At 45.6% G+C, this 118,980-nt stretch overlaps 7 protein-coding genes and 1 pseudogene across 7 annotated transcripts; all 8 read right to left on the bottom strand.

Annotated features, from left to right (window-relative positions):
- Window positions 1-19,002: 19,002 nt before the first annotated feature.
- LOC121272227 (cell wall protein DAN4-like) lies at window positions 19,003-26,624 on the bottom strand (the record flags this gene model as incomplete). The annotated part of the gene is made up of 3 exons (XM_041178753.1): window positions 19,003-19,182; window positions 25,341-25,472; window positions 26,094-26,624. Coding segments are annotated over 3 exons (843 nt in total), but the record flags the coding sequence as incomplete, so codon positions are not given.
- Window positions 26,625-41,989: 15,365 nt separating this feature from the next.
- Window positions 41,990-56,437, bottom strand: LOC121272226 (mucin-5AC-like; the record flags this gene model as incomplete). The annotated part of the gene is made up of 11 exons (XM_041178752.1): window positions 41,990-42,169; window positions 45,379-45,510; window positions 47,212-47,310; window positions 51,625-51,756; window positions 52,033-52,136; window positions 53,014-53,337; window positions 53,737-53,841; window positions 54,304-54,612; window positions 55,251-55,583; window positions 55,864-56,100; window positions 56,320-56,437. Coding segments are annotated over 11 exons (2,073 nt in total), but the record flags the coding sequence as incomplete, so codon positions are not given.
- A 406-nt stretch (window positions 56,438-56,843) lies between these two features.
- LOC121272225 lies at window positions 56,844-61,438 on the bottom strand (annotated as a pseudogene).
- Window positions 61,439-63,089: 1,651 nt separating this feature from the next.
- LOC121272224 (mucin-22-like) lies at window positions 63,090-67,688 on the bottom strand (the record flags this gene model as incomplete). The annotated part of the gene is given in 7 exon segments (XM_041178750.1): window positions 63,090-63,269; window positions 63,955-64,061; window positions 64,527-64,850; window positions 65,250-65,354; window positions 65,817-66,125; window positions 66,764-67,096; window positions 67,340-67,688. Coding segments are annotated over 7 exon segments (1,707 nt in total), but the record flags the coding sequence as incomplete, so codon positions are not given.
- A 1,322-nt stretch (window positions 67,689-69,010) lies between these two features.
- On the bottom strand, window positions 69,011-76,417 carry LOC121272223 (mucin-22-like). The gene is given in 10 exon segments (XM_041178749.1): window positions 69,011-69,190; window positions 69,599-69,685; window positions 70,365-70,989; window positions 71,075-71,169; window positions 71,325-71,473; window positions 71,870-72,364; window positions 72,470-72,844; window positions 73,511-73,762; window positions 74,524-74,655; window positions 76,357-76,417. Coding segments are annotated over 10 exon segments (2,451 nt in total).
- Window positions 76,418-76,672: 255 nt separating this feature from the next.
- On the bottom strand, window positions 76,673-80,026 carry LOC121272222 (uncharacterized protein DDB_G0271670-like; the record flags this gene model as incomplete). The annotated part of the gene is made up of 6 exons (XM_041178748.1): window positions 76,673-76,806; window positions 77,221-77,723; window positions 77,807-77,814; window positions 78,145-78,672; window positions 79,542-79,759; window positions 79,810-80,026. Coding segments are annotated over 6 exons (1,608 nt in total), but the record flags the coding sequence as incomplete, so codon positions are not given.
- Window positions 80,027-81,822: 1,796 nt separating this feature from the next.
- On the bottom strand, window positions 81,823-102,865 carry LOC121272221 (mucin-2-like; the record flags this gene model as incomplete). The annotated part of the gene is given in 15 exon segments (XM_041178747.1): window positions 81,823-82,377; window positions 83,887-84,289; window positions 85,084-85,181; window positions 86,056-86,405; window positions 87,091-87,294; window positions 89,522-90,030; window positions 90,790-90,965; window positions 92,557-92,753; window positions 97,040-97,144; window positions 98,355-98,501; window positions 98,967-99,290; window positions 99,690-99,786; window positions 100,096-100,335; window positions 101,264-101,928; window positions 102,664-102,865. Coding segments are annotated over 15 exon segments (4,272 nt in total), but the record flags the coding sequence as incomplete, so codon positions are not given.
- Window positions 102,866-103,742: 877 nt separating this feature from the next.
- Window positions 103,743-117,312, bottom strand: LOC121272220 (mucin-5AC-like; the record flags this gene model as incomplete). Its single annotated transcript, XM_041178746.1, has 7 exons — window positions 103,743-103,922; window positions 104,557-104,714; window positions 104,985-105,503; window positions 109,040-109,264; window positions 111,439-111,648; window positions 112,801-113,553; window positions 116,964-117,312. Coding segments are annotated over 7 exons (2,394 nt in total), but the record flags the coding sequence as incomplete, so codon positions are not given.
- Window positions 117,313-118,980: the final 1,668 nt, after the last annotated feature.

Raw genomic sequence — 118,980 nt, 5'->3', positions numbered from 1 at the left:
TGGTGCTTCCACCGGTTTCTGTGGTACTTGTTGAAGTGGGATCTGTGTTTCTTGTGGTGTTTGTTGAGGTGGTCTCAGTGCTTTCTGTGGTACCTGTTGAAGTGGTTTCACTGGTTTTTATGGTACTTGTTGAGGTGGCTTTGCTGGTTTCTGTGTTACCGAACATGGTGGCTTCACTGGTTTCCATGGTGCTTGTTGAAGTGGGATCAGTGGTTTTGGTGGTGCTTTTTGAGGTGGTTTCACTGGTTTTTGTGGTACTTGTTGAGGTGGTTGCACTGGTTTCTGTGGTACGTGTTAAAGTTGGTTCACTGGTTTTTGTGGTACTTGTTGAGGTGGGTTCACTGGTTTCTCTCGTAACAAATGTGGTTTGGCTGGTTGCTGTGTTGATTGTTGAGGTACTTTCCACTGGTTTCTGTTGTACTTATTGAAGTGGGTTCACTGGTTTTGGTGGTGCTTGTTGAGGTACTTCCACTGGTTTCTGTGGTACTTGCTGAAGTGGGTTCACTGGTTTTAATGCTTGTTGAGGTGGGTACACTGGTTTCTGTGGTACCTGTTGAGGTGGCTTCACTGGTTTCTATGGTGCTTGTTGTGGTACTTGCACTGGTTTCTGTGGTACTTGTGGTGGTTGCCCTGGTTTCTGTGGTGCTTAATGAATTGGTTTCACTGGTTTTTGTGGTGGATGTTGAGGTGGTTGCACTGGTTTCTGTGGTACTTGTTGAAGTGGGTTCACTGGTTTTGGTGGTGCTTGTTGAGGTACTTCCACTGGTTTCTGTGGTACTTGTTGAAGTGGGTTCATTGGTTTTTGTGGTGCTTGTTGAGGTGGGTTCAGTGGTTTCGGTGATACTTGTTGAGGTGGGTTCAGTGGTTTCAGTGGTACTTGTTGAGGTGGTTTCACTGGTTTTTGTGGTACTTGTTGAGGTGGTTGCACTGGTTTCTGTGGTAATTGTTGAATTGGGTTTACTGGTTTCTGTGGTGGATGTTGAGGTGGTTGCACTGGTTTCTGTGGTACTTGTTGAAGTGGATTCACTGGTTTTGGTGGTGCTTGTTGAGGTACTTCCACTGGTTTCTGTACTACTTGTTGAAGTGGGTTCACTGGTTTTTGTGGTGCTTGTTGAGGTGGGTTCAGTGGTTTCGGTGATACTTGTTGAGGTGGGTTCAGTGGTTTCAGTAGTACTTGTTGAGGGGGTTTCACTGGTTTTTGTGGTACTTGTTGAGGTGGTTGCACTGGTTTCTGTGGTACTTGTTGAAGTGCGATCTGTGTTTCTTGTGGTGTTTGTTGAGGTGGGCTCAGTGGTTTCTGTGGTACATGTTAAAGTGGTTTCACTGGTTTTGGTGGTACTTGTTGAGGTGGCTTTGCTGGTTTCTGTGGTACTGAACATGGTGGCTTCACTGGTTTCCATGCTGCTTGTTGAAGTGGCTTCACTGGTTTTTGTGGTGCTTGTTGAGGGTGGTTCACTAGTTTCTGTGTTACTTGTTGACGTGGTTAAACCAGCTTCCGTGGTGCTTGGTGATGGGGGTTCACTGGTTTCTGTGATGCTTGTTGAAGTGGGATCACTGGTTTTGGTGGTGCTTGTTGAGGTACTTCTGCTGGTTTCTGTGGTCCTTGTTGAAGTAGTGTCAGTGTCTTTTGTGGTGCTTGTTCACGGGGGTTATCTGTTTTCTGTGGTACCTGTTGAAGTGGTTTCACTGGTTTTTATGGTACTTGTTGAGGTGTCTTCACTGGTTTCTGTGGTTCTGAATGTGGTGGCTTCAGTGGTTTGCGTGGAGCTTGTTGAGGTAGTTTCACTGGTTACTGTGGTACTTGTTGAAGTGGGTTCACTGGTTTTGGTGTTGCTTGTTGAGGTACTTCCACTGGTTTCTGTGGTACTTGCTGAAGTGGGTTCACTGGTTTTTGTGGTGCTTGTTGAGGTGTGTTCAGTGGTTTCGGTGATACTTGTTGAGGTAGGTTCAGTGGTTTCAGTGGTACTTGTTGAGGTGGTTGCACTGGTTTCTGTGGTACTTGTTGAAGTGGTTCACTGGTCTTTGTGGTACTTGTTGATGTTGGTTCACTGGTTTCTCTCGTAACAAATGTGGTTCGACTGGTTGCTGTGTTGATTGTTGAGGTACTTTCACTGGTTTCTGTTGTACTTATTGAAGTGGGTTCACTGGTTTTGGTGGTGCTTGTTGAGTACTTCCACTGGTTTCTGTGGTACTTGCTGAAGTGGGTTCACTGGTTTTAATGCTTGTTGAGGTGGCTTCACTGGTTTCTATGGTGCTTGTTGTGGTACTTCCACTGGTTTCTGTGGTACTTGTTGTGGTGGTTGCACTGGTTTCTTTGGTGCTTATTGAAGTGGTTTCACTGGTTTTTGTGGTGGATGTTGAGGTGGTTTCACTGGTTACTGTGGTACTTGTTGAAGTGGGTTCACTGGTTTTGGTGGTGCTTGTTGAGGTACTTCCACTGGTTTCTGTGGTACATGTTGAAGTGGGTTCACTGGTTTTTGTGCTGCTTGTTGAGGTGGGTTCAGTGGTTTCGGTGATACTTGCTGAGGTGGGTTCAGTGGTTTCAGTGGTACTTGTTGAGGTGGTTTCACTGGTTTTTGTGGTATTTGTTGAGGTGGTTGCAGTGGTTTCTGTGGTAATTGTGGAATTGGGTTCACTGGTTTCTGTGGTGGATGTTGAGGTGGTTGCACTGGTTTCTGTGGTACTTGTTGAAGTGGGTTCACTGGCTTTGGTGGTGCTTGTTGAGGTGGGTTCAGTGGTTTCAGTGATACTTGTTGAGGTGGGTTCAGTGGTTTCAGTGGTACCTGTTGAGGTGGTTTCACTGGTTTTTGTGGTACTTGCTGAGGTGCTTGCACTGGTTTCTGTGGTACTTGTTGAAGTGGGTTTACTAGTTTTGGTGGTGCTTTTTGAGGTACTTCCACTGGTTTCTGTGGTCCTTGTTGAAGTAGGTTCACTGGTTTTTGTGCTTGTTGAGGCGTGTACACTGGTTCTGTGGTACCTGTTGAGATGGTTGCACTGGTTTCTGTGGTGCTTAATGAATTGGTTTCACTGGTTTTTGTGGTGGATGTTGAGGTGGTTTCACTGGTTTCTGTGGTATTTGTTGAAGTGGGTTCACTGGTTTTGGTGGTGCTTATTGAGGTATTTCCACTGGTTTCTGTGGTACTTGTTGAAGTGGGTTCATTGGTTTTTGTGGTGCTTGTTGAGGTGGGTTCAGTGGTTTCGGTGATACTTGTTGAGGTGGGTTCAGTGGTTTCAGTGGTACTTGTTGAGGTGGTTTCACTTTTTTTTGTGGTACTTGTTGAGGTGGTTGCACTGGTTTCTGTGGTAATTGTTGAATTGGGTTCACTGGTTTCTGTGGTGTTTGTTGAGGTGGTTGCACTGGTTTCTGTGGTACTTGTTGAAGTGGGTTCACTGGTTTTGGTGGTGCTTGTTGAGGTACTTCCACTGGTTTCTGTAGTACTTGTTGAAGTAGGTTCACTGGTTTTTGTGGTGCTTTTTGAGGTGGGTTCAGTGGTTTCGGTGATACTTGTTGAGGTGGGTTCAGTGGTTTCAGTAGTACTTGTTGAGGTGGTTTCACTGGTTTTTGTGGTACTTGTTGAGGTGGTTGCACTGGTTTCTGTGGTACTTGTTGAAGTGGGATCTGTGTTTCTTGTGGTGTTTGTTGAGGTGGGCTCAGTGGTTTCTGTGGTACATGTTGAAGTGGTTTCACTGGTTTTTGTGGTACTTGTTGAGGTGGCTTTGCTGGTTTCTGTGGTACTGAACATGGTGGCTTCACTGGTTTCCATGGTGCTTGTTGAAGTGGGTTCACTGGATTTTGTGGTGGATGTTGAGGTGGTTTCACTGGTTACTGTGGTACTTGCTGAAGTGGGTTCACTGGTTTTTATGCTTGTTGAGGTGGGTACACTGGTTTCTGTTGTACCTGTTGAGGTGGCTTCACTGGTTTCTATGGTGCTTGTTGAGGTGGGTTCAGTGGTTTCAGTGGTACTTGTTGAGGTGGTTTCACTGGTTTTGGTGGTACTTGCTGAGGTGGTTGCACTGGTTTCTGTGGTACTTGTTGAAGTGGGTTTACTAGTTTTGGTGGTGCTTTTTGAGGTACTTCCACTGGTTTCTGTGGTCCTTGTTGAAGTAGGTTCACTGGTTTTTGTGCTTGTTGAGGCGTGTACACTGGTTCTGTGGTACCTGTTGAGATGGTTTCACTGGTTTCTGTGGTGCTTGTTGTGGTGCTTCCACTGGTTTCTGTGGTACTTGTTGAAGTGGGATCTGTGTTTCTTGTGGTGTTTGTTGAGGTGGGCTCAGTGCTTTCTGTGGTACCTGTTGAAGTGGTTTCACTGGTTTTTATGGTACTTGTTGAGGTGGCTTTGCTGGTTTCTGTGTTACTGAACATGGTGGCTTCACTGGTTTCCATGGTGCTTGTTGAAGTGGGTTCACTGGTTTTGGTCGTGCTTTTTGAGGTGGTTTCACTGGTTTTTGTGGTACTTGTTGAGGTGGTTGCCCTGGTTTCTGTGGTACGTGTTAAAGTTGGTTCACTGGTTTTTGTGGTACTTGTTGAGGTGGGTTCACTGGTTTCTCTCGTAACAAATGTGGTTTGGCTGGTTGCTGTGTTGATTGTTGAGGTACTTTCACTGGTTTCTGTTGTACTTATTGAAGTGGGTTCACTGGTTTTGGTGGTGCTTGTTGAGGTACTTCCACTGGTTTCTGTGGTACTTGCTGAAGTGGGTTCACTGGTTTTAATGCTTGTTGAGGTGGGTACACTGGTTTCTGTGGTACCTGTTGAGGTGGCTTCACTGGTTTCTATGGTGCTTGTTGTGTTACTTGCACTGGTTTCTGTGGTACTTGTTGTGGTGGTTGCACTGGTTTCTGTGGTGCTTAATGAATTGGTTTCACTGGTTTTTGTGGTGGATGTTGAGGTGGTTTCACTGGTTTCTGTGGTATTTGTTGAAGTGGGTTCACTGGTTTTGGTGGTGCTTGTTGAGGTACTTCCACTGGTTTCTGTGGTACTTGTTGAAGTGGGTTCATTGGTTTTTGTGGTGCTTGTTGAGGTGGGTTCAGTGGTTTCGGTGATACTTGTTGAGGTGGGTTCAGTGGTTTCAGTGGTACTTGTTGAGGTGGTTTCACTGGTTTTTGTGGTACTTGTTGAGGTGGTTGCACTGGTTTCTGTGGTAATTGTTGAATTGGGTTCACTGGTTTCTGTGGTGGATGTTGAGGTGGTTGCACTGGTTTCTGTGGTACTTGTTGAAGTGGGTTCACTGGTTTTGGTGGTGCTTGTTGAGGTACTTCCACTGGTTTCTGTAGTACTTGTTGAAGTGGGTTCACTGGTTTTTGTGGTGCTTGTTGAGGTGGGTTCAGTGGTTTCGGTGATACTTGTTGAGGTGGGTTCAGTGGTTTCAGTAGTACTTGTTGAGGTGGTTTCACTGGTTTTTGTGGTACTTGTTGAGGTGGTTGCACTGGTTTCTGTGGTCCTTGTTGAAGTGGGATCTGTGTTTCTTGTGGTGTTTGTTGAGGTGGGCTCAGTGGTTTCTGTGGTACATGTTGAAGTGGTTTCACTGGTTTTTGTGGTACTTGTTGAGGTGGCTTTGCTGGTTTCTGTGGTACTGAACATGGTGGCTTCACTGGTTTCCATGGTGCTTGTTGAAGTGGGTTCACTGGATTTTGTGGTGTATGTTGAGGTGGTTTCACTGGTTACTGTGGTACTTGCTGAAGTGGGTTCACTGGTTTTTATGCTTGTTGAGGTGGGTACACTGGTTTTTGATGTACCTGTTGAGGTGGCTTCACTGGTTTCTATGGTGCTTGTTGTGGTACTTCCACTGGTTTCTGTGGTACCTGTTGAAGTGGTTGCACTGGTTTGTGTGGTTCTTGTTGAAGTTGGTTCACTGGTTTTTGTGGTACTTGTTGAGGTGGGTTCACTGGTTTCTCTCGTTACAAATGTGGTTTGGCTGGTTGCTGTGTTGATTGTTGATGTACTTTCACTGGTTTCTGTTGTACTTATTGAAGTGGGTGCACTGGTTTTGGTGGTGCTTGTTGAGGTACTTCCACTGGTTTCTGTGGTACTTGCTGAAGTGCGTTCACTGGTTTTAATGCTTGTTGAGGTGGGTACACTGGTTTCTGTGGTACCTGTTGAGGTGGCTTCACTGGTTTCTATGGTGCTTGTTGTGGTACTTTCAGTGGTTTCTGTGGTACTTGTTGTGGTGGTTGCACTGGTTTCTTTGGTGCTTATTGAAGTGGTTTCACTGGTTTTTGTGGTGGATGTTGAGGTGGTTTCACTGGTTACTGTGGTACTTGTTGAAGTGGGTTCACTGGTTTTGGTGGTGCTTGTTGAGGTACTTCCACTGGTTTCTGTGGTACATGTTGAAGTGGGTTCACTGGTTTTTGTGGTGCTTGTTGAGGTGGGTTCAGTGGTTTTGGTGATACTTGCTGAGGTGGGTTCAGTGGTTTCAGTGGTACTTGTTGAGGTGGTTTCACTGGTTTTTGTGGTATTTGTTGAGGTGGTTGCACTGGTTTCTGTGGTAATTGTGGAATTGGGTTCACTGGTTTCTGTGGTGGATGTTGAGGTGGTTGCACTGGTTTCTGTGGTACTTGTTGTAGTGGGTTCACTGGCTTTGGTGGTGCTTGTTGAGGTGGGTTCAGTGGTTTCAGTGATACTTGTTGAGGTGGGTTCAGTGGTTTCAGTGGTACTTGTTGAGGTGGTTTCACTGGTTTTTATGGTACTTGCTGAGGTGCTTGCACTGGTTTCTGTGGTACTTGTTGAAGTGGGTTTACTAGTTTTGGTGGTGCTGTTTGAGGTACTTCCACTGGTTTCTGTGGTCCTTGTTGAAGTAGGTTCACTGGTTTTTGTGCTTGTTGAGGTGTGTACACTGGTTCTGTGGTACCTGTTGAGATGGTTTCACTGGTTTCTGTGGTGCTTGTTGTGGTGCTTCCACCGGTTTCTGTGGTACTTGTTGAAGTGGGATCTGTGTTTCTTGTGGTGTTTGTTGAGGTGGTCTCAGTGCTTTCTGTGGTACCTGTTGAAGTGGTTTCACTGGTTTTTATGGTACTTGTTGAGGTGGCTTTGCTGGTTTCTGTGTTACTGAACATGGTGGCTTCACTGGTTTCCATGGTGCTTGTTGAAGTGGGTTCACTGGTTTTGGTGGTGCTTTTTGAGGTGGTTTCACTGGTTTTTGTGGTACTTGTTGAGGTGGTTGCACTGGTTTCTGTGGTACGTGTTAAAGTTGGTTCACTGGTTTTTGTGGTACTTGTTGAGGTGGGCTCACTGGTTTCTCTCGTAACAAATGTGGTTTGGCTGGTTGCTGTGTTGATTGTTGAGGTACTTTCACTGGTTTCTGTTGTACTTATTGAAGTGGGTTCACTGGTTTTGGTGGTGCTTGTTGAGGTACTTCCACTGGTTTCTGTGGAACTTGCTGAAGTGGGTTCACTGGTTTTAATGCTTGTTGAGGTGGGTACACTGGTTTCTGTGGTACCTGTTGAGGTGGCTTCACTGGTTTCTATGGTGCTTGTTGTGTTACTTGCACTGGTTTCTGTGGTACTTGTTGTGGTTGCACTGGTTTCTGTGGTGCTTAATGAATTGGTTTCACTGGTTTTTGTGGTGGATGTTGAGGTGGTTTCACTGGTTTGTGTGGTATTTGTTGAAGTGGGTTCACTGGTTTTGGTGGTGCTTGTTGAGGTATTTCCACTGGTTTCTGTGGTACTTGTTGAAGTGGGTTCATTGGTTTTTGTGGTGCTTGTTGAGGTGGGTTCAGTGGTTTCGGTGATACTTGTTGAGGTGGGTTCAGTTGTTTCAGTGGTACTTGTTGAGGTGGTTTCACTTTTTTTGTGGTACTTGTTGAGGTGGTTGCACTGGTTTCTGTGGTAATTGTTGAATTGGGTTCACTGGTTTCTGTGGTGGATGTTGAGGTGGTTGCACTGGTTTCTGTGGTACTTGTTGAAGTGGGTTCACTGGTTTTGGTGGTGCTTGTTGAGGTACTTCCACTGGTTTCTGTAGTACTTGTTGAAGTGAGTTCACTGGTTTTTGTGGTGCTTGTTGAGGTGGGTTCAGTGGTTTCGGTGATACTTGTTGAGGTGGGTTCAGTGGTTTCAGTAGTACTTGTTGAGGTGGTTTCACTGGTTTTTGTGGTACTTGTTGAGGTGGTTGCACTGGTTTCTGTGGTACTTGTTGAAGTGGGATCTGTGTTTCTTGTGGTGTTTGTTGAGGTGGGCTCAGTGGTTTCTGTGGTACATGTTGAAGTGGTTTCACTGGTTTTTGTGGTACTTGTTGAGGTGGCTTTGCTGGTTTCTGTGGTACTGAACATGGTGGCTTCACTGGTTTCCATGGTGCTTGTTGAAGTGGGATCACTGGATTTTGTGGTGGATGTTGAGGTGGTTTCACTGGTTACTGTGGTATTTGCTGAAGTGGGTTCACTGGTTTTTATGCTTGTTGAGGTGGGTACACTGGTTTCTGTTGTACCTGTTGAGGTGGCTTCACTGGTTTCTATGGTGCTTGTTGTGGTACTTTCACTGGTTTCTGTGGTACTTGTTGTGGTGGTGGCACTGGTTTCTTTGGTGCTTATTGAAGTGGTTTCACTGGTTTTTGTGGTAGATGTTGAGGTGGTTTCACTGGTTACTGTGGTACTTGTTGAAGTGGGTTCACTGGTTTTGGTGGTGCTTGTTGAGGTACTTCCACTGGTTTCTGTGGTACATGTTGAAGTGGGTTCACTGGTTTTTGTGGTGCTTGTTGAGGTGGGTTCAGTGGTTTTGGTGATACTTGCTGAGGTGGGTTCAGTGGTTTCAGTGGTACTTGTTGAGGTGGTTTCACTGGTTTTTGTGGTATTTGTTGAGGTGGTTGCACTGGTTTCTGTGGTAATTGTGGAATTGGGTTCACTGGTTTCTGTGGTGGATGTTGAGGTGGTTGCACTGGTTTCTGTGGTACTTGTTGAAGTGGGTTCACTGGCTTTGGTGGTGCTTGTTGAGGTGGGTTCAGTGGTTTCGGTGATACTTGTTGAGGTGGGTTCAGTGGTTTCAGTGGTACTTGTTGAGGTGGTTTCACTGGTTTTTGTGGTACTTGCTGAGGTGGATGCACTGGTTTCTGTGGTACTTGTTGAAGTGGGTTTACTAGTTTTGGTGGTGCTTTTTGAGGTACTTCCACTGGTTTCTGTGGTCCTTGTTGAAGTAGGTTCACTGGTTTTTGTGCTTGTTGAGGCGTGTACACTGGTTCTGTGGTACCTGTTGAGATGGTTTCACTGGTTTCTGTGGTGCTTGTTGTGGTGCTTCCACTGGTTTCTGTGGTACTTGTTGAAGTGGGATCTGTGTTTCTTGTGGTGTTTGTTGAGGCGGGCTCAGTGCTTTCTGTGGTACCTGTTGAAGTGGTTTCACTGGTTTTTATGGTACTTGTTGAGGTGGCTTTGCTGGTTTCTGTGTTACTGAACATGGTGGCTTCACTGGTTTCCATGGTGCTTGTTGAAGTGGGTTCACTGGTTTTGGTGGTGCTTTTTGAGGTGGTTTCACTGGTTTTTGTGGTACTTGTTGAGGTCGTTGCACTGGTTTCTGTGGTACTTGTTGAAGTTGGTTCACTGGTTTTTGTGGTACTTGTTGAGGTGGGTTCACTGGTTTCTCTCGTAACAAATGTGGTTTGGCTGGTTGCTGTGTTGATTGTTGAGGTACTTTCACTGGTTTCTGTTGTACTTATTGAAGTGGGTTCACTGGTTTTGTGGTGCTTGTTGAGGTACTTCCACTGGTTTCTGTGGTACTTGCTGAAGTGGGTTCACTGGTTTTAATGCTTGTTGAGGTGGGTACACTGGTTTCTGTGGTACCTGTTGAGGTGGCTTCACTGGTTTCTATGGTGCTTGTTGTGTTACTTGCACTGGTTTCTGTTGTACTTGTTGTGGTGGTTGCAATGGTTTCTGTGGTGCTTAATGAATTGGTTTCACTGGTTTTTGTGGTGGATGTTGAGGTGGTTTCACTGGTTTCTGTGGTATTTGTTGAAGTGGGTTCACTGGTTTTGGTGGTGCTTGTTGAGGTATTTCCACTGGTTTCTGTGGTACTTGTTGAAGTGGGTTCATTGGTTTTTGTGGTGCTTGTTGAGGTGGTTTCACTGGTTTTTGTGGGACTTGTTGAGGTGGGTTCAGTGGTTTCAGTGGTACTTGTTGAGGTGGTTTCACTGGTTTTTGTGGTACTTGTTGAGGTGGTTGCACTGGTTTCTGTGGTAATTGTTGAATTGGTTTCACTGGTTTCTGTGATGGATTTTGAGGTGGTTGCACTGGTTTCTGTGGTACTTGTTGAAGTGGGTTCACTGGTTTTGGTGGTGCTTGTTGAGGTACTTCCACTGGTTTCTGTAGTACTTGTTGAAGTGGGTTCACTGGTTTTTGTGGTGCTTGTTGAGGTGGGTTCAGTGGTTTCGGTGATACTTGTTGAGGTGGGTTCAGTGGTTTCAGTAGTACTTGTTGAGGTGGTTTCACTGGTTTTTGTGGTACTTGTTGAGGTGGTTGCACTGGTTTCTGTGGTACTTGTTGAAGTGGGATCTGTGTTTCTTGTGGTGTTTGTTGAGGTGGGCTCAGTGGTTTCTGTGGTACATGTTGAAGTGGTTTCACTGGTTTTTGTGGTACTTGTTGAGGTGGCTTTGCTGGTTTCTGTGGTACTGAACATGGTGGCTTCACTGGTTTCCATGGTGCTTGTTGAAGTGGGTTCACTGGATTTTGTGGTGGATGCTGAGGTGGTTTCACTGGTTACTGTGGTACTTGCTGAAGTGGGTTCACTGGTTTTTATGCTTGTTGAGGTGGGTACACTGGTTTCTGTTGTACCTGTTGAGGTGGCTTCACTGGTTTCTATGGTGCTTGTTGTGGTACTTCCACTGGTTTCTGTGGTACTTGTTGTGGTGGTTGCACTGGTTTCTTTGGTGCTTATTGAAGTGGTTTCACTGGTTTTTGTGGTGGATGTTGAGGTGGTTTCACTGGTTACTGTGGTACTTGTTGAAGTGGGTTCACTGGTTTTGGTGGTGCTTGTTGAGGTACTTCCACTGGTTTCTGTGGTACATGTTGAAGTGGGTTCACTGGTTTTTGTGGTGCTTGTTGAGGTGGGTTCAGTGGTTTCGGTGATACTTGCTGAGGTGGGTTCAGTGGTTTCAGTGGTACTTGTTGAGGTGGTTTCACTGGTTTTTGTGGTATTTGTTGAGGTGGTTGCACTGGTTTCTGTGGTAATTGTGGAATTGGGTTCACTGGTTTCTGTGGTGGATGTTGAGGTGGTTGCACTGGTTTCTGTGGTACTTGTTGAAGTGGGTTCACTGGCTTTGGTGGTGCTTGTTGAGGTGGGTTCAGTGGTTTCGGTGATACTTGTTGAGGTGGGTTCAGTGGTTTCAGTGGTACTTGTTGAGGTGGTTTCCCTGGTTTTTGTGGTACTTGCTGAGGTGGTTGCACTGGTTTCTGTGGTACTTGTTGAAGTGGGTTTACTAGTTTTGGTGGTGCTTTTTGAGGTACTTTCACTGGTTTCTGTGGTACTTGCTGAAGTGGTTTCACTGGTTTTTGTGGTGCTTGTTGAGGTGGGTTCAGTGGTTTCAGTGGTACTTGTTGAGGTGGTTTCACTGGTTTTTGTGGTACTTGTTGAGGTGGTTGCACTGGTTTCTGTGGTAATTGTTGAATTGGGTTTACTGGTTTCTGTGGTGGATGTTGAGGTGGTTGCACTGGTTTCTGTGGTACTTGTTGAAGTGGATTCACTGGTTTTGGTGGTGCTTGTTGAGGTACTTCCACTGGTTTCTGTACTACTTGTTGAAGTGGGTTCACTGGTTTTTGTGGTGCTTGTTGAGGTGGGTTCAGTGGTTTCGGTGATACTTGTTGAGGTGGGTTCAGTGGTTTCAGTAGTACTTGTTGAGGTGGTTTCACTGGTTTTTGTGGTACTTGTTGAGGTGGTTGCACTGGTTTCTGTGGTACTTGTTGAAGTGCGATCTGTGTTTCTTGTGGTGTTTGTTGAGGTGGGCTCAGTGGTTTCTGTGGTACATGTTAAAGTGGTTTCACTGGTTTTGGTGGTACTTGTTGAGGTGGCTTTGCTGGTTTCTGTGGTACTGAACATGGTGGCTTCACTGGTTTCCATGCTGCTTGTTGAAGTGGCTTCACTGGTTTTTGTGGTGCTTGTTGAGGGTGGTTCACTAGTTTCTGTGTTACTTGTTGACGTGGTTAAACCAGCTTCCGTGGTGCTTGGTGATGGGGGTTCACTGGTTTCTGTGATGCTTGTTGAAGTGGGATCACTGGTTTTGGTGGTGCTTGTTGAGGTACTTCTGCTGGTTTCTGTGGTCCTTGTTGAAATAGTGTCAGTGTCTTTTGTGGTGCTTGTTCACGGGGGTTATCTGTTTTCTGTGGTACCTGTTGAAGTGGTTTCACTGGTTTTTATGCTACTTGTTGAGGTGTCTTCACTGGTTTCTGTGGTTCTGAATGTGGTGGCTTCAGTGGTTTGCGTGGAGCTTGTTGAGGTAGTTTCACTGGTTACTGTGGTACTTGTTGAAGTGGGTTCACTGGTTTTGGTGTTGCTTGTTGAGGTACTTCCACTGGTTTCTGTGGTACTTGCTGAAGTGGGTTCACTGGTTTTTGTGGTGCTTGTTGAGGTGGGTTCAGTGGTTTCGGTGATACTTGTTGAGGTAGGTTCAGTGGTTTCAGTGGTACTTGTTGAGGTGGTTGCACTGGTTTCTGTGGTACTTGTTGAAGTGGTTCACTGGTTTTTGTGGTACTTGTTGATGTTGGTTCACTGGTTTCTCTCGTAACAAATGTGGTTCGACTGGTTGCTGTGTTGATTGTTGAGGTACTTTCACTGGTTTCTGTTGTACTTATTGAAGTGGGTTCACTGGTTTTGGTGGTGCTTGTTGAGTACTTCCACTGGTTTCTGTGGTACTGGCTGAAGTGGGTTCACTGGTTTTAATGCTTGTTGAGGTGGCTTCACTGGTTTCTATGGTCCTTGTTGTGGTACTTCCACTGGTTTCTGTGGTACTTGTTGTGGTGGTTGCACTGGTTTCTTTGGTGCTTATTGAAGTGGTTTCACTGGTTTTTGTGGTGGATGTTGAGGTGGTTTCACTGGTTACTGTGGTACTTGTTGAAGTGGGTTCACTGGTTTTGGTGGTGCTTGTTGAGGTACTTCCACTGGTTTCTGTGGTACATGTTGAAGTGGGTTCACTGGTTTTTGTGCTGCTTGTTGAGGTGGGTTCAGTGGTTTCGGTGATACTTGCTGAGGTTCGTTCAGTGGTTTCAGTGGTACTTGTTGAGGTGGTTTCACTGGTTTTTGTGGTATTTGTTGAGGTGGTTGCAGTGGTTTCTGTGGTAATTGTGGAATTGGGTTCACTGGTTTCTGTGGTGGATGTTGAGGTGGTTGCACTGGTTTCTGTGGTACTTGTTGAAGTGGGTTCACTGGCTTTGGTGGTGCTTGTTGAGGTGGGTTCAGTGGTTTCAGTGATACTTGTTGAGGTGGGTTCAGTGGTTTCAGTGGTACCTGTTGAGGTGGTTTCACTGGTTTTTGTGGTACTTGCTGAGGTGCTTGCACTGGTTTCTGTGGTACTTGTTGAAGTGGGTTTACTAGTTTTGGTGGTGCTTTTTGAGGTACTTCCACTGGTTTCTGTGGTCCTTGTTGAAGTAGGTTCTCTGGTTTTTGTGCTTGTTGAGGCGTGTACACTGGTTCTGTGGTACCTGTTGAGATGGTTGCACTGGTTTCTGTGGTGCTTAATGAATTGGTTTCACTGGTTTTTGTGGTGGATGTTGAGGTGGTTTCACTGGTTTCTGTGGTATTTGTTGAAGTGGGTTCACTGGTTTTGGTGGTGCTTATTGAGGTATTTCCACTGGTTTCTGTGGTACTTGTTGAAGTGGGTTCATTGGTTTTTGTGGTGCTTGTTGAGGTGGGTTCAGTGGTTTCGGTGATACTTGTTGAGGTGGGTTCAGTGGTTTCAGTGGTACTTGTTGAGGTGGTTTCACTTTTTTTTGTGGTACTTGTTGAGGTGGTTGCACTGGTTTCTGTGGTAATTGTTGAATTGGGTTCACTGGTTTCTGTGGTGTTTGTTGAGGTGGTTGCACTGGTTTCTGTGGTACTTGTTGAAGTGGGTTCACTGGTTTTGGTGGTGCTTGTTGAGGTACTTCCACTGGTTTCTGTAGTACTTGTTGAAGTGGGTTCACTGGTTTTTGTGGTGCTTGTTGAGGTGGGTTCAGTGGTTTCGGTGATACTTGTTGAGGTGGGTTCAGTGGTTTCAGTAGTACTTGTTGAGGTGGTTTCACTGGTTTTTGTGGTACTTGTTGAGGTGGTTGCACTGGTTTCTGTGGTACTTGTTGAAGTGGGATCTGTGTTTCTTGTGGTGTTTGTTGAGGTGGGCTCAGTGGTTTCTGTGGTACATGTTGAAGTGGTTTCACTGGTTTTTGTGGTACTTGTTGAGGTGGCTTTGCTGGTTTCTGTGGTACTGAACATGGTGGCTTCACTGGTTTCCATGGTGCTTGTTGAAGTGGGTTCACTGGATTTTGTGGTGGATGTTGAGGTGGTTTCACTGGTTACTGTGGTACTTGCTGAAGTGGGTTCACTGGTTTTTATGCTTGTTGAGGTGGGTACACTGGTTTCTGTTGTACCTGTTGAGGTGGCTTCACTGGTTTCTATGGTGCTTGTTGTGGTACTTTCACTGGTTTCTGTGGTACTTGTTGTGGTGGTTGCACTGGTTTCTTTGGTGCTTATTGAAGTGGTTTCACTGGTTTTTGTGGTGGATGTTGAGGTGGTTTCACTGGTTACTGTGGCACTTGTTGAAGTGGGTTTACTGGTTTTGGTGGTGCTTGTTGAGGTACTTCCACTGGTTTCTGTGGTACATGTTGAAGTGGGTTCACTGGTTTTTGTGGTGCTTGTTGAGGTGGGTTCAGTGGTTTCGGTGATACTTGCTGAGGTGGGTTCAGTGGTTTCAGTGGTACTTGTTGAGGTGGTTTCACTGGTTTTTGTGGTATTTGTTGAGGTGGTTGCACTGGTTTCTGTGGTAATTGTGGAATTGGGTTCACTGGTTTCTGTGGTGGATGTTGAGGTGGTTGCACTGGTTTCTGTGGTACTTGTTGAAGTGGGTTCACTGGCTTTGGTGGTGCTTGTTGAGGTGGGTTCAGTGGTTTCGGTGATACTTGTTGAGGTGGGTTCAGTGGTTTCAGTGGTACTTGTTGAGGTGGTTTCACTGGTTTTGGTGGTACTTGCTGAGGTGGTTGCACTGGTTTCTGTGGTACTTGTTGAAGTGGGTTTACTAGTTTTGGTGGTGCTTTTTGAGGTACTTCCACTGGTTTCTGTGGTCCTTGTTGAAGTAGCTTCACTGGTTTTTGTGCTTGTTGAGGCGTGTACACTGGTTCTGTGGTACCTGTTGAGATGGTTTCACTGGTTTCTGTGGTGCTTGTTGTGGTGCTTCCACTGGTTTCTGTGGTACTTGTTGAAGTGGGATCTGTGTTTCTTGTGGTGCTTGTTGAGGTGGTCTCAGTGCTTTCTGTGGTACCTGTTGAAGTGGTTTCACTGGTTTTTATGGTACTTGTTGAGGTGGCTTTGCTGGTTTCTGTGTTACTGAACATGGTGGCTTCACTGGTTTCCATGGTGCTTGTTGAAGTGGGTTCACTGGTTTTGGTCGTGCTTTTTGAGGTGGTTTCACTGGTTTTTGTGGTACTTGTTGAGGTGGTTGCACTGGTTTCTGTGGTACGTGTTAAAGTTGGTTCACTGGTTTTTGTGGTACTTGTTGAGGTGGGTTCACTGGTTTCTCTCGTAACAAATGTGGTTTGGCTGGTTGCTGTGTTGATTGTTGAGGTACTTTCACTGGTTTCTGTTGTACTTATTGAAGTGGGTTCACTGGTTTTGGTGGTGCTTGTTGAGGTACTTCCACTGGTTTCTGTGGTACTTGCTGAAGTGGGTTCACTGGTTTTAATGCTTGTTGAGGTGGGTACACTGGTTTCTGTGGTACCTGTTGAGGTGGCTTCACTGGTTTCTATGGTGCTTGTTGTGTTACTTGCACTGGTTTCTGTGGTACTTGTTGTGGTGGTTGCACTGGTTTCTGTGGTGCTTAATGAATTGGTTTCACTGGTTTTTGTGGTGGATGTTGAGGTGGTTTCACTGGTTTCTGTGGTATTTGTTGAAGTGGGTTCACTGGTTTTGGTGGTGCTTGTTGAGGTATTTCCACTGGTTTCTGTGGTACTTGTTGAAGTGGGTTCATTGGTTTTTGTGGTGCTTGTTGAGGTGGGTTCAGTGGTTTCGGTGATACTTGTTGAGGTGGGTTCAGTGGTTTCAGTGGTACTTGTTGAGGTGGTTTCACTGGTTTTTGTGGTACTTGTTGAGGTGGTTGCACTGGTTTCTGTGGTAATTGTTGAATTGGGTTCACTGGTTTCTGTGGTGGATGTTGAGGTGGTTGCACTGGTTTCTGTGGTACTTGTTGAAGTGGGTTCACTGGTTTTGGTGGTGCTTGTTGAGGTACTTCCACTGGTTTCTGTAGTACTTGTTGAAGTGGGTTCACTGGTTTTTGTGGTGCTTGTTGAGGTGGGTTCAGTAGTTTCGGTGATACTTGTTGAGGTGGGTTCAGTGGTTTCAGTAGTACTTGTTGAGGTGGTTTCACTGGTTTTTGTGGTACTTGTTGAGGTGGTTGCACTGGTTTCTGTGGTCCTTGTTGAAGTGGGATCTGTGTTTCTTGTGGTGTTTGTTGAGGTGGGCTCAGTGGTTTCTGTGGTACATGTTGAAGTGGTTTCACTGGTTTTTGTGGTACTTGTTGAGGTGGCTTTGCTGGTTTCTGTGGTACTGAACATGGTGGCTTCACTGGTTTCCATGGTGCTTGTTGAAGTGGGTTCACTGGATTTTGTGGTGTATGTTGAGGTGGTTTCACTGGTTACTGTGGTACTTTGCTGAAGTGGGTTCACTGGTTTTTATGCTTGTTGAGGTGGGTACACTGGTTTTTGATGTACCTGTTGAGGTGGCTTCACTGGTTTCTATGGTGCTTGTTGTGGTACTTCCACTGGTTTCTGTGGTACCTGTTGAAGTGTTTGCACTGGTTTGTGTGGTTCTTGTTGAAGTTGGTTCACTGGTTTTTGTGGTACTTGTTGAGGTGGGTTCACTGGTTTCTCTCGTAACAAATGTGGTTTGGCTGGTTGCTGTGTTGATTGTTGATGTACTTTCACTGGTTTCTGTTGTACTTATTGAAGTGGGTGCACTGGTTTTGGTGGTGCTTGTTGAGGTACTTCCACTGGTTTCTGTGGTACTTGCTGAAGTGCGTTCACTGGTTTTAATGCTTGTTGAGGTGGGTACACTGGTTTCTGTGGTACCTGTTGAGGTGGCTTCACTGGTTTCTATGGTGCTTGTTGTGGTACTTCCACTGGTTACTGTGGTACTTGTTGTGGCGGTTGCACTGGTTTCTGTGGTGCTTATTGAAGTTGTTTCACTGGTTTTTGTGGTGGATGTTGAGGTGGTTTCACTGGTTTCTGTGGTACTTGTTGAAGTGGGTTCACTGGTTTTGGTGGTGCTTGTTGAGGTACTTCCACTGGTTTCTGTGGTACTTGTTGAAGTGGGTTCATTGGTTTTTGTGGTGCTTGTTGAGGTGGGTTCAGTGGTTTCGGTGATACTTGTTGAGGTGGGTTCAGTGGTTTCAGTAGTACTTGTTGCGGTGGTGTCACTGGTTTTTGTGGTACTTGTTGAGGTGGTTGCACTGGTTTCTGTGGTAATTGTTGAATTGGGTTCACTGGTTTCTGTGGTGGATGTTGAGGTGGTTGCACTGGTTTCTGTGGTACTTGTTGAAGTGGGTTCACTGGTTTTGGTGGTGCTTGTTGAGGTACTTCCACTGGTTTCTGTTGTACTTGTTGAAGTGGGTTCACTGGTTTTTGTGGTGCTTGTTGAGGTGGGTTCAGTGGTTTCAGTGATACTTGTTGAGGTGGGTTCAGTGGTTTCAGTAGTACTTGTTGAGGTGGTTTCACTGGTTTTTGTGGTACTTGTTGAGGTGGTTGCACTGGTTTCTGTGGTACTTGTTGAAGTGGGATCTGTGTTTCTTGTGGTGTTTGTTGAGGTGGGCTCAGTGGTTTCTGTGGTACATGTTGAAGTGGTTTCACTGGTTTTTATGGTACTTGTTGAGGTGGCTTTGCTGGTTTCTGTGGTTTCAACATGGTGGCTTCACTGGTTTCCATGGTGCTTGTTGAAGTGGGTTCACTGGTTTTTGTGGTGGATGTTGAGGTGGTTTCACTGGTTACTGTGGTACTTGTTGAAGTGGGTTCACTGGTTTTGGTGTTGCTTGTTGAGGTGGGTTCAGTGGTTTCGGTGATACTTGTTGAGGTGGGTTCAGTGGTTTCAGTGGTACTTGTTGAGGTGGTTGCACTGGTTTCTGTGGTACTTGTTTAAGTTGGTTCACTGGTTTTTGTGGTACTTGTTGAGGTGGGTTCACTGGTTTCTCTCGTAACAAATGTGGTTTGGCTGGTTGCTGTGTTGATTGTTGAGGTACTTTCACTGGTTTCTGTTGTACTTATTGAAGTGGGTTCACTGGTTTTGGTGGTGCTTGTTGAGGTACTTCCACTGGTTTCTGTGGTACTTGCTGAAGTGGGTTCACTGATTTTTATGCTTGTTGAGGTGGGTACACTGGTTTCTGTGGTACCTGTTGACGTGGCCTCACTGGTTTCTATGGTGCTTGTTGTGGTACTTGCACTGGTTTCTGTGGTACTTGTTGTGGTGGTTGCACTGGTTTCTGTGGTGCTTATTGAAGTGGTTTCACTGGTTTTTGTGGTGGATGTTGAGGTGGTTGCACTATTTTCTGTGGTAATTGTGGAATTGGGTTCACTGGTTTCTGTGGTGGATGTTGAGGTGGTTGCACTGGTTTCTGTGGTACTTGTAGAAGTCGGTTCACTGGCTTTGGTGGTGCTTGTTGAGGTGGGTTCAGTGGTTTCGGTGATACTTGTTGAGGTGGGTTCAGTGGTTTCAGTGGTACTTGTTGAGGTGGTTTCACTGGTTTTTGTGGTACTTGTTGAGGTGGTTGCACTGGTTTCTGTGGTCCTTGTTGAAGTGGATTTACTAGTTTTGGTGGTGCTTTTTGGGGTACTTCCACTGGTTTCTGTGGTCCTTGTTGAAGTAGGTTCACTGGTTTTTGTGCTTGTTGAGGTGTGTACACTGGTTCTGTGGTACCTGTTGAGATGGTTTCACTGGTTTCGGTGGTGCTTGTTGTGGTGCTTCCACGGGTTTCTGTGGTACTTGTTGAAGTGGGATCTGTGTTTCTTGTGGTGTTTGTTGAGGTGGGCTCAGTGCTTTCCGTGGTACCTGTTGAAGTGGTTTCACTGGTTTTTATGGTACTTGTTGAGGTGGTTTCACTGGTTTTTGTGGTATTTGTTGAGGTGGTTGCACTGGTTTCTGTGGTAATTGTGGAATTGGGTTCACTGGTTTCTGTGGTGGATGTTGAGGTGGTTTCACTGGTTTCTGTGGTACTTGTTGAAGTGGGGTCACTGGCTTTGGTGGTGCTTGTTGAGGTGGGTTCAGTGGTTTCGGTGATACTTGCTGAGGTGGGTTCAGTGGTTTCAGTGGTACTTGTTGAGGTGGTTTCACTGGTTTTTGTGGTTCTTGTTGAGGTGGCTTTGCTGGTTTCTGTGTTACTGAACATGGTGGCTTCACTGGTTTCCATGGTGCTTGTTGAAGTGGGTTCACTGGTTTTGGTGGTGCTTTTTGAGGTGGTTTCACTGGTTTTTGTGGTACTTGTTGAGGTCGTTGCACTGGTTTCTGTGGTACTTGTTAAAGTTGGTTCACTGGTTTTTGTGGTACTTGCTGAGGTGGGTTCACTGGTTTCTCTCGTAACAAATGTGGTTTGGCTGGTTGCTGTGTTGATTGTTGAGGTACTTTCACTGGTTTCTGTTGTACTTATTGAAGTGGGTTCACTGGTTTTGGTGGTGCTTGTTGAGGTACTTCCACTGGTTTCTGTGGTACTTGCTGAAGTGGGTTCACTGGTTTTAATGCTTGTTGAGGTGGGTACACTGGTTTCTGTGGTACCTGTTGAGGTGGCTTCACTGGTTTCTATGGTGCTTGTTGTGTTACTTGCACTGGTTTCTGTGGTACTTGTTGTGGTGTTTGCACTGGTTTCTGTGGTGCTTAATGAATTGGTTTCACTGGTTTTTGTGGTGGATGTTGAGGTGGTTTCACTGGTTTCTGTTGTATTTGTTGAAGTGGGTTCACTGGTTTTGGTGGTGCTTGTTGAGGTATTTCCACTGGTTTCTGTGGTACTTGTTGAAGTGGGTTCATTGGTTTTTGTGGTGCTTGTTGAGGTGGGTTCAGTGGTTTCGGTGATACTTGTTGAGGTGGGTTCAGTGGTTTCAGTGGTACTTGTTGAGGTGGTTTCACTGGTTTTTGTGGTACTTGTTGAGGTGGTTGCTCTGGTTTCTGTGGTAATTGTTGAATTGGGTTCACTGGTTTCTGTGGTGGATGTTGAGGTGGTTGCACTGGTTTCTGTGGTACTTGTTGAAGTGGGTTCACTGGTTTTGGTGGTGCTTGTTGAGGTACTTCCACTGGTTTCTGTAGTACTTGTTGAAGTGGGTTCACTGGTTTTTGTGGTGCTTGTTGAGGTGGGTTCAGTGGTTTCGGTGATACTTGTTGAGGTGGGTTCAGTGGTTTCAGTAGTACTTGTTGAGGTGGTTTCACTGGTTTTTGTGGTACTTGTTGAGGTGGTTGCACTGGTTTCTGTGGTACTTGTTGAAGTGGGATCTGTGTTTCTTGTGGTGGTTGTTGAGGTGGGCTCAGTGGTTTCTGTGGTACATGTTGAAGTGGTTTCACTGGTTTTTGTGGTACTTGTTGAGGTGGCTTTGCTGGTTTCTGTGGTACTGAACATGGTGGCTTCACTGGTTTCCATGGTGCTTGTTGAAGTGGGTTCACTGGATTTTGTGGTGTATGTTGAGGTGGTTTCACTGGTTACTGTGGTACTTGCTGAAGTGGGTTCACTGGTTTTTATGCTTGTTGAGGTGGGTACACTGGTTTCTGTTGTACCTGTGGAGGTGGCTTCACTGGTTTCTATGGTGCTTGTTGTGGTACTTCCACTGGTTTCTGTGGTACTTGTTGAAGTGGGTTCACTGGTTTTTGCGGTGCTTGTTGAGGTGGGTTCAGTGGTTTCGGTGATACTTGTTGAGGTGGGTTCAGTGGTTTCAGTGGTACTTGTTGAGGTGGTTGCACTGGTTTTTGTGGTACTTGTTGAAGTGGGTTTACTAGTTTTGGTGGTGCTTTTTGAGGTACTTCCACTGGTTTCTGTGGTCCTTGTTGAAGTAGGTTCACTGGTTTTTGTGCTTGTTGAGGTGTGTACACTGGTTCTGTGGTACCTGTTGAGATGGTTTCACTGGTTTCTGTGGTGCTTGTTGTGGTGCTTCCACTGGTTTCTGTGGTACTTGTTGAAGTGGGATCTGTGTTTCTTGTGGTGTTTGTTGAGGTGGGCTCAGTGCTTTCTGTGGTACCTGTTGAAGTGGTTTCACTGGTTTTTATGGTACTTGTTGAGGTGGCTTTGCTGGTTTCTGTGTTACTGAACATGGTGGCTTACTGGTTTCCATGGTGCTTGTTGAAGTGGGTTCACTGGTTTTGGTGGTGCTTTTTGAGGTGGTTTCACTGGTTTTTGTGGTACTTGTTGAGGTGGTTGCACTGGTTTCTGTGGTACGTGTTAAAGTTGGTTCACTGGTTTTTGTGGTACTTGTTGAGGTGGGTTCACTGGTTTCTCTCGTAACAAATGTGGTTTGGCTGGTTGCTGTGTTGATTGTTGAGGTACTTTCACTGGTTTCTGTTGTACTTATTGAAGTGGGTTCACTGGTTTTGGTGGTGCTTGTTGAGGTACTTCCACTGGTTTCTGTGGTACTTGCTGAAGTGGGTTCACTGGTTTTTATGCTTGTTGAGGTGGGTACACTGGTTTCTGTGGTACCTGTTGAGGTGGCTTCACTGGTTTCTATGGTGCTTGTTGTGTTACTTGCACTGGTTTCTGTGGTACTTGTTGTGGTTGTTGCACTGGTTTCTGTGGTGCTTAATGAATTGGTTTCACTGGTTTTTGTGGTGGATGTTGAGGTGGTTTCACTGGTTTCTGTGGTATTTGTTGAAGTGGGTTCACTGGTTTTGGTGGTGCTTGTTGAGGTATTTCCACTGGTTTCTGTGGTACTTGTTGAAGTGGGTTCATTGGTTTTTGTGGTGCTTGTTGAGGTGGGTTCAGTGGTTTCGGTGATACTTGTTGAGGTGGGTTCAGTGGTTTCAGTGGTACTTGTTGAGGTGGTTTCACTGGTTTTTGTGGTACTTGTTGAGATGGTTGCACTGGTTTCTGTGATAATTGTTGAATTGGGTTCACTGGTTTCTGTGGTGGATGTTGAGGTGGTTGCACTGGTTTCTGTGGTACTTGTTGAAGTGGGTTCACTGGTTTTGGTGGTGCTTATTGAGGTACTTCCACTGGTTTCTGTAATACTTGTTGAAGTGGGTTCACTGGTTTTTGTGGTGCTTGTTGAGGTGGGTTCAGTGGTTTCGGTGATACTTGTTGAGGTGGGTTCAGTGGTTTCAGTAGTACTTGTTGAGGTGGTTTCACTGGTTTTTGTGGTGCTTGTTGAGGTGGTTGCACTGGTTTCTGTGGTACTTGTTGAAGTGGGATCTGTGTTTCTTGTAGTGTTTGTTGAGGTGGGCTCAGTGGTTTCTGTGGTACATGTTGAAGTGGTTTCACTGGTTTTTGTGGTACTTGTTGAGGTGGCTTTGCTGGTTTCTGTGTTACTGAACATGGTGGCTTCACTGGTTTCCATGGTGCTTGTTGAAGTAGGTTCACTGGATTTTGTGGTGGATGTTGAGGTGGTTTCACTGGTTACTGTGGTACTTGCTGAAGTGGGTTCACTGGTTTTTATGCTGGTTGAGGTGGGTACAGTGGTTTCTGTTGTACCTGTTGAGGTGGCTTCACTGGTTTCTATGGTGCTTGTGGTACTTCCACTGGTTTCTGTGGTACTTGTTGAAGTGGGTTCACTGGTTTTTGTGGTGCTTGTTGAGGTGGGTTCAGTGGTTTCGGTGATACTTGTTGAGGTGGGTTCAGTGGTTTCAGTGGTACTTGTTGAGGTGGTTGCACTGGTTTTTGTGGTACTTGTTGAGGTGGATTCACTGGTTTCTCTCGTAACAAATGTGGTTTGGCTGGTTGCTGTGTTGATTGTTGAGGTACTTTCACTGGTTTCTGTTGTACTTATTGAAGTGGGTGCACTGGTTTTGGTGGTGCTTGTTGAGGTACTTCCACTGGTTTCTGTGGTACTTGCTGAAGTGGGTTCACTGGTTTTAATGCTTGTTGAGGTGGGTACACTGGTTTCTGTGGTACCTGTTGAGGTGGCTTCACTGGTTTCTATGGTGCTTGTTGTGATACTTCCACTGGTTTTTGTGGTACTTGTTGTGGCGGTTGCACTGGTTTCTGTGGTGCTTATTGAATTTGTTTCACTGGTTTTTGTGGTGGATGTTGAGGTGGTTTCACTGGTTTCTGTGGTACTTGTTGAAGTGGGTTCACTGGTTTTGGTGGCGCTTGTTGAGGTACTTCCACTGGTTTCTGTGGTACTTGTTGAAGTGGGTTCATTGGTTTTTGTGGTGCTTGTTGAGGTGAGTTCAGTGGTTTCGGTGATACTTGTTGAGGTGGGTTCAGTGGTTTCAGTGGTACTTGTTGAGGTGGTTTCACTGGTTTTTGTGGTACTTGTTGAGGTGGTTGCACTGGTTTCTGTGGTAATTGTTGAATTGGGTTCACTGGTTTCTGTGGTGGATGTTGAGGTGGTTGCACTGGTTTCTGTGGTACTTGTTGAAGTGGGTTCACTGGTTTTGGTGGTGCTTGTTGAGGTACTTCCACTGGTTTCTGTAGTACTTGTTGAAGTGGGTTCACTGGTTTTTGTGGTGCTTGTTGAGGTGGGTTCAGTGGTTTCGGTGATACTTGTTGAGGTGGGTTCAGTGGTTTCAGTAGTACTTGTTGAGGTGGTTTCACTGGTTTTTGTGGTACTTGTTGAGGTGGTTGCACTGGTTTCTGTGGTACTTGATGAAGTGGGATCTGTGTTTCTTGTGGTGTTTGTTGAGGTGGGCTCAGTGGTTTCTGTGGTACATGTTGAAGTGGTTTCACTGGTTTTTGTGGTACTTGTTGAGGTGGCTTTGCTGGTTTCTGTGGTTTCAACATGGTGGCTTCACTGGTTTCCATGGTGCTTGTTGAAGTGGGTTCACTGGTTTTTGTGGTGGATGTTGAGGTGGTTTCACTGGTTACTGTGGTACTTGTTGAAGTGGGTTCACTGGTTTTGGTGTTGCTTGTTGAGGTACTTCCACTGGTTTCTGTGGTACTTGTTGAAGTGGGTTCACTGGTTTTTGTGGTGCTTGTTGAGGTGGGTTCAGTGCTTTCGGTGATACTTGTTGAGGTGGGTTCAGTGGTTTCAGTGGTACTTGTTGAGGTGGTTGCACTGGTTTCTGTGGTACTTGTTGAAGTTGGTTCACTGGTTTTTGTGGTACTTGTTGAGGTGGGTTCACTGGTTTCTCTCGTAACAAATGTGATTTGGCTGTTTGCTGTGTTGATTGTTGAGGTACTTTCACTGGTTTCTGTTGTACTTATTGAAGTGGGTTCACTGGTTTTGGTGGTGCTTGTTGAGGTACTTCCACTGGTTTCTGTGGTACTTGCTGAAGTGGGTTCACTGGTTTTAATGCTTGTTGAGGTGGGTACACTGGTTTCTGTGGTACCTGTTGAGGTGGCTTCACTGGTTTCTATGGTGCTTGTTGTGTTACTTGCACTGGTTTCTGTGGTACTTGTTGTGGTTGCACTGGTTTCTGTGGTGCTTAACGAATTGGTTTCACTGGTTTTTGTGGTGGATGTTGAGGTGGTTTCACTGGTTACTGTGGTACTTGTTGAAGTGGGTCCACTGGTTTTGGTGGTGCTTGTTGAGGTACTTCCACTGGTTTCTGTGGTACATGTTGAAGTGGGTTCACTGGTTTTTGTGCTGCTTGTTGAGGTGGGTTCAGTGGTTTCGGTGATACTTGTTGAGGTGGGTTCAGTGGTTTCAGTGGTACTTGTTGAGGTGGTTTCACTGCTTTTTGTGGTATTTGTTGAGGTGGTTGCACTATTTTCTGTGGTAATTGTGGAATTGGGTTCACTGGTTTCTGTGGTGGATGTTGAGGTGGTTGCACTGGTTTCTGTGGTACTTGTAGAAGTGGGTTCACTGGCTTTGGTGGTGCTTGTTGAGGTGGGTTCAGTGGTTTCGGTGATACTTGTTGAGGTGGGTTCAGTGGTTTCAGTGGTACTTGTTGAGGTGGTTTCACTGGTTTTTGTGGTACTTGTTGAGGTGGTTGCACTGGTTTCTGTGGTCCTTGTTGAAGTGGGTTTACTAGTTTTGGTGGTGCTTTTTGGGGTACTTCCACTGGTTTCTGTGGTCCTTGTTGAAGTAGGTTCACTGGTTTTTGTGCTTGTTGAGGTGTGTACACTGGTTCTGTGGTACCTGTTGAGATGGTTTCACTGGTTTCGGTGGTGCTTGTTGTGGTGCTTCCACCGTTTTCTGTGGTACTTGTTGAAGTGGGATCTGTGTTTCTTGTGGTGTTTGTTGAGGTGGGCTCAGTGCTTTCCATGGTACCTGTTGAAGTGGTTTCACTGGTTTTTATGGTACTTGTTGAGGTGGCTTTGCTGGTTTCTGTGTTACTGAACATGGTGGCTTCACTGGTTTCCATGGTGCTTGTTGAAGTGGGTTCACTGGTTTTGGTGTTGCTTTTTGAGGTGGTTTCACTGGTTTTTGTGGTACTTGTTGAGGTGGTTGCACTGGTTTCTGTGGTACGTGTTAAAGTTGTTCACTGGCTTTTGTGGTACTTGTTGAGGTGGGTTCACTGGTTTCTCTCGTAACAAATGTGGTTTGGCTGGTTGCTGTTTTTTTTGTTGAGGTACTTTCACTGGTTTCTGTTGTACTTATTGAAGTGGGTTCACTGGTTTTGGTGGTGCTTGTTGAGGTACTTCCACTGGTTTCTGTGGTACTTGCTGAAGTGGGTTCACTGGTTTTAATGCTTGTTGAGGTGGGTACACTGGTTTCTGTGGTACCTGTTGAGGTGGCTTCACTGGTTTCTATGGTGCTTGTTGTGGTACTTGCACTGGTTTCTGTGGTACTTGTTGTGGTTGTTGCACTGGTTTCTGTGGTGCTTATTGAATTGGTTTCACTGGTTTTTGTGGTGGATGTTGAGGTGGTTTCACTGGTTTCTGTGGTACTTGTTGAAGTGAGTTCACTGGTTTTGGTGGTGCTTGTTGAGGTACTTCCACTGGTTTCTGTGGTACTTGTTGAAGTGGGTTCATTGGTTTTTGTGGTGCTTGTTGAGGTGGGTTCAGTGGTTTCGGTGATACTTGTTGAGGTGGGTTCAGTGGTTTCAGTGGTACTTGTTGAGGTGGTTTCACTGGTTTTTGTGGTACTTGTTGAGGTGGTTGCACTGGTTTCTGTGGTAATTGTTGAATTGGGTTCACTGGTTTCTGTGGTGGATGTTGAGGTGGTTGCACTGGTTTCTGTGGTACTTGTTGAAGTGGGTTCACTGGTTTTGGTGGTGCTTGATGAGGTACTTCCACTGGTTTCTGTAGTACTTGTTGAAGTGGGTTCACTGGATTTTGTGGTGCTTGTTGTGGTGGGTTCAGTGGTTTCGGTGATACTTGTTGAAGTGGGTTCAGTGGTTTCAGTAGTACTTGTTGAGGTGGTTTCACTGGTTTTTGTGGTACTTGTTGAGGTGGTTGCACTGGTTTCTGTGGTACTTGTTGAAGTGGGATCTGTGTTTCTTGTGGTGTTTGTTGAGGTGGGCTCAGTGGTTTCTGTGGTACCTGTTGAGGTGGCTTTGCTGGTTTCTGTGGTACTGAACATGGTGGCTTCACTGGTTTCCATGGTGCTTGTTGAAGTGGGTTCACTGGTTTTTGTGGTGAATGTTGAGGTGGTTTCACTGGTTACTGTGGTACTTGTTGAGGTGGGTTCAGTGGTTTCAGTGCTACTTGTTGAGGTGGTTGCACTGGTTTCTGTGGTACTTGTTGAAGTTGGTTCACTGGCTTTTGAGGGACTTGTTGAGGTGGGTTCACTGGTTTCTCTCGTAACAAATGTGGTTCGGCTGGTTGCTGTGTTGATTGTTGAGGTACTTCCACTGCTTTCTGTGGTACTTGCTGAAGTGGGTTCACTGGTTTTTATGCTTGTTGAGGTGGGTACACTGGTTTCTGTGGTACCTGTTGAGGTGGCTTCACTGGTTTCTATGGTGCTTGTTGTGGTACTTGCACTGGTTTCTGTGGTACTTGTGGTGGTTGCACTGGTTTCTGTGGTGCTTATTGAAGTTGTTTCACTGGTTTTTGTGGTGGATGTTGAGGTGGGTTCACTGGTTACTGTGGTACTTGTTGAAGTGGGTTCACTGGTTTTGGTGGTGCTTGTTGAGGTACTTCCACTGGTTTCTGTGGTACATGTTGAAGTGGGTTCACTGGTTTTTGTGGTGCTTGTTGAGGTGGGTTCATTGGTTTCGGTGATACTTGTTGAGGTGGGTTCAGTGGTTTCAGTAGTACTTGTTGAGGTGGTTTCACTGTTTTTTGTGGTTCTTGTTGAGGTGGTTGCACTGGTTTCTGTGGTACTTGTTGAAGTGGGATCTGTGTTTCTTGTGGTGTTTATTGAGGTGGTCTCAGTGGTTTCTGTGGTACCTGTTGAAGTGGGTTCACTGGTTTTTGTGGTGGATGTTGAGGTGGTTTCACTGGTTACTTGGTACTTGTTGAAGTGGGTTCACTGGTTTTGGTGTTGCTTGTTGAAGTACTTCCACTGGTTTCTGTGGTACTTGTTGAAGTGGGTTCACTGGTTTTTGTGGTGCTTGTTGAGGTGGGTTCAGTTGTTTCGGTGATACTTGTTGAGGTGTGTTCAGTGGTTTCAGTGGTACTTGTTGAGGTGGTTGCACTGGTTTCTGTGGTACTTGTTGAAGTTGGTTCACTGGTTTTTGTGGTACTTGTTGAGGTGGGTTCACAGGTTTCTCTCGTAACAAATATGGTTTGGCTGGTTGCTGTATTGATTGTTGAGGTACTTTCACTGGTTTCTGTTGTACTTATTGAAGTGGGTTCACTGGTTTTGTTTGGTGCTTGTTGAGGTGGTTGCACTGGTTTCTGTGTTACGTGTTGAAGTTGGTTCACTGGTTTTTGTGGTACTTGTTGAGGTGGGTTCACTGGTTTCTCTCGTAACAAATGTGGTTTGGCTGGTTGCTGTTTTGTTTGTTGAGGTACTTTCACTGGTTTCTGTTGTACTTATTGAAGTGGGTTCACTGGTTTTGGTGGTGCTTGTTGAGGTACTTCCACTGGTTTCTGTGGTACTTGTTGAAGTGGGTTCACTGGTTTTTGTGGTGCTTGTTGAGGTGGGTTCAGTGGTTTAGGCGATACTTGCTGAGGTGGGTTCAGTGGTTTCAGTGGTACTTGTTGAGGTGGTTTCACTGGTTTTTGTGGTATTTGTTGAGGTGGTTGCACTGGTTTCTGTGGTAATTGTGGAATTGGGTTCACTGGTTTCTGTGGTGGATGTTGAGGTGGTTGCACTGGTTTCTGTGGTACTTGTTGAAGTGGGTTCACTGGCTTTGGTGGTGCATGTTGAGGTGGGTTCAGTGGTTTCGGTGATACTTGTTGAGGTGGGTTCAGTGGTTTCAGTGGTACTTGTTGAGGTGGTTTCACTGGTTTCTGTGGTACTTGTTGAGGTGGTTGCACTGGTTTCTGTGGTCCTTGTTGAAGTGGGTTTACTAGTTTTGGTGGTGCTTTTTGAGGTACTTCCACTGGTTTCTGTGGTCCTTGTTGAAGTAGGTTCACTGGTTTTTGTGCTTGTTGAGGTGTGTACACTGGTTCTGTGGTACCTGTTGAGATGGTTACACTGGTTTCTGTGGTGCTTGTTGTGGTGCTTCCACTGGTTTCTGTGGTACTTGTTGAAGTGGGATCTGTGTTTCTTGTGGTGTTTGTTGAGGTGGGCTCAGTGCTTTCTGTGGTACCTGTTGAAGTGGTTTCACTGGTTTTTGTGGTACTTGTTGAGGTGGCTTTGCTGGTTTCTGTGTTACTGAACATGGTGGCTTCACTGGTTTCCATGGTGCTTGTTGAAGTGGGTTCACTGGTTTTGGTGGTGCTTTTTGAGGTGGTTTCACTGGTTTTTGTGGTACTTGTTGAGGTGGTTGCACTGGTTTCTGTGGTACGTGTTAAAGTTGGTTCACTGGTTTTTGTGGTACTTGTTGAGGTGGGTTCACTGGTTTCTCTCGTAACAAATGTGGTTTGGCTGGCTGCTGTGTTGATTGTTGAGGCACTTTCACTGCTTTCTGTTTTACTTATTGAAGTGGGTTCTCTGGTTTTGGTGGTGCTTGTTGAGGTACTTCCACTGGTTTCTGTGGTACTTGTTGAAGTGGGTTTATTGGTTTTTGTGCTGCTTGTTGAGGTGGGTTCAGTGGTTTCGGTGATACTTGTTGAGGTGGGTTCAGTGGTTTCAGTGGTACTTGTTGAGTTGGTTGCACTGGTTTCTGTGGTAATTGTTGAATTGGGTTCACTGGTTTCTGTGGTGGATGTTGAGGTGGTTGCACTGGTTTCTGTGGTACTTGTTGAAGTGGGTTCACTGGTTTTGGTGGTGCTTGGTGAGGTAATTCCACTGGTTTCTGTAGTACTTGTTGAAGTGGGTTCACTGGTTTTTGTGGTGCTTGTTGAGGTGGGTTCAGTGGTTTCGGTGATACTTGTTGAGGTGGGTTCAGTGGTTTCAGTGGTACTTGTTGAGGTGGTTTCACTGGTTTTTGTGGTACTTGTTGAGGTGGTTGCACTGGTTTCTGTGGTAATTGTTGAATTGGGTTCACTGGTTTCTGTGGTGGATGTTGAGGTGGTTGCACTGGTTTCTGTGGTACTTGTTGAAGTGGGTTCACTGGATTTGGTGGTGCTTGTTGAGGTACTTCCACTGGCTTCTGTAGTACTTGTTGAAGTGGGTTCACTGGATTTTGTGGTGCTTGTTGAGGTGGGTTCAGTGGTTTCGGTGATACTTGTTGAAGTGGGTTCAGTGGTTTCAGTAGTACTTGTTGAGGTGGTTTCACTGGTTTTTGTGGTACTTGTTGAGGTGGTTGCACTGGTTTCTGTGGTACTTGTTGAAGTGGGATCTGTGTTTCTTGTGGTGTTTGTTGAGGTGGGCTCAGTGGTTTCTGTGGTACCTGTTGAAGTGGTTTCACTGGTTTTTGTGGTACTTGTTGAGGTGGCTTTGCTGGTTTCTGTGGTACTGAACATGGTGGCTTCACTGGTTTCCATGGTGCTTGTTGAAGTGGGTTCACTGGTTTTTGTGGTGAATGTTGAGGTGGTTTCACTGGTTACTGTGGTACTTGTTGAAGTGGGTTCACTGGTTTTGGTGTTGCTTGTTGAGGTACTTCCACTGGTTTCTGTGCTACTTGTTGAAGTGGGTTCACTGGTTTTTGTGGTGCTTGTTGAGGTGGGTTCAGTGGTTTCGGTGATACTTGTTGAGGTGGGTTCAGTGGTTTCAGTGCTACTTGTTGAGGTGGTTGCACTGGTTTCTGTGGTACTTGTTGAAGTTGGTTCACTGGTTTTTGTGGTACTTGTTGAGGTGGGTTCACTGGTTTCTCTCGTAACAAATGTGGTTCGGCTGGTTGCCATGTTGATTGTTGAGGTACTTCCACAGGTTTCTGTGGTACTTGCTGAAGTGGGTTCACTGGTTTTTATGCTTGTTGAGGTGGGTACACTGGTTTCTGTGGTACCTGTTGAGGTGGCTTCACTGGTTTCTATGGTGCTTGTTGTGGTACTTGCACTGGTTTCTGTGGTACTTGTTGTGGTTGCACTGGTTTCTGTGGTGCTTATTGAAGTGGTTTCACTGGTTTTTGTGGTGGATGTTGAGGTGGTTTCACTGGTTACTGTGGTACTTGTTGAAGTGGGTTCACTGGTTTTGGTGGTGCTTGTTGAGGTACTTCCACTGGTTTCTGTGGTATATGTTGAAGTTGGTTCACTGGTTTTTGTGGTGCTTGTTGAGGTGGGTTCAGTGGTTTCGGTGATACTTGTTGAGGTGGGTTCAGTGGTTTCAGTGGTACTTGTTGAGGTGGTTTCACTGGTTTTTGTGGTATTTGTTGAGGTGGTTGCACTGGTTTCTGTGGTAATTGTGGAATTGGGTTCACTGGTTTCTGTGGTGGATGTTGAGGTGGTTGCACTGGTTTATGTGGTACTTGTTGAAGTGGGTTCACTGGCTTTGATGGTGCTTGCTGAGTTGGGTTCAGTGGTTTCTGTAGTACTTGTTGAGGTGGGTTCAGTGGTTTCAGTGGTACTTGTTGAGGTGGTTTCACTGGTTTTTGTGGTACTTGTTGAAGTGGGTTTACTAGTTTTGGTGGTGATTTTTGAGGTACTTCCACTGGTTTCTGTGGTCCTTGTTGAAGTAGGTTCACTGGTTTTTGTGCTTGTTGAGGTGTGTACACTGGTTCTGTGGTACCTGTTGAGATGGTTTCACTGGTTTCTGTGGTGCTTGTTGGTGGTGCTTCCACTGGTTTCTGTGGTACTTGTTGAAGTGGGATCTGTGTTTCTTGTGGTGTTTGTTGAGGTGGGCTCAGTGCTTTCTGTGGTACCTGTTGAAGGGGTTTCACTGGTTTTTGTGGTACTTGTTGAGGTGGCTTTGCTGGTTTCTGTGTTACTGAACATGGTGGCTTCACTGGTTTCCATGGTGCTTGTTGAAGTGGGTTCACTGGTTTTGGTGGTGCTTTTTGAGGTGGTTTCACTGGTTTTTGTGGTACTTGTTGAGGTGGTTGCACTGGTTTCTGTGGTACGTGTTAAAGTTGGTTCACTGGTTTTTGTGGAACTTGTTGAGGTGGGTTCACTGGTTTCTCTCCTAACAAATGTGGTTTGGCTGGCTGCTGTGTTGATTGTTGAGGTACTTTCACTGGTTTCTGTTTTACTTATTGAAGTGGGTTCACTGGTTTTGGTGGTGCTTGTTGAGGTACTTCCACTGGTTGCTGTGGTATTTGTTGAAGTGGGTTCACTGGTTTTTGTGGTGCTTGTTGAGGTGGGTTCAGTGGTTTCGGTGATACTTGTTGAGGTGGGTTCAGTGGTTTCAGTGGTACTTGTTGAGGTGGTTTCACTGGTTTTTGTGGTACTTGTTGAGGTGGTTGCACTTGTTTCTGTGGTACTTGTTGAAGTGGGTTTACTAGTTTTGGTGGTGCATTTTGAGGTACTTCCACTGGTTTCTGTGTTACTTGTTGAATTAGGTTCACCTGTTTTTGTGCTTGTTGAGGTGTGTACACTGGTTTCTGTGGTACCTGTTGAGGTGGCTTCACTGGTTTCTGTGGTGCTTGTTGTAGTGCTTCCACTGGTTTCTGTGGTACTTGTTGAAGTGGGATCTGTGTTTCTTGTGGTGTTTGTTGAGGTGGGCTCAGTGGTTTCTGTGGTAACTGTTGAAGTGGTTTCACTGGTTTTTGTGGTACTTGTTGAGGTGGCTTTGCTGGTTTCTGTGGTACTGAACCTGGTGGCTTCACTGGCTTCCATGGTGCTTGTTGAAGTGGGTTCACTGGTTTTTGTGGTGGATGTTGAGGTGGTTTCACTGGTTACTGTGGTACTTGTTGAATTGGGTTCAGTGGTTTCGGTGATACTTGAGGAGGGTTCAGTGGTTTCAGTAGTACTTGTCGAGGTGGTTGCACTGGTTTTTGTGGTACTTGTTGCAGTTGTTTCACTGGTTTTTGTGGTACTTGTTGAGATTGGTTCACTGGTTTCTCGTTTAACAAATGTGGTTTGGCTGGTTGCTGTGTTGATTGTTGAGGTACTTTCACTGGTTTCTGTTGTACTTATTGAAGTGGGTTCACTTGTTTTGGTGGTGCTTGTTGAGGTACTTCCACTGGTTTCTGTGGTACTTGCTGAAGTGGATTCACTGGTTTTAATGCTTGTTGAGGTGGGTACACTGGTTTCTGTGGTACCTGTTGAGGTGGCTTCACTGGTTTCTATGGTGCTTGTTGTGGTACTTGCACTGGTTTCTGTGGTACTTGTTGTGGTTGTTGCACTGGTTTCTGTGGTGCTTATTGAATTGGTTTCACTGGTTTTTGTGGTGGATGTTGAGGTGGTTTCACTGGTTTCTGTGGTACTTGTTGAAGTGAGTTCACTGGTTTTGGTGGTGCTTGTTGCGGTACTTCCACTGGTTTCTGTGGTACTTGTTGAAGTGGGTTCATTGGTTTTTGTGGTGCTTGTTGAGGTGGGTTCAGTGGTTTCGGTGATACTTGTTGAGGTGGGTTCAGTGGTTTCAGTGGTACTTGTTGAGGTGGTTTCACTGGTTTTTGTGGTACTTGTTGAGGTGGTTGCACTGGTTTCTGTGGTAATTGTTGAATTGGGTTCACTGGTTTCTGTGGTGGATGTTGAGGTGGTTGCACTGGTTTCTGTGGTACTTGTTGAAGTGGGTTCACTGGATTTGGTGGTGCTTGTTGAGGTACTTCCACTGGTTTCTGTAGTACTTGTTGAAGTGGGTTCACTGGATTTTGTGGTGCTTGTTGAGGTGGGTTCAGTGGTTTCGGTGATACTTGTTGAAGTGGGTTCAGTGGTTTCAGTAGTACTTGTTGAGGTGGTTTCACTGGTTTTTGTGGTACTTGTTGAGGTGGTTGCACTGGTTTCTGTGGTACTTGTTGAAGTGGGATCTGTGTTTCTTGTGGTGTTTGTTGAGGTGGGCTCAGTGGTTTCTGTGGTACCTGTTGAAGTGGTTTCACTGGTTTTTGTGGTACTTGTTGAGGTGGCTTTGCTGGTTTCTGTGGTACTGAACATGGTGGCTTCACTGGTTTCCATGGTGCTTGTTGAAGTGGGTTCACTGGTTTTTGTGGTGAATGTTGAGGTGGTTTCACTGGTTACTGTGGTACTTGTTGAAGTGGGTTCACTGGTTTTGGTGTTGCTTGTTGAGGTACTTCCACTGGTTTCTGTGCTACTTGTTGAAGTGGGTTCACTGGTTTTTGTGGTGCTTGTTGAGGTGGGTTCAGTGGTTTCGGTGATACTTGTTGAGGTGGGTTCAGTGGTTTCAGTGCTACTTGTTGAGGTGGTTGCACTGGTTTCTGTGGTACTTGTTGAAGTTGGTTCACTGGTTTTTGTGGTACTTGTTGAGGTGGGTTCACTGGTTTCTCTCGTAACAAATGTGGTTCGGCTGGTTGCCATGTTGATTGTTGAGGTACTTCCACAGGTTTCTGTGGTACTTGCTGAAGTGGGTTCACTGGTTTTCATGCTTGTTGAGGTGGGTACACTGGTTTCTGTGGTACCTGTTGAGGTGGCTTCACTGGTTTCTGTGGTACTTGTTGTGGTTGCACTGGTTTCTGTGGTGCTTGTTGAAGTGGTTTCACTGGTTTTTGTGGTGGATGTTGAGGTGGTTTCACTGGTTTTTGTGGTACTTGTTGAAGTGGGTTTACTAGTTTTGGTGGTGCTTTTTGAGGTACTTCCACTGGTTTCTGTGGTCCTTGTTGAAGTAGGTTCACTGGTTTTTGTGCTTGTTGAGGTGTGTACACTGGTTCTGTGGTACCTGTTGAGATGGTTTCACTGGTTTCTGTGGTGCTTGTTGGTGGTGCTTCCACTGGTTTCTGTGGTACTTGTTGAAGTGGGATCTGTGTTTCTTGTGGTGTTTGTTGAGGTGGGCTCAGTGCTTTCTGTGGTACCTGTTGAAGTGGTTTCACTGGTTTTTGTGGTACTTGTTGAGGTGGCTTTGCTGGTTTCTGTGTTACTGAACATGGTGGCTTCACTGGTTTCCATGGTGCTTGTTGAAGTGGGTTCACTGGTTTTGGTGGTGCTTTTTGAGGTGGTTTCACTGGTTTTTGTGGTACTTGTTGAGGTGGTTGCACTGGTTTCTGTGGTACGTGTTAAAGTTGGTTCACTGGTTTTTGTGGAACTTGTTGAGGTGGGTTCACTGGTTTCTCTCCTAACAAATGTGGTTTGGCTGGCTGCTGTGTTGATTGTTGAGGTACTTTCACTGGTTTCTGTTTTACTTATTGAAGTGGGTTCACTGGTTTTGGTGGTGCTTGTTGAGGTACTTCCATTGGTTTCTGTGGTACTTGCTGAAGTGGCTTCACTGGTTTTAATGCTTGTTGAGGTGGGTACACTGGTTTCTGTGGTACCTGTTGAGGTGGCTTCACTGGTTTCTATGGTGCTTGTTGTGGTACTTGCACTGGTTTCTGTGGTACTTGTTGTGGTGGTTGCACTGGTTTCTGTGGTAATTGTTGAATTGGTTTCACTGGTTTCTGTGGTGGATGTTGAGGTGGTTGCACTGGTTTCTGTGGTACCTGTTGAAGTGGATTCACTGGTTTTGGTGGTGCTTGTTGAGGTACTTCCACTGCTTTCTGTAGTACTTGTTGAAGTGGGTTCACTGGTTTTTGTGGTGCTTGTTGAGGTGGGTTCAGTGGTTTCGGTGATACTTGTTGAGGTGGGTTCAGTGGTTTCAGTAGTAATTGTTGAGGTGGTTTCACTGGTTTTTGTGGTTCTTGTTGAGGTGGTTGCACTGGTTTCTGTGGTACTTGTTGAAGTGGGATCTGTGTTTCTTGTGGTGTTTATTGAGGTGGTCTCAGTGGTTTCTGTGGTACCTGTTGAAGTGGTTTCACTGGTTTTAGTGGTACTTGTTGAGGTGGCTTTGCTGGTTTCTGTGGTACTGAACATGGTGGCTTCACTGGTTTCCATGGTGCTTGTTGAAGTGGGTTCACTGGTTTTTGTGGTGGATGTTGAGGTGGTTTCACTGGTTACTTGGTACTTGTTGAAGTGGGTTCACTGGTTTTGGTGTTGCTTGTTGAGGTACTTCCACTGGTTTCTGTGGTACTTGTTGAAGTGGGTACACTGGTTTTTGTGGTGCTTGTTGAGGTGGGTTCAGTGGTTTCGGTGATACTTGTTGAGGTGTGTTCAGTGGTTTCAGTGGTACTTGTTGAGGTGGTTGCACTGGTTTCTGTGGTACTTGTTGAAGTTGGTTCACTGGTTTTTGTGGTACTTGTTGAGGTGGGTTCACTGGTTTCTCTCGTAACATATGTGGTTTGGCTGGTTGCTGTATTGATTGTTGAGGTACTTTCACTGGTTTCTGTTGTACTTATTGAAGTGGGTTCACTGGTTTTGTTGGTGCTTGTTGAGGTACTTCCACTGGTTTCTGTGGTACTTGCTGAAGTGGGTTCACTGGTTTTAATGCTTGTTGAGGTGGGTACACTGGTTTCTGTGGTACCTGTTGAGGTGGCTTCACTGGTCTCTATGGTGCTTCTTGTGGTACTTCCACTGGTTTCTGTGGTACTTGTTGTGGTGGTTGCACTGGTTTCTGTGGTGCTTATTGAAGTGGTTTCACTGGTTTTTGTGGTGGATGTTGAGGTGGTTTCACTGGATACTGTGGTACTTGTTGAAGTGGGTTCACTCGTGTTGGTGGTGCTTGTTGAGGTACGTCCACTGGTTTCTGTGGTACTTGTTGAAGTGGGTTCACTGGTATTTGTGGAGCTTGTTGAGGTGGGTTCAGTGGTTTCGGTGATACTTGTTGAGGTGGGTTCAGTGGTTTCAGTGGTACTTGTTGAGGTGGTTGTACTGGTTTCTGTGGTACTTGTTGAAGTTGGTTCACTTGTTTTTGTGGTACTTGTTGAGGTGGGTTCACTGGTTTCTCGCATAACAAATGTGGTTTGGCTGGTTGCTGTGTTGATTGTTGAGGTACTTTCACTGGTTTCTGTTGTACTTATTTTTGTGGGTTCACTGGCTTTGGTGGTGCTTGTTGAGGTACTTCCACTGGTTTCTGTGGTACTTGCTGAAGTGGGTTCACTGGTTTTTATGCTTGTTGAGGTGGGTACACTGGTTTCTGTGGTACCTGTTGAGGTGGCCTCACTGGTTTCTATGGTGCTTGTTGTACTTCCACTGGTTTCTGTGGTACTTGTTGTGGTGGTTGCACTGGTTTCTGTGGTGCTTACTGAAGTGGTTTCACTGGTTTTTGTGGTGGATGTTGAGGTGGTTTCACTGGTTACTGTGGTACTTGTTGAAGTGGGTTCACTGGCTTTGGTGGTGCTTGTTGAGGTGGGTTCAGTGGTTTCGGTGATACTTGTTGAGGTGGGTTCAGTGGTTTCAGTGGTACTTGTTGAGGTGGTTTCACTGGTTTCTGTGGTACTTGTTGAGGTGGGTGCACTGGTTTCGGTGGTAATTGTTGAATTGGGTTCACTGGTTTCTGTGGTGGATGTTGAGGTGGTTGCACTGGTTTCTGTGGTACTTGTTGAAGTGGGTTCACTGGTTTTGGTGGTGCTTGTTGAGGTACTTCCACTGGTTGCTGTGGTATTTGTTGAAGTGGGTTCACTGGTTTTTGTGGTGCTTGTTGAGGTGGGTTCAGTGGTTTCGGTGATACTTGTTGAGGTGGGTTCAGTGGTTTCAGTGGTACTTGTTGAGGTGGTTTCACTGGTTTTTGTGGTACTTGTTGAGGTGGTTGCACTTGTTTCTGTGGTACTTGTTGAAGTGGGTTTACTAGTTTTGGTGGTGCATTTTGAGGTACTTCCACTGGTTTCTGTGTTACTTGTTGAATTAGGTTCACCTGTTTTTGTGCTTGTTGAGGTGTGTACACTGGTTTCTGTGGTACCTGTTGAGGTGGCTTCACTGGTTTCTGTGGTGCTTGTTGTAGTGCTTCCACTGGTTTCTGTGGTACTTGTTGAAGTGGGATCTGTGTTTCTTGTGGTGTTTGTTGAGGTGGGCTCAGTGGTTTCTGTGGTAACTGTTGAAGTGGTTTCACTGGTTTTTGTGGTACTTGTTGAGGTGGCTTTGCTGGTTTCTGTGGTACTGAACCTGGTGGCTTCACTGGCTTCCATGGTGCTTGTTGAAGTGGGTTCACTGGTTTTTGTGGTGGATGTTGAGGTGGTTTCACTGGTTACTGTGGTACTTGTTGAATTGGGTTCAGTGGTTTCGGTGATACTTGAGGAGGGTTCAGTGGTTTCAGTAGTACTTGTCGAGGTGGTTGCACTGGTTTTTGTGGTACTTGTTGCAGTTGTTTCACTGGTTTTTGTGGTACTTGTTGAGATTGGTTCACTGGTTTCTCTTTTAACAAATGTGGTTTGGCTGGTTGCTGTGTTGATTGTTGAGGTACTTTCACTGGTTTCTGTTGTACTTATTGAAGTGGGTTCACTGGTTTTGGTGGTGCTTGTTGAGGTACTTCCACTGGATTCTGTAGTACTTGTTGAAGTGGTTTCACTGGTTTTTGTGGTGCTTGTTGAGGTGGGTTCAGTGGTTTCGGTGATACTTGTTGAGGTGGGTTCAGTGGTTTCAGTGGTACTTGTTGAGGTGGTTTCACTGGTTTTTGTGGTATTTGTTGAGGTGGTTGCACTGGTTTCTGTGGTACTTGTTGAAGTGGGTTCACTGGTTTTGGTGGTGCTTGTTGAGGTACTTATACTTGTTTATGTGGTACTTGTTGAAGTCGGTTCTCTGGTTTTTGTTGTGCTTGTTGAGGTGGGTTCAGTGGTTTCGGTGATACTTGTTGAGGTGGGTTCAGTGGTTTCAGTGGTACTTGTTGAGGTGGTCTCACTGGTTTTTGTGATATTTGTTGAGGTGGTTGCACTGGTTTCTGTGGTACTTGTTGAAGTGGGTTTACTAGTTTTGGTGGTGCTTTTTGAGGTACTTCCACTGGTTTCTGTGGTCCTTGTTGAAGTAGGTTCACTGGTTTTTGTGCTTGTTGAGGTGTGCACACTGGTTCTGTTGTACCTGTTGAGGTGGTTTCACTGGTTTCTGTCGTGCTTGTTGTGGTGCTTCCACTGGTTTCTGTGGTACTTGTTGAAGTGGGATCTGTGTTTCTTGTGGTGTTTGTTATGGTGGGCTCACTGCTTTCTGTGGTACCTGTTGAAGTGGTTTCACTGGTTTTTGTGGTACTTGTTGAGGTGGCTTTGCTGGTTTCTGTGTTACTGAACATGGTGGATTCACTGGTTTCCATGGTGCTTGTTGAAGTGGGTTCACTGGTTTTGGTGGTGCTTTTTGAGGTGGTTTCACTGGTTTTTGTGGTACTTGTTGAGGTGATTGCACTGGTTTCTGTGGTACTTGTTGGAGTTGGTTCACTGGTTTTTGTGGTCCTTTTTGAGGTGGGTTCACTGGTTTCTCTTGTAACAAATGTGGTTTGGCTGGTTGCTGTGTTGATTGTTGAGGTACTTTCACTGGTTTCTGTTGTACTTATTGAAGTGGGTTCACTGGTTTTGGTGGTGCTTGTTGAGGTACTTCCACTGGTTTCTGTGGTACTTGTTGAAGTGGGTTCACTGGTTTTTGTGGTGCTTGTTGAGGTGGGATCAGTGGTTTCGGTGATACTTGTTGACGTGGGTTCAGTGGTTTCAGTGGTACTTGTTGAGGTGGTTGCACTGGTTTCTGTGGTACTTGTTGAAGTTGGTTCACTGGTTTTTGTGGTACTTGTTGAGGTGGGTTCACTGGTTTCTCTCCTAACAAATGTGGTTTGGCAGGTTGCTGTGTTGATTGTTGAGGTACTTTCACTGGTTTCTGTTGTACTTATTGAAGTGGGTTCACTGGTTTTGGTGGTGCTTGTTGAGGTACTTCCACTGGTTTCTGTGGTACTTGCTGAAGTGGGTTCACTGGTTTTAATGCTTGTTGAGGTGGGTACACTGGTTTCTGTGGTACCTGTTGAGGTGGCTTCACTGGTTTCTATGGTGCTTGTTGTGGTACTTGCACTGGTTTCTGTGGTACTTGTTGTGGTGGTTGCACTGGTTTCTATGGTGCTTATTGAAGTGGTTTCACTGGTTTTCGTGGTGGATGTTGAGGTGGTTTCACTGGTTACTGTGGTACTTGTTAAAGTGGGTTCACTGGTTTTGGTGGTGCTTGTTGAGGCACTTCCACTGGTTTGTGTGGTACTTGTTGAAGTGGGTTCACTGGTATTTGTGGAGCTTGTTGAGGTGGGTTCAGTGGTTTCGGTGATACATGTTGAGGTGGGTTCAGTGATTTCAGTGGTACTTGTTAAGGTTTTTGCACTGGTTTCTGTGGTACTTGTGGAAGTTGGTTCACTGGTTTTTGTGGTACTTGTTGAGGTGGGTTCACTGGTTTCTCGCGTAACAAATGTGGTTTGGCTGGTCGCTGTGTTGATTGTTGAGGTACTTTCACTGGTTTCTGTTGTACTTATTGAAGTGGGTTCACTGGCTTTGGTGGTGCTTGTTGAGGTACTTCCACTGGTTTCTGTGGTACTTGCTGAAGTGGGTTCACTGGTTTTTATGCTTGTTGAGGTGGGTACACTGGTTTCTGTGGTACCTGTTGAGGTGGCTTCACTGGTTTCTATGGTGCTTGTTGTGGTATTTGCACTGGTTTCTGTGGTACTTGTGGTGGTTGCACTGGTTTCTGTGGTGCTTATTGAAGTGGTTTCACTGGTTTTTGTGGTGGATGTTGAGGTGGTTTCACTGGTTACTGTGGTACTTGTTGAAGTGGGTTCACTGGTTTTGGTGGTGCTTGTTGAGGTACTTCCACTGGTTTTTGTTGTACTTGTTGAAGTTGGTTCACTGGTTTTTGTGGTGCTTGTTGAGGTGGGTTCAGTGGTTTCGGTGATACTTGTTGAGGTGGGTTCAGTGGTTTCAGTGGTACTTGTTGAGGTGGTTTCACTGGTTTTTGTGGTACTTGTTGAGGTGGTTGCACTGGTTTCTGTGGTAATTGTTGAATTGGGTTCACTGGTTTCTGTGGTGGATGTTGAGTTGGTTGCACTGGTTTCTGTGGTACTTGTTGAAGTGGGTTCACTGGTTTTGGTGGTGCTTGTTGAGGTACTTCCACTGGTTCCTGTGGTATTTGTTGAAGTGGGTTCACTGGTTTTTGTGGTGCTTGTTGAGGTGGGTTCAGTGGTTTCGGTGATACTTGTTGAGTTGGGTTCAGTGGTTTCAGTGGTACTTGTTGAGGTGGTTTCTCTGGTTTTTGTGGTACTTGTTGAGGTGGTTGCACTGGTTTCTGTGGTACTTGTTGAAGTGGGTTTACTAGTTTTGGTGGTGCTTTTTGAGGTACTTCCACTGGTTTCTGTGGTACCTGTTGAATTAGGTTCACTGGTTTTTGTGCTTGTTGAGGTGTGTACACTGGTTTTGTGTGTTACCTGTTGAGGTGGCTTCACTGGTTTCTGTGGTGCTTGTTGTGGTGCTTCCACTGGTTTTTGTGGTACTTGTTGAAGTGGGATCTGTGTTTCTTGTGGTGTTTGTTGAGGTGGGCTCAGTGGATTCTGTGATAACTGTTGAAGTGGTTTCACTGGTTTTTGTGGTACTTGCTGAGGTGGCTTTGCTGGTTTCTGTGGTACTGAACCTGGTGGCTTCACTGGTTTCCATGGTGCTTGTTGAAGTGGGTTCACTGGTTTTTGTGGTGGATGTTGAGGTGGTTTCACTGGTTACTGTGGTACTTGTTGAAGTGGGTTCAGTGGTTTCAGTGATACTTGTTGAGGCGGGTTCAGTGGTTTCAGTGGTACTAGTTGAGGTGGTTGCACTGGTTTCTGTGGTACTTGTTGATGTTGGTTCACTGGTTTTTGTGGTACTTGTTGAGGTGGGTTCACTGGTTTCTCTCGTAACAAATGTGGTTTGGCTGGTTGCTGTGTTGATTGTTGAGGTACTTTCACTGGTTTCTGTTGTACTTATTGAAGTGGGTTCACTGGTTTTGGTGGTGCTTGTTGAGGTACTTCCACTGGTTTCTGTGGTACTTGCTGAAGTGGGTTCACTGGTTTTTATGCTTGTTGAGGTGGGTACACTGGTTTCTGTGGTACCTGTTGAGGTGGCTTCACTGGTTTCTATGGTGCTTGTTGTGGTACTTGCACTTGTTTCTGTGGTACTTGTTGTGGTGGTTGCACTGGTTTCTGTGGTGCTTATTGAATTGGTTTCACTGGTTTTTGTGGTGGATGTTGAGGTGGTTTCACTGGTTTCTGTGGTACTTGTTGAAGTGGGTTCACTGGTTTTGGTGGTGCTTGTTGAGGTACTTCCACTGGTTTCTGTGGTACTTGTTGAAGTGGGTTCATTGGTTTTTGTTGTGCTTGTTGAGGTGGGTTCAGTGGTTTCGGTGATACATGTTGAGGTGGGTTCAGTGGTTTCAGTGGTACTTGTTGAGGTGGTCTCACTGGTTTTTGTGGTACTTGTTGAGGTGGTTGCACTGGTTTCTGTGGTAATTGTTGAATTGGGTTCACTGGTTTCTGTGGTGGATGTTGAGGTGGTTGCACTGGTTTCTGTGTTCCCTGTTGAAGTAGGTTCACTGTTTTTTGTGCTTGTTGAGGTGTGCACACTGGTTCTGTGGTACCTGTTGAGGTGGTTTCACTGGTTTCTGTCGTGCTTGTTGTGGTGCTTCCATTGGTTTCTGTGGTACTTGTTGAAGTGGGATCTGTGTTTCTTGTGGTGTTTGTTGAGGTGGGCTCAGTGCTTTCTGTGGTACCTGTTGAAGTGGTTTCACTGGTTATTGTGGTACTTGTTGAGGTGGCTTTGCTGATTTCTGTGTTACTGAACATGGTGGCTTCACTGGTTTCCATGGTGCTTGTTGAAGTGGGTTCACTGGTTTTGGTGGTGCTTTTTGAGGTGGTTTCACTGGTTGTTGTGGTACTTGTTGAGGTGGTTGCACTGGTTTCTGTGGTACTTGTTGAAGTTGGTTCACTGGTTTTTGTGGTACTTGTTGAGGTGGGTTCACTGTTTTCTCTCGTAACAAATGTGGTTTGGCTGGTTGCTGTGTTGATTGTTGAGGTACTTTCACTGGTTTCTGTTGTACTTATTGAAGTGGGTTCACTTGCTTTGGTGGTGCTTGTTGAGGTACTTCCACTGGTTTCTGTGGTACTTGTTGAAGTGGGTTCACTGGTTTTTGTGGTGCTTGTTGAGGTGGGTTCATTGGTTTCGGTGATACTTGTTGACGTGGGTTCAGTGGTTTCAGTGGTACTTGTTGAGGTGGTTGCACTGGTTTCTGTGGTACTTGTTGAAGTTGGTTCACTGGTTTTTGTGGTACTTGTTGAGGTGGGTTCACTGGTTTCTCTCGTAACAAATGTGGTTTGGCTGGTTGCTGTGTTGATTGTTGAGGTACTTTCACTGGTTTCTGTTGTACTTATTGAAGTGGGTTCACTTGTTTTGGTGGTGCTTGTTGAGGTACTTCCACTTGTTTCTGTGGTACTTGCTGAAGTGGGTTCACTGGTTTTAATGCTTGTTGAGGTGGGTACACTGGTTTCTGTGGTACCTGTTGAGGTGGCTTCACTGGTTTCTATGGTGCTTGTTGTGGTACTTGCACTGGTTTCTGTGGTACTTGTTGTGGTGGTTGCACTGGTTTCTATGGTGCTTATTGAAGTGGTTTCACTGGTTTTCGTGGTGGATTTTGAGGTGGTTTCACTGGTTACTGTGGTACTTGTTGAAGTGGGTTCACTGGTTTTGGTGGTGCTTGCTGAGGTACTTCCACTGGTTTGTGTGGTACTTGTTGAAGTGGGTTCACTGGTATTTGTGGAGCTTGTTGAGGTGGGTTCAGTGGTTTCGGTGATACTTGTTGAGGTGGGTTCAGTGGTTTCAGTGGTACTTGTTGAGGTGGTTGCACTGGTTTCTGTGGTACTTGTGGAAGTTGGTTCACTGGTGTTTGTGGTACTTGTTGAGGTGGGTTCACTGGTTTCTCTCGTAACAAATGTGGTTTGACTGGTTGCTGTTTTGATTGTTGAGGTACTTTCACTGGTTTCTGTTGTACTTATTGAAGTGGGTTCACTGGTTTTGGTGGTGCTTGCTGAGGTACTTCCACTGGTTTGTGTGGTACTTGTTGAAGTGGGTTCACTGGTATTTGTGGAGGTTGTTGAGGTGGGTTCAGTGGTTTTGGTGATACTTGTTGAGGTGGGTTCAGTGGTTTCAGTGGTACTTGTTGAGTTGGTTTCACTCGTTTTTGTGGTACTTGTTGAGGTGGTTTCACTGGTTTTTGTGGTACTTGTTGAGGTGGTTGCACTGGTTTCTGTGGTAATTGTTGAATTGGGTTCACTGGTTTCTGTGGTGGATGTTGAGGTGGTTGCACTGGTTTCTGTGGTACTTGTTGAATGGGTTCACTGGTTTTGGTGGTGCTTGTTGAGGTACTTCCACTGGTTCCTGTGGTGTTTGTTGAAGTGGGTTCACTGGTTTTTGTGGTGCTTGTTGAGGTGGGTTCAGTGGTTTCGGTGATACTTGTTGAGGTGGGTTCAGTGGTTTCAGTGGTACTTGTTGAGGTGGTTTCTCTGGTTTTTGTGGTACTTGTTGAGGTGGTTGCACTGGTTTCTGTGGTACTTGTTGAAGTGGGTTTACTAGTTTTGGTGGTGCTTTTTGAGGTACTTCCACTGGTTTCTGTGGTACCTGTTGAATTAGGTTCACTGGTTTTTGTGCTTGTTGAGGTGTGTACACTGGTTTTGTGTGTTACCTGTTGAGGTGGCTTCACTGGTTTCTGTGGTGCTTGTTGTGGTGCTTCCACTGGTTTCTGTGGTACTTGTGGATGTGGTATCTGTGTTTCTTGTGGTGTTTGTTGAGGTGGGCTCAGTGGATTCTGTGACAACTGTGGAAGTGGTTTCACTGGTTTTTGTGGTACTTGTTGAGGTGGCTTTGCTGGTTTCTGTGGTACTGAACCTGGTGGCTTCACTGGTTTCCATGGTGCTTGTTGAAGTGGGTTCACTGGTTTTTGTGGTGGATGTTGAGGTGGTTTCACTGGTTACTGTGGTACTTGTTGAAGTGTGTTCAGTGGTTTCAGTGATACTTGTTGAGGTGGGTTCAGTGGTTTCAGTGGTACTTGTTGAGGTGGTTGCACTGGTTTCTGTGGTACTTGTTGATGTTGGTTCACTGGTTTTTGTGGTACTTGTTGAGGTGGGTTCACTGGTTTCTCTCGTAACAAATGTGGTTTGGCTGGTTGCTGTGTTGATTGTTGAGGTACTTTCACTGGTTTCTGTTGTACTTATTGAAGTGGGTTCACTGGTTTTGGTGGTGCTTGTTGAGGTACTTCCACTGGTTTCCGTGGTACTTGCTGAAGTGGGTTCACTGGTTTTTATGCTTGTTGAGGTGGGTACACTGGTTTCTGTGGTACCTGTTGAGGTGGCTTCACTGGTTTCTATGGTGCTTGTTGTGGTACTTGCACTGGTTTCTGTTGTACTTGTTGTGGTGGTTGCACTGGTTTCTGTGGTGCTTATTGAAGTGGTTTCACTGGTTTTTGTGGTGGATGTTGAGGTGGTTTCACTGGTTACTGTGGTACTTGTTGAAGTGGGTTCACTGGTTTTGGTGGTTCTTGTTGAGGTACTTCCACTGGTTTCTGTGGTACTTGTTGAAGTGGGTTCACTGGTTTTGGTGGTGCTTGTTGAGGTACTTCCACTGGTTTCGGTGATACTTGTTGAGGTGCGTTCACTGGTTTTTGTGGTGCTTGTTGAGGTGGATTCAGTGGTTTCGGTGATACTTGTTTAGGTGGGTTCAGTGGTTTCAGTGGTACTTGTTGAGGTGGTTTCACTGGTTTTTGTGGTACTTGTTGAGGTGGTTGCACTGGTTTCTCTGGTAGTTGTTGAAGTGGGCTTCCTAGTTTTGGTGGTGCTTTTTGAGGTACTTCCACTGGTTTCTGTGGTCCTTGTTAAAGTAGGTTCACTGGTTTTTGTGCTTGTTGAGGTGTGTACACTGGTTCTGTGGTACCTGTTGAGGTGTTTTCACTGGTTTCTGTTGTGCTTGTTGTGGTGCTTCCACTGGTTTCTGTGGTACTTGTTGAAGTGAGATCTGTGTTTCTTGTGGTGTTTGTTGAGGTGGGCTCAGTGCTTTCTGTGGTACCTGTTGAAGTGGTTTCACTGGTTTTTGTGGTACTTGTTGAGGTGGCTTTGCTGGTTTCTGTGTTACTGAACATGGTGGCTTCACTGGTTTCCATGGTGCTTGTTGAAGTGGGTTCACTGGTTTTTGTGGTGCTTGTTGAGGGTGGTTCACTAGATTCTGTGGTACTTGTTGACGTGGTTAAACCAGTTTCCGTGGTGCTTAGTGATGTGGGTTCACTGGTTTCTGTGATGCTTGTTGAAGTGGGATCTTTGGTTTTGGTGGTGCTTGTTGAGGTACTTCTGCTGGTTTCTGTGGTCCTTGTTGAAGTAGGTTCAGTGTCTTTTGTGGTGCTTGTTGACGTGGGTTCACTGTTTTCTGTGGTACCTGTTGAAGTGGTTTCACTGGTTTTTATGGTACTTGTTGAGTTGTCTTCACTGGTTTCTGTGGTTCTGAACGTGGTGGCTTCAGTGGTTTGCGTGGAGCTTGTTGAGGTACTCCCACTGGATTCTGTGGTACTTGTTGAAGTGGGTTCACTGGTTTTTGTGGTACTTGTTGAGGTGGTCTCACTGGTTTCTGTGGGGCTTGTTGGGGTGGGTTCACTGGTTTTGGTGGTGCTTATTGAGGTACTTCTGCTGGTTTCTGTGGTAATTGTTGAAGTGGGTTCACTGGTTTTTGTGGTGCTTGTTGAGGTAGATTCACTGGTTTTGGTGGTACTTGTTGAAGTGGTTTCACGGGTTTCTGTGGTACCTGTTGAGGTGGTTTCACTGGTTTTTGCGGTGGTTGCACTGGTGTCTGTGGTACTTGTTGAAGTGGCTTCACTGATTTTGGTGGAACTTGTTGAGGTGGCTTCACTGGTTTCTGTGGTGCTTATTGTGGTACTTCCACTGGTTTTTAGGGTAATTGTTGAAGTGTGTTCAGTGTTTTTTGTGGCGCTTGTTGAGGGTCTTTCACTGGTGTCTGTGGTACTGGATGAAGTGGGATAACTAGTTTTCATGGTACTTGTTGAGGTGGCTTCGCTGGTTTCTGTGGTACTGAACGTGGTGGCTTCACTGGTTTGCGTGGTGCTTGTTGAGGGACTTTCACTGGTTTCTGTGGTGCTTGTGGTGGTTGCACTGGTTTTAATGGTACTTGTTGAGGTGGTTAGATGGGTTTCTGTGGTGCTTGTTGATGTGGGTTCACTGGTTTCTGTGGTGCTTGTTGAAGTGGGATCACTAATTTCGGTAGTGCTTGTTGAGGTACTTCTGCTGGTTTCTGTAGTCCTTGTTGAAGTGGGTTCACTGGTTTTTGTGGTGCTTGTTGCAGTGGTTGCACTGGTGTCTGTGGTACCTGTTGAAGTGGTTTCACTGGTTTTTGTGGTGCTTGTTGAGGTGGTTGTACTGGTTTCTGTGGTACTTGTTGAAGTGGGATCACTGGTTTTGGTGGTGCTTGTTGAGGTACTTCCACTGGTTTCTGTGGTAATTGTTGAGGTAGGTTCACTGCTTTTTGTGGTGGTTGTTGAGGTGGGTTCAGTGGTTTTGGTGGTACTTGTTGAGGTGGGTTCAGTGGTTTCAGTGGTACCTGTTGAGGTGGTTTCACTGGTTTTTGTGGTAGTTGTTGAGGTGGCTTCACTGGTTTCTGTGGTGTTTGTTGTGGTACTTCCATTGGTTTCTGTGGTACTTGTTGAAGTGCGTTCAGTGTTTTTTGTGGTGCTTTTTGAGGTGGGTTCACTGTTTTATGTGGTACCTGTTGAAGTGGCTTCACTTGCTTCTGTGGTTCTGAACGTGGTGACTTCACTGGTTTGCATGTAGCTTGTTGAGGTACTTCCACTGGTTTCTGTGGTACCTGTTGAAGTGATTCAACTGGTTTTTGTGCTTGTTGAGGTGGGTACACTGGTTTCAATGGTACTTGTTGAAGTGGGTTCAGTGTTTCTTGTGGTTCTCATAGAGGTGGGCTCAGTGGTTTCTGTGATACCTGTTGAGGTGGTTTTACTGGTTTTGGTGGTGCTTGTTCTGGTAATTCCACTGGTTTCTGTAGTACTTGTTGAAGTGGGCTCACTGGTTTTTGTGGTGCTTGTTGAGGTGGTTTCACTGGTTTTTGTGGGACTTGTTGAGGTGGTTGCACTGGTTTCTGTGGTACTTGTTGAAGTTGGTTCACTGGTTTTTGTGGCACTTGTTGAGGTGGGTTCACTGGTTTCTCCCATAACAAATGTTGTTTGGCTAGTTGCTGTGTTGATTGTTGAGGTACTTTCACTGGTTTCTGTTGTACTTATTGAAGTGGGTTCACTGGTTTTGGTGGTGCTTGTTTTGGTGGTTTCACTGGTTTTTGTGGTACTTGTTGAGGTGGTTGCACTGGTTTCTTTGGTACTTGTTGAAGTTGATTCACTGGTTTTTGTGGTACTTGTTGAGGTGGGTTCACTGGTTTCTCTCGTAACAAATGTGGTTTGGCTGGTTGCTGTGTTGATTGTTGAGGTACTTTCACTGGTTTCTGTTGTACTTATTGAAGTGGGTTCACTGGTTTTGGTGGTGCTTGTTGAGGTACTTCCACTGATTTCTGTGGTACTTGCTGAAGTGGGTTCACTGATTTTTATGCTTGTTGAGGTGGGTACACTGGTTTCTGTGGTAGCTGTTGAGGTGGCTTCACTGGTTTCTATGGTGCTTGTTGTGGTACTTGCACTGGTTTCTGTGGTAGTTGTTGTGTTGGTTGCACTGGTTTCTGTGGTGCTTATTGAAGTGATTTCAGTGGTTTTTGTGGTGGACGTTGAGGTGGTTTCACTGGTTACTGTGGTACTTGTTGAAGTGCGTTCACTGGTTTTTGTGCTTGTTGAGGTGGGTTCAGTGGTTTCAGTGATACTTGTTGAGGTGGGTTCAGTGGTTTCAGTGGTACTTGTTGAGGTGGTTGCACTGGTTTCTGTGGTACTTGTTGAAGTTGTTCACTGGTTTTTGTGGTACTTGTTGAGGTGGGTTCACTGGTTTCTCGCGTAACAAATGTGGTTTGGCTGGTTGCTGTGTTGATTGTTGAGGTACTTTCACTGGTTTCTGTTGTACTTATTGAAGTGGGTTCACTGGCTTTGGTGGTGCTTGTTGAATACTTCCACTGGTTTCTGTGGTTCTTGCGGAAGTGGGTTCACTGGTTTTTATGCTTGTTGAGGTGGGTACACTGGTTTCTGTGGTACCTGTTGAGGTGGCTTCACTGGTTTCTATGGTGCTTGTTGTGGTACTTGCACTGGTTTCTGTGGTACTTGTTGTGGTGGTTGCACTGGTTTCTGTGGTGCTTATTGAAGTGGTTTCACTGGTTTTTGTGGTGGATGTTGAGGTGGTTTCACTGGTTACTGTGGTACTTGTTGAAGTGGGTTCACTGGTTTTGGTGGTGCTTGTTGAGGTACTTCCACTGGTTTCTGTGGTACTTGTTGAAGTGGGTTCACTGGTTTTTGTGGTGCTTGTTGAGGTGGGTTCAGTGGTTTCGGTGATACTTGTTGAGGTGGGTTCAGTGGTTTCAGTGGTACTTGTTGAGGTGGTTTCACTGGTTTTTGTGGTACTTGTTGAGTTGCTTGCACTGGTTTCTGTGGTAATTGTTGAATTGGGTTCACTGGTTTCTGTGGTGGATGTTGAGGTGGTTGCACTGGTTTCTGTGGTACTTGTTGAAGTGGGTTCACTGGTTTTGGTGGAGCTTGTTGAGGTACTTCCACTGGTTTCTGTGGTATTTGTTGAAGTGGGTTCACTGGTTATTGTGGTGCTTGTTGAGGTGGGTTCAGTGGTTTCAGTGGTACTTGTTGAGGTGGTTTCACTGGTTTTTGTGGTAATTGTTGAAGTGGGTTTACTAGTTTTGGTGGTGCTTTTTGAGGTACTTCCACTGGTTTCTGTGGTACCTGTTGAATTAGGTTCACTGGTTTTTGTGCTTGTTGAGGTGTGTACACTGGTTTCTGTGGTACCTGTTGAGGTTCCTTCACTGGTTTCTGTGGTGCTTGTTGTGGTGCTTCCACTGGTTTCTGTGGTACTTGCTGAAGTGGGTTCACTGGTTTTTATTCTTGTTGAGGTGGGTACACTGGTTTCTGTGGTACCTGTTGAGGTGGCATCACTGGTTTTTATGGTGCTTGTTGTGGTACTTCCACTGGTTTCTGTGGTACTTGTTGTGGTGGTTGCACTGGTTTCTGTGGTGCTTATTGAAGTGGTTTCACTGGTTTTTGTGGTGGATGTTGAGGTGGTTTCACTGGTTACTGTGGTACTTGTTGAAGTGGGTTCACTGGTTTTGGTGGTGCTTGTTGAGGTACTTCCACTGGTTTTTGTTGTACTTGTTGAAGTGGGTTCACTGGTTTTTGTGGTGCTTGTTTAGGTGGGTTCAGTGGTTTCGGTGATACTTGTTGAGGTGGGTTCAGTGGTTTCAGTGGTACTTGTTGAGTTGGTTTCACTCGTTTTTGTGGTACTTGTTGAGGTGGTTTCACTGGTTTTTGTGGTACTTGTTGAGGTGGTTGCACTGGTTTCTGTGGTAATTGTTGAATTGGGTTCACTGGTTTCTGTGGTGGATGTTGAGGTGGTTGCACTGGTTTCTGTGGTACTTGTTGAATGGGTTCACTGGTTTTGGTGGTGCTTGTTGAGGTACTTCCACTGGTTCCTGTGGTATTTGTTGAAGTGGGTTCACTGGTTTTTGTGGTGCTTGGTGAGGTGGGTTCAGTGGTTTCGGTGATACTTGTTGAGGTGGGTTCAGTGGTTTCAGTGCTACTTGTTGAGGTGGTTTCTCTGGTTTTTGTGGTACTTGTTGAGGTGGTTGCACTGGTTTCTGTGGTACTTGTTGAAGTGGGTTTACTAGTTTTGGTGGTGCTTTTTTAAAATACTTCCACTGGTTTCTGTGGTACCTGTTGAATTAGGTTCACTGGTTTTTGTGCTTGTTGAGGTGTGTACACTGGTTTCTGTGTTACCTGTTGAGGTGGCTTCACTGGTTTCTGTGGTGCTTGTTGTGGTGCTTCCACTGGTTTCTGTGGTACTTGTGGAAGTGGTATCTGTGTTTCTTGTGGTGTTTGTTGAGGTGTGCTCAGTGGATTCTGTGATAACTGTTGAAGTGGTTTCACTGGTTTTTGTGGTACTTGTTGAGGTGGCTTTGCTGGTTTCTGTGGTACTGAACCTGGTGGCTTCACTGGTTTCCATGGTGCTTGTTGAAGTGGGTTCACTGGTTTTTGTGGTGGATGTTGAGGTGGGTTCACTGGTTACTGTGGTACTTGTTGAAGTGGGTTCAGTGGTTTCAGTGATACTTGTTGAGGTGGGTTCAGTGGTTTCAGTGGTACTTGTTGAGGTGGTTGCACTGGTTTCTGTGGTACTTGTTGATGTTGGTTCACTGGTTTTTGTGGTACTTGTTGAGGTGGGTTCACTGGTTTCTCTCGTAACAAATGTGGTTTGGCTGGCTGCTGTGTTGATTATTGAGGTACTTTCACTGGTTTCTGTTGTACTTATTGAAGTGGGTTCACTGGTTTTGGTGGTGCTTGTTGAGGTACTTCCACTGGTTTCCGTGGTACTTGCTGAAGTGGGTTCACTGGTTTTTATGCTTGTTGAGGTGGGTACACTGGTTTCTGTGGTACCTGTTGAGGTGGCTTCACTGGTTTCTATGGTGCTTGTTGTGGTACTTGCACTGGTTTCTGTTGTACTTGTTGTGGTGGTTGCACTGGTTTCTGTGGTTCTTATTGAAGTGGTTTCACTGGTTTTTGTGGTGGATGTTGAGGTGGTTTCACTGGTTACTGTGGTACTTGTTGAAGTGGGTTCACTGGTTTTGGTGGTTCTTGTTGAGGTACTTCCACTGGTTTCTGTGGTACTTGTTGAAGTGGGTTCACTGGTTTTGGTGGTGCTTGTTGAGGTACTTCCACTGGTTTCGGTGATACTTGTTGAGGTGGGTTCACTGGTTTTTGTGATGCTTGTTGAGGTGGATTCAGTGGTTTCGGTGATACTTGTTTAGGTGGGTTCAGTGGTTTCAGTGGTACTTGTTGAGGTGGTTTCACTGGTTTTTGTGGTACTTGTTGAGGTGGTTGCACTGGTTTCTCTGGTAGTTGTTGAAGTGGGTTTACTAGTTTTGGTGGTGCTTTTTGAGGTACTTCCACTGGTTTCTGTGGTCCTTGTTAAAGTAGGTTCACTGGTTTTTGTGCTTGTTGAGGTGTGTACACTGGTTCTGCGGTACCTGTTGAGGTGTTTTCACTGGTTTCTGTTGTGCTTGTTGTGGTGCTTCCACTGGTTTCTGTGGTACTTGTTGAAGTGAGATCTGTGTTTCTTGTGGTGTTTGTTGAGGTGGGCTCAGTGCTTTCTGTGGTACCTGTTGAAGTGGTTTCACTGGTTTTTGTGGTACTTGTTGAGGTGGCGTTGCTGGTTTCTGTGTTACTGAACATGGTGGCTTCACTGGTTTCCATGGTGCTTGTTGAAGTGGGTTCACTGGTTTTTGTGGTGCTTGTTGAGGGTGGTTCACTAGATTCTGTGGTACTTGTTGACGTGGTTAAACCAGTTTCCGTGGTGCTTAGTGATGTGGGTTCACTGGTTTCTGTGATGCTTGTTGAAGTGGGATCATTGGTTTTGGTGGTGCTTGTTGAGGTACTTCTGCTGGTTTCTGTGGTCCTTGTTGAAGTAGGTTCAGTGTCTTTTGTGGTGCTTGTTGACGTGGGTTCACTGTTTTCTGTGGTACCTGTTGAAGTGGTTTCACTGGTTTTTATGGTACTTGTTGAGTTGTCTTCACTGGTTTCTGTGGTTCTGAACGTGGTGGCTTCAGTGGTTTGCGTGGAGCTTGTTGAGGTACTTCCACTGGATTCTGTGGTACTTGTTGAAGTGGGTTCACTGGTTTTTGTGGTACTTGTTGAGGTGGTCTCACTGGTTTCTGTGGGGCTTGTTGGGGTGGGTTCACTGGTTTTGGTGGTGCTTATTGAGGTACTTCTGCTGGTTTCTGTGGTAATTGTTGAAGTGGGTTCACTGGTTTTTGTGGTGCTTGTTGAGGTGGATTCACTGGTTTTGGTGGTACTTGTTGAAGTGGTTTCACGGGTTTCTGTGGTACCTGTTGAGGTGGTTTCACTGGTTTTTGCGGTGGTTGCACTGGTGTCTGTGGTACTTGTTGAAGTGGCTTCACTGATTTTGGTGGAACTTGTTGAGGTGGCTTCACTGGTTTCTGTGGTGCTTATTGTGGTACTTCCACTGGTTTTTAGGGTAATTGTTGAAGTGTGTTCAGTGTTTTTTGTGGCGCTTGTTGAGGGTCTTTCACTGGTGTCTGTGGTACTGGATGAAGTGGGATAACTAGTTTTCATGGTACTTGTTGAGGTGGCTTCGCTGGTTTCTGTGGTACTGAACGTGGTGGCTTCACTGGTTTGCGTGGTGCTTGTTGAGGGACTTTCACTGGTTTCTGTGGTGCTTGTGGTGGTTGCACTGGTTTTAATGGTACTTGTTGAGGTGGTTAGATGGGTTTCTGTGGTGCTTGTTGATGTGGGTTCACTGGTTTCTGTGGTGCTTGTTGAAGTGGGATCACTAATTTCGGTAGTGCTTGTTGAGGTACTTCTGCTGGTTTCTGTAGTCCTTGTTGAAGTGGGTTCACTGGTTTTTGTGGTGCTTGTTGCAGTGGTTGCACTGGTGTCTGTGGTACCTGTTGAAGTGGTTTCACTGGTTTTTGTGGTGCTTGTTGAGGTGGTTGTACTGGTTTCTGTGGTACTTGTTGAAGTGGGATCACTGGTTTTGGTGGTGCTTGTTGAGGTACTTCCACTGGTTTCTGTGGTAATTGTTGAGGTAGGTTCACTGCTTTTTGTGGTGGTTGTTGAGGTGGGTTCAGTGGTTTTGGTGGTACTTGTTGAGGTGGGTTCAGTGGTTTCAGTGGTACCTGTTGAGGTGGTTTCACTGGTTTTTGTGGTAGTTGTTGTGGTGGCTTCACTGGTTTCTGTGGTGTTTGTTGTGGTACTTCCATTGGTTTCTGTGGTACTTGTTGAAGTGCGTTCAGTGTTTTTTGTGGTGCTTTTTGAGGTGGGTTCACTGTTTTATGTGGTACCTGTTGAAGTGGCTTCACTTGCTTCTGTGGTTCTGAACGTGGTGACTTCACTGGTTTGCATGTAGCTTGTTGAGGTACTTCCACTGGTTTCTGTGGTACCTGTTGAAGTGATTCAACTGGTTTTTGTGCTTGTTGAGGTGGGTACACTGGTTTCAATGGTACTTGTTGAAGTGGGTTCAGTGTTTCTTGTGGTTCTCATAGAGGTGGGCTCAGTGGTTTCTGTGGTACCTGTTGAGGTGGTTTTACTGGTTTTGGTGGTGCTTGTTCTGGTAATTCCACTGGTTTCTGTGGTACTTGTTGAAGTGGGCTCACTGGTTTTTGTGGTGCTTGTTGAGGTGGTTTCACTGGTTTTTGTGGGACTTGTTGAGGTGGTTGCACTGGTTTCTGTGGTACTTGTTGAAGTTGGTTCACTGGTTTTTGTGGTACTTGTTGAGGTGGGTTCACTGGTTTCTCCCATAACAAATGTTGTTTGGCTAGTTGCTGTGTTGATTGTTGAGGTACTTTCACTGGTTTCTGTTGTACTTATTGAAGTGGGTTCACTGGTTTTGGTGGTGCTTGTTTTGGTGGTTTCACTGGTTTTTGTGGTACTTGTTGAGGTGGTTGCACTGGTTTCTTTGGTACTTGTTGAAGTTGATTCACTGGTTTTTGTGGTACTTGTTGAGGTGGGTTCACTGGTTTCTCTCGTAACAAATGTGGTTTGGCTGGTTGCTGTGTTGATTGTTGAGGTACTTTCACTGGTTTCTGTTGTACTTATTGAAGTGGGTTCACTGGTTTTGGTGGTGCTTGTTGAGGTACTTCCACTGATTTCTGTGGTACTTGCTGAAGTGGGTTCACTGATTTTTATGCTTGTTGAGGTGGGTACACTGGTTTCTGTGGTGCTTGTTGTGGTACTTGCACTGGTTTCTGTGGTACTTGTTGTGGTGGTTGCACTGGTTTCTGTGGTGCTTATTGAAGTGATTTCAGTGGTTTTTGTGGTGGACGTTGAGGTGGTTTCACTGGTTACTGTGGTACTTGTTGAAGTGGGTTCACTGGTTTTTGTGGTGCTTGTTGAGGTGGGTTCAGTGGTTTCAGTGATACTTGTTGAGGTGGGTTCAGTGGTTTCAGTGGTACTTGTTGAGGTGTTTGCACTGGTTTCTGTGGTACTTGTTGTAGTTGGTTCACTGGTTTTTGTGGTACTTGTTGAGGTGGGTTCACTGATTTCTCTCGTAACAAATGTGGTTTGGCTGGTTGCTGTGTTGATTGTTGAGGTACTTTCACTTGTTTCTGTTGTACTTATTGAAGTGGGTTCACTGGTTTTGGTGGTGCTTGCTGAGGTACTTCCGCTGGTTTCTGTGGTACTTGCTGAAGTGGGTTCACTGGTTTTAATGCTTGTTGAGGTGGGTACACTGTTTTCTGTGGTACCTGTTGAGGTGGCTTCACTGGTTTCTATGGTGCTTTATGTGATACTTGCACTGGTTTCTGTGGTATTTGTTGTGGTGGTTGCACTGGTTTCTGTGGTGCTTATTGAAGTGGATTCACTGGTTTTTGTGGTGGATGTTGAGGTGGTTTCACTGGTTACTGTGGTACTTGTTGAAGTGGGTTCACTGGTTTTGGTGGTGCTTGTTGAGGTACTTCCACTGGTTTGTGTGCTACTTGTTGAAGTGGGTTCACTGGTATTTGTGGAGCTTGTTGAGGTGGGTTCAGTGGTTTTGGTGATACTTGTTGAGGTGGGTTCAGTGGTTTCAGTGGTACTTGTTGAGGTGGTTGCACTGGTTTCTGTGGTACTTGTTGAAGTTGTTCACTGGTTTCTGTGGTACTTGTTGTGGTGGTTGCACTGGTTTCTGTGGTGCTTATTGAAGTGGTTTCACTGGTTTTTGTGGTGGATGTTGAGGTGGTTTCACTGGTTACTGTGGTACTTGTTGAAGTGGGTTCACTGGTTTTGGTGGTTCTTGTTGAGGTACTTCCACTGGTTTCTGTGGTACTTGTTGAAGTGGGTTCACTGGTTTTTGTGGTGCTTGTTGAGGTGGGTTCAGTGGTTTCAGTGGTACTTGTTGAGGTGGTTTCACTGGTTTTTGTGGTAATTGTTGAAGTGGGTTTACTAGTTTTGGTGGTGCTTTTTGAGGTACTTCCACTGGTTTCTGTGGTACCTGTTGAATTAGGTTCACTGGTTTTTGTGCTTGTTGAGGTGTGTACACTGGTTTTGTGTGTTACCTGTTGAGGTGGCTTCACTGGTTTCTGTGGTGCTTGTTGTGGTGCTTCCACTGGTTTCTGTGGTACTTGTGGAAGTGGTATCTGTGTTTCTTGTGGTGTTTGTTGAGGTGGGCTCAGTGGATTCTGTGATAACTGTGGAAGTGGTTTCACTGGTTTTTGTGGTACTTGTTGAGGTGGCTTTGCTGGTTTCTGTGGTACTGAACCTGGTGGCTTCACTGGTTTCCATGGTGCTTGTTGAAGTGGGTTCACTGGTTTTTGTGGTGGATGTTGAGGTGGTTTCACTGGTTACTGTGGTACTTGTTGAAGTGTGTTCAGTGGTTTCAGTGATACTTGTTGAGGTGGGTTCAGTGGTTTCAGTGGTACTTGTTGAGGTGGTTGCACTGGTTTCTGTGGTACTTGTTGATGTTGGTTCACTGGTTTTTGTGGTACTTGTTGAGGTGGGTTCACTGGTTTCTCTCGTAACAAATGTGGTTTGGCTGGTTGCTGTGTTGATTGTTGAGGTACTTTCACTGGTTTCTGTTGTACTTATTGAAGTGGGTTCACTGGTTTTGGTGGTGCTTGTTGAGGTACTTCCACTGGTTTCCGTGGTACTTGCTGAAGTGGGTTCACTGGTTTTTATGCTTGTTGAGGTGGGTACACTGGTTTCTGTGGTACCTGTTGAGGTGGCTTCACTGGTTTCTATGGTGCTTGTTGTGGTACTTGCACTGGTTTCTGTTGTACTTGTTGTGGTGGTTGCACTGGTTTCTGTGGTGCTTATTGAAGTGGTTTCACTGGTTTTTGTGGTGGATGTTGAGGTGGTTTCACTGGTTACTGTGGTACTTGTTGAAGTGGGTTCACTGGTTTTGGTGGTTCTTGTTGAGGTACTTCCACTGGTTTCTGTGGTACTTGTTGAAGTGGGTTCACTGGTTTTGGTGGTGCTTGTTGAGGTACTTCCACTGGTTTCGGTGATACTTGTTGAGGTGCGTTCACTGGTTTTTGTGGTGCTTGTTGAGGTGGATTCAGTGGTTTCGGTGATACTTGTTTAGGTGGGTTCAGTGGTTTCAGTGGTACTTGTTGAGGTGGTTTCACTGGTTTTTGTGGTACTTGTTGAGGTGGTTGCACTGGTTTCTCTGGTAGTTGTTGAAGTGGGCTTCCTAGTTTTGGTGGTGCTTTTTGAGGTACTTCCACTGGTTTCTGTGGTCCTTGTTAAAGTAGGTTCACTGGTTTTTGTGCTTGTTGAGGTGTGTACACTGGTTCTGTGGTACCTGTTGAGGTGTTTTCACTGGTTTCTGTTGTGCTTGTTGTGGTGCTTCCACTGGTTTCTGTGGTACTTGTTGAAGTGAGATCTGTGTTTCTTGTGGTGTTTGTTGAGGTGGGCTCAGTGCTTTCTGTGGTACCTGTTGAAGTGGTTTCACTGGTTTTTGTGGTACTTGTTGAGGTGGCTTTGCTGGTTTCTGTGTTACTGAACATGGTGGCTTCACTGGTTTCCATGGTGCTTGTTGAAGTGGGTTCACTGGTTTTTGTGGTGCTTGTTGAGGGTGGTTCACTAGATTCTGTGGTACTTGTTGACGTGGTTAAACCAGTTTCTGTGGTGCTTAGTGATGTGGGTTCACTGGTTTCTGTGATGCTTTTTGAAGTGGGATCTTTGGTTTTGGTGGTGCTTGTTGAGGTACTTCTGCTGGTTTCTGTGGTCCTTGTTGAAGTAGGTTCAGTGTCTTTTGTGGTGCTTGTTGACGTGGGTTCACTGTTTTCTGTGGTACCTGTTGAAGTGGTTTCACTGGTTTTTATGGTACTTGTTGAGTTGTCTTCACTGGTTTCTGTGGTTCTGAACGTGGTGGCTTCAGTGGTTTGCGTGGAGCTTGTTGAGGTACTCCCACTGGATTCTGTGGTACTTGTTGAAGTGGGTTCACTGGTTTTTGTGGTACTTGTTGAGGTGGTCTCACTGGTTTCTGTGGGGCTTGTTGGGGTGGGTTCACTGGTTTTGGTGGTGCTTATTGAGGTACTTCTGCTGGTTTCTGTGGTAATTGTTGAAGTGGGTTCACTGGTTTTTGTGGTGCTTGTTGAGGTAGATTCACTGGTTTTGGTGGTACTTGTTGAAGTGGTTTCACGGGTTTCTGTGGTACCTGTTGAGGTGGTTTCACTGGTTTTTGCGGTGGTTGCACTGGTGTCTGTGGTACTTGTTGAAGTGGCTTCACTGATTTTGGTGGAACTTGTTGAGGTGGCTTCACTGGTTTCTGTGGTGCTTATTGTGGTACTTCCACTGGTTTTTAGGGTAATTGTTGAAGTGTGTTCAGTGTTTTTTGTGGCGCTTGTTGAGGGTCTTTCACTGGTGTCTGTGGTACTGGATGAAGTGGGATAACTAGTTTTCATGGTACTTGTTGAGGTGGCTTCGCTGGTTTCTGTGGTACTGAACGTGGTGGCTTCACTGGTTTGCGTGGTGCTTGTTGAGGGACTTTCACTGGTTTCTGTGGTGCTTGTGGTGGTTGCACTGGTTTTAATGGTACTTGTTGAGGTGGTTAGATGGGTTTCTGTGGTGCTTGTTGATGTGGGTTCACTGGTTTCTGTGGTGCTTGTTGAAGTGGGATCACTAATTTCGGTAGTGCTTGTTGAGGTACTTCTGCTGGTTTCTGTAGTCCTTGTTGAAGTGGGTTCACTGGTTTTTGTGGTGCTTGTTGCAGTGGTTGCACTGGTGTCTGTGGTACCTGTTGAAGTGGTTTCACTGGTTTTTGTGGTGCTTGTTGAGGTGGTTGTACTGGTTTCTGTGGTACTTGTTGAAGTGGGATCACTGGTTTTGGTGGTGCTTGTTGAGGTACTTCCACTGGTTTCTGTGGTAATTGTTGAGGTAGGTTCACTGCTTTTTGTGGTGGTTGTTGAGGTGGGTTCAGTGGTTTTGGTGGTACTTGTTGAGGTGGGTTCAGTGGTTTCAGTGGTACCTGTTGAGGTGGTTTCACTGGTTTTTGTGGTAGTTGTTGAGGTGGCTTCACTGGTTTCTGTGGTGTTTGTTGTGGTACTTCCATTGGTTTCTGTGGTACTTGTTGAAGTGCGTTCAGTGTTTTTTGTGGTGCTTTTTGAGGTGGGTTCACTGTTTTATGTGGTACCTGTTGAAGTGGCTTCACTTGCTTCTGTGGTTCTGAACGTGGTGACTTCACTGGTTTGCATGTAGCTTGTTGAGGTACTTCCACTGGTTTCTGTGGTACCTGTTGAAGTGATTCAACTGGTTTTTGTGCTTGTTGAGGTGGGTACACTGGTTTCAATGGTACTTGTTGAAGTGGGTTCAGTGTTTCTTGTGGTTCTCATAGAGGTGGGCTCAGTGGTTTCTGTGATACCTGTTGAGGTGGTTTTACTGGTTTTGGTGGTGCTTGTTCTGGTAATTCCACTGGTTTCTGTGGTACTTGTTGAAGTGGGCTCACTGGTTTTTGTGGTGCTTGTTGAGGTGGTTTCACTGGTTTTTGTGGGACTTGTTGAGGTGGTTGCACTGGTTTCTGTGGTACTTGTTGAAGTTGGTTCACTGGTTTTTGTGGCACTTGTTGAGGTGGGTTCACTGGTTTCTCCCATAACAAATGTTGTTTGGCTAGTTGCTGTGTTGATTGTTGAGGTACTTTCACTGGTTTCTGTTGTACTTATTGAAGTGGGTTCACTGGTTTTGGTGGTGCTTGTTTTGGTGGTTTCACTGGTTTTTGTGGTACTTGTTGAGGTGGTTGCACTGGTTTCTTTGGTACTTGTTGAAGTTGATTCACTGGTTTTTGTGGTACTTGTTGAGGTGGGTTCACTGGTTTCTCTCGTAACAAATGTGGTTTGGCTGGTTGCTGTGTTGATTGTTGAGGTACTTTCACTGGTTTCTGTTGTACTTATTGAAGTGGGTTCACTGGTTTTGGTGGTGCTTGTTGAGGTACTTCCACTGATTTCTGTGGTACTTGCTGAAGTGGGTTCACTGATTTTTATGCTTGTTGAGGTGGGTACACTGGTTTCTGTGGTAGCTGTTGAGGTGGCTTCACTGGTTTCTATGGTGCTTGTTGTGGTACTTGCACTGGTTTCTGTGGTAGTTGTTGTGTTGGTTGCACTGGTTTCTGTGGTGCTTATTGAAGTGATTTCAGTGGTTTTTGTGGTGGACGTTGAGGTGGTTTCACTGGTTACTGTGGTACTTGTTGAAGTGCGTTCACTGGTTTTTGTGCTTGTTGAGGTGGGTTCAGTGGTTTCAGTGATACTTGTTGAGGTGGGTTCAGTGGTTTCAGTGGTACTTGTTGAGGTGGTTGCACTGGTTTCTGTGGTACTTGTTGAAGTTGTTCACTGGTTTTTGTGGTACTTGTTGAGGTGGGTTCACTGGTTTCTCGCGTAACAAATGTGGTTTGGCTGGTTGCTGTGTTGATTGTTGAGGTACTTTCACTGGTTTCTGTTGTACTTATTGAAGTGGGTTCACTGGCTTTGGTGGTGCTTGTTGAATACTTCCACTGGTTTCTGTGGTTCTTGCGGAAGTGGGTTCACTGGTTTTTATGCTTGTTGAGGTGGGTACACTGGTTTCTGTGGTACCTGTTGAGGTGGCTTCACTGGTTTCTATGGTGCTTGTTGTGGTACTTGCACTGGTTTCTGTGGTACTTGTTGTGGTGGTTGCACTGGTTTCTGTGGTGCTTATTGAAGTGGTTTCACTGGTTTTTGTGGTGGATGTTGAGGTGGTTTCACTGGTTACTGTGGTACTTGTTGAAGTGGGTTCACTGGTTTTGGTGGTGCTTGTTGAGGTACTTCCACTGGTTTCTGTGGTACTTGTTGAAGTGGGTTCACTGGTTTTTGTGGTGCTTGTTGAGGTGGGTTCAGTGGTTTCGGTGATACTTGTTGAGGTGGGTTCAGTGGTTTCAGTGGTACTTGTTGAGGTGGTTTCACTGGTTTTTGTGGTACTTGTTGAGTTGCTTGCACTGGTTTCTGTGGTAATTGTTGAATTGGGTTCACTGGTTTCTGTGGTGGATGTTGAGGTGGTTGCACTGGTTTCTGTGGTACTTGTTGAAGTGGGTTCACTGGTTTTGGTGGTGCTTGTTGAGGTACTTCCACTGGTTTCTGTGGTATTTGTTGAAGTGGGTTCACTGGTTATTGTGGTGCTTGTTGAGGTGGGTTCAGTGGTTTCAGTGGTACTTGTTGAGGTGGTTTCACTGGTTTTTGTGGTAATTGTTGAAGTGGGTTTACTAGTTTTGGTGGTGCTTTTTGAGGTACTTCCACTGGTTTCTGTGTTACCTGTTGAATTAGGTTCACTGGTTTTTGTGCTTGTTGAGGTGTGTACACTGGTTTCTGTGGTACCTGTTGAGGTTCCTTCACTGGTTTCTGTGGTGCTTGTTGTGGTGCTTCCACTGGTTTCTGTGGTACTTGCTGAAGTGGGTTCACTGGTTTTTATTCTTGTTGAGGTGGGTACACTGGTTTCTGTGGTACCTGTTGAGGTGGCATCACTGGTTTTTATGGTGCTTGTTGTGGTACTTCCACTGGTTTCTGTGGTACTTGTTGTGGTGGTTGCACTGGTTTCTGTGGTGCTTATTGAAGTGGTTTCACTGGTTTTTGTGGTGGATGTTGAGGTGGTTTCACTGGTTACTGTGGTACTTGTTGAAGTGGGTTCACTGGTTTTGGTGGTGCTTGTTGAGGTACTTCCACTGGTTTTTGTTGTACTTGTTGAAGTGGGTTCACTGGTTTTTGTGGTGCTTGTTTAGGTGGGTTCAGTGGTTTCGGTGATACTTGTTGAGGTGGGTTCAGTGGTTTCAGTGGTACTTGTTGAGTTGGTTTCACTCGTTTTTGTGGTACTTGTTGAGGTGGTTTCACTGGTTTTTGTGGTACTTGTTGAGGTGGTTGCACTGGTTTCTGTGGTAATTGTTGAATTGGGTTCACTGGTTTCTGTGGTGGATGTTGAGGTGGTTGCACTGGTTTCTGTGGTACTTGTTGAATGGGTTCACTGGTTTTGGTGGTGCTTGTTGAGGTACTTCCACTGGTTCCTGTGGTATTTGTTGAAGTGGGTTCACTGGTTTTTGTGGTGCTTGTTGAGGTGGGTTCAGTGGTTTCGGTGATACTTGTTGAGGTGGGTTCAGTGGTTTCAGTGGTACTTGTTGAGGTGGTTTCTCTGGTTTTTGTGGTACTTGTTGAGGTGGTTGCACTGGTTTCTGTGGTACTTGTTGAAGTGGGTTTACTAGTTTTGGTGGTGCTTTTTTAAAATACTTCCACTGGTTTCTGTGGTACCTGTTGAATTAGGTTCACTGGTTTTTGTGCTTGTTGAGGTGTGTACACTGGTTTCTGTGTTACCTGTTGAGGTGGCTTCACTGGTTTCTGTGGTGCTTGTTGTGGTGCTTCCACTGGTTTCTGTGGTACTTGTGGAAGTGGTATCTGTGTTTCTTGTGGTGTTTGTTGAGGTGTGCTCAGTGGATTCTGTGATAACTGTTGAAGTGGTTTCACTGGTTTTTGTGGTACTTGTTGAGGTGGCTTTGCTGGTTTCTGTGGTACTGAACCTGGTGGCTTCACTGGTTTCCATGGTGCTTGTTGAAGTGGGTTCACTGGTTTTTGTGGTGGATGTTGAGGTGGGTTCACTGGTTACTGTGGTACTTGTTGAAGTGGGTTCAGTGGTTTCAGTGATACTTGTTGAGGTGGGTTCAGTGGTTTCAGTGGTACTTGTTGAGGTGGTTGCACTGGTTTCTGTGGTACTTGTTGATGTTGGTTCACTGGTTTTTGTGGTACTTGTTGAGGTGGGTTCACTGGTTTCTCTCGTAACAAATGTGGTTTGGCTGGCTGCTGTGTTGATTATTGAGGTACTTTCACTGGTTTCTGTTGTACTTATTGAAGTGGGTTCACTGGTTTTGGTGGTGCTTGTTGAGGTACTTCCACTGGTTTCCGTGGTACTTGCTGAAGTGGGTTCACTGGTTTTTATGCTTGTTGAGGTGGGTACACTGGTTTCTGTGGTACCTGTTGAGGTGGCTTCACTGGTTTCTATGGTGCTTGTTGTGGTACTTGCACTGGTTTCTGTTGTACTTGTTGTGGTGGTTGCACTGGTTTCTGTGGTTCTTATTGAAGTGGTTTCACTGGTTTTTGTGGTGGATGTTGAGGTGGTTTCACTGGTTACTGTGGTACTTGTTGAAGTGGGTTCACTGGTTTTGGTGGTTCTTGTTGAGGTACTTCCACTGGTTTCTGTGGTACTTGTTGAAGTGGGTTCACTGGTTTTGGTGGTGCTTGTTGAGGTACTTCCACTGGTTTCGGTGATACTTGTTGAGGTGGGTTCACTGGTTTTTGTGGTGCTTGTTGAGGTGGATTCAGTGGTTTCGGTGATACTTGTTTAGGTGGGTTCAGTGGTTTCAGTGGTACTTGTTGAGGTGGTTTCACTGGTTTTTGTGGTACTTGTTGAGGTGGTTGCACTGGTTTCTCTGGTAGTTGTTGAAGTGGGTTTACTAGTTTTGGTGGTGCTTTTTGAGGTACTTCCACTGGTTTCTGTGGTCCTTGTTAAAGTAGGTTCACTGGTTTTTGTGCTTGTTGAGGTGTGTACACTGGTTCTGCGGTACCTGTTGAGGTGTTTTCACTGGTTTCTGTTGTGCTTGTTGTGGTGCTTCCACTGGTTTCTGTGGTACTTGTTGAAGTGAGATCTGTGTTTCTTGTGGTGTTTGTTGAGGTGGGCTCAGTGCTTTCTGTGGTACCTGTTGAAGTGGTTTCACTGGTTTTTGTGGTACTTGTTGAGGTGGCGTTGCTGGTTTCTGTGTTACTGAACATGGTGGCTTCACTGGTTTCCATGGTGCTTGTTGAAGTGGGTTCACTGGTTTTTGTGGTGCTTGTTGAGGGTGGTTCACTAGATTCTGTGGTACTTGTTGACGTGGTTAAACCAGTTTCCGTGGTGCTTAGTGATGTGGGTTCACTGGTTTCTGTGATGCTTGTTGAAGTGGGATCATTGGTTTTGGTGGTGCTTGTTGAGGTACTTCTGCTGGTTTCTGTGGTCCTTGTTGAAGTAGGTTCAGTGTCTTTTGTGGTGCTTGTTGACGTGGGTTCACTGTTTTCTGTGGTACCTGTTGAAGTGGTTTCACTGGTTTTTATGGTACTTGTTGAGTTGTCTTCACTGGTTTCTGTGGTTCTGAACGTGGTGGCTTCAGTGGTTTGCGTGGAGCTTGTTGAGGTACTTCCACTGGATTCTGTGGTACTTGTTGAAGTGGGTTCACTGGTTTTTGTGGTACTTGTTGAGGTGGTCTCACTGGTTTCTGTGGGGCTTGTTGGGGTGGGTTCACTGGTTTTGGTGGTGCTTATTGAGGTACTTCTGCTGGTTTCTGTGGTAATTGTTGAAGTGGGTTCACTGGTTTTTGTGGTGCTTGTTGAGGTGGATTCACTGGTTTTGGTGGTACTTGTTGAAGTGGTTTCACGGGTTTCTGTGGTACCTGTTGAGGTGGTTTCACTGGTTTTTGCGGTGGTTGCACTGGTGTCTGTGGTACTTGTTGAAGTGGCTTCACTGATTTTGGTGGAACTTGTTGAGGTGGCTTCACTGGTTTCTGTGGTGCTTATTGTGGTACTTCCACTGGTTTTTAGGGTAATTGTTGAAGTGTGTTCAGTGTTTTTTGTGGCGCTTGTTGAGGGTCTTTCACTGGTGTCTGTGGTACTGGATGAAGTGGGATAACTAGTTTTCATGGTACTTGTTGAGGTGGCTTCGCTGGTTTCTGTGGTACTGAACGTGGTGGCTTCACTGGTTTGCGTGGTGCTTGTTGAGGGACTTTCACTGGTTTCTGTGGTGCTTGTGGTGGTTGCACTGGTTTTAATGGTACTTGTTGAGGTGGTTAGATGGGTTTCTGTGGTGCTTGTTGATGTGGGTTCACTGGTTTCTGTGGTGCTTGTTGAAGTGGGATCACTAATTTCGGTAGTGCTTGTTGAGGTACTTCTGCTGGTTTCTGTAGTCCTTGTTGAAGTGGGTTCACTGGTTTTTGTGGTGCTTGTTGCAGTGGTTGCACTGGTGTCTGTGGTACCTGTTGAAGTGGTTTCACTGGTTTTTGTGGTGCTTGTTGAGGTGGTTGTACTGGTTTCTGTGGTACTTGTTGAAGTGGGATCACTGGTTTTGGTGGTGCTTGTTGAGGTACTTCCACTGGTTTCTGTGGTAATTGTTGAGGTAGGTTCACTGCTTTTTGTGGTGGTTGTTGAGGTGGGTTCAGTGGTTTTGGTGGTACTTGTTGAGGTGGGTTCAGTGGTTTCAGTGGTACCTGTTGAGGTGGTATCACTGGTTTTTGTGGTAGTTGTTGTGGTGGCTTCACTGGTTTCTGTGGTGTTTGTTGTGGTACTTCCATTGGTTTCTGTGGTACTTGTTGAAGTGCGTTCAGTGTTTTTTGTGGTGCTTTTTGAGGTGGGTTCACTGTTTTATGTGGTACCTGTTGAAGTGGCTTCACTTGCTTCTGTGGTTCTGAACGTGGTGACTTCACTGGTTTGCATGTAGCTTGTTGAGGTACTTCCACTGGTTTCTGTGGTACCTGTTGAAGTGATTCAACTGGTTTTTGTGCTTGTTGAGGTGGGTACACTGGTTTCAATGGTACTTGTTGAAGTGGGTTCAGTGTTTCTTGTGGTTCTCATAGAGGTGGGCTCAGTGGTTTCTGTGGTACCTGTTGAGGTGGTTTTACTGGTTTTGGTGGTGCTTGTTCTGGTAATTCCACTGGTTTCTGTGGTACTTGTTGAAGTGGGCTCACTGGTTTTTGTGGTGCTTGTTGAGGTGGTTTCACTGGTTTTTGTGGGACTTGTTGAGGTGGTTGCACTGGTTTCTGTGGTACTTGTTGAAGTTGGTTCACTGGTTTTTGTGGTACTTGTTGAGGTGGGTTCACTGGTTTCTCCCATAACAAATGTTGTTTGGCTAGTTGCTGTGTTGATTGTTGAGGTACTTTCACTGGTTTCTGTTGTACTTATTGAAGTGGGTTCACTGGTTTTGGTGGTGCTTGTTTTGGTGGTTTCACTGGTTTTTGTGGTACTTGTTGAGGTGGTTGCACTGGTTTCTTTGGTACTTGTTGAAGTTGATTCACTGGTTTTTGTGGTACTTGTTGAGGTGGGTTCACTGGTTTCTCTCGTAACAAATGTGGTTTGGCTGGTTGCTGTGTTGATTGTTGAGGTACTTTCACTGGTTTCTGTTGTACTTATTGAAGTGGGTTCACTGGTTTTGGTGGTGCTTGTTGAGGTACTTCCACTGATTTCTGTGGTACTTGCTGAAGTGGGTTCACTGATTTTTATGCTTGTTGAGGTGGGTACACTGGTTTCTGTGGTGCTTGTTGTGGTACTTGCACTGGTTTCTGTGGTACTTGTTGTGGTGGTTGCACTGGTTTCTGTGGTGCTTATTGAAGTGATTTCAGTGGTTTTTGTGGTGGACGTTGAGGTGGTTTCACTGGTTACTGTGGTACTTGTTGAAGTGGGTTCACTGGTTTTTGTGGTGCTTGTTGAGGTGGGTTCAGTGGTTTCAGTGATACTTGTTGAGGTGGGTTCAGTGGTTTCAGTGGTACTTGTTGAGGTGTTTGCACTGGTTTCTGTGGTACTTGTTGTAGTTGGTTCACTGGTTTTTGTGGTACTTGTTGAGGTGGGTTCACTGATTTCTCTCGTAACAAATGTGGTTTGGCTGGTTGCTGTGTTGATCGTTGAGGTACTTTCACTTGTTTCTGTTGTACTTATTGAAGTGGGTTCACTGGTTTTGGTGGTGCTTGCTGAGGTACTTCCGCTGGTTTCTGTGGTACTTGCTGAAGTGGGTTCACTGGTTTTAATGCTTGTTGAGGTGGGTACACTGTTTTCTGTGGTACCTGTTGAGGTGGCTTCACTGGTTTCTATGGTGCTTTATGTGATACTTGCACTGGTTTCTGTGGTATTTGTTGTGGTGGTTGCACTGGTTTCTGTGGTGCTTATTGAAGTGGATTCACTGGTTTTTGTGGTGGATGTTGAGGTGGTTTCACTGGTTACTGTGGTACTTGTTGAAGTGGGTTCACTGGTTTTGGTGGTGCTTGTTGAGGTACTTCCACTGGTTTGTGTGCTACTTGTTGAAGTGGGTTCACTGGTATTTGTGGAGCTTGTTGAGGTGGGTTCAGTGGTTTTGGTGATACTTGTTGAGGTGGGTTCAGTGGTTTCAGTGGTACTTGTTGAGGTGGTTGCACTGGTTTCTGTGGTACTTGTTGAAGTTGTTCACTGGTTTCTGTGGTACTTGTTGTGGTGGTTGCACTGGTTTCTGTGGTGCTTATTGAAGTGGTTTCACTGGTTTTTGTGGTGGATGTTGAGGTGGTTTCACTGGTTACTGTGGTACTTGTTGAAGTGGGTTCACTGGTTTTGGTGGTTCTTGTTGAGGTACTTCCACTGGTTTCTGTGGTACTTGTTGAAGTGGGTTCACTGGTTTTTGTGGTGCTTGTTGAGGTGGGTTCAGTGGTTTCAGTGGTACTTGTTGAGGTGGTTTCACTGGTTTTTGTGGTAATTGTTGAAGTGGGTTTACTAGTTTTGGTGGTGCTTTTTGAGGTACTTCCACTGGTTTCTGTGGTACCTGTTGAATTAGGTTCACTGGTTTTTGTGCTTGTTGAGGTGTGTACACTGGTTTCTGTGGTACCTGTTGAGGTTCCTTCACTGGTTTCTGTGGTGCTTGTTGTGGTGCTTCCACTGGTTTCTGTGGTACTTGCTGAAGTGGGTTCACTGGTTTTTATTCTTGTTGAGGTGGGTACACTGGTTTCTGTGGTACCTGTTGAGGTGGCATCACTGGTTTTTATGGTGCTTGTTGTGGTACTTCCACTGGTTTCTGTGGTACTTGTTGTGGTGGTTGCACTGGTTTCTGTGGTGCTTATTGAAGTGGTTTCACTGGTTTTTGTGGTGGATGTTGAGGTGGTTTCACTGGTTACTGTGGTACTTGTTGAAGTGGGTTCACTGGTTTTGGTGGTGCTTGTTGAGGTACTTCCACTGGTTTTTGTTGTACTTGTTGAAGTGGGTTCACTGGTTTTTGTGGTGCTTGTTTAGGTGGGTTCAGTGGTTTCGGTGATACTTGTTGAGGTGGGTTCAGTGGTTTCAGTGGTACTTGTTGAGTTGGTTTCACTCGTTTTTGTGGTACTTGTTGAGGTGGTTTCACTGGTTTCTGTGGTACTTGTTGAAGTGGGTTTACTAGTTTTGGTGGTGCTTTTTTAAAATACTTCCACTGGTTTCTGTGGTACCTGTTGAATTAGGTTCACTGGTTTTTGTGCTTGTTGAGGTGTGTACACTGGTTTCTGTGTTACCTGTTGAGGTGGCTTCATTGGTTTCTGTGGTGCTTGTTGTGGTGCTTCCACTGGTTTCTGTGGTACTTGTGGAAGTGGTATCTGTGTTTCTTGTGGTGTTTGTTGAGGTGTGCTCAGTGGATTCTGTGATAACTGTTGAAGTGGTTTCACTGGTTTTTGTGGTACTTGTTGAGGTGGCTTTGCTGGTTTCTGTGGTACTGAACCTGGTGGCTTCACTGGTTTCCATGGTGCTTGTTGAAGTGGGTTCACTGGTTTTTGTGGTGGATGTTGAGGTGGGTTCACTGGTTACTGTGGTACTTGTTGAAGTGGGTTCAGTGGTTTCAGTGATACTTGTTGAGGTGGGTTCAGTGGTTTCAGTGGTACTTGTTGAGGTGGTTGCACTGGTTTCTGTGGTACTTGTTGATGTTGGTTCACTGGTTTTTGTGGTACTTGTTGAGGTGGGTTCACTGGTTTCTCTCGTAACAAATGTGGTTTGGCTGGCTGCTGTGTTGATTATTGAGGTACTTTCACTGGTTTCTGTTGTACTTATTGAAGTGGGTTCACTGGTTTTGGTGGTGCTTGTTGAGGTACTTCCACTGGTTTCCGTGGTACTTGCTGAAGTGGGTTCACTGGTTTTTATGCTTGTTGAGGTGGGTACACTGGTTTCTGTGGTACCTGTTGAGGTGGCTTCACTGGTTTCTATGGTGCTTGTTGTGGTACTTGCACTGGTTTCTGTTGTACTTGTTGTGGTGGTTGCACTGGTTTCTGTGGTTCTTATTGAAGTGGTTTCACTGGTTTTTGTGGTGGATGTTGAGGTGGTTTCACTGGTTACTGTGGTACTTGTTGAAGTGGGTTCACTGGTTTTGGTGGTTCTTGTTGAGGTACTTCCACTGGTTTCTGTGGTACTTGTTGAAGTGGGTTCACTGGTTTTGGTGGTGCTTGTTGAGGTACTTCCACTGGTTTCGGTGATACTTGTTGAGGTGGGTTCACTGGTTTTTGTGGTGCTTGTTGAGGTGGATTCAGTGGTTTCGGTGATACTTGTTTAGGTGGGTTCAGTGGTTTCAGTGGTACTTGTTGAGGTGGTTTCACTGGTTTTTGTGGTACTTGTTGAGGTGGTTGCACTGGTTTCTCTGGTAGTTGTTGAAGTGGGTTTACTAGTTTTGGTGGTGCTTTTTGAGGTACTTCCACTGGTTTCTGTGGTCCTTGTTAAAGTAGGTTCACTGGTTTTTGTGCTTGTTGAGGTGTGTACACTGGTTCTGCGGTACCTGTTGAGGTGTTTTCACTGGTTTCTGTTGTGCTTGTTGTGGTGCTTCCACTGGTTTCTGTGGTACTTGTTGAAGTGAGATCTGTGTTTCTTGTGGTGTTTGTTGAGGTGGGCTCAGTGCTTTCTGTGGTACCTGTTGAAGTGGTTTCACTGGTTTTTGTGGTACTTGTTGAGGTGGCGTTGCTGGTTTCTGTGTTACTGAACATGGTGGCTTCACTGGTTTCCATGGTGCTTGTTGAAGTGGGTTCACTGGTTTTTGTGGTGCTTGTTGAGGGTGGTTCACTAGATTCTGTGGTACTTGTTGACGTGGTTAAACCAGTTTCCGTGGTGCTTAGTGATGTGGGTTCACTGGTTTCTGTGATGCTTGTTGAAATGGGATCATTGGTTTTGGTGGTGCTTGTTGAGGGTGGTTCACTAGATTCTGTGGTACTTGTTGACGTGGTTAAACCAGTTTCCGTGGTGCTTAGTGATGTGGGTTCACTGGTTTCTGTGATGCTTGTTGAAGTGGGATCATTGGTTTTGGTGGTGCTTGTTGAGGTACTTCTGCTGGTTTCTGTGGTCCTTGTTGAAGCAGGTTCAGTGTCTTTTGTGGTGCTTGTTGACGTGGGTTCACTGTTTTCTGTGGTACCTGTTGAAGTGGTTTCACTGGTTTTTATGGTACTTGTTGAGTTGTCTTCACTGGTTTCTGTGGTTCTGAACGTGGTGGCTTCAGTGGTTTGCGTGGAGCTTGTTGAGGTACTTCCACTGGATTCTGTGGTACTTGTTGAAGTGGGTTCACTGGTTTTTGTGGTACTTGTTGAGGTGGTCTCACTGGTTTCTGTGGGGCTTGTTGGGGTGGGTTCACTGGTTTTGGTGGTGCTTATTGAGGTACTTCTGCTGGTTTCTGTGGTAATTGTTGAAGTGGGTTCACTGGTTTTTGTGGTGCTTGTTGAGGTGGATTCACTGGTTTTGGTGGTACTTGTTGAAGTGGTTTCACGGGTTTCTGTGGTACCTGTTGAGGTGGTTTCACTGGTTTTTGCGGTGGTTGCACTGGTGTCTGTGGTACTTGTTGAAGTGGCTTCACTGATTTTGGTGGAACTTGTTGAGGTGGCTTCACTGGTTTCTGTGGTGCTTATTGTGGTACTTCCACTGGTTTTTAGGGTAATTGTTGAAGTGTGTTCAGTGTTTTTTGTGGCGCTTGTTGAGGGTCTTTCACTGGTGTCTGTGGTACTGGATGAAGTGGGATAACTAGTTTTCATGGTACTTGTTGAGGTGGCTTCGCTGGTTTCTGTGGTACTGAACGTGGTGGCTTCACTGGTTTGCGTGGTGCTTGTTGAGGGACTTTCACTGGTTTCTGTGGTGCTTGTGGTGGTTGCACTGGTTTTAATGGTACTTGTTGAGGTGGTTAGATGGGTTTCTGTGGTGCTTGTTGATGTGGGTTCACTGGTTTCTGTGGTGCTTGTTGAAGTGGGATCACTAATTTCGGTAGTGCTTGTTGAGGTACTTCTGCTGGTTTCTGTAGTCCTTGTTGAAGTGGGTTCACTGGTTTTTGTGGTGCTTGTTGCAGTGGTTGCACTGGTGTCTGTGGTACCTGTTGAAGTGGTTTCACTGGTTTTTGTGGTGCTTGTTGAGGTGGTTGTACTGGTTTCTGTGGTACTTGTTGAAGTGGGATCACTGGTTTTGGTGGTGCTTGTTGAGGTACTTCCACTGGTTTCTGTGGTAATTGTTGAGGTAGGTTCACTGCTTTTTGTGGTGGTTGTTGAGGTGGGTTCAGTGGTTTTGGTGGTACTTGTTGAGGTGGGTTCAGTGGTTTCAGTGGTACCTGTTGAGGTGGTTTCACTGGTTTTTGTGGTAGTTGTTGTGGTGGCTTCACTGGTTTCTGTGGTGTTTGTTGTGGTACTTCCATTGGTTTCTGTGGTACTTGTTGAAGTGCGTTCAGTGTTTTTTGTGGTGCTTTTTGAGGTGGGTTCACTGTTTTATGTGGTACCTGTTGAAGTGGCTTCACTTGCTTCTGTGGTTCTGAACGTGGTGACTTCACTGGTTTGCATGTAGCTTGTTGAGGTACTTCCACTGGTTTCTGTGGTACCTGTTGAAGTGATTCAACTGGTTTTTGTGCTTGTTGAGGTGGGTACACTGGTTTCAATGGTACTTGTTGAAGTGGGTTCAGTGTTTCTTGTGGTTCTCATAGAGGTGGGCTCAGTGGTTTCTGTGGTACCTGTTGAGGTGGTTTTACTGGTTTTGGTGGTGCTTGTTCTGGTAATTCCACTGGTTTCTGTGGTACTTGTTGAAGTGGGCTCACTGGTTTTTGTGGTGCTTGTTGAGGTGGTTTCACTGGTTTTTGTGGGACTTGTTGAGGTGGTTGCACTGGTTTCTGTGGTACTTGTTGAAGTTGGTTCACTGGTTTTTGTGGTACTTGTTGAGGTGGGTTCACTGGTTTCTCCCATAACAAATGTTGTTTGGCTAGTTGCTGTGTTGATTGTTGAGGTACTTTCACTGGTTTCTGTTGTACTTATTGAAGTGGGTTCACTGGTTTTGGTGGTGCTTGTTTTGGTGGTTTCACTGGTTTTTGTGGTACTTGTTGAGGTGGTTGCACTGGTTTCTTTGGTACTTGTTGAAGTTGATTCACTGGTTTTTGTGGTACTTGTTGAGGTGGGTTCACTGGTTTCTCTCGTAACAAATGTGGTTTGGCTGGTTGCTGTGTTGATTGTTGAGGTACTTTCACTGGTTTCTGTTGTACTTATTGAAGTGGGTTCACTGGTTTTGGTGGTGCTTGTTGAGGTACTTCCACTGATTTCTGTGGTACTTGCTGAAGTGGGTTCACTGATTTTTATGCTTGTTGAGGTGGGTACACTGGTTTCTGTGGTGCTTGTTGTGGTACTTGCACTGGTTTCTGTGGTACTTGTTGTGGTGGTTGCACTGGTTTCTGTGGTGCTTATTGAAGTGATTTCAGTGGTTTTTGTGGTGGACGTTGAGGTGGTTTCACTGGTTACTGTGGTACTTGTTGAAGTGGGTTCACTGGTTTTTGTGGTGCTTGTTGAGGTGGGTTCAGTGGTTTCAGTGATACTTGTTGAGGTGGGTTCAGTGGTTTCAGTGGTACTTGTTGAGGTGTTTGCACTGGTTTCTGTGGTACTTGTTGTAGTTGGTTCACTGGTTTTTGTGGTACTTGTTGAGGTGGGTTCACTGATTTCTCTCGTAACAAATGTGGTTTGGCTGGTTGCTGTGTTGATTGTTGAGGTACTTTCACTTGTTTCTGTTGTACTTATTGAAGTGGGTTCACTGGTTTTGGTGGTGCTTGCTGAGGTACTTCCGCTGGTTTCTGTGGTACTTGCTGAAGTGGGTTCACTGGTTTTAATGCTTGTTGAGGTGGGTACACTGTTTTCTGTGGTACCTGTTGAGGTGGCTTCACTGGTTTCTATGGTGCTTTATGTGATACTTGCACTGGTTTCTGTGGTACTTGTTGTGGTGGTTGCACTGGTTTCTGTGGTGCTTATTGAAGTGGTTTCACTGGTTTTTGTGGTGGATGTTGAGGTGGTTTCACTGGTTACTGTGGTACTTGTTGAAGTGGGTTCACTGGTTTTGGTGGTGCTTGTTGAGGTACTTCCACTGGTTTTTGTTGTACTTGTTGAAGTGGGTTCACTGGTTTTTGTGGTGCTTGTTTAGGTGGGTTCAGTGGTTTCGGTGATACTTGTTGAGGTGGGTTCAGTGTTTTCAGTGGTACTTGTTGAGTTGGTTTCACTCGTTTTTGTGGTACTTGTTGAGGTGGTTTCACTGGTTTTTGTGGTACTTGTTGAGGTGGTTGCACTGGTTTCTGTGGTAATTGTTGAATTGGGTTCACTGGTTTCTGTGGTGGATGTTGAGGTGGTTGCACTGGTTTCTGTGGTACTTGTTGAATGGGTTCACTGGTTTTGGTGGTGCTTGTTGAGGTACTTCCACTGGTTCCTGTGGTATTTGTTGAAGTGGGTTCACTGGTTTTTGTGGTGCTTGTTGAGGTGGGTTCAGTGGTTTCGGTGATACTTGTTGAGGTGGGTTCAGTGGTTTCAGTGGTACTTGTTGAGGTGGTTTCTCTGGTTTTTGTGGTACTTGTTGAGGTGGTTGCACTGGTTTCTGTGGTACTTGTTGAAGTGGGTTTACTAGTTTTGGTGGTGCTTTTTTAAAATACTTCCACTGGTTTCTGTGGTACCTGTTGAATTAGGTTCACTGGTTTTTGTGCTTGTTGAGGTGTGTACACTGGTTTCTGTGTTACCTGTTGAGGTGGCTTCACTGGTTTCTGTGGTGCTTGTTGTGGTGCTTCCACTGGTTTCTGTGGTACTTGTGGAAGTGGTATCTGTGTTTCTTGTGGTGTTTGTTGAGGTGTGCTCAGTGGATTCTGTGATAACTGTTGAAGTGGTTTCACTGGTTTTTGTTGTACTTGTTGAGGTGGCTTTGCTGGTTTCTGTGGTACTGAACCTGGTGGCTTCACTGGTTTCCATGGTGCTTGTTGAAGTGGGTTCACTGGTTTTTGTGGTGGATGTTGAGGTGGGTTCACTGGTTACTGTGGTACTTGTTGAAGTGGGTTCAGTGGTTTCAGTGATACTTGTTGAGGTGGGTTCAGTGGTTTCAGTGGTACTTGTTGAGGTGGTTGCACTGGTTTCTGTGGTACTTGTTGATGTTGGTTCACTGGTTTTTGTGGTACTTGTTGAGGTGGGTTCACTGGTTTCTCTCGTAACAAATGTGGTTTGGCTGGCTGCTGTGTTGATTATTGAGGTACTTTCACTGGTTTCTGTTGTACTTATTGAAGTGGGTTCACTGGTTTTGGTGGTGCTTGTTGAGGTACTTCCACTGGTTTCCGTGGTACTTGCTGAAGTGGGTTCACTGGTTTTTATGCTTGTTGAGGTGGGTACACTGGTTTCTGTGGTACCTGTTGAGGTGGCTTCACTGGTTTCTATGGTGCTTGTTGTGGTACTTGCACTGGTTTCTGTTGTACTTGTTGTGGTGGTTGCACTGGTTTCTGTGGTTCTTATTGAAGTGGTTTCACTGGTTTTTGTGGTGGATGTTGAGGTGGTTTCACTGGTTACTGTGGTACTTGTTGAAGTGGGTTCACTGGTTTTGGTGGTTCTTGTTGAGGTACTTCCACTGGTTTCTGTGGTACTTGTTGAAGTGGGTTCACTGGTTTTGGTGGTGCTTGTTGAGGTACTTCCACTGGTTTCGGTGATACTTGTTGAGGTGGGTTCACTGGTTTTTGTGGTGCTTGTTGAGGTGGATTCAGTGGTTTCGGTGATACTTGTTTAGGTGGGTTCAGTGGTTTCAGTGGTACTTGTTGAGGTGGTTTCACTGGTTTTTGTGGTACTTGTTGAGGTGGTTGCACTGGTTTCTCTGGTAGTTGTTGAAGTGGGTTTACTAGTTTTGGTGGTGCTTTTTGAGGTACTTCCACTGGTTTCTGTGGTCCTTGTTAAAGTAGGTTCACTGGTTTTTGTGCTTGTTGAGGTGTGTACACTGGTTCTGCGGTACCTGTTGAGGTGTTTTCACTGGTTTCTGTTGTGCTTGTTGTGGTGCTTCCACTGGTTTCTGTGGTACTTGTTGAAGTGAGATCTGTGTTTCTTGTGGTGTTTGTTGAGGTGGGCTCAGTGCTTTCTGTGGTACCTGTTGAAGTGGTTTCACTGGTTTTTGTGGTACTTGTTGAGGTGGCGTTGCTGGTTTCTGTGTTACTGAACATGGTGGCTTCACTGGTTTCCATGGTGCTTGTTGAAGTGGGTTCACTGGTTTTTGTGGTGCTTGTTGAGGGTGGTTCACTAGATTCTGTGGTACTTGTTGACGTGGTTAAACCAGTTTCCGTGGTGCTTAGTGATGTGGGTTCACTGGTTTCTGTGATGCTTGTTGAAGTGGGATCATTGGTTTTGGTGGTGCTTGTTGAGGTACTTCTGCTGGTTTCTGTGGTCCTTGTTGAAGTAGGTTCAGTGTCTTTTGTGGTGCTTGTTGACGTGGGTTCACTGTTTTCTGTGGTACCTGTTGAAGTGGTTTCACTGGTTTTTATGGTACTTGTTGAGTTGTCTTCACTGGTTTCTGTGGTTCTGAACGTGGTGGCTTCAGTGGTTTGCGTGGAGCTTGTTGAGGTACTTCCACTGGATTCTGTGGTACTTGTTGAAGTGGGTTCACTGGTTTTTGTGGTACTTGTTGAGGTGGTCTCACTGGTTTCTGTGGGGCTTGTTGGGGTGGGTTCACTGGTTTTGGTGGTGCTTATTGAGGTACTTCTGCTGGTTTCTGTGGTAATTGTTGAAGTGGGTTCACTGGTTTTTGTGGTGCTTGTTGAGGTGGATTCACTGGTTTTGGTGGTACTTGTTGAAGTGGTTTCACGGGTTTCTGTGGTACCTGTTGAGGTGGTTTCACTGGTTTTTGCGGTGGTTGCACTGGTGTCTGTGGTACTTGTTGAAGTGGCTTCACTGATTTTGGTGGAACTTGTTGAGGTGGCTTCACTGGTTTCTGTGGTGCTTATTGTGGTACTTCCACTGGTTTTTAGGGTAATTGTTGAAGTGTGTTCAGTGTTTTTTGTGGCGCTTGTTGAGGGTCTTTCACTGGTGTCTGTGGTACTGGATGAAGTGGGATAACTAGTTTTCATGGTACTTGTTGAGGTGGCTTCGCTGGTTTCTGTGGTACTGAACGTGGTGGCTTCACTGGTTTGCGTGGTGCTTGTTGAGGGACTTTCACTGGTTTCTGTGGTGCTTGTGGTGGTTGCACTGGTTTTAATGGTACTTGTTGAGGTGGTTAGATGGGTTTCTGTGGTGCTTGTTGATGTGGGTTCACTGGTTTCTGTGGTGCTTGTTGAAGTGGGATCACTAATTTCGGTAGTGCTTGTTGAGGTACTTCTGCTGGTTTCTGTAGTCCTTGTTGAAGTGGGTTCACTGGTTTTTGTGGTGCTTGTTGCAGTGGTTGCACTGGTGTCTGTGGTACCTGTTGAAGTGGTTTCACTGGTTTTTGTGGTGCTTGTTGAGGTGGTTGTACTGGTTTCTGTGGTACTTGTTGAAGTGGGATCACTGGTTTTGGTGGTGCTTGTTGAGGTACTTCCACTGGTTTCTGTGGTAATTGTTGAGGTAGGTTCACTGCTTTTTGTGGTGGTTGTTGAGGTGGGTTCAGTGGTTTTGGTGGTACTTGTTGAGGTGGGTTCAGTGGTTTCAGTGGTACCTGTTGAGGTGGTTTCACTGGTTTTTGTGGTAGTTGTTGTGGTGGCTTCACTGGTTTCTGTGGTGTTTGTTGTGGTACTTCCATTGGTTTCTGTGGTACTTGTTGAAGTGCGTTCAGTGTTTTTTGTGGTGCTTTTTGAGGTGGGTTCACTGTTTTATGTGGTACCTGTTGAAGTGGCTTCACTTGCTTCTGTGGTTCTGAACGTGGTGACTTCACTGGTTTGCATGTAGCTTGTTGAGGTACTTCCACTGGTTTCTGTGGTACCTGTTGAAGTGATTCAACTGGTTTTTGTGCTTGTTGAGGTGGGTACACTGGTTTCAATGGTACTTGTTGAAGTGGGTTCAGTGTTTCTTGTGGTTCTCATAGAGGTGGGCTCAGTGGTTTCTGTGGTACCTGTTGAGGTGGTTTTACTGGTTTTGGTGGTGCTTGTTCTGGTAATTCCACTGGTTTCTGTGGTACTTGTTGAAGTGGGCTCACTGGTTTTTGTGGTGCTTGTTGAGGTGGTTTCACTGGTTTTTGTGGGACTTGTTGAGGTGGTTGCACTGGTTTCTGTGGTACTTGTTGAAGTTGGTTCACTGGTTTTTGTGGTACTTGTTGAGGTGGGTTCACTGGTTTCTCCCATAACAAATGTTGTTTGGCTAGTTGCTGTGTTGATTGTTGAGGTACTTTCACTGGTTTCTGTTGTACTTATTGAAGTGGGTTCACTGGTTTTGGTGGTGCTTGTTTTGGTGGTTTCACTGGTTTTTGTGGTACTTGTTGAGGTGGTTGCACTGGTTTCTTTGGTACTTGTTGAAGTTGATTCACTGGTTTTTGTGGTACTTGTTGAGGTGGGTTCACTGGTTTCTCTCGTAACAAATGTGGTTTGGCTGGTTGCTGTGTTGATTGTTGAGGTACTTTCACTGGTTTCTGTTGTACTTATTGAAGTGGGTTCACTGGTTTTGGTGGTGCTTGTTGAGGTACTTCCACTGATTTCTGTGGTACTTGCTGAAGTGGGTTCACTGATTTTTATGCTTGTTGAGGTGGGTACACTGGTTTCTGTGGTGCTTGTTGTGGTACTTGCACTGGTTTCTGTGGTACTTGTTGTGGTGGTTGCACTGGTTTCTGTGGTGCTTATTGAAGTGATTTCAGTGGTTTTTGTGGTGGACGTTGAGGTGGTTTCACTGGTTACTGTGGTACTTGTTGAAGTGGGTTCACTGGTTTTTGTGGTGCTTGTTGAGGTGGGTTCAGTGGTTTCAGTGATACTTGTTGAGGTGGGTTCAGTGGTTTCAGTGGTACTTGTTGAGGTGTTTGCACTGGTTTCTGTGGTACTTGTTGTAGTTGGTTCACTGGTTTTTGTGGTACTTGTTGAGGTGGGTTCACTGATTTCTCTCGTAACAAATGTGGTTTGGCTGGTTGCTGTGTTGATTGTTGAGGTACTTTCACTTGTTTCTGTTGTACTTATTGAAGTGGGTTCACTGGTTTTGGTGGTGCTTGCTGAGGTACTTCCGCTGGTTTCTGTGGTACTTGCTGAAGTGGGTTCACTGGTTTTAATGCTAGTTGAGGTGGGTACACTGTTTTCTGTGGTACCAGTTGAGGTGGCTTCACTGGTTTCTATGGTGCTTTATGTGATACTTGCACTGGTTTCTGTGGTATTTGTTGTGGTGGTTGCACTGGTTTCTGTGGTGCTTATTGAAGTGGATTCACTGGTTTTTGTGGTGGATGTTGAGGTGGTTTCACTGGTTACTGTGGTACTTGTTGAAGTGGGTTCACTGGTTTTGGTGGTGCTTGTTGAGGTACTTCCACTGGTTTGTGTGCTACTTGTTGAAGTGGGTTCACTGGTATTTGTGGAGCTTGTTGAGGTGGGTTCAGTGGTTTTGGTGATACTTGTTGAGGTGGGTTCAGTGGTTTCAGTGGTACTTGTTGAGGTGGTTGCACTGGTTTCTGTGGTACTTGTTGAAGTTGTTCACTGGTTTCTGTGGTACTTGTTGTGGTGGTTGCACTGGTTTCTGTGGTGCTTATTGAAGTGGTTTCACTGGTTTTTGTGGTGGATGTTGAGGTGGTTTCACTGGTTACTGTGGTACTTGTTGAAGTGGCTTCACTGGTTTTGGTGGTTCTTGTTGAGGTACTTCCACTGGTTTCTGTGGTACTTGTTGAAGTGGGTTCACTGGTTTTTGTGGTGCTTGTTGAGGTGGGTTCAGTGGTTTCAGTGGTACTTGTTGAGGTGGTTTCACTGGTTTTTGTGGTACTTGTTGAGTTGCTTGCACTGGTTTCTGTGGTAATTGTTGAATTGGGTTCACTGGTTTCTGTGGTGGATGTTGAGGTGGTTGCACTGGTTTCTGTGGTACTTGTTGAAGTGGGTTCACTGGTTTTGGTGGTGCTTGTTGAGATACTTCCACTGGTTTCTGTGGTATTTGTTGAAGTGGGTTCACTGGTTTTTGTGGTGCTTGTTGAGGTGGGTTCAGTGGTTTCAGTGGTACTTGTTGAGGTGGTTTCACTGGTTTTTGTGGTAATTGTTGAAGTGGGTTTACTAGTTTTGGTGGTGCTTTTTGAGGTACTTCCACTGGTTTCTGTGGTACCTGTTGAATTAGGTTCACTGGTTTTTGTGCTTGTTGAGGTGTGTACACTGGTTCTGTGGTACCTGTTGAGGTGGCTTCACTGGTTTCTGTGGTGCTTGTTGTGGTGCTTCCACTGGTTTCTGTGGTACTTGTTGAAGTGGGATCTGTGTTTCTTGTGGTGTTTGTTGAGGTGGGCGCTGTGGTTTCTGTGGTAACTGTTGAAGTGGTTTCACTGGTTATTGTGGTACTTGTTGAGGTGGCTTTGCTGGTTTCTGTGGTACTGAACATGGTGGCTTCACTGGTTTCCATGGTGCTTGTTGAAGTGGGTTCACTGGTTTTTGTGGTGGATGTTCAGGTGGTTTCACTGGTTACTGTGGTACTTGTTGAAGTGGGTTCAGTGGTTTCGGTGATACTTGTTGAGGTGGGTTCAGTGATTTCAGTGGTACTTGTTGAGGTGGTTGCACTGGTTTCTGTGGTACTTGTTGAAGTTGGTTCACTGGTTTTTGTGGTACGTGTTGAAGTGGGTTCACTGGTTTCTCTTGTAACAAATGTGGTTTGGCTGGTTGCTGTGTTGATTGTTGAGGTACTTTCACTGGTTTCTGTTGTACTTATTGAAGTGGGTTCACTGGTTTTGGTGGTGCTTGTTGAGGTAGTTCCACTGGTTTCTGTGGTACTTGTTGAAGTGGGTTCACTTGTTTTTATGCTTGTTGAGGTGGGTACACTGGTTTCTGTGGTACCTGTTGAAGTGGCTTCACTGGTTTCTATGGTGCTTGTTGTGGTACTTGCACTGGTTTCTGTGGTACTTGTTGTGGTTGTTGCACTGGTTTCTGTGGTGCTTATTGAAGTGGTTTCACTGGTTTTTGTGGTGGATGTTGAGGTGGTTTCACTGGTTACTGTGGTACTTGTTGAAGTGGGTTCACTGGTTTTGGTGGTTCTTGTTGAGGTACTTCCACTGGTTTCTGTGGTACTTGTTGAAGTGGGTTCACTGGTTTTTGTGGTGCTTGTTGCAGTGTTTGCACTGGTGTCTGTGGTACCTGTTGAAGTGGTTTCACTGGTTTTTGTGGTGCTTTTGAGGTGGTTGTACTGGTTTCTGTGGTACTTGTTGAAGTGGGATCACTGGTTTTGGTGGTGCTTGTTGAGGTACTTCCACTGGTTTCTGTGGTAATTGTTGAGGTAGGTTCACTGCTTTTTGTGGTGATTGTTGAGGTGGGTTCAGTGGTTTTGGTGGTACTTGTTGAGGTGGGTTCAGTGGTTTCAGTGGTACCTGTTGAGGTGGTTTCACTGGTTTTTGTGGTAGTTGTTGAGGTGGCTTCACTGGTTTCTGTGGTGTTTGTTGAGGTACTTCCACTGGTTTCTGTGGTACTTGTTGAGGTGGGTTCACTGGTTTCTCGCGTAACAAATGTGGTTTGGCTGGTTGCTGTGTTGATTGTTGAGGTACTTTCACTGGTTTCTGTTGTACTTATTGAAGTGGGTTCACTGGCTTTGGTGGTGCTTGTTGAATACTTCCACTGGTTTCTGTGGTTCTTGCGGAAGTGGGTTCACTGGTTTTTATGCTTGTTGAGGTGGGTACACTGGTTTCTGTGGTACCTGTTGAGGTGGCTTCACTGGTTTCTATGGTGCTTGTTGTGGTACTTGCACTGGTTTCTGTGGTACTTGTTGTGGTGGTTGCACTGGTTTCTGTGGTGCTTATTGAAGTGGTTTCACTGGTTTTTGTGGTGGATGTTGAGGTGGTTTCACTGGTTACTGTGGTACTTGTTGAAGTGGGTTCACTGGTTTTGGTGGTGCTTGTTGAGGTACTTCCACTGGTTTCTGTGGTACTTGTTGAAGTGGGTTCACTGGTTTTTGTGGTGCTTGTTGAGGTGGGTTCAGTGGTTTCGGTGATACTTGTTGAGGTGGGTTCAGTGGTTTCAGTGGTACTTGTTGAGGTGGTTTCACTGGTTTTTGTGGTACTTGTTGAGTTGCTTGCACTGGTTTCTGTGGTAATTGTTGAATTGGGTTCACTGGTTTCTGTGGTGGATGTTGAGGTGGTTGCACTGGTTTCTGTGGTACTTGTTGAAGTGGGTTCACTGGTTTTGGTGGTGCTTGTTGAGGTACTTCCACTGGTTTCTGTGGTATTTGTTGAAGTGGGTTCACTGGTTTTTGTGGTGCTTGTTGAGGTGGGTTCAGTGGTTTCAGTGGTACTTGTTGAGGTGGTTTCACTGGTTTTTGTGGTAATTGTTGAAGTGGGTTTACTAGTTTTGGTGGTGCTTTTTGAGGTACTTCCACTGGTTTCTGTGGTACCTGTTGAATTAGGTTCACTGGTTGTTGTGCTTGTTGAGGTGTGTACACTGGTTTCTGTGGTACCTGTTGAGGTGGCTTCACTGGTTTCTGTGGTGCTTGTTGTGGTGCTTCCACTGGTTTCTGTGGTACTTGTTGAAGTGGGATCTGTGTTTCTTGTGGTGTTTGTTGAGGTGGGCGCTGTGGTTTCTGTGGTAACTGTTGAAGTGGTTTCACTGGTTATTGTGGTACTTGTTGAGGTGGCTTTGCTGGTTTCTGTGGTACTGAACATGGTGGCTTCACTGGTTTCCATGGTGCTTGTTGAAGTGTGTTCACTGGTTTTTGTGGTGGATGTTCAGGTGGTTTCACTGGTTACTGTGGTACTTGTTGAAGTGGGTTCAGTGGTTTCGGTGATACTTGTTGAGGTGGGTTCAGTGGTTTCAGTGGTACTTGTTGAGGTGGTTGCACTGGTTTCTGTGGTACTTGTTGAAGTTGGTTCACTGGTTTTTGTGGTACTTGTTGAAGTGGGTTCACTGGTTTCTCTTGTAACAAATGTGGTTTGGCTGGTTGCTGTGTTGATTGTTGAGGTACTTTCACTGGTTTCTGTTGTACTTATTGAAGTGGGTTCACTGGTTTTGGTGGTGCTTGTTGAGGTAGTTCCACTGGTTTCTGTGGTACTTGCTGAAGTGGGTTCACTTGTTTTTATGCTTGTTGAGGTGGGTACACTGGTTTCTGTGGTACCTGTTGAGGTGGCTTCACTGGTTTCTATGGTGCTTGTTGTGGTACTTGCACTGGTTTCTGTGGTACCTGTTGTGGTTGTTGCACTGGTTTCTGTGGTGCTTATTGAAGTGGTTTCACTGGTTTTTGTGGTGGATGTTGAGGTGGTTTCACTGGTTACTGTGGTACTTGTTGAAGTGGGTTCACTGGTTTTGGTGGTTCTTGTTGAGGTACTTCCACTGGTTTCTGTGGTACTTGTTGAAGTGGGTTCACTGGTTTTTGTGGTGCTTGTTGCAGTGGTTGCACTGGTGTCTGTGGTACCTGTTGAAGTGGTTTCACTGGTTTTTGTGGTACTTTTTGAGGTGGTTGTACTGGTTTCTGTGGTACTTGTTGAAGTGGGATCACTGGTTTTGGTGGTGCTTGTTGAGGTACTTCCACTGGTTTCTGTGGTAATTGTTGAGGTAGGTTCACTGCTTTTTGTGATGATTGTTGAGGTGGGTTCAGTGGTTTTGGTGGTACTTGTTGAGGTGGGTTCAGTGGTTTCAGTGGTACCTGTTGAGGTGGTTTCACTGGTTTTTGTGGTAGTTGTTGAGGTGGCTTCACTGGTTTCTGTGGTGTTTGTTGAGGTACTTCCACTGGTTTCTGTGGTACTTGTTGAAGTGGGTTCACTGGTTTTTGTTGTGCTTGTTGAGGTGGGTTCAGTGGTTTCGGTGATACTTGTTGAGGTGGGTTCAGTGGTTTCAGTGGTACTTGTTGAGGTGGTTTCACTGGTTTTTGTGGTACTTGTTGAGGTGTTTGCACTGGTTTCTGTGGTACTTGTTGAAGTGGGTTCACTGATTTTGGTGGTGCCTGTTGACGTACTTCCACTGGTTTCTGTGATAATTGTTGAAATGGGTTCACTTGTTTTTATGGTGCTTGTTGAAGTGGGTGCACTGGTTTTGGTGGTGCTTGTTGAGGTGGTTTCACTGGTTTTTGTCGTACTTGTTGAGGTGGTTGCACTGGTTTCTGTGGTACTTGTTGAAGTTGGTTCACTGGTTTGTGTGGTACTTGTTGTGATGGGTTCACTGGTTTCTCTCGTAACAAATGTGGTTTGGCTGGTTGCTGTGTTGATTGTTGAGGTACTTTCACTGGTTTCTGTTGTACTTATTGAAGTGGGTTCACTGGTTTTGGTGGTGCTTGTTGAGGTACTTCCACTGGTTTCTGTGGTACTTGCTGAAGTGGGTTCACTGGTTTTTATGCTTGTTGAGGTGGGTACACTGGTTTCTGTGATGCTTGTTGAAGTGGGATCACTGGTTTTGGTGGTGCTTGTTGAGGTACTTCTGCTGGTTTCTGTGGTCCTTGTTGAAGTAGGTTCATTGTCTTATGTGGTGCTTGTTGACGTGGGTTCACTGTTTTCTGTGGTACCTGTTGAAGTGGTTTCACTGGTTTTTATGGTACTTGTTGAGGTCGCTTCAATGGTTTCTGTGGTTCTGAATGTGTTGGCTTCAGTGGTTTGCGTGGAGCTTGTTGAGGTACTTCCACTGGATTCTGTGGTACTTGTTGAAGTGGATTCACTGGTTTTTGTGGTACTTGTTGAGGTGGTCTCACTGGTTTCTGCAGGGCTTGTTGGGGTGGGTTCACTGGTTTTGGTGGTGCTTATTGAGGTACTTCTGCTGGTTTCTGTGGTAATTGTTGAAGTGGGTTCACTGGTTTTTGTGGTGCTTGTTGAGGTGGATTCACTGGTTTGGGTGGTACTTGTTGAAGTGGTTTCACTGTTTTCTGTGGTATCTGTTGAGGTGGTTTCACTGGTTTCTATGGTGCTTGTTGTGGTACTTCCACTGGTTTCTGTGGTACTTGTTGTGGTGGTTGCACTGGTTTCTGTGGTGGTTTTTGAAGTGGTTTCATTGGTTTTTGTCGTCGATGTTGAGGTGGTTTCACTGGATACTGTGGTACTTGTTGAAGTGGGTTCACTGGTTTTGGTGATGCTTGTTGAGGTACTTCCACTGGTTTCTGTGGTACTTGTTGAAGTGGGTTCACTGGTTTTTGTGGTGCTTGTTGAGGTGGATTCAGTGGTTTCGGTGATACTTTTTTAGGTGGGTTCAGTGGTTTCAGTGGTACTTGTTGAGGTGGTTTCACTGGTTATTGTGGTACTTGTTGAGGTGGTTGCACTGGTTTCTGTGGTAATTGTTGAATTGGGCGCACTGGTTACTGTGGTGGATGTTGAGGTGGTTGCACTGGTTTCTGTGGTACTTGTTGAAGTGGGTTCACTGGTTTTGGTGGTGCTTGTTGAGGTACTTCCACTGGTTTCTGTGGTACTTGTTGAAGTGGGTTCACTGGTTTTTGTGGTGCTTGTTGAGGTGGATTCAGTGGTTCCAGTGATACTTGTTGAAGTGGGTTCAGTGGTTTCAGTGGTACTTGTTGAGGTGGTTTCACTGGTTTCTGTGGTACTTGTTGAAGTGGGTTCACTGGTTTTGGTGGTGCTTGTTGAGGTACTTATACTGGTTTATGTGGTACTTGTTGAAGTCGGTTCTCTGGTTTTTGTTGTGCTTGTTGAGGTGGGTTCAGTGGTTTCGGTGATACTTGTTGAGGTGGGTTCAGTGGTTTCAGTGGTACTTGTTGAGGTGGTCTCACTGGTTTTTGTGATATTTGTTGAGGTGGTTGCACTGGTTTCTGTGGTACTTGTTGAAGTGGGTTTACTAGTTTTGGTGGTGCTTTTTGAGGTACTTCCACTGGTTTCTGTGGTCCTTGTTGAAGTAGGTTCACTGGTTTTTGTGCTTGTTGAGGTGTGCACACTGGTTCTGTTGTACCTGTTGAGGTGGTTTCACTGGTTTCTGTCGTGCTTGTTGTGGTGCTTCCACTGGTTTCTGTGGTACTTGTTGAAGTGGGATCTGTGTTTCTTGTGGTGTTTGTTGAGGTGGGCTCAGTGCTTTCTGTGGTACCTGTTGAAGTGGTTTCACTGGTTTTTGTGGTACTTGTTGAGGTGGCTTTGCTGGTTTCTGTGTTACTGAACATGGTGGATTCACTGGTTTCCATGGTGCTTGTTGAAGTGGGTTCACTGGTTTTGGTGGTGCTTTTTGAGGTGGTTTCACTGGTTTTTGTGGTACTTGTTGAGGTGGTTGCACTGGTTTCTGTGGTACTTGTTGGAGTTGGTTCACTGGTTTTTGTGGTCCTTTTTGAGGTGGGTTCACTGGTTTCTCTTGTAACAAATGTGGTTTGGCTGGTTGCTGTGTTGATTGTTGAGGTACTTTCACTGGTTTCTGTTGTACTTATTGAAGTGGGTTCACTTGTTTTGGTGGTGCTTGTTGAGGTACTTCCACTGGTTTCTGTGGTACTTGTTGAAGTGGGTTCACTGGTTTTTGTGGTGCTTGTTGAGGTGGGTTCAGTGGTTTCGGTGATACTTGTTGACGTGGGTTCAGTGGTTTCAGTGGTACTTGTTGAGGTGGTTGCACTGGTTTCTGTGGTACTTGTTGAAGTTGGTTCACTGGTTTTTGTGGTACTTGTTGAGGTGGGTTCACTGGTTTCTCTCCTAACAAATGTGGTTTGGCTGGTTGCTGTGTTGATTGTTGAAGTACTTTCACTGGTTTCTGTTGTACTTATTGAAGTGGGTTCACTGGTTTTGGTGGTGCTTGTTGAGGTAGTTCCACTGGTTTCTGTGGTACTTGCTGAAGTGGGTTCACTGGTTTTAATGCTTGTTGAGGTGGGTACACTGGTTTCTGTGGTACCTGTTGAGGTGGCTTCACTGGTTTCTATGGTGCTTGTTGTGTTACTTGCACTGGTTTCTGTGGTACTTGTTGTGGTGGTTGCAATGGTTTCTATGGTGCTTATTGAAGTGGTTTCACTGGTTTTCGTGGTGGATGTTGAGGTGGTTTCACTGGTTACTGTGGTACTTGTTAAAGTGGGTTCACTGGTTTTGGTGGTGCTTGTTGAGGTACTTCCACTGGTTTGTGTGGTACTTGTTGAAGTGGGTTCACTGGTATTTGTGGAGCTTGTTGAGGTGGGTTCAGTGGTTTCGGTGATACTTGTTGAGGTGGGTTCAGTGATTTCAGTGGTACTTGTTAAGGTTTTTGCACTGGTTTCTGTAGGTACTTGTGGAAGTTGGTTCACTGGTTTTTGTGGTACTTGTTGAGGTGGGTTCACTGGTTTCTCGCGTAACAAATGTGGTTTGGCTGGTTGCTGTGTTGATTGTTGAGGTACTTTCACTGGTTTCTGTTGTACTTATTGAAGTGGGTTCACTGGCTTTGGTGGTGCTTGTTGAGGTACTTCCACTGGTTTCTGTGGTACTTGCTGAAGTGGGTTCACTGGTTTTTATGCTTGTTGAGGTGGGTACACTGGTTTCTGTGGTACCTGTTGAGGTGGCTTCACTGGTTTCTATGGTGCTTGTTGTGGTACTTGCACTGGTTTCTGTGGTACTTGTGGTGGTTGCACTGGTTTCTGTGGTGCTTATTGAAGTGGTTTCACTGGTTTTTGTGGTGGATGTTGAGGTGGTTTCACTAGTTACTGTGGTACTTGTTGAAGTGGGTTCACTGGTTTTGGTGGTGCTTGTTGATGTACTTCCACTGGTTTTTGTTGTACTTGTTGAAGTGGGTTCACTGGTTTTTGTGGTGCTTGTTGAGGTGGGTTCAGTGGTTTCGGTGATACTTGTTGAGGTGGGTTCAGTGGTTTCAGTGGTACTTGTTGAGGTGGTTTCACTGGTTTTTGTGGTACTTGTTGAGGTGGTTGCACTGGTTTCTGTGGTAATTGTTGAATTGGGTTCACTGGTTTCTGTGGTGGATTTTGAGGTGGTTGCACTGGTTTCTGTGGTACTTGTTGAAGTGGGTTCACTGGTTTTGGTGGTGCTTGTTGAGGTACTTCCACTGGTTCCTGTGGTATTTGTTGAAGTGGGTTCACTGGTTTTTGTGGTGCTTGTTGAGGTGGGTTCAGTGGTTTCGGTGATACTTGTTGAGTTGGGTTCAGTGGTTTCAGTGGTACTTGTTGAGGTGGTTTCTCTGGTTTTTGTGGTACTTGTTGAGGTGGTTGCACTGGTTTCTGTGGTACTTGTTGAAGTGGGTTTACTAGTTTTGGTGGTGCTTTTTGAGGTACTTCCACTGGTTTCTGTGGTACCTGTTGAATTAGGTTCACTGGTTTTTGTGCTTGTTGAGGTGTGTACACTTGTTTTGTGTGTTACCTGTTGAGGTGGCTTCACTGGTTTCTGTGGTGCTTGTTGTGGTGCTTCCACTGCTTTTTGTGGTACTTGTTGAAGTGGGATCTGTGTTTCTTGTGGTGTTTGTTGAGGTGGGCTCAGTGGATTCTGTGATAACTGTTGAAGTGGTTTCACTGGTTTTTGTGGTACTTGCTGAGGTGGCTTTGCTGGTTTCTGTGGTACTGAACCTGGTGGCTTCACTGGTTTCCATGGTGCTTGTTGAAGTGGGTTCACTGGTTTTTGTGGTGGATGTTGAGGTGGTTTCACTGGTTACTGTGGTACTTGTTGAAGTGGGTTCAGTGGTTTCAGTGATACTTGTTGAGGTGGGTTCAGTGGTTTCAGTGGTACTAGTTGAGGTGGTTGCACTGGTTTCTGTGGTACTTGTTGATGTTGGTTCACTGGTTTTTGTGGTACTTGTTGAGGTGGGTTCACTGGTTTCTCTCGTAACAAATGTGGTTTGGCTGGTTGCTGTGTTGATTGTTGAGGTACTTTCACTGGTTTCTGTTGTACTTATTGAAGTGGGTTCACTGGTTTTGGTGGTGCTTGTTGAGGTACTTCCACTGGTTTCTGTGGTACTTGCTGAAGTGGGTTCACTGGTTTTTATGCTTGTTGAGGTGGGTACACTGGTTTCTGTGGTACCTGTTGAGGTGGCTTCACTGGTTTCTATGGTGCTTGTTGTGGTACTTGCACTTGTTTCTGTGGTACTTGTTGTGGTGGTTGCACTGGTTTCTGTGGTGCTTACTGAATTGGTTTCACTGGTTTTTTGGTGGATGTTGAGGTGGTTTCACTGGTTTCTGTGGTACTTGTTGAAGTGGGTTCACTGGTTTTGGTGGTGCTTGTTGAGGTACTTCCACTGGTTTCTGTGGTACTTGTTGAAGTGGGTTCATTGGTTTTTGTTGTGCTTGTTGAGGTGGGTTCAGTGGTTTCGGTGATACATGTTGAGGTGGGTTCAGTGGTTTCAGTGGTACTTGTTGAGGTGGTCTCACTGGTTTTTGTGGTACTTGTTGAGGTGGTTGCACTGGTTTCTGTGGTAATTGTTGAATTGGGTTCACTGGTTTCTGTGGTGGATGTTGAGGTGGTTGCACTGGTTTCTGTGTTCCCTGTTGAAGTAGGTTCACTGTTTTTTGTGCTTGTTGAGGTGTGCACACTGGGTCTGTGGTACCTGTTGAGGTGGTTTCACTGGTTTCTGTCGTGCTTGTTGTGGTGCTTCCATTGGTTTCTGTGGTACTTGTTGAAGTGGGATCTGTGTTTCTTGTGGTGTTTGTTGAGGTGGGCTCAGTGCTTTCTGTGGTACCTGTTGAAGTGGTTTCACTGGTTATTGTGGTACTTGTTGAGGTGGCTTTGCTGGTTTCTGTGTTACTGAACATGGTGGCTTCACTGGTTTCCATGGTGCTTGTTGAAGTGGGTTCACTGGTTTTGGTGGTGCTTTTTGAGGTGGTTTCACTGGTTGTTGTGGTACTTGTTGAGGTGGTTGCACTGGTTTCTGTGGTACTTGTTGAAGTTGGTTCACTGGTTTTTGTGGTACTTGTTGAGGTGGGTTCACTGTTTTCTCTCGTAACAAATGTGGTTTGGCTGGTTGCTGTGTTGATTGTTGAGGTACTTTCACTGGTTTCTGTTGTACTTATTGAAGTGGGTTCACTTGCTTTGGTGGTGCTTGTTGAGGTACTTCCACTGGTTTCTGTGGTACTTGTTGAAGTGGGTTCACTGGTTTTTGTGGTGCTTGTTGAGGTGGGTTCATTGGTTTCGGTGATACTTGTTGACGTGGGTTCAGTGGTTTCAGTGGTACTTGTTGAGGTGGTTGCACTGGTTTCTGTGGTACTTGTTGAAGTTGGTTCACTGGTTTTTGTGGTACTTGTTGAGGTGGGTTCACTGGTTTCTCTCGTAACAAATGTGGTTTTGCTGGTTGCTGTGTTGATTGTTGAGGTACTTTCACTGGTTTCTGTTGTACTTATTGAAGTGGGTTCACTTGTTTTGGTGGTGCTTGTTGAGGTACTTCCACTGGTTTCTGTGGTACTTGCTGAAGTGGGTTCACTGGTTTTAATGCTTGTTGAGGTGGGTACACTGGTTTCTGTGGTACCTGTTGAGGTGGCTTCACTGGTTTCTATGGTGCTTGTTGTGGTACTTGCACTGGTTTCTGTGGTACTTGTTGTGGTGGTTGCACTGGTTTCTATGGTGCTTATTGAAGTGGTTTCACTGGTTTTCGTGGTGGATTTTGAGGTGGTTTCACTGGTTACTGTGGTACTTGTTGAAGTGGGTTCACTGGTTTTGGTGGTGCTTGCTGAGGTACTTCCACTGGTTTGTGTGGTACTTGTTGAAGTGGGTTCACTGGTATTTGTGGAGCTTGTTGAGGTGGGTTCAGTGGTTTCGGTGATACTTGTTGAGGTGGGTTCACTGGTTTCTCTCCTAACAAATGTGGTTTGGCTGGTTGCTGTGTTGATTGTTGAAGTACTTTCACTGGTTTCTGTTGTACTTATTGAAGTGTGTTCACTGGTTTTGGTGGTGCTTGTTGAGGTACTTCCACTGGTTTCTGTGGTACTTGCTGAAGTGGGTTCACTGGTTTTAATGCTTGATGAGGTGGGTACACTGGTTTCTGTGGTACCTGTTGAGGTGGCTTCACTGGTTTCTATGGTGCTTGTTGTGGTACTTGCACTGGTTTCTGTGGTACTTGTTGTGGTGGTTGCAATGGTTTCTATGGTGCTTATTGAAGTGGTTTCACTGGTTTTCGTGGCGGATGTTGAGGTGGTTTCACTGGTTACTGTGGTACTTGTTAAAGTGGGTTCACTGGTTTTGGTGGTGCTTGTTGAGGTACTTCCACTGGTTTGTGTGGTACTTGTTGAAGTGGGTTCACTGGTATTTGTGGAGCTTGTTGAGGTGGGTTCAGTGGTTTCGGTGATACTTGTTGAGGTGGGTTCAGTGGTTTCAGTGGTACTTGTTGAGGTGGTTGCACTGGTTTCTGTGGTACTTGTGGAAGTTGGTTCACTGGTTTTTGTGGTACTTGTTGAGGTGGGTTCACTGGTTTCTCTCGTAACAAATGTGGTTTGACTGGTTGCTGTTTTGATTGTTGAGGTACTTTCACTGGTTTCTGTTGTACTTATTGAAGTGGGTTCACAGGTTTTGGTGGTGCTTGCTGAGGTATTTCCACTGGTTTGTGTGGTACTTGTTGAAGTGGGTTCACTGGTATTTGTGGAGCTTGTTGAGGTGGGTTCAGTGGTTTCGGTGATACTTGTTGAGGTGGGTTCAGTGGTTTCAGTGGTACTTGTTGAGTTGGTTTCACTCGTTTTTGTGGTACTTGTTGAGGTGGTTTCACTGGTTTTTGTGGTACTTGTTGAGGTGGTTGCACTGGTTTCTGTGGTAATTGTTGAATTGGGTTCACTGGTTTCTGTGGTGGATGTTGAGGTGGTTGCACTGGTTTCTGTGGTACTTGTTGAATGGGTTCACTGGTTTTGGTGGTGCTTGTTGAGGTACTTCCACTGGTTCCTGTGGTATTTGTTGAAGTGGGTTCACTGGTTTTTGTGGTGCTTGTTGAGGTGGGTTCAGTGGTTTCGGTGATACTTGTTGAGGTGGGTTCAGTGGTTTCAGTGGTACTTGTTGAGGTGGTTTCACTGGTTTCTGTGGTACTTGTTGAAGTGGGTTCACTGGTTTTGGTGGTGCTTGTTGAGGTACTTATACTGGTTTATGTGGTACTTGTTGAAGTCGGTTCTCTGGTTTTTGTTGTGCTTGTTGAGGTGGGTTCAGTGGTTTCGGTGATACTTGTTGAGGTGGGTTCAGTGGTTTCAGTGGTACTTGTTGAGGTGGTCTCACTGGTTTTTGTGATATTTGTTGAGGTGGTTGCACTGGTTTCTGTGGTACTTGTTGAAGTGGGTTTACTAGTTTTGGTGGTGCTTTTTGAGGTACTTCCACTGGTTTCTGTGGTCCTTGTTGAAGTAGGTTCACTGGTTTTTGTGCTTGTTGAGGTGTGCACACTGGTTCTGTTGTACCTGTTGAGGTGGTTTCACTGGTTTCTGTCGTGCTTGTTGTGGTGCTTCCACTGGTTTCTGTGGTACTTGTTGAAGTGGGATCTGTGTTTCTTGTGGTGTTTGTTGAGGTGGGCTCAGTGCTTTCTGTGGTACCTGTTGAAGTGGTTTCACTGGTTTTTGTGGTACTTGTTGAGGTGGCTTTGCTGGTTTCTGTGTTACTGAACATGGTGGATTCACTGGTTTCCATGGTGCTTGTTGAAGTGGGTTCACTGGTTTTGGTGGTGCTTTTTGAGGTGGTTTCACTGGTTTTTGTGGTACTTGTTGAGGTGGTTGCACTGGTTTCTGTGGTACTTGTTGGAGTTGGTTCACTGGTTTTTGTGGTCCTTTTTGAGGTGGGTTCACTGGTTTCTCTTGTAACAAATGTGGTTTGGCTGGTTGCTGTGTTGATTGTTGAGGTACTTTCACTGGTTTCTGTTGTACTTATTGAAGTGGGTTCACTTGTTTTGGTGGTGCTTGTTGAGGTACTTCCACTGGTTTCTGTGGTACTTGTTGAAGTGGGTTCACTGGTTTTTGTGGTGCTTGTTGAGGTGGGTTCAGTGGTTTCGGTGATACTTGTTGACGTGGGTTCAGTGGTTTCAGTGGTACTTGTTGAGGTGGTTGCACTGGTTTCTGTGGTACTTGTTGAAGTTGGTTCACTGGTTTTTGTGGTACTTGTTGAGGTGGGTTCACTGGTTTCTCTCCTAACAAATGTGGTTTGGCTGGTTGCTGTGTTGATTGTTGAAGTACTTTCACTGGTTTCTGTTGTACTTATTGAAGTGGGTTCACTGGTTTTGGTGGTGCTTGTTGAGGTACTTCCACTGGTTTCTGTGGTACTTGCTGAAGTGGGTTCACTGGTTTTAATGCTTGTTGAGGTGGGTACACTGGTTTCTGTGGTACCTGTTGAGGTGGCTTCACTGGTTTCTATGGTGCTTGTTGTGGTACTTGCACTGGTTTCTGTGGTACTTGTTGTGGTGGTTGCACTGGTTTCTATGGTGCTTATTGAAGTGGTTTCACTGGTTTTCGTGGTGGATGTTGAGGTGGTTTCACTGGTTACTGTGGTACTTGTTAAAGTGGGTTCACTGGTTTTGGTGGTGCTTGTTGAGGTACTTCCACTGGTTTGTGTGGTACTTGTTGAAGTGGGTTCACTGGTATTTGTGGAGCTTGTTGAGGTGGGTTCAGTGGTTTCGGTGATACTTGTTGAGGTGGGTTCAGTGATTTCAGTGGTACTTGTTAAGGTTTTTGCACTGGTTTCTGTGGTACTTGTGGAAGTTGGTTCACTGGTTTTTGTGGTACTTGTTGAGGTGGGTTCACTGGTTTCTCGCGTAACAAATGTGGTTTGGCTGGTTGCTGTGTTGATTGTTGAGGTACTTTCACTGGTTTCTGTTGTACTTATTGAAGTGGGTTCACTGGCTTTGGTGGTGCTTGTTGAGGTACTTCCACTGGTTTCTGTGGTACTTGCTGAAGTGGGTTCACTGGTTTTTATGCTTGTTGAGGTGGGTACACTGGTTTCTGTGGTACCTGTTGAGGTGGCTTCACTGGTTTCTATGGTGCTTGTTGTGGTACTTGCACTGGTTTCTGTGGTACTTGTGGTGGTTGCACTGGTTTCTGTGGTGCTTATTGAAGTGGTTTCACTGGTTTTTGTGGTGGATGTTGAGGTGGTTTCACTGGTTACTGTGGTACTTGTTGAAGTGGGTTCACTGGTTTTGGTGGTGCTTGTTGAGGTACTTCCACTGGTTTTTGTTGTACTTGTTGAAGTGGGTTCACTGGTTTTTGTGGTGCTTGTTGAGGTGGGTTCAGTGGTTTCGGTGATACTTGTTGAGGTGGGTTCAGTGGTTTCAGTGGTACTTGTTGAGGTGGTTTCACTGGTTTTTGTGGTACTTGTTGAGGTGGTTGCACTGGTTTCTGTGGTAATTGTTGAATTGGGTTCACTGGTTTCTGTGGTGGATTTTGAGGTGGTTGCACTGGTTTCTGTGGTACTTGTTGAAGTGGGTTCACTGGTTTTGGTGGTGCTTGTTGAGGTACTTCCACTGGTTCCTGTGGTATTTGTTGAAGTGGGTTCACTGGTTTTTGTGGTGCTTGTTGAGGTGGGTTCAGTGGTTTCGGTGATACTTGTTGAGTTGGGTTTAGTGGTTTCAGTGGTACTTGTTGAGGTGGTTTCTCTGGTTTTTGTGGTACTTGTTGAGGTGGTTGCACTGGTTTCTGTGGTACTTGTTGAAGTGGGTTTACTAGTTTTGGTGGTGCTTTTTGAGGTACTTCCACTGGTTTCTGTGGTACCTGTTGAATTAGGTTCACTGGTTTTTGTGCTTGTTGAGGTGTGTACACTTGTTTTGTGTGTTACCTGTTGAGGTGGCTTCACTGGTTTCTGTGGTGCTTGTTGTGGTGCTTCCACTGCTTTTTGTGGTACTTGTTGAAGTGGGATCTGTGTTTCTTGTGGTGTTTGTTGAGGTGGGCTCAGTGGATTCTGTGATAACTGTTGAAGTGGTTTCACTGGTTTTTGTGGTACTTGCTGAGGTGGCTTTGCTGGTTTCTGTGGTACTGAACCTGGTGGCTTCACTGGTTTCCATGGTGCTTGTTGAAGTGGGTTCACTGGTTTTTGTGGTGGATGTTGAGGTGGTTTCACTGGTTACTGTGGTACTTGTTGAAGTGGGTTCAGTGGTTTCAGTGATACTTGTTGAGGTGGGTTCAGTGGTTTCAGTGGTACTAGTTGAGGTGGTTGCACTGGTTTCTGTGGTACTTGTTGATGTTGGTTCACTGGTTTTTGTGGTACTTGTTGAGGTGGGTTCACTGGTTTCTCTCGTAACAAATGTGGTTTGGCTGGTTGCTGTGTTGATTGTTGAGGTACTTTCACTGGTTTCTGTTGTACTTATTGAAGTGGGTTCACTGGTTTTGGTGGTGCTTGTTGAGGTACTTCCACTGGTTTCTGTGGTACTTGCTGAAGTGGGTTCACTGGTTTTTATGCTTGTTGAGGTGGGTACACTGGTTTCTGTGGTACCTGTTGAGGTGGCTTCACTGGTTTCTATGGTGCTTGTTGTGGTACTTGCACTTGTTTCTGTGGTACTTGTTGTGGTGGTTGCACTGGTTTCTGTGGTGCTTTTTGAATTGGTTTCACTGGTTTTTGTGGTGGATGTTGAGGTGGTTTCACTGGTTTCTGTGGTACTTGTTGAAGTGGGTTCACTGGTTTTGGTGGTGCTTGTTGAGGTACTTCCACTGGTTTCTGTGGTACTTGTTGAAGTGGGTTCATTGGTTTTTGTTGTGCTTGTTGAGGTGGGTTCAGTGGTTTCGGTGATACATGTTGAGGTGGGTTCAGTGGTTTCAGTGGTACTTGTTGAGGTGGTCTCACTGGTTTTTGTGGTACTTGTTGAGGTGGTTGCACTGGTTTCTGTGGTAATTGTTGAATTGGGTTCACTGGTTTCTGTGGTGGATGTTGAGGTGGTTGCACTGGTTTCTGTGTTCCCTGTTGAAGTAGGTTCACTGTTTTTTGTGCTTGTTGAGGTGTGCACACTGGGTCTGTGGTACCTGTTGAGGTGGTTTCACTGGTTTCTGTCGTGCTTGTTGTGGTGCTTCCATTGGTTTCTGTGGTACTTGTTGAAGTGGGATCTGTGTTTCTTGTGGTGTTTGTTGAGGTGGGCTCAGTGCTTTCTGTGGTACCTGTTGAAGTGGTTTCACTGGTTATTGTGGTACTTGTTGAGGTGGCTTTGCTGGTTTCTGTGTTACTGAACATGGTGGCTTCACTGGTTTCCATGGTGCTTGTTGAAGTGGGTTCACTGGTTTTGGTGGTGCTTTTTGAGGTGGTTTCACTGGTTGTTGTGGTACTTGTTGAGGTGGTTGCACTGGTTTCTGTGGTACTTGTTGAAGTTGGTTCACTGGTTTTTGTGGTACTTGTTGAGGTGGGTTCACTGTTTTCTCTCGTAACAAATGTGGCTTGGCTGGTTGCTGTGTTGATTGTTGAGGTACTTTCACTGGTTTCTGTTGTACTTATTGAAGTGGGTTCACTTGCTTTGGTGGTGCTTGTTGAGGTACTTCCACTTGTTTCTGTGGTACTTGCTGAAGTGGGTTCACTGGTTTTAATGCTTGTTGAGGTGGGTACACTGGTTTCTGTGGTACCTGTTGAGGTGGCTTCACTGGTTTCTATGGTGCTTGTTGTGGTACTTGCACTGGTTTCTGTGGTACTTGTTGTGGTGGTTGCACTGGTTTCTATGGTGCTTATTGAAGTGGTTTCACTGGTTTTCGTGGTGGATTTTGAGGTGGTTTCACTGGTTACTGTGGTACTTGTTGAAGTGGGTTCACTGGTTTTGGTGGTGCTTGCTGAGGTACTTCCACTGGTTTGTGTGGTACTTGTTGAAGTGGGTTCACTGGTATTTGTGGAGCTTGTTGAGGTGGGTTCAGTGGTTTCGGTGATACTTGTTGAGGTGGGTTCAGTGGTTTCAGTGGTACTTGTTGAGGTGGTTGCACTGGTTTCTGTGGTACTTGTGGAAGTTGGTTCACTGGTTTTTGTGGTACTTGTTGAGGTGGGTTCACTGGTTTCTCTCGTAACAAATGTGGTTTGACTGGTTGCTGTTTTGATTGTTGAGGTACTTTCACTGGTTTCTGTTGTACTTATTGAATGGGTTCACAGGTTTTGGTGGTGCTTGCTGAGGTATTTCCACTGGTTTGTGTGGTACTTGTTGAAGTGGGTTCACTGGTATTTGTGGAGCTTGTTGAGGTGGGTTCAGTGGTTTCGGTGATACTTGTTGAGGTGGGTTCAGTGGTTTCAGTGGTACTTGTTGAGTTGGTTTCACTCATTTTTGTGGTACTTGTTGAGGTGGTTTCACTGGTTTTTGTGGTACTTGTTGAGGTGGTTGCACTGGTTTCTGTGGTAATTGTTGAATTGGGTTCACTGGTTTCTGTGGTGGATGTTGAGGTGGTTGCACTGGTTTCTGTGGTACTTGTTGAATGGGTTCACTGGTTTTGGTGGTGCTTGTTGAGGTACTTCCACTGGTTCCTGTGGTATTTGTTGAAGTGGGTTCACTGGTTTTTGTGGTGCTTGTTGAGGTGGGTTCAGTGGTTTCGGTGATACTTGTTGAGGTGGGTTCAGTGGTTTCAGTGGTACTTGTTGAGGTGGTTTCACTGGTTTCTGTGGTACTTGTTGAAGTGGGTTCACTGGTTTTGGTGGTGCTTGTTGAGGTACTTATACTGGTTTATGTGGTACTTGTTGAAGTCGGTTCTCTGGTTTTTGTGGTGCTTGTTGAGGTGGGTTCAGTGGTTTCGGTGATACTTGTTGAGGTGGGTTCAGTGGTTTCAGTGGTACTTGTTGAGGTGGTTTCTCTGGTTTTTGTGGTACTTGTTGAGGTGGTTGCACTGGTTTCTGTGGTACTTGTTGAAGTGGGTTTACTAGTTTTGGTGGTGCTTTTTGAGGTACTTCCACTGGTTTCTGTGGTACCTGTTGAATTAGGTTCACTGGTTTTTGTGCTTGTTGAGGTGTGTACACTGGTTTTGTGTGTTACCTGTTGAGGTGGCTTCACTGGTTTCTGTGGTGCTTGTTGTGGTGCTTCCACTGGTTTCTGTGGTACTTGTGGAAGTGGTATCTGTGTTTCTTGTGGTGTTTGTTGAGGTGGGCTCAGTGGATTCTGTGATAACTGTGGAAGTGGTTTCACTGGTTTTTGTGGTACTTGTTGAGGTGGCTTTGCTGGTTTCTGTGGTACTGAACCTGGTGGCTTCACTGGTTTCCATGGTGCTTGTTGAAGTGGGTTCACTGGTTTTTGTGGTGGATGTTGAGGTGGTTTCACTGGTTACTGTGGTACTTGTTGAAGTGTGTTCAGTGGTTTCAGTGATACTTGTTGAGGTGGGTTCAGTGGTTTCAGTGGTACTTGTTGAGGTGGTTGCACTGGTTTCTGTGGTACTTGTTGATGTTGGTTCACTGGTTTTTGTGGTACTTGTTGAGGTGGGTTCACTGGTTTCTCTCGTAACAAATGTGGTTTGGCTGGTTGCTGTGTTGATTGTTGAGGTACTTTCACTGGTTTCTGTTGTACTTATTGAAGTGGGTTCACTGGTTTTGGTGGTGCTTGTTGAGGTACTTCCACTGGTTTCCGTGGTACTTGCTGAAGTGGGTTCACTTGTTTTTATGCTTGTTGAGGTGGGTACACTGGTTTCTGTGGTACCTGTTGAGGTGGCTTCACTGGTTTCTATGGTGCTTGTTGTGGTACTTGCACTGGTTTCTGTTGTACTTGTTGTGGTGGTTGCACTGGTTTCTGTGGTGCTTATTGAAGTGGTTTCACTGGTTTTTGTGGTGGATGTTGAGGTGGTTTCACTGGTTACTGTGGTAATTGTTGAAGTGGGTTCACTGGTTTTGGTGGTTCTTGTTGAGGTACTTCCACTGGTTTCTGTGGTACTTGTTGAAGTGGGTTCACTGGTTTTGGTGGTGCTTGTTGAGGTACTTCCACTGGTTTCGGTGATACTTGTTGAGGTGCGTTCACTGGTTTTTGTGGTGCTTGTTGAGGTGGATTCAGTGGTTTCGGTGATACTTGTTTAGGTGGGTTCAGTGGTTTCAGTGGTACTTGTTGAGGTGGTTTCACTGGTTTTTGTGGTACTTGTTGAGGTGGTTGCACTGGTTTCTCTGGTAGTTGTTGAAGTGGGTTTCCTAGTTTTCGTGGTGCTTTTTGAGGTACTTCCACTGGTTTTTGTGGTCCTTGTTAAAGTAGGTTCACTGGTTTTTGTGCTTGTTGAGGTGTGTACACTGGTTCTGTGGTACCTGTTGAGGTGTTTTCACTGGTTTCTGTTGTGCTTGTTGTGGTGCTTCCACTGGTTTCTGTGGTACTTGTTGAAGTGAGATCTGTGTTTCTTGTGGTGTTTGTTGAGGTGGGCTCAGTGCTTTCTGTGGTACCTGTTGAAGTGGTTTCACTGGTTTTTGTGGTACTTGTTGAGGTGGCTTTGCTGGTTTCTGTGTTACTGAACATGGTGGCTTCACTGGTTTCCATGGTGCTTGTTGAAGTGGGTTCACTGGTTTTTGTGGTGCTTGTTGAGGGTGGTTCACTAGATTCTGTGGTACTTGTTGACGTGGTTAAACCAGTTTCCGTGGTGCTTAGTGATGTGGGTTCACTGGTTTCTGTGATGCTTTTTGAAGTGGGATCATTGGTTTTGGTGGTGCTTGTTGAGGTACTTCTGCTGGTTTCTGTGGTCCTTGTTGAAGTAGGTTCAGTGTCTTTTGTGGTGCTTGTTGACGTGGGTTCACTGTTTTCTGTGGTACCTGTTGAAGTGGTTTCACTGGTTTTTATGGTACTTGTTGAGTTGTCTTCACTGGTTTCTGTGGTTCTGAACGTGGTGGCTTCAGTGGTTTGCGTGGAGCTTGTTGAGGTACTCCACTGGATTCTGTGGTACTTGTTGAAGTGGGTTCACTGGTTTTTGTGGTACTTGTTGAGGTGGTCTCACTGGTTTCTGTGGGGCTTGTTGGGGTGGGTTCACTGGTTTTGGTGGTGCTTATTGAGGTACTTCTGCTGGTTTCTGTGGTAATTGTTGAAGTGGGTTCACTGGTTTTTGTGGTGCTTGTTGAGGTGGATTCACTGGTTTTGGTGGTACTTGTTGAAGTGGTTTCACGGGTTTCTGTGGTACCTGTTGAGGTGGTTTCACTGGTTTTTGCGGTGGTTGCACTGGTGTCTGTGGTACTTGTTGAAGTGGCTTCACTGATTTTGGTGGAACTTGTTGAGGTGGCTTCACTGGTTTCTGTGGTGCTTATTGTGGTACTTCCACTGGTTTTTAGGGTAATTGTTGAAGTGTGTTCAGTGTTTTTTGTGGCGCTTGTTGAGGGTCTTTCACTGGTGTCTGTGGTACTGGATGAAGTGGGATAACTAGTTTTCATGGTACTTGTTGAGGTGGCTTCGCTGGTTTCTGTGGTACTGAACGTGGTGGCTTCACTGGTTTGCGTGGTGCTTGTTGAGGGACTTTCACTGGTTTCTGTGGTGCTTGTGGTGGTTGCACTGGTTTTAATGGTACTTGTTGAGGTGGTTAGATGGGTTTCTGTGGTGCTTGTTGATGTGGGTTCACTGGTTTCTGTGGTGCTTGTTGAAGTGGGATCACTAATTTCGGTAGTGCTTGTTGAGGTACTTCTGCTGGTTTCTGTAGTCCTTGTTGAAGTGGGTTCACTGGTTTTTGTGGTGCTTGTTGCAGTGGTTGCACTGGTGTCTGTGGTACCTGTTGAAGTGGTTTCACTGGTTTTTGTGGTGCTTGTTGAGGTGGTTGTACTGGTTTCTGTGGTACTTGTTGAAGTGGGATCACTGGTTTTGGTGGTGCTTGTTGAGGTACTTCCACTGGTTTCTGTGGTAATTGTTGAGGTAGGTTCACTGCTTTTTGTGGTGGTTGTTGAGGTGGGTTCAGTGGTTTTGGTGGTACTTGTTGAGGTGGGTTCAGTGGTTTCAGTGGTACCTGTTGAGGTGGTTTCACTGGTTTTTGTGGTAGTTGTTGAGGTGGCTTCACTGGTTTCTGTGGTGTTTGTTGTGGTACTTCCATTGGTTTCTGTGGTACTTGTTGAAGTGCGTTCAGTGTTTTTTGTGGTGCTTTTTGAGGTGGGTTCACTGTTTTATGTGGTACCTGTTGAAGTGGCTTCACTTGCTTCTGTGGTTCTGAACGTGGTGACTTCACTGGTTTGCATGTAGCTTGTTGAGGTACTTCCACTGGTTTCTGTGGTACCTGTTGAAGTGATTCAACTGGTTTTTGTGCTTGTTGAGGTGGGTACACTGGTTTCAATGGTACTTGTTGAAGTGGGTTCAGTGTTTCTTGTGGTTCTCATAGAGGTGGGCTCAGTGGTTTCTGTGGTACCTGTTGAGGTGGTTTTACTGGTTTTGGTGGTGCTTGTTCTGGTAATTCCACTGGTTTCTGTGGTACTTGTTGAAGTGGGCTCACTGGTTTTTGTGGTGCTTGTTTTGGTGGTTTCACTGGTTTTTGTGGTACTTGTTGAGGTGGTTGCACTGGTTTCTTTGGTACTTGTTGAAGTTGATTCACTGGTTTTTGTGGTACTTGTTGAGGTGGGTTCACTGGTTTCTCTCGTAACAAATGTGGTTTGGCTGGTTGCTGTGTTGATTGTTGAGGTACTTTCACTGGTTTCTGTTGTACTTATTGAAGTGGGTTCACTGGTTTTGGTGGTGCTTGTTGAGGTACTTCCACTGATTTCTGTGGTACTTGCTGAAGTGGGTTCACTGATTTTTATGCTTGTTGAGGTGGGTACACTGGTTTCTGTGGTAGCTGTTGAGGTGGCTTCACTGGTTTCTATGGTGCTTGTTGTGGTACTTGCACTGGTTTCTGTGGTACTTGTTGTGGTGGTTGCACTGGTTTCTGTGGTGCTTATTGAAGTGATTTCAGTGGTTTTTGTGGTGGATGTTGAGGTGGTTTCACTGGTTACTGTGGTACTTGTTGAAGTGGGTTCACTGGTTTTTGTGGTGCTTGTTGAGGTGGGTTCAGTGGTTTCAGTGATACTTGTTGAGGTGGGTTCAGTGGTTTCAGTGGTACTTGTTGAGGTGTTTGCACTGGTTTCTGTGGTACTTGTTGTAGTTGGTTCACTGGTTTTTGTGGTACTTGTTGAGGTGGGTTCACTGATTTCTCTCGTAACAAATGTGGTTTGGCTGGTTGCTGTGTTGATTGTTGAGGTACTTTCACTGGTTTCTGTTGTACTTATTGAAGTGGGTTCACTGGTTTTGGTGGTGCTTGCTGAGGTACTTCCACTGGTTTCTGTGGTACTTGCTGAAGTGGGTTCACTGGTTTTAATGCTTGTTGAGGTGGGTACACTGTTTTCTGTGGTACCTGTTGAGGTGGCTTCACTGGTTTCTATGGTGCTTTATGTGGTACTTGCACTGGTTTCTGTGGTATTTGTTGTGGTTGTTGCACTGGTTTCTGTGGTGCTTATTGAAGTGGTTTCACTGGTTTTTGTGGTGGATGTTGAGGTGGTTTCACTGGTTACTGTGGTACTTGTTGAAGTGGGTTCACTGGTTTTGGTGGTGCTTGTTGAGGTACTTCCACTGGTTTGTGTGCTACTTGTTGAAGTGGGTTCACTGGTATTTGTGGAGCTTGTTGAGGTGGGTTCAGTGGTTTTGGTGATACTTGTTGAGGTGGGTTCAGTGGTTTCAGAGGTACTTGTTGAGGTGGTTGCACTGGTTTCTGTGGTACTTGTTGAAGTTGTTCACTGGTTTTTGTGGTACTTTTTGAGGTGGGTTCACTGGTTTCTCGCGTAACAAATGTGGTTTGGCTGGTTGCTGTGTTGATTGTTGAGGTACTTTCACTGGTTTCTGTTGTACTTATTGAAGTGGGTTCACTGGCTTTGGTGGTGCTTGTTGAATACTTCCACTGGTTTCTGTGGTTCTTGCGGAAGTGGGTTCACTGGTTTTTATGCTTGTTGAGGTGGGTACACTGGTTTCTGTGGTACCTGTTGAGGTGGCTTCACTGGTTTCTATGGTGCTTGTTGTGGTACTTGCACTGGTTTCTGTGGTACTTGTTGTGGTGGTTGCACTGGTTTCTGTGGTGCTTATTGAAGTGGTTTCACTGGTTTTTGTGGTGGATGTTGAGGTGGTTTCACTGGTTACTGTGGTACTTGTTGAAGTGGGTTCACTGGTTTTGGTGGTGCTTGTTGAGGTACTTCCACTGGTTTCTGTGGTACTTGTTGAAGTGGGTTCACTGGTTTTTGTGGTGCTTGTTGAGGTGGGTTCAGTGGTTTCGGTGATACTTGTTGAGGTGGGTTCAGTGGTTTCAGTGGTACTTGTTGAGGTGGTTTCACTGGTTTTTGTGGTACTTGTTGCGTTGCTTGCACTGGTTTCTGTGGTAATTGTTGAATTGGGTTCACTGGTTTCTGTGGTGGATGTTGAGGTGGTTGCACTGGTTTCTGTGGTACTTGTTGAAGTGGGTTCACTGGTTTTGGTGGTGCTTGTTGAGGTACTTCCACTGGTTTCTGTGGTATTTGTTGAAGTGGGTTCACTGGTTTTTGTGGTGCTTGTTGAGGTGGGTTCAGTGGTTTCAGTGGTACTTGTTGAGGTGGTTTCACTGGTTTTTGTGGTAATTGTTGAAGTGGGTTTACTAGTTTTGGTGGTGCTTTTTGAGGTACTTCCACTGGTTTCTGTGGTACCTGTTGAATTAGGTTCACTGGTTTTTGTGCTTGTTGAGGTGTGTACACTGGTTTCTGTGGTACCTGTTGAGGTGGCTTCACTGGTTTCTGTGGTGCTTGTTGTGGTGCTTCCACTGGTTTCTGTGGTACTTGCTGAAGTGGGTTCACTGGTTTTTATTCTTGTTGAGGTGGGTACACTGGTTTCTGTGGTACCTGTTGAGGTGGCATCACTGGTTTTTATGGTGCTTGTTGTGGTACTTCCACTGGTTTCTGTGGTACTTGTTGTGGTGGTTGCACTGGTTTCTGTGGTGCTTATTGAAGTGGTTTCACTGGTTTTTGTGGTGGATGTTGAGGTGGTTTCACTGGTTACTGTGGTACTTGTTGAAGTGGGTTCACTGGTTTTGGTGGTGCTTGTTGAGATACTTCCACTGGTTTCTGTGGTAACTGTTGAAGTAGGTTCACTGGTTTTTGTGCTTGTTGAGGTGTGTACACTGGTTTCTGTGTTACCTGTTGAGGTGGCTTCACTGGTTTCTGTGGTGCTTGTTGTGGTGCTTCCACTGGTTTCTGTGGTACTTGTGGAAGTGGTATCTGTGTTTCTTGTGGTGTTTGTTGAGGTGGGCTCAGTGGATTCTGTGATAACTGTTGAAGTGGTTTCACTGGTTTTTGTGGTACTTGTTGAGGTGGCTTTGCTGGTTTCTGTGGTACTGAACCTGGTGGCTTCACTGGTTTCCATGGTGCTTGTTGAAGTGGGTTCACTGGTTTTTGTGGTGGATGTTGAGGTGGTTTCACTGGTTACTGTGGTACTTGTTGAAGTGGGTTCAGTGGTTTCAGTGATACTTGTTGAGGTGGGTTCAGTGGTTTCAGTGGTACTTGTTGAGGTGGTTGCACTGGTTTCTGTGGTACTTGTTGATGTTGGTTCACTGGTTTTTGTGGTACTTGTTGAGGTGGGTTCACTGGTTTCTCTCGTAACAAATGTGGTTTGGCTGGCTGCTGTGTTGATTGTTGAGGTACTTTCACTGGTTTCTGTTGTACTTATTGAAGTGGGTTCACTGGTTTTGGTGGTGCTTGTTGAGGTACTTCCACTGGTTTCCGTGGTACTTGCTGAAGTGGGTTCACTGGTTTTTATGCTTGTTGAGGTGGGTACACTGGTTTCTGTGGTACCTGTTGAGGTGGCTTCACTGGTTTCTATGGTGCTTGTTGTGGTACTTGCACTGGTTTCTGTGGTACTTGTTGTGGTGGTTGCACTGGTTTCTGTGGTGCTTATTGAAGTGGTTTCACTGGTTTTTGTGGTGGATGTTGAGGTGGTTTCACTGGTTACTGTGGTACTTGTTGAAGTGGGTTCACTGGTTTTGGTGGTTCTTGTTGAGGTACTTCCACTGGTTTCTGTGGTACTTGTTGAAGTGGGTTCACTGGTTTTGGTGGTGCTTGTTGAGGTACTTCCACTGGTTTCGGTGATACTTGTTGAGGTGTGTTCACTGGTTTTTGTGGTGCTTGTTGAGGTGGATTCAGTGGTTTCGGTGATACTTGTTTAGGTGGGTTCAGTGGTTTCAGTGGTGCTTGTTGAGGTACTTCCACTGGTTTCGGTGATACTTGTTGAGGTGGGTTCACTGGTTTTTGTGGTGCTTGTTGAGGTGGATTCAGTGGTTTCGGTGATACTTGTTTAGGTGGGTTCAGTGATTTCAGTGGTACTTGTTGAGGTGGTTTCACTGGTTTTTGTGGTACTTGTTGAGGTGGTTGCACTGGTTTCTCTGGTAGTTGTTGAAGTGGGTTTACTAGTTTTGGTGGTGCTTTTTGAGGTACTTCCACTGGTTTCTGTGGTCCTTGTTAAAGTAGGTTCACTGGTTTTTGTGCTTGTTGAGGTGTGTACACTGGTTCTGCGGTACCTGTTGAGGTGTTTTCACTGGTTTCTGTTGTGCTTGTTGTGGTGCTTCCACTGGTTTCTGTGGTACTTGTTGAAGTGAGATCTGTGTTTCTTGTGGTGTTTGTTGAGGTGGGCTCAGTGCTTTCTGTGGTACCTGTTGAAGTGGTTTCACTGGTTTTTGTGGTACTTGTTGAGGTGGCGTTGCTGGTTTCTGTGTTACTGAACATGGTGGCTTCACTGGTTTCCATGGTGCTTGTTGAAGTGGGTTCACTGGTTTTTGTGGTGCTTGTTGAGGGTGGTTCACTAGATTCTGTGGTACTTGTTGACGTGGTTAAACCAGTTTCCGTGGTGCTTAGTGATGTGGGTTCACTGGTTTCTGTGATGCTTGTTGAAGTGGGATCATTGGTTTTGGTGGTGCTTGTTGAGGGACTTCTGCTGGTTTCTGTGGTCCTTGTTGAAGTAGGTTCAGTGTCTTTTGTGGTGCTTGTTGACGTGGGTTCACTGTTTTCTGTGGTACCTGTTGAAGTGGTTTCACTGGTTTTTATGGTACTTGTTGAGTTGTCTTCACTGGTTTCTGTGGTTCTGAACGTGGTGGCTTCAGTGGTTTGCGTGGAGCTTGTTGAGGTACTTCCACTGGATTCTGTGGTACTTGTTGAAGTGGGTTCACTGGTTTTTGTGGTACTTGTTGAGGTGGTCTCACTGGTTTCTGTGGGGCTTGTTGGGGTGGGTTCACTGGTTTTGGTGGTGCTTATTGAGGTACTTCTGCTGGTTTCTGTGGTAATTGTTGAAGTGGGTTCACTGGTTTTTGTGGTGCTTGTTGAGGTGGATTCACTGGTTTTGGTGGTACTTGTTGAAGTGGTTTCATGGGTTTCTGTGGTACCTGTTGAGGTGGTTTCACTGGTTTTTGCGGTGGTTGCACTGGTGTCTGTGGTACTTGTTGAAGTGGCTTCACTGATTTTGGTGGAACTTGTTGAGGTGGCTTCACTGGTTTCTGTGGTGCTTATTGTGGTACTTCCACTGGTTTTTAGGGTAATTGTTGAAGTGTGTTCAGTGTTTTTTGTGGCGCTTGTTGAGGGTCTTTCACTGGTGTCTGTGGTACTGGATGAAGTGGGATAACTAGTTTTCATGGTACTTGTTGAGGTGGCTTCGCTGGTTTCTGTGGTACTGAACGTGGTGGCTTCACTGGTTTGCGTGGTGCTTGTTGAGGGACTTTCACTGGTTTCTGTGGTGCTTGTGGTGGTTGCACTGGTTTTAATGGTACTTGTTGAGGTGGTTAGATGGGTTTCTGTGGTGCTTGTTGATGTGGGTTCACTGGTTTCTGTGGTGCTTGTTGAAGTGGGATCACTAATTTCGGTAGTGCTTGTTGAGGTACTTCTGCTGGTTTCTGTAGTCCTTGTTGAAGTGGGTTCACTGGTTTTTGTGGTGCTTGTTGCAGTGGTTGCACTGGTGTCTGTGGTAACTGTTGAAGTGGTTTCACTGGTTTTTGTGGTGCTTGTTGAGGTGGTTGTACTGGTTTCTGTGGTACTTGTTGAAGTGGGATCACTGGTTTTGGTGGTGCTTGTTGAGGTACTTCCACTGGTTTCTGTGGTAATTGTTGAGGTAGGTTCACTGCTTTTTGTGGTGGTTGTTGAGGTGGGTTCAGTGGTTTTGGTGGTACTTGTTGAGGTGGGTTCAGTGGTTTCAGTGGTACCTGTTGAGGTGGTTTCACTGGTTTTTGTGGTAGTTGTTGAGGTGGCTTCACTGGTTTCTGTGGTGTTTGTTGTGGTACTTCCATTGGTTTCTGTGGTACTTGTTGAAGTGCGTTCAGTGTTTTTTGTGGTGCTTTTTGAGGTGGGTTCACTGTTTTATGTGGTACCTGTTGAAGTGGCTTCACTTGCTTCTGTGGTTCTGAACGTGGATACTTCACTGGTTTGCATGTAGCTTGTTGAGGTACTTCCACTGGTTTCTGTGGTACCTGTTGAAGTGATTCAACTGGTTTTTGTGCTTGTTGAGGTGGGTACACTGGTTTCAATGGTACTTGTTGAAGTGGGTTCAGTGTTTCTTGTGGTTCTCATAGAGGTGGGCTCAGTGGTTTCTGTGGTACCTGTTGAGGTGGTTTTACTGGTTTTGGTGGTGCTTGTTCTGGTAATTCCACTGGTTTCTGTGGTACTTGTTGAAGTGGGCTCACTGGTTTTTGTGGTGCTTGTTGAGGTGGTTTCACTGGTTTTTGTGGGACTTGTTGAGGTGGTTGCACTGGTTTCTGTGGTACTTGTTGAAGTTGGTTCACTGGTTTTTGTGGTACTTGTTGAGGTGGGTTCACTGGTTTTTCCCAGAACAAATGTTGTTTGGCTAGTTGCTGTGTTGATTGTTGAGGTACTTTCACTGGTTTCTGTTGTACTTATTGAAGTGGGTTCACTGGTTTTGGTGGTGCTTGTTTTGGTGGTTTCACTGGTTTTTGTGGTACTTGTTGAGGTGGTTGCACTGGTTTCTTTGGTACTTGTTGAAGTTGATTCACTGGTTTTTGTGGTAATTGTTGAGGTGGGTTCACTGGTTTCTCTCGTAACAAATGTGGTTTGGCTGGTTGCTGTGTTGATTGTTGAGGTACTTTCACTGGTTTCTGTTGTACTTATTGAAGTGGGTTCACTGGTTTTGGTGGTGCTTGTTGAGGTACTTCCACTGATTTCTGTGGTACTTGCTGAAGTGGGTTCACTGATTTTTATGCTTGTTGAGGTGGGTACACTGGTTTCTGTGGTGCTTGTTGTGGTACTTGCACTGGTTTCTGTGGTACTTGTTGTGGTGGTTGCACTGGTTTCTGTGGTGCTTATTGAAGTGATTTCAGTGGTTTTTGTGGTGGACGTTGAGGTGGTTTCACTGGTTACTGTGGTACTTGTTGAAGTGGGTTCACTGGTTTTTGTGGTGCTTGTTGAGGTGGGTTCAGTGGTTTCAGTGATACTTGTTGAGGTGGGTTCAGTGGTTTCAGTGGTACTTGTTGAGGTGTTTGCACTGGTTTCTGTGGTACTTGTTGTAGTTGGTTCACTGGTTTTTGTGGTACTTGTTGAGGTGGGCTCACTGATTTCTCTCGTAACAAATGTGGTTTGGCTGGTTGCTGTGTTGATTGTTGAGGTACTTTCACTGGTTTCTGTTGTACTTATTGAAGTGGGTTCACTGGTTTTGGTGGTGCTTGCTGAGGTACTTCCACTGGTTTCTGTGGTACTTGCTGAAGTGGGTTCACTGGTTTTAATGCTTGTTGAGGTGGGTACACTGTTTTCTGTGGTACCTGTTGAGGTGGCTTCACTGGTTTCTATGGTGCTTTATGTGATACTTGCACTGGTTTCTGTGGTATTTGTTGTGGTGGTTGCACTGGTTTCTGTGGTGCTTATTGAAGTGGTTTCACTGGTTTTTGTGGTGGATGTTGAGGTGGTTTCACTGGTTACTGTGGTACTTGTTGAAGTGGGTTCACTGGTTTTGGTGGTGCTTGTTGAGGTACTTCCACTGGTTTGTGTGCTACTTGTTGAAGTGGGTTCACTGGTATTTGTGGAGCTTGTTGAGGTGGGTTCAGTGGTTTTGGTGATACTTGTTGAGGTGGGTTCAGTGGTTTCAGTGGTACTTGTTGAGGTGGTTGCACTGGTTTCTGTGGTACTTGTTGAGGTGGGTTCACTGGTTTCTCGCGTAACAAATGTGGTTTGGCTGGTTGCTGTGTTGATTGTTGAGGTACTTTCACTGGTTTCTGTTGTACTTATTGAAGTGGGTTCACTGGCTTTGGTGGTGCTTGTTGAATACTTCCACTGGTTTCTGTGGTTCTTGCGGAAGTGGGTTCACTGGTTTTTATGCTTGTTGAGGTGGGTACACTGGTTTCTGTGGTACCTGTTGAGGTGGCTTCACTGGTTTCTATGGTGCTTGTTGTGGTACTTGCACTGGTTTCTGTGGTACTTGTTGTGGTGGTTGCACTGGTTTCTGTGGTGCTTATTGAAGTGGTTTCACTGGTTTTTGTGGTGGATGTTGAGGTGGTTTCACTGGTTACTGTGGTACTTGTTGAAGTGGGTTCACTGGTTTTGGTGGTGCTTGTTGAGGTACTTCCACTGGTTTCTGTGGTACTTGTTGAAGTGGGTTCACTGGTTTTTGTGGTGCTTGTTGAGGTGGCTTCAGTGGTTTCGGTGATACTTGTTGAGGTGGGTTCAGTGGTTTCAGTGGTACTTGTTGAGGTGGTTTCACTGGTTTTTGTGGTACTTGTTGAGTTGCTTGCACTGGTTTCTGTGGTAATTGTTGAATTGGGTTCACTGGTTTCTGTGGTGGATGTTGAGGTGGTTGCACTGGTTTCTGTGGTACTTGTTGAAGTGGGTTCACTGGTTTTGGTGGTGCTTGTTGAGGTACTTCCACTGGTTTCTGTGGTATTTGTTGAAGTGGGTTCACTGGTTTTTGTGGTGCTTGCTGAGGTGGGTTCAGTGGTTTCAGTGGTACTTGTTGAGGTGGTTTCACTGGTTTTTGTGGTAATTGTTGAAGTGGGTTTACTAGTTTTGGTGGTGCTTTTTGAGGTACTTCCACTGGTTTCTGTGGTACCTGTTGAATTAGGTTCACTGGTTGTTGTGCTTGTTGAGGTGTGTACACTGGTTTCTGTGGTACCTGTTGAGGTGGCTTCACTGGTTTCTGTGGTGCTTGTTGTGGTGCTTCCACTGGTTTCTGTGGTACTTGTTGAAGTGGGATCTGTGTTTCTTGTGGTGTTTGTTGAGGTGGGCGCTGTGGTTTCTGTGGTAACTGTTGAAGTGGTTTCACTGGTTATTGTGGTACTTGTTGAGGTGGCTTTGCTGGTTTCTGTGGTACTGAACATGGTGGCTTCACTGGTTTCCATGGTGCTTGTTGAAGTGGGTTCACTGGTTTTTGTGGTGGATGTTCAGGTGGTTTCACTGGTTACTGTGGTACTTGTTGAAGTGGGTTCAGTGGTTTCGGTGGTACTTGTTGAGGTGGTTGCACTGGTTTCTGTGGTACTTGTTGAAGTTGGTTCACTAGTTTTTGTGGTACTTGTTGAGGTGGGTTCACTGGTTTCTCTTGTAACAAATGTGGTTTGGCTGGTTGCTGTGTTGATTGTTGAGGTACTTTCACTGGTTTCTGTTGTACTTATTGAAGTGGGTTCACTGGTTTTGGTGGTGCTTGTTGAGGTAGTTCCACTGGTTTCTGTGGTACTTGCTGAAGTGGGTTCACTTGTTTTTATGCTTGTTGAGGTGGGTACACTGGTTTCTGTGGTACCTGTTGAGGTGGCTTCACTGGTTTCTATGGTGCTTGTTGTGGTACTTGCACTGGTTTCTGTGGTACTTGTTGTGGTGGTTGCACTGGTTTCTGTGGTGCTTATTGAAGTGGTTTCACTGGTTTTTGTGGTGGATGTTGAGGTGGTTTCACTGGTTACTGTGGTACTTGTTGAAGTGGGTTCACTGGTTTTGGTGGTACTTGTTGAGGTGGGTTCAGTGGTTTCAGTGGTACCTGTTGAGGTGGTTTCACTGGTTTTTGTGGTAGTTGTTGAGGTGGCTTCACTGGTTTCTGTGGTGTTTGTTGTGGTACTTCCATTGGTTTCTGTGGTACTTGTTGAAGTGCGTTCAGTGTTTTTTGTGGTGCTTTTTGAGGTGGGTTCACTGTTTTATGTGGTACCTGTTGAAGTGGCTTCACTTGCTTCTGTGGTTCTGAACGTGGATACTTCACTGGTTTGCATGTAGCTTGTTGAGGTACTTCCACTGGTTTCTGTGGTACCTGTTGAAGTGATTCAACTGGTTTTTGTGCTTGTTGAGGTGGGTACACTGGTTTCAATGGTACTTGTTGAAGTGGGTTCAGTGTTTCTTGTGGTTCTCATAGAGGTGGGCTCAGTGGTTTCTGTGGTACCTGTTGAGGTGGTTTTACTGGTTTTGGTGGTGCTTGTTCTGGTAATTCCACTGGTTTCTGTGGTACTTGTTGAAGTGGGCTCACTGGTTTTTGTGGTGCTTGTTGAGGTGGTTTCACTGGTTTTTGTGGGACTTGTTGAGGTGGTTGCACTGGTTTCTGTGGTACTTGTTGAAGTTGGTTCACTGGTTTTTGTGGTACTTGTTGAGGTGGGTTCACTGGTTTCTCCCATAACAAATGTTGTTTGGCTAGTTGCTGTGTTGATTGTTGAGGTACTTTCACTGGTTTCTGTTGTACTTATTGAAGTGGGTTCACTGGTTTTGGTGGTGCTTGTTTTGGTGGTTTCACTGGTTTTTGTGGTACTTGTTGAGGTGGTTGCACTGGTTTCTTTGGTACTTGTTGAAGTTGATTCACTGGTTTTTGTGGTAATTGTTGAGGTGGGTTCACTGGTTTCTCTCGTAACAAATGTGGTTTGGCTGGTTGCTGTGTTGATTGTTGAGGTACTTTCACTGGTTTCTGTTGTACTTATTGAAGTGGGTTCACTGGTTTTGGTGGTGCTTGTTGAGGTACTTCCACTGATTTCTGTGGTACTTGCTGAAGTGGGTTCACTGATTTTTATGCTTGTTGAGGTGGGTACACTGGTTTCTGTGGTGCTTGTTGTGGTACTTGCACTGGTTTCTGTGGTACTTGTTGTGGTGGTTGCACTGGTTTCTGTGGTGCTTATTGAAGTGATTTCAGTGGTTTTTGTGGTGGACGTTGAGGTGGTTTCACTGGTTACTGTGGTACTTGTTGAAGTGGGTTCACTGGTTTTTGTGGTGCTTGTTGAGGTGGGTTCAGTGGTTTCAGTGATACTTGTTGAGGTGGGTTCAGTGGTTTCAGTGGTACTTGTTGAGGTGTTTGCACTGGTTTCTGTGGTACTTGTTGTAGTTGGTTCACTGGTTTTTGTGGTACTTGTTGAGGTCTGCTCACTGATTTCTCTCGTAACAAATGTGGTTTGGCTGGTTGCTGTGTTGATTGTTGAGGTACTTTCACTGGTTTCTGTTGTACTTATTGAAGTGGGTTCACTGGTTTTGGTGGTGCTTGCTGAGGTACTTCCACTGGTTTCTGTGGTACTTGCTGAAGTGGGTTCACTGGTTTTAATGCTTGTTGAGGTGGGTACACTGTTTTCTGTGGTACCTGTTGAGGTGGCTTCACTGGTTTCTATGGTGCTTTATGTGATACTTGCACTGGTTTCTGTGGTATTTGTTGTGGTGGTTGCACTGGTTTCTGTGGTGCTTATTGAAGTGGTTTCACTGGTTTTTGTGGTGGATGTTGAGGTGGTTTCACTGGTTACTGTGGTACTTGTTGAAGTGGGTTCACTGGTTTTGGTGGTGCTTGTTGAGGTACTTCCACTGGTTTGTGTGCTACTTGTTGAAGTGGGTTCACTGGTATTTGTGGAGCTTGTTGAGGTGGGTTCAGTGGTTTTGGTGATACTTGTTGAGGTGGGTTCAGTGGTTTCAGTGGTACTTGTTGAGGTGCTTGCACTGGTTTCTGTGGTACTTGTTGAGGTGGGTTCACTGGTTTCTCGCGTAACAAATGTGGTTTGGCTGGTTGCTGTGTTGATTGTTGAGGTACTTTCACTGGTTTCTGTTGTACTTATTGAAGTGGGTTCACTGGCTTTGGTGGTGCTTGTTGAATACTTCCACTGGTTTCTGTGGTTCTTGCGGAAGTGGGTTCACTGGTTTTTATGCTTGTTGAGGTGGGTACACTGGTTTCTGTGGTACCTGTTGAGGTGGCTTCACTGGTTTCTATGGTGCTTGTTGTGGTACTTGCACTGGTTTCTGTGGTACTTGTTGTGGTGCTTGCACTGGTTTCTGTGGTGCTTATTGAAGTGGTTTCACTGGTTTTTGTGGTGGATGTTGAGGTGGTTTCACTGGTTACTGTGGTACTTGTTGAAGTGGGTTCACTGGTTTTGGTGGTGCTTGTTGAGGTACTTCCACTGGTTTCTGTGGTACTTGTTGAAGTGGGTTCACTGGTTTTTGTGGTGCTTGTTGAGGTGGCTTCAGTGGTTTTGGTGATACTTGTTGAGGTGGGTTCAGTGGTTTCAGTGGTACTTGTTGAGGTGGTTTCACTGGTTTTTGTGGTACTTGTTGAGTTGCTTGCACTGGTTTCTGTGGTAATTGTTGAATTGGGTTCACTGGTTTCTGTGGTGGATGTTGAGGTGGTTGCACTGGTTTCTGTGGTACTTGTTGAAGTGGGTTCACTGGTTTTGGTGGTGCTTGTTGAGGTACTTCCACTGGTTTCTGTGGTATTTGTTGAAGTGGGTTCACTGGTTTTTGTGGTGCTTGCTGAGGTGGGTTCAGTGGTTTCAGTGGTACTTGTTGAGGTGGTTTCACTGGTTTTTGTGGTAATTGTTGAAGTGGGTTTACTAGTTTTGGTGGTGCTTTTTGAGGTACTTCCACTGGTTTCTGTGGTACCTGTTGAATTAGGTTCACTGGTTGTTGTGCTTGTTGAGGTGTGTACACTGGTTTCTGTGGTACCTGTTGAGGTGGCTTCACTGGTTTCTGTGGTGCTTGTTGTGGTGCTTCCACTGGTTTCTGTGGTACTTGTTGAAGTGGGATCTGTGTTTCTTGTGGTGTTTGTTGAGGTGGGCGCTGTGGTTTCTGTGGTAACTGTTGAAGTGGTTTCACTGGTTATTGTGGTACTTGTTGAGGTGGCTTTGCTGGTTTCTGTGGTACTGAACATGGTGGCTTCACTGTTTTCCATGGTGCTTGTTGAAGTGGGTTCACTGGTTTTTGTGGTGGATGTTCAGGTGGTTTCACTGGTTACTGTGGTACTTGTTGAAGTGGGTTCAGTGGTTTCGGTGATACTTGTTGAGGTGGGTTCAGTGGTTTCAGTGGTACTTGTTGAGGTGGTTGCACTGGTTTCTGTGGTACTTGTTGAAGTTGGTTCACTGGTTTTTGTGGTACTTGTTGAGGTGGGTTCACTGGTTTCTCTTGTAACAAATGTGGTTTGGCTGGTTGCTGTGTTGATTGTTGAGGTACTTTCACTGGTTTCTGTTGTACCTATTGAAGTGGGTTCACTGGTTTTGGTGGTGCTTGTTGAGGTAGTTCCACTGGTTTCTGTGGTACTTGCTGAAGTGGGTTCACTTGTTTTTATGCTTGTTGAGGTGGGTACACTGGTTTCTGTGGTACCTGTTGAGGTGGCTTCACTGGTTTCTATGGTGCTTGTTGTGGTACTTGCACTGGTTTCTGTGGTACTTGTTGTGGTGGTTGCACTGGTTTCTGTGGTGCTTATTGAAGTGGTTTCACTGGTTTTTGTGGTGGATGTTGAGGTGGTTTCACTGGTTACTGTGGTACTTGTTGAAGTGGGTTCACTGGTTTTGGTGGTTCTTGTTGAGGTACTTCCACTGGTTTCTGTGGTACTTGTTGAAGTGGGTTCACTGGTTTTTGTGGTGCTTGTTGAGGTGGGTTCAGTGGTTTCTGTGGTACTTGTTGTGGTGGTTGCACTGGTTTCTGTGGTGCTTATTGAAGTGGTTTCATTGCTTTTTGTGGTGGATGTTGAGGTGGTTTCACTGGTTACTGTGGTACTTGTTGAAGTGGGTTCACTGGTTTTGGTGGTGCTTGTTGAGGTACTTCTGCTGGTTTCTGTAGTCCTTGTTGAAGTGGGTTCACTGGTTTTTGTGGTGCTTGTTGCAGTGGTTGCACTGGTGTCTGTGGTACCTGTTGAAGTGGTTTCACTGGTTTTTGTGGTGCTTTTTGAGGTGGTTGTACTGGTTTCTGTGGTACTTGTTGAAGTGGGATCACTGGTTTTGGTGGTGCTTGTTGAGGTACTTCCACTGGTTTCTGTGGTAATTGTTGAGGTAGGTTCACTGCTTTTTGTGGTGATTGTTGAGGTGGGTTCAGTGGTTTCAGTGGTACCTGTTGAGGTGGTTTCACTGGTTTTTGTGGTAGTTGTTGAGGTGGCTTCACTGGTTTCTGTGGTGTTTGTTGAGGTACTTCCACTGGTTTCTGTGGTACTTGTTGAAGTGGGTTCACTGGTTTTTGTTGTGCTTGTTGAGGTGGGTTCAGTGGTTTCGGTGATACTTGTTGAGGTGGGTTCAGTGGTTTCAGTGGTACTTGTTGAGGTGGTTTCACTGGTTTTTGTGGTACTTGTTGAGGTGTTTGCACTGGTTTCTGTGGTACTTGTTGAAGTGGGTTCACTGATTTTGGTGGTGCTTGTTGACGTACTTCCACTGGTTTCTGTGATAATTGTTGAAATGGGTTCACTTGTTTTTATGGTGCTTGTTGAAGTGGGTGCACTGGTTTTGGTGGTGCTTGTTGAGGTGGTTTCACTGGTTTTTGTGGTACTTGTTGAGGTGGTTGCACTGGTTTCTGTGGTACTTGTTGAAGTTGGTTCACTGGTTTGTGTGGTACTTGTTGTGATGGGTTCACTGGTTTCTCTCGTAACAAATGTGGTTTGGCTGGTTGCTGTGTTGATTGTTGAGGTACTTTCACTGGTTTCTGTTGTACTTATTGAAGTGGGTTCACTGGTTTTGGTGGTGCTTGTTGAGGTACTTCCACTGGTTTCTGTGGTACTTGCTGAAGTGGGTTCACTGGTTTTTATGCTTGTTGAGGTGGGTACACTGGTTTCTGTGGTGCTTGTTGTGGTACTTGCACTGGTTTCTGTGGTACTTGTTGTGGTGGTTGCACTGGTTTCTGTGGTGCTTATTGAAGTGATTTCAGTGGTTTTTGTGGTGGACGTTGAGGTGGTTTCACTGGTTACTGTGGTACTTGTTGAAGTGGGTTCACTGGTTTTTGTGGTGCTTGTTGAGGTGGGTTCAGTGGTTTCAGTGATACTTGTTGAGGTGGGTTCAGTGGTTTCAGTGGTACTTGTTGAGGTGTTTGCACTGGTTTCTGTGGTACTTGTTGTAGTTGGTTCACTGGTTTTTGTGGTACTTGTTGAGGTGGGTTCACTGATTTCTCTCGTAACAAATGTGGTTTGGCTGGTTGCTGTGTTGATTGTTGAGGTACTTTCACTGGTTTCTGTTGTACTTATTGAAGTGGGTTCACTGGTTTTGGTGGTGCTTGCTGAGGTACTTCCACTGGTTTCTGTGGTACTTGCTGAAGTGGGTTCACTGGTTTTAATGCTTGTTGAGGTGGGTACACTGTTTTCTGTGGTACCTGTTGAGGTGGCTTCACTGGTTTCTAAGGTGCTTTATGTGATACTTGCACTGGTTTCTGTGGTATTTGTTGTGGTGGTTGCACTGGTTTCTGTGGTGCTTATTGAAGTGGTTTCACTGGTTTTTGTGGTGGATGTTGAGGTGGTTTCACTGGTTACTGTGGTACTTGTTGAAGTGGGTTCACTGGTTTTGGTGGTGCTTGTTGAGGTACTTCCACTGGTTTGTGTGCTACTTGTTGAAGTGGGTTCACTGGTATTTGTGGAGCTTGTTGAGGTGGGTTCAGTGGTTTTGGTGATACTTGTTGAGGTGGGTTCAGTGGTTTCAGTGGTACTTGTTGAGGTGGTTGCACTGGTTTCTGTGGTACCTGTTGAGGTGGGTTCACTGGTTTCTCGCGTAACAAATGTGGTTTGGCTGGTTGCTGTGTTGATTGTTGAGGTACTTTCACTGGTTTCTGTTGTACTTATTGAAGTGGGTTCACTGGCTTTGGTGGTGCTTGTTGAATACTTCCACTGGTTTCTGTGGTTCTTGCAGAAGTGGGTTCACTGGTTTTTATGCTTGTTGAGGTGGGTACACTGGTTTCTGTGGTACCTGTTGAGGTGGCTTCACTGGTTTCTATGGTGCTTGTTGTGGTACTTGCACTGGTTTCTGTGGTACTTGTTGTGGTGGTTGCACTGGTTTCTGTGGTGCTTATTGAAGTGGTTTCACTGGTTTTTGTGGTGGATGTTGAGGTGGTTTCACTGGTTACTGTGGTACTTGTTGAAGTGGGTTCACTGGTTTTGGTGGTGCTTGTTGAGGTACTTCCACTGGTTTCTGTGGTACTTGTTGAAGTGGGTTCACTGGTTTTTGTGGTGCTTGTTGAGGTGGGTTCAGTGGTTTCGGTGATACTTGTTGAGGTGGGTTCAGTGGTTTCAGTGGTACTTGTTGAGGTGGTTTCACTGGTTTTTGTGGTACTTGTTGAGTTGCTTGCACTGGTTTCTGTGGTAATTGTTGAATTGGGTTCACTGGTTTCTGTGGTGGATGTTGAGGTGGTTGCACTGGTTTCTGTGGTACTTGTTGAAGTGGGTTCACTGGTTTTGGTGGTGCTTGTTGAGGTACATCCACTGGTTTCTGTGGTATTTGTTGAAGTGGGTTCACTGGTTTTTGTGGTGCTTGTTGAGGTGGGTTCAGTGGTTTCAGTGGTACTTGTTGAGGTGGTTTCACTGGTTTTTGTGGTAATTGTTGAAGTGGGTTTACTAGTTTTGGTGGTGCTTTTTGAGGTACTTCCACTGGTTTCTGTGGTACCTGTTGAATTAGGTTCACTGGTTTTTGTGCTTGTTGAGGTGTGTACACTGGTTTCTGTGGTACCTGTTGAGGTGGCTTCACTGGTTTCTGTGGTGCTTGTTGTGGTGCTTCCACTGGTTTCTGTGGTACTTGTTGAAGTGGGATCTGTGTTTCTTGTGGTGTTTGTTGAGGTGGGCGCTGTGGTTTCTGTGGTAACTGTTGAAGTGGTTTCACTGGTTATTGTGGTACTTGTTGAGGTGGCTTTGCTGGTTTCTGTGGTACTGAACATGGTGGCTTCACTGGTTTCCATGGTGCTTGTTGAAGTGGGTTCACTGGTTTTTGTGGTGGATGTTCAGGTGGTTTCACTGGTTACTGTGGTACTTGTTGAAGTGGGTTCAGTGGTTTCGGTGATACTTGTTGAGGTGGGTTCAGTGGTTTCAGTGGTACTTGTTGAGGTTGTTGCACTGGTTTCTGTGGTACTTGTTGAAGTTGGTTCACTGGTTTTTGTGGTACTTGTTGAGGTGGGTTCACTGGTTTCTCTTGTAACAAATGTGGTTTGGCTGGTTGCTGTGTTGATTGTTGAGGTACTTTCACTGGTTTCTGTTGTACTTATTGAAGTGGGTTCACTGGTTTTGGTGGTGCTTGTTGAGGTAGTTCCACTGGTTTCTGTGGTACTTGCTGAAGTGGGTTCACTTGTTTTTATGCTTGTTGAGGTGGGTACACTGGTTTCTGTGGTACCTGTTGAGGTGGCTTCACTGGTTTCTATGGTGCTTGTTGTGGTACTTGCACTGGTTTCTGTGGTACTTATTGAAGTGGTTTCACTGGTTTTTGTGGTGGATGTTGAGGTGGTTTCACTGGTTACTGTGGTACTTGTTGAAGTGGGTTCACTGGTTTTGGTGGTTCTTGTTGAGGTACTTCCACTGGTTTCTGTGGTACTTGTTGAAGTGGGTTCACTGGTTTTTGTGGTGCTTGTTGAGGTGGGTTCAGTGGTTTCTGTGGTACTTGTTGTGGTGGTTGCACTGGTTTCTGTGGTGCTTATTGAAGTGGTTTCATTGCTTTTTGTGGTGGATGTTGAGGTGGTTTCACTGGTTACTGTGGTACTTGTTGAAGTGGGTTCACTGGTTTTGGTGGTGCTTGTTGAGGTACTTCTGCTGGTTTCTGTAGTCCTTGTTGAAGTGGGTTCACTGGTTTTTGTGGTGCTTGTTGCAGTGGTTGCACTGGTGTCTGTGGTACCTGTTGAAGTGGTTTCACTGGTTTTTGTGGTGCTTTTTGAGGTGGTTGTACTGGTTTCTGTGGTACTTGTTGAAGTGGGATCACTGGTTTTGGTGGTGCTTGTTGAGGTACTTCCACTGGTTTCTGTGGTAATTGTTGAGGTAGGTTCACTGCTTTTTGTGGTGATTGTTGAGGTGGGTTCAGTGGTTTTGGTGGTACTTGTTGAGGTGGGTTCAGTGGTTTCAGTGGTACCTGTTGAGGTGGTTTCACTGGTTTTTGTGGTAGTTGTTGAGGTGGCTTCACTGGTTTCTGTGGTGTTTGTTGAGGTACTTCCACTGGTTTCTGTGGTACTTGTTGAAGTGGGTTCACTGGTTTTTGTTGTGCTTGTTGAGGTGGGTTCAGTGGTTTCGGTGATACTTGTTGAGGTGGGTTCAGTGGTTTCAGTGGTACTTGTTGAGGTGGTTTCACTGGTTTTTGTGGTACTTGTTGAGGTGTTTGCACTGGTTTCTGTGGTACTTGTTGAAGTGGGTTCACTGATTTTGGTGGTGCTTGTTGACGTACTTCCACTGGTTTCTGTGATAATTGTTGAAATGGGTTCACTTGTTTTTATGGTGCTTGTTGAAGTGGGTGCACTGGTTTTGGTGGTGCTTGTTGAGGTGGTTTCACTGGTTTTTGTGGTACTTGTTGAGGTGGTTGCACTGGTTTCTGTGGTACTTGTTGAAGTTGGTTCACTGGTTTGTGTGGTACTTGTTGTGATGGGTTCACTGGTTTCTCTCGTAACAAATGTGGTTTGGCTGGTTGCTGTGTTGATTGTTGAGGTACTTTCACTGGTTTCTGTTGTACTTATTGAAGTGGGTTCACTGGTTTTGGTGGTGCTTGTTGAGGTACTTCCACTGATTTCTGTGGTACTTGCTGAAGTGGGTTCACTGGTTTTTATGCTTGTTGAGGTGGGTACACTGCTTTCTGTGATGCTTGTTGAAGTGGGATCACTGGTTTTGGTGGTGCTTGTTGAGGTACTTCTGCTGGTTTCTGTGGTCCTTGTTGAAGTAGGTTCATTGTCTTATGTGGTGCTTGTTGACGTGGGTTCACTGTTTTCTGTGGTACCTGTTGAAGTGGTTTCACTGGTTTTTATGGTACTTGTTGAGGTCGCTTCACTGGTTTCTGTGGTTCTGAATGTGTTGGCTTCAGTGGTTTGCGTGGAGCTTGTTGAGGTACCTCCACTGGATTCTGTGGTACTTGTTGAAGTGGATTCACTGGTTTTTGTGGTACTTGTTGAGGTGGTCTCACTGGTTTCTGCAGGGCTTGTTGGGGTGGGTTCACTGGTTTTGGTGGTGCTGATTGAGGTACTTCTGCTGGTTTCTGTGGTAATTGTTGAAGTGGGTTCACTGGTTTTTGTGGTGCTTGTTGAGGTGGATTCACTGGTTTTGGTGGTACTTGTTGAAGTGGTTTCACTGTTTTCTGTGGTATCTGTTGAGGTGGTTTCACTGGTTTCTATGGTGCTTGTTGTGGTACTTCCACTGGTTTCTGTGGTACTTGTTGTGGTGGTTGCACTGGTTTCTGTGGTGGTTTTTGAAGTGGTTTCATTGGTTTTTGTCGTGGATGTTCAGGTGGTTTCACTGGATACTGTGGTACTTGTTGAAGTGGGTTCACTGGTTTTGGTGATGCTTGTTGAGGTACTTCCACTGGTTTCTGTGGTACTTGTTGAAGTGGGTTCACTGGTTTTTGTGGTGCTTGTTGAGGTGGATTCAGTGGTTTCGGT

The sequence above is a fragment of the Carcharodon carcharias genome, chromosome 33 (genome assembly GCF_017639515.1).
Source record: "Carcharodon carcharias isolate sCarCar2 chromosome 33, sCarCar2.pri, whole genome shotgun sequence".
NCBI lineage: Eukaryota > Metazoa > Chordata > Chondrichthyes > Lamniformes > Lamnidae > Carcharodon > Carcharodon carcharias.
The sequence above is the reverse complement of the archived record's forward strand: the minus strand, read 5'-3'. Positions and strand labels throughout refer to the sequence as shown.